The sequence below is a fragment of the Entelurus aequoreus genome, linkage group LG01, assembly GCF_033978785.1.
Source record: "Entelurus aequoreus isolate RoL-2023_Sb linkage group LG01, RoL_Eaeq_v1.1, whole genome shotgun sequence".
Classification (NCBI taxonomy): Eukaryota; Metazoa; Chordata; class Actinopteri; order Syngnathiformes; family Syngnathidae; genus Entelurus; species Entelurus aequoreus.
In genome coordinates, this window is record NC_084731.1 from 39,091,981 (window position 1) to 39,236,159 (window position 144,179).

At 39.0% G+C, this 144,179-nt stretch overlaps 3 protein-coding genes across 7 annotated transcripts in view; all 3 read right to left on the bottom strand.

Moving 5' to 3' along the window:
• Positions 1 to 14,439: 14,439 nt before the first annotated feature.
• Positions 14,440 to 61,562, bottom strand: ldlrad2 (low density lipoprotein receptor class A domain containing 2). 2 transcript variants are annotated; one of them, XM_062068130.1, is made up of 5 exons: positions 61,357 to 61,562; positions 34,308 to 34,796; positions 31,549 to 31,698; positions 31,313 to 31,450; positions 14,440 to 14,888 (listed from the first exon to the last, which is right to left on the bottom strand). In XM_062068130.1, the coding sequence occupies exons 1-5, from the start codon at positions 61,502 to 61,504 to the stop codon at positions 14,596 to 14,598; spliced, it is 1,218 nt and encodes a 405-aa protein (XP_061924114.1). In that variant the 5' UTR covers positions 61,505 to 61,562; the 3' UTR covers positions 14,440 to 14,595. The 2 variants fall into 2 exon arrangements, with proteins under 2 accessions (XP_061924114.1, XP_061924035.1); XM_062068051.1 differs by having other exon boundaries at positions 31,313 to 31,453.
• A 50,370-nt stretch (positions 61,563 to 111,932) lies between these two features.
• Positions 111,933 to 117,523, bottom strand: LOC133663612 (fez family zinc finger protein 2-like). Its single transcript, XM_062068254.1, has 4 exons — positions 116,516 to 117,523; positions 115,140 to 115,274; positions 114,922 to 115,054; positions 111,933 to 112,353 (listed from the first exon to the last, which is right to left on the bottom strand). Exons 1-4 carry the CDS (start codon positions 117,236 to 117,238, stop codon positions 112,112 to 112,114), a joined length of 1,233 nt encoding a protein of 410 aa, XP_061924238.1. The 5' UTR covers positions 117,239 to 117,523; the 3' UTR covers positions 111,933 to 112,111.
• Positions 117,524 to 142,660: 25,137 nt separating this feature from the next.
• LOC133651914 (calcium-dependent secretion activator 1) overlaps positions 142,661 to 144,179 on the bottom strand; it is a 304,205-nt gene continuing 302,686 nt past the window's right edge. For all 4 annotated transcript variants that reach the window (XM_062050168.1, XM_062050159.1, XM_062050151.1 and 1 more), the window contains one exon: positions 142,661 to 144,179. This exon is cut by the window's right edge and continues 345 nt beyond it. The gene's annotated coding sequence lies outside the window, so the exon portion shown is untranslated.

Sequence of the window (144,179 nt, forward strand, 5' to 3'; positions counted from 1 at the left end):
TCATAAACTATTTTCTCCATTACTTTCGAAATGGAACTGAGAATAGAAACAGGTCGGTAGTTGCCAGGTTCCAATTTGCTTCCTTTTTTAAAGAGGGGAGTTACTCTTGCTATCTTAAAATCTTTTGGTACTTGGCCTTGTGTAATTGATAGGTTTATTATGTGCGTGATGATCGGGGCAATGATGGAGGCAGGGTCCCTGAGGAATCTGGAGGGAATATTATCAAGGCCAGTGGCCTTGCCAGTGGCCTTGATAATATGCGGCTCTTTGACCACTCTGATGCGGCTCAACTGCATACTTCCTAACCCTCCCGATTTACCCGGGAGACTGCCGGATTTCAGTGCCTTTCCCTGTATTTTCATCCTGTCAACTATAATAAGGGGATGCTGCGATGACAAAGCATTAAGCGCCCTCTACAGTCAACGGTTTCAACGTGCCAGTCCAGGTACACGTTGTATGCAGCTTCTGTTTGCACAGGTATGTGACAGCAAGGCATACTTGGTCCACAGCCATACAGGTTACACTGACGGTGGCGATATAAACAACTTTAACACTCTTACTAATATGCGCCACACTGTGAACCCACACAAAACAAGAATGACAAACACATTTCGGGAGAACATCCGCACTGTAACACAACATAAACACAACAGAACAAATACCCAGAATCCCATGCATCCCTAACTCTTCCGGGCTATACACCCCGCTACCACCAAACCCCGCCCCCCCAACCCTGCCCCCCACACATCAACACCCCCCCCCCCCTTCCCTCCCTCCGTGCGTCGGTTGAGGTGGGCGGGGTTTGGTGGTAGCGGAGGTGTATAATGTAGCCCGGAAGAGTTAGGGATGCATGGGATTCTGGGTATTTGTTCTGTTGTGTTTATGTTGTGTTACAGTGCGGATGTTCTCCCGAAATGTGTTTGTCATTCTTGTTTGGTGTGGGTTCACAGTGTGGCGCATATTAGTAAGAGTGTTAAAGTTGTTTATATTGTCACCGTCAGTGTAACCTGTATGGCTGTGGACCAAGTATGCCTTGCTGTCACATACGTGTGCTAGCAGAAGCTGCATACAACATGTACCTGGACTGGCACGTTGTCAATGCTTGTTGTAGAGGGCGCTATTATTGTTGTTAGGGTGAAAATCAGCAGACATTCGACAGAAAAGTTTACTTAAATTTCGGGGATCTCCCGGTAAAATCGGGAGGGTTGGCAAGTATGACGCTGTCAAGCGCCATTTACATAAAACTTGTGGTCCGCACTAACATTACATTTTCATATTAAGATGCGGGCTGCGTGTTTGAGACCCCTGGTTTATACATAGCACAAAGCAAAAAAAAACTTTGTATGCAGTGTTATTTCATTTTAAATTTCAAAAGAGTTTTGTGGCTCCCATTGTTTTCTTTAATTTGTGATTCTAGTCAAAATGGCTCTTTGAGTGGTAAAGGTTGCCGACCCCTGTGCTTTTGCAACTGTTTTGCGACATCGATCGTCTACTGACATTGCTGCATTGTTTCAGTAAAAGTTCTCTAACTTTTCGCTCTGTCGTTATCCAATATGTCGGCTGTTCTGTTTTGGATTTCCCAGCGTCGCTGTCATCAGCGTCACGGGTTGATTTTGATGTGAGTGGTTCAAGTAGCACGTCATTCAAGATGACGGACAAGTGGTTTCTCAAATCACATACAATGATTTTTTTTTACAAGGCCCCGCCTTCTGAAATACAACTCCTATTGAGAAGTCCCAGATCCCTGTGTGGAGCTCAGCGAACTACAAGGATCTGGCGCGAGTCAGGTTAACCAAAAGCGCCTTATTGCAGTGAAACTTGCCAAGGGACATGTAACCAAATATTAACATTGCTGTATGTATACTTTTGACCCAGCAGATTTGGTCACATTTTCAGTAGACCCATAATAAAATCATAAAAGAACCAAACTTCATTAATGTTTTTGTGACCAACAATTATGTGCTCCAATCACTCTATCACAAAAAATATAGAGTTGTAGAAATAATTGGAAACTCAAGACAGCCATGACATTATGTTCTTTACAAGTGTATGTAAACTTTTGACCACGACTGTATATCTTGCCATCATATTTCTGCATGCCAACTATCATATGGTTATTATAGTAAATTATTAGGTATCAAAAATGGTTAGTTCTAAAGTAACAAATACAAAGACACACAGAAAAGAGCCCTGGCATGAGTGAGGGCGCCTGGTATTTGCGAGTGGCAGTAATCATCAAGATAAGTTGATAGAGTGGCTGTGCCAGCAATCGGAGTGTTGCTGGTTACTGGGGTTCAATTCCCACCTTCTACCTTCCTAGTCACGTCTGTTGTGTCCTTGGGCAAGACACTTCACCCTTTGCCTCTGATGGCTGCTGGTTAGCGCCTTGCATGGCAGCTCCCGCCATCAGTGTGTGAATGTGTGTGTGAATGGGTAAATGTGGAAATACTGTCAAAGCGCTTTGAGTACCTTGAAGGTAGAAAAGCGCTATACAAGTACAACCCATTTATCATTTATCATAAGCCAGCTAATGCTTGAGTGCGCCTGGAAGAGTGGCAGCACATCACAGTAGCTCCTTTGAATTCCTTTCATTTTACTTTATTTTTGGTATTATTCTTAACTTTTCTAGCCTTTTTTTAATCTCTTACCTTCCATAAACCACTAATTATGGTTCTTGGGCGCTTTTGTGTGTTTTCGTTACTTTTCTTTTTCTTTTCGGGCCATTTGGTGCTTGGCTTTGATCAGCGGAGCAGCAGACCTTTTGTTTACACCCGCGAGGAGCTGTTTGCGCTCTCCTTACCAGCGCTATGGGGAACGCGGCCGGACCTTCCCGTGGAAGTACGGAAAAAGCGCAGGGGACGCCGTGCCGGCATAAAGATGAAGGAGCGCAGAAGGAAATTTAAGCCTGCAATCCCCTCTGTCCTCATGGGGAACGTGCGGTCTTTGGCAAACAAAATGGACGAATTGTTCGGGCTCGTCCGAACTCAAAAGGAGTACGCCGTGTGCAGCATCATGTGCTTTACGGAGACTTGGCTACACGCGGACTTCCCGGACCACAGCGCGTCTCTACCCGGCTTCACAACCTCACGGGCAGATAGAAATACACTCCTGAGCGGTAAGAAAAAAGGCGGAGGGATTGCCATCTTGAACGAGAGGTGGTGTAATCCTGCTCATATTACTGTAAAGGAGTGTGTTTGTACGCCGGACATTGAACTTCTGGCTGTTGGAATTCGGCCGTATTATTTGCCAAGGGAATTTACTTCTGTAATCTTCATCGGAGTGTATGTTCCTCCTTCTGCTGACGAAACTGCTGCTTGTGACACCATTCACGCCGCTGTTGCTAAGCAACAGACCAAACATCCCGATGCCCTCATTCTCATTTCGGGTGACTTTAATCATGTTTCTCTGTACTCTATTTTACCCACTTTCCATCAATATGTACACTGTGCAACACGGGAAAATAAAACTCTGGACCTACTGTATGCTAATTCAAAAGATGCATACAGCGCCACTGCCCTGCCCCCCTTGGGACGGTCTGATCATAATCTGGTGCTTTTAACACCTCATTACGTTCCTGCTGTGAGGAGGCAGCCCATCTCAACTAAATCAGTGCAAATGAGAAGCATTGAGGCAGGCATAGCCTTACAAGACTGCTTTGAGACTACAGACTGGGAAGTACTCTGTAAGCCTCACGGGACAGATGTCAACAAAATCACAGACTGCATCACTGACTACATAAATTTCTGTGAGGACTCCATCATCCCGACAAAAACTGTCCACTGTTACCCAAATAACAAGCCCTGGATCACCAGCCAGCTAAAGGTGCTGCTAAAGAAAAAGAAGCGAGCCTTCAGATCCGGTGATCGGGACGAGTTGAAGAGGATTCAGTGGCAGCTCAGAGTTAATCTTCAAGAAGGGAAAGATGCCTATAGAAGGAAGCTTGAAGCTAAACTCCAACAAAACAACACTCGTGAGGTTTGGAAAGGTATGAAGGCCATCACAGGCTTCAACAATAAAGCCAAACTGCTGGATGGGGGTGCAGATAGAGCCAACAAGCTGAATTAGTTTTTCAACAGATTTAGCAACGCACCCCTTACTGGCCCTCCCCCCACTACTCCTGTTCTCACACCTCCACCTCCCCCTCCTTCTCTTTTACCTGCCACAGCCGTTTTCCCCCCCCCCTCTCCCCTCCCCCACTTCCACCCCCACTGAGAAAGCCAGCCCGGACTTGTAAGACGGCAGCTGGAGAAAGTAAATCCAGCTAAGTCAGCAGGCCCTGACCGAGTCAACCCCTGGGTCCTGAAGACTTGCGCTGCTCAGCTAACTGGGATCCTGCACTTCATCTTCAACCTGAGTCTGAAGCTAGAACGGATACCAGTGCTATGGAAAACATCCTGCATAGTGCCGGTGCCCAAGAAGCCCATCCCATCGAGCTCAAATGACTTCAGACCTGTTGCCCTGACGTCCCAGGTCATGAAGGTCCTCGAGAGACTTGTGCTGGATCAGCTGAGGCCACTGGTGGCTCCTTCCCTGGATCCTCTACAGTTTGCATATCAGCCCCATGTAGGAGTGGACGATGCTGTTATCTACCTGCTGCATCATGCTCACTCTCACCTGGATGGTGGGAAGGGCACTGTGAGCATCATGTTTTTTGATTTCTCCAGTGCCTTTAACACCATTCAGCCAATTCTGATGAGTGACAAGTTGCTCAGGATGGGTGTCAGTTCATCCATTGTCTCCTGGATCACTGATTATTTGTCTGACAGGCCCCAGTTTGTGCGACTGGGGAGCTCCGTGTCGGATACTGTGGTCAGTGGTGTAGGTGCTCCACAGGGGACCGTCCTGTCTCCTTTCCTGTTCACCCTGTACACCTCAGACTTCCAGTATAGTTCCAGGTCCTGCCACCTGCAGAAATACTCTAACGACTCTGCTGTGGTCGGGTGTATCGGAGAGGGACGGGAATTGGAGTACAGGACACTCATCGCTGACTTTGTGGAGTGGTCTCAGGCGAACCATCTCGTCCTTAATGTGGACAAGACCAAGGAGCTGGTCATCGACTTCAGGAATAGAGTGACCCCGCTGGAGCCCATCAAGATCCAGGGCCGGGAGGTGGCAGTAGTGGAGCAGTACAAGTACCTGGGAGTCCACTTGAACAGCAGACTGGACTGGAAGGACAACTGCAAAGCTGTTTACAAGAAGGGCATGAGCAGACTCTTTTTTCTGAGGAAGCTTAGGTCATTCAATGTGTGCAGCAAGCTGTTGGAGATATTTTATCAGTCTGTTGTGGCCAGTGCACTGTACTTTGCAGTGGTTTGTTGGGGGAGCAGCACTAGCAAAAGGGACTCAAACCGGATTGATAATCTGATCCGGAAAGCCGGCCAAACTATTGGCACGCAATTGGAGGCGTTTGTGTCAGTGAGGGACAGGAGGTCACTGGACAAACTGCTGGCCATCATGGACAATCCTGCCCACCCACTCCACCTGACAATTAAGGGACAGCGGAGTTCATACTCCAACAGGCTCCTTCAACTTCCTTCCCGCACTGTGCGATTCAAGAACTCCTTCATTCCACACTCCATCCAGCTGTATAATCACTCGCCATACAGCAATAGATGACATCTGCCTATTACCTGACACCTGACATGTTAGCTACTTCTCTTTGTTTATAATGTCTATTTTCTATTTCCTGCTGGACCTACTCTCCATTTTATGCTGCTGCTGTCATATAGACTGTATATACTGTAATATTGTACATGGTCATTGGTTTATATTGTATATATGTTATATACATAATATAATATATCTGTATATAAATTACTCTGTACACATATTATGTATATATTCGTATATATGTTTGATTTTTGTATAGCTATATTAGTCTATTTATACCTGCATTGTCCTTTCCATCATTGTAACTGAGCTACTGTGTTGAACAATTTCCCTTGTGGATCATTAAAGTTTGTCTAAGTCTAAGTCTAAGTCTAAGTCTAAGGGGCAGTTACCATGGAAACTGGAGTCAGATGGGACAAAAACAACGCAAACCCCCTTTGGAAAATAATATCATGTCCTTGGGAAGAAGGAGTAGACAGACATTATTGCAAAGAGCCAGAGGAAGCAAGATGTCATCCTTTCCCTGCTTGTGGCCATGAGAGAATTGTATTTCTTTGCTTCAAACAATCACGCTGTAAAATAAATTTAAGATGGTGAATCTCAAAATTGACAACGACTTGGTGAGCTTTATTAGAGAATAAACAAAACGCGCGTAGGAGAAAAAGTTATTCTCCCTTCAGGAGCTGGCATTGAGGACCGGGAGAGAGGGTGGAGGTTTGTGCCGTGTTTGCCATTGATTGTCATGGGCAATGTTCGCTCTCTGTCCGGCGGGATGGACAAGCTTCACAGAGTACTGGCTAGATGAGCATGTATCGGACACTTGGGTCTCTGTGGACAAATTCTCGCTCTTCCCTGCAGAATGGACATTGGCTCGGGGCTGTTGGGCAGGACGGTGCCGGCTTTCTTGGTAGTTTTGTTGGGTCTGGTCCTGTCTTTGCTGCCCCCCTCCCAGCAGATGATGGTGTTGAGCACCGCGGAATGTGGGTGTGAAATGGATGTTTTTGTTTTGTTGTTTGTCTATGGTTGTCATGGTGCAATCGTATGCGCGCAATATGCATTATTCATTACTCGTTTTTGGTCTTGATTTTGTTGCTGTATGCAGAAATGGCAGCTGGTTGCATCAGCTTTGTACTCTTTTAATGTCTTTTAAGTCCTTGGTGTTTTTTAATAATTTCCTTCTATTTTCAAAATCTTATTTTTGTGGACTTTTTTAATATGCACAGCATAGCTGTTAAGATATGCAGCTAAATTGACTGTGATACTTAATGTAAGTAAGTAAGTAAGTAAGTACATTTTATTTATGAAGCGCTTTTCACAGATAAAATCACAAAGCGCTGTACAAAACATAGGTGAAGTAAAACAACAATTCAATTTAAAACAACAGGGGCAACATCATAAAAAGGACACAAAGTGGATTAAAAATGATAGTTAAATGGTGCATTAACTAAAAGCTTTACTAAAAAAATAAGTTTTCAAATGTTTCTTAAAAAGTTCAACACAGTCAAGATCACGAAGGGACTGATGCAAATTGTTCCAGTGTCTGGGAGCTATAGCTTGGAATGCCAGGTCTCCAAGGCTTTTAAAACAAGTTTTTGGGATCTTTAGAAGATCCTAGCCTGAAGACCGGAAGCTGCGCCCTGAAGAGTGGGGGCATAACAAGTCAGTGATGTACTGAGGGGCCCCACCATGCAATGCAAGGAATGTCAGGACTAAAATCTTAAACTCAATGCGGAATTTAACTGGAAGCCAATGAAGACTGGATACAACGGGGGTGATATGGGCTGTTCTGGGTGCACCGGTCAAAAGTATGGCAGCTGCATTTTGTACAGTCTGAAGTCTCTTTAGCGTTGACTTGTGACCAGCAGAGGTACTCAATAATGATGTTCAGGTAAACGTAACCAAAGAAGACACTAGCTATTTATAGATGTTTGGATGCATTTAGTGGAGGAGGAATAAATGTTGGAGCATAACCTCATTGTTCACAAGTGTCACGGCTTGGACTATGGTGGGGTTTGTTTTCCCGAGATGCAACAGAACTGGACCGGACATGGCGTGAAGGTAAATACATGTTTTATTATTATTATAAACTACAAAAAGGGTACAAACAAAAGGCGCACACAAGGCGGAGAACAAACTTTGCTATGAAACAAAAGAACGTCAACACATAAACTGAACTATGGTCATAAACAAAAACTTACTTGGAAAGCATGGAACTATGGCATGGATATTAAAGGTAGCATGGGTAGCATGGGTAGTAGAGGGTAATCTTGGCATGAAGTGAGCAGAGGTAATGTCGCCAGGACGACCAACAGAAAAAGAAAGGCTTAAATAACAGTGACATGATTGACAACAGGTGCGTGAGTGAAAATGGGAACCAGGTGAAACTAATGGTTGCTATGGTGACAAAAACAATGGAGTGAAAACAGGAACTAAAAAGAGTCCAAAAACCGAACAGGACATAACTTGAACAAAACATGATCACAGACATGACAACAAGACTCAATCTTGTTGTTTAATGATGACCACCACATGGTGCCAAGAGTGAAAAAAACCTAAACATTTTAATTATGCATCAGTTTGATTAAAAGTAAAATGGAGACGTTGAGAACACCAAAGGGACTAAAGCTGGCTGGTAATGTGGACAACAACTGGTAATTATTTAAGCAGCAATACATGGCTGCAGTGGGATTGGACTCAAAATCCAACGCCAGGAAAATAGCGCTGCTGCTTACAATAGCTGGACTCGAAGCCAATAAAGTCTTCAACATGTTTTAATTCGAAGGAGCTTTTGACTAACAAAAATATGACCAAGAGATGAGGTTTTTGACAGCTTTGTGACTCACTTGAAGCTAAAAGCCCAGTCATGTGAGTTTGGCGGTAAGTAGGGGTGTAACGTTAAATTGATACATTGATACATCGATTTATTTTCTTAAATTTCAAGTATAAAGATTTGTGCTCGGCACGTTTGCCTTCCAAGAGATAGGTATCGATCCAAGATTGTTTTAAAAGGTATTCAATCGATTTTATCAATAGAAAAAGGAAAACATTGGATTTAAGAACGGTAGCCTCCATATGAAGTTTAGCACTTTTAATGATAAAGACGTCAGACTTTAAGTCTATTCTCCCGTCTGCGACATCATTAAAACAAAAATGGCGAACATCTACGGTGGTCGAGAAAGGTCATAACAAACGCAAACCCCACAAGACAATAGTGTAATATCTGTGACGTGTGTATGTGTGTGCCTTTAAGACGTGTTGCTGTTGTGTGTGACGTGTGCAACAGCGGCCGAGTGAACGGAGTCCTGCGAGTTTAGGTGTCTGTGTGTTGAGAGTTGTGGCAAACAACAGCTGTTGTATCACATATGTGTGCTTTGACTCCCTGAGTTTGCTACCGCTTGTTAAGAAAGCGTCTGAGAGTGTATATCCGACTGTATCTCTCCTTCTCCACTGCCGGGCTTTTCAATATCATAACTTTCAGCTACAGCACAATTGCAAAAGCCACGACAAATACAAATGACAAAAAGCTGCAACACAACTTTGAATGAAAAGAAGAGCAGGAAAAGTTTCTGTTTGTTTCTTTAATGGGGCTGCGTGGCCCAGTTGGTAGAGTGGCCGTGCGAGCAACTTGAAGGTTGCAGGTTATATCCCCGCTTCCATCCTAGTCACCGCGGTTGTGTTCTTGGGCAAGATACTTTACCCACCTGCTCCCAGTGCCACCCACACTGGTTTAATGTAACTTAGATAATGGGTTTCACTATGTAAAGCGCTATATAAATTTAATTCAACCTAAATGTTGGTTTCACTTTATTCAAATAAGATCTGAATGCATTGGCCATTAATTGTGGTTTACTTTCTTGTTTGCATTTTTTGATAAAAAGTTACTGAATCGATTTCAACTCACTGAATTGATTGTATCGTTGTAAAAAAAATAATTATCGGCCCTGAATCGTATTGACGACCATAAATATCAAATCGGATCGAATTGAATCGTTGTTGAAAAAAATCGCTACAGCCCTAGCGCCAAGGTGAAGGCTGCTAAAAGAGTCCATACAGCGAGTTGAGGAAACATTCTTTGCGGGCGTGGTGTCATGTGACAATAAAAATAAACCAAGCAGCATAAGGAACACTGAACATACTCTGGCAATAAAGACATATGGACTGCAACACTTCCAGTAAATGGAACATGTTGGGCTGTATCTTGTTACATGTAGCAAAGCTACGTAGCTTAACAACATTTCCCAGTAGCTTGGCAGTAGCTTTGCTACTTTTTAAACGAGTAGCGATTTCCGTGGCTTAGCTATTTTTATTTTTTATTTTGTAGCGGGTAGCTTAGCTACAAAGCTACAGGCTACAAAATAAGATATAGGGAGAAAAGAAAGAAAAAAAAAGAGAGAAATTGTCTAGTGCAACTCCATAGGCAGGGGACAAAAATATACGGGAAAAATCCATGATGATTGGTTGGTTTACTATGATGAGTCACGATTGGTTAAGATTAGGGAAAAACATTACGGACAGGCCAATCAGAGGTTAAGATAGGGCGGGTCATCAAACCAGGAAGGGAAATCACAACAGACATGCACATCCCAAATGATGACGAGGGAGTCGGAAAAGAGAAGAGGGAATATTCAAGCGGGCCATTTTAAAGAAAAAAAAACCTTGTGGAAGATGGCAGAGGGATTTTGTTCCTTCGATTTTTCTTTTAGCGATTTAGACTTTGTCCAGGAACCCACAATATGCGGCTACTTAACCACATTTGGACAAATGTATGCGTCTGGATAAAACAATGCCCAAAACATAAATTTTTGTTGTTTACCTTGTAAACCCAAATCAGAACTGCTCTCGACATGGAAGACGTGGAACACACATTTAAGAACACACATTAAGGTGAATTGAGTTCAAGGTTTTACTGCACATAATAACTATTATCAACTCTTCCCAAACAACACACATTTTGTGGACTGTCGCACTGATACTGGAGTTGCTTTTAATCTCATTGTACCTGTGTATCGTGACAATAAAAGGCATTCTATTCTATACTATTCTATTCTATCTCAAACAAATGTACTTACATGCTAGCATGCTAACAGTTTTTGTAACCTATGTTTTGTCCCAAAATATATATTTCAAAAACGGCGGCTGATTAATGACCCCCAGAAAAAAATGTCTGCAGGCTCTAGAGCGTTTTCCACTCGAGTGTTGCTTTACCAGCAACAGTTAGAGATGCTACCTTAGTAGAAGCATTCAATTCCCGCCTTAAAACTTACTCTAGCCATTAAATAGACTCCTTTTCAGACCAGTGTCTGCCACTATTCTTCTCTATCCCCCCTCTCCTGGAAGGAGAGGATAGTAGGTGGTCAAGGTTAATTTCTGGAGAGGTACTCGTCTGGAGGAGGTGTTAGCTGACCCAAATTGACCCCACTCAATAGACCACTCTTCCATCATAGAGATCTCTGCATAACGGACTGGATGAGCCCAGAAGAAGATACAATCTTCATAACTGATTCCCCAATGACCTGAACTGCCACTTTATCCATTGATTAAAAATGATTTCACATTAATAATTTAACAAATCGATAACTGTACCTACCTGACATCTATTGCCTTTTTTTACCCCCCATCTGGAGGTTTTTGAGTTTTCCTTGCCTAAATGTGGATTTACATCAGGGGATGTTGTTGTGAGTGTGTGAAGCCCTCTGAGACACTTTTGATTAAAGGCAATATAAATACAATTTGATTGATTGATTGATAGAAACATAGCACCAAGTAAAAATAAGACCTTTAGGTTTATGACTTCACCTTCAGAATTGGGTAAATGCCACTATACTAAGGAGCCATTTTGGGCACCTAATAATTCCAATCGATTACAATCCGATGAGTACATGATAATGATGATCAAAATTATCGATGCATCTTTTACATTAGTTTTGAATTAGGTTTTTTTTAAATAATAATAGATTAGATTTATATAATGCTTTTTTCTAGTGACTCAAATCAGGTGATATTGAAAACCCATAATTCATTCACTCCACATTCACACGTTGATGGTGGTAAGCTACATTTGTAGCAACAGCTGCCATGGGGTAGACTAACAGAAACGTGGCTGCCAATTTGGGCCCACGGACTCTACAGCCAACACCAAACATTCATTCACAATCATACCAGGAGCCCCTTAAAGGGTAATTGCACTTTTATTTGGAATTTTGCCTATCATTCACAATCCTTATGTAAAACAAGAACACATATAGTTTCCTTTTTTATGCATTCTAAATACTAATTAAACTCGATCAAAAGTCAGCTTACAATGGAGCCTATTGGAGCCGCTCCATTCTGCTCATACAAGCCCTTAAAAAACTTCCAAACACCTCTATTAAGGTTTTATATACACAATGTAAGTATATATGTAAGGTAGTAACGGGCACATTAATAATAACATGTAATATTTACGTATTTTGTTAATTTTAGGAATACGTGGCAAATTAATTTAAAAAATGCATCACAACGTTAGCTGTTTTTTTTTCTTCATCACTGATTACTACTCACTGCAAACTTCATGAGAGCCAACAAACATAATAAAACATCACTTACTGTACAATATCTGCTGTCATTAGGATGCCGACTGATAGAATCTTGTTATATTCCCGTTCAGATGAAGAATGACTCGAATCCTCGTGTCGTTTTTGCCACATAAATTGGCTGTCAAAGTGTCGGATTACATCCTCATCTTTCGACTATCAAGGTGAGAGGCATAATTTATGATCTACAATAAACTTGTATATTATTAACATAGTCACACAAGCTTGTGATCACCGCCATGCTATAAATAGTTTGTGTCTGTTAGTGCTTATAATAACAATATCACTAATACTTGGTTAATGTTCAAGTCGCAAAATGTAAAATTAATTTTGTTGGCGGTTTTTGAATGGTTGTCTATTGGGTTTTATGGGCGGAATAGTGGACCTCCCATTGGCTCCATTCCAAGTTGACATTTATTTACGAGTTAGAATGCATGAAAAAATAAAACTATCCGTCGTCATGTCTTTCATAATGATTGTGAACCATAAGCAAAATTGCAAAAGTGAAAATTCACTCGTCCATCTAAGCCACGACGCCCTTAAATAAATGAATAAAGTAAACAAATATCAACCAGATTGATCTAGCGCAGGGGTGCTCACACTTTTTCTGCAGGCGAGCTACTTTTCAATTGATCAAGTCGCGGGGATCTACCTCAATCATATATATAATTTATATTTAATTATTTATGAAATATATGTTTTTGTTAACAAGTTAAAGGTGTTTAATGATAATGCAAGCATGTTTAACACATATAGTTAATATTGTTAATAAATTAAAGGTGTTTAAAGATAATGCAAGCATGTTTAACACATAGTTGATATTGTTAACAAGTTAAAGGTGTTTAAAGATAATACAAACATGTTTAACACATATAGTTAATATTGTTAACAAGTTAAAGGTGTTTAAAGATAATACAAGCATGTTTAACACATATATTTAATATTGTTAATAAAATAAAAGTGTTTAATGATAATACAAGAATGTTTAATACATATAGTTAATATTGTTAACAAGTTAAAGGTGTTTAAAGATAATGCTAGCATGTTTAACACATATAGTTAATATTGTTAACAAGTTAAAGGTGTTTAATGATAATACAAGCATGTTTAACACATATAGTTAATATTGTTAATAAGTTAAAGGTGTTTAAAGATAATACAAGCATGTTTAACACATATAGTTAATATTGTTAACAAGTTAAAGGTGTTTAAAGATAATACAAGCATGTTTAACACATATAGTTAATATTGTTAACAAGTTAAAGGTGTTTAAAGATAATACAAGCATGTTTAACACATATAGATTCCTTTCTTTCATAAAGACAAGAATATAAGTTGGTGTATTACCTGATTCTGATGACTTGCATTGATTGAAATCAGACAGTGATGCTGATAACGTCCGCATTTTCAAATCAAGTGACGAAAGTGACGTCATAGTGAAGATTTATAATCGCTCATTTTTAGGACTATTTTTTTAATGCCTGGCTGGCGATCGACTGACACATCCTCCGCGATCGACCGGTAGCTCGCGATCGACGTAATGAGCACCCCTGATCTAGTGCATTTCCCACAACACAAAGCTGACCTTGTTACTTAAAGTGTAATATACCAAAGTGCTTCCTGTGAAGTGTTGAACACAACTTCCTGGCAGACATTCAGCGGGAGTGTTGACCTTATCTTGAGTGACACACAACCTTCTGTGCGCGAGATGTATATTCTGTTCCGTGTGTGCTGTCCGGTGGGTGTACCTACACACCCGCTTTTACCTACACTTCGGCAGATAAAGAAATGTGCGTACATCAACGTCACCTGGCAACACGGAGGTATTCCGTTTGAAGCCTCGGGTCGTGTGTCTTACTGGGAACACAATTCCAAATCCCGACACACACTGTGGACTCGGTGAATGTTGTCACACAAAAGTGTCTGCCGGAGCAAAGGTTACACAACTACTCCATGTGGAGCCCAGCACTAAGAAGAAGTGGCTGCTCCTCACATGGAGCATCAATCTCAGTAAAACATTAGGAGCGACAAAACTCTTCTGTTCACTGCGTACAAGTTCACACGCCTCTAACATTTACTACTTTTGAATTTTACAACACTGCAAGTACTTTTCTAATTGCACAAAACATGAAATATTTCAATTGGGTAATCTTACAACGCTAGAATGTGCTTCTCTTCCAGCCATATAATGAATGTATATCACACTGCTGTATCATAACCATACATTTAATGAGAGGTCATTGAATGAAATGTGTGATGCAGTACAATCGTTTTGTAGGGTGCAGCCTGCTCCTTTCATTTGAAGCACACAATTAGTTTAATGCATCGATCTCATGACATCACAGCTTCTCACTACAAAGTTTGCAGTCCTTTAGAGCTTCGCCACACAAGATGTCGTTTGCGGTCCAGCAGTCTAAAGAGCGGCTGCTTCGTCAGCGTTGGTTGTGGCAACCGTTGCCGCCGGTGTCCTGTTCACTGGTGACTGAGGGGTGACTTTTGCCAAGCGGAGCTCCTTACCGTGGGCGCAGCTGCCAGTGCAGAGTTGGCAGGAGGTGCAGAATGTGTTGCAGCAGGGCAGAAAGCGTAAAATACTCATACGCCACAGAAACCACCCGGGGGACCAGCAGCACCAGCAGGACATGGCACACCCTGCCAACACACCCAGGATGATGAAGACAACCAACAAGGAAACAGACACGCCAGAGTCTGCAAAGAACACAGTAAAATTATGTCATTTTTACAGCAACCACAATTCACTTTAAATTCCAGAAATATGTTGACTTGTAAACATCACTCCAAAAAAAATCCTACAAAAGGAAGTGAAAAAGCAGTAAATACATTTGACTCTCAAAATTCGGGTCGAGTATTCTACCAGTCGTATTATAAATAAAGTTAAAGTTAAAGTACCAATGATTGTCACACACACACGAGGTGTGGCGAAATTATTCTCTGCATTTGACCCATCACCCTTGTTCACCCCCTGGGAGGTGAGATTCCAACCCTTGATGCTGAGTGCCAAGCAGGGAGGTAATGGGTCCCATTTTTATAGTCTTTGGTATGACTCAGCCGGGGTTTGAACTCACAACCTACCGATCTCAGTATAGCAGAGAAGTGAGTTACCACACCTAAACAGTGGACATAACCCTATCCATCCAATGCAATTTGGTTACCATAAAACAGGGCTATTGAACTGGAATGACACCATACCGGCCCCCGAGTTCAGTTCAATACTTGCAAGGGCCAGGCAAACATTTTTGCAGCAATTTCCTATAAACACAAAAGGGTTCCTGTTGTAGACTGAAACTTGGACTGGTGTAAACACGTTGAAAGCTACAGTCGTCCATCGCCACGTTGCACTATTTTTATTTTCAAAAAATATTTTTAATATTCAGACATTCACACACTAGGGCCAATTTAGTGTTGCCAATCAGCCTATCTCCAGGTGCATGTCTTTGGAGGTGAGTGTGAATGTTGTCTGTCTGTCTATGTTGTGCCCTGCGATGAGGTGGCGACTTGTCCAGGGTGTACCCCACCTTCGGCCAGAATGCAGCTGAGATAGGCTCCAGCGCCCCCCGCGACCTCGTAAGGGACAAGCGGTAGAACATGGATGGATGGATGGATTTTCAATATTTTTTTAAAGCACATTCTACAATTGTTTGGTCCTACATAAAGCATTTTCAAGCATGAAAATGGTTCAACAAACTAACAAAACAAATATTGCAGTAGTATTGGCCACGAGAGGGGACCAAACGAATCAGAGCGTGCTGTTCAGTATCGTGGCAAACAATATGCTCAGCCTCAGGCAGCATCACTATATTGAAATAAAAGAGTGTAAAAGTGAAAAAAGAGTGTTATTTCATAATTAGAAGACTCTAATAATGTTACAAAAATATTTAGAATATCGTAAAAACAGTTTTTAGACTTAGACTTCTTTTATTTTCTTTCAAATTTGAACTTTACAGTACAGATAAGAACGAAATTCCGTTGCATTACCTTGTTGTAGTGCAGGATAAAAGAGCAACAAGGTGCAGATATAAATAAATAGATTAGTGTACAGATAGTTATATTGCAGTTTTGCATATGCATCCACGTTTACAGATGTATGTTATATTGTCTTTATAGTCCAGCGAGTTAATCCGTTTTTTGGGGAAATTGAGGGGATTATTATGATGACTTCAAGAGTCTTTTGGCCTGAGGGAAGAAGCTGTTACAGAACCTGGAGGTTCTGCTACGGCGGCTGCGGAACCTCTTTCCAGAGTCCAGTAGCGAAAAAAGTCCTTGGTGGGGGTGGGAGGAGTCTCTACAGATTTTCTGAGCCCTGGTCAGGCAGCGGCTTTTTATGCTCTAGCTATGAAAATATTTAATACATAATAAATGATTCTTTCGCGGGAATGAATTTATCGCGGTCATGTCTAGAACTGATTAACAGCTATAAACGGGGGACTATAAATAAGGCCAGCATCCACTACAGCAGACACGTGTAGTTTGCCTTAAAGGGCTAGTTTCTGCAGAAATCTGTAACACCATAAAACAAATTGACCAAAAACAAATGTGCACTGCAAATGACGCTGGTTCGGCCCTCGGTCATAAGCTTTCTGGAAACGTGGCCCCTAAAACAATTTTGTTGAATAGCACTGCAATAAATACAGAGGTGGGTAGTAACACGTTACATTTATTCTGTTACATTTACTTAAAGCTGGGGTATCTAAGTTATATTCTTTAACTAAAAAAAATCATATTAGCATCATACATCATAACATAACATAACATAACGTCATAACAGTAATCATTTCTGAAAAAAATGGACGTCTGCGTGCTGTCTGTGACTTATAAAATAGGTATTTTAGTGAATAAAACCCCTGGGGACAGAATCATTTGTCTTTGTGGCGGTCAACCCCTCCAGATCCAATCACAGGATTTAGAGAAAGGAGGGGTGAGCAGAGCCCATGAAGGAGCCTCCTCATTGGCTGACACGATATATAGTGAAGCGTATGTACGGTGCAAACTTGTTTTCAGTAAAGCACGCCTGCTGAACACCCACCTGGAAAAATTGCAATACCTGCGCTTGCTGTTACAGCATATAGCAGGGCTATTCAACTACATAATGGAGAGGGCCGCAGTTTCAAGCGCACAAGGGCTCAGGGGCTGCACATCAAAATGTGGATGTTGTGTCAGAAAGTGCCTCCTTCGGTTATATTTCTTTTACACTGTGTTTACTTAATTGCAAAGTAAACACATCGGCTTTCACACTGCACTGTCAATAAATTATTCTGCCTTTGCTAATTGTTTCCAGCAGAAGCTCTTGAAGTTTTGTTAAGGATTGATATTCCTTCTTTTGCATTCTTTTCCTTCCTCAGTTTTATTTCTTTACACTTTTTCCTTCATTTAGATTTGTAAGACTGAAAATATAAACATAAAATAAACATAACAAAAGTATAACGTCCATTGTGTATTTTACATAAATAATGTTCATTGTGTGTTTTACATAAATAAAATAGAAGGTTTAGTGTTAATATATTCACACCATAATCTACAAATGTTTACACATATAGAAATTACACAACATTGCACACACCAAACATTGTACACACTTTATGTGATTTATCATAGTTAAACCTAAAATGTAGTGTGTTCACCCTCTACTGGTCAAATTTAGCGCTACATTTATTAAATGAGTTTGATCGGCAGAGTCACACTCAGACAAATACCAACATGACCACGAATACAATTTAAATACAAAACGTACAAAATATCTTTATGCACAATATCGACTTAAAAAGATGTGACCAAGTTACATGATGAAGTTTACATGCTACCATTGTTGCTGCTTGTCTGGATCAATGTGTCCGTCGCTTAAAAGGTCCGACAGGAAACAATGACTGGAGCACTTGCTCGGGGCAGAACATTCATACTTTGCTGTCTAGTCGTTGTTGAAAGTCTGATTTTTGCTATTTATTTGGATTTTTTTTCAGGGTTCAAAGAGTAGTCTTCTTCTACTCACCCCACTGCTGCTTTATTATGACACATACACCTCACTGTTGCCCCCAGCGGGATGGCGGGAGTACTGCATACATGATCAACCCTAGTTTGAATGGTTTCATCAAACCTATTTGGGTGATGTTCAGCTAAAAAACCCCACAAGAGGAAATCAGAGGAAGAAAAGAAAGATGCTGTACGTTTAAAAAAACAAAGAAGAGCCAAAACTCGAATAAATATTGGTCCGTAGTATTCAAAATGGAAGGCATCGCGGGCCAGTCTTGAACTAACTTTGGTTGTACAAGTGCGCAATTTCATACACTTCCACAGAGGTGTGCAGAGTGGGGGGTGGGAATTACTATTTGAATTCTGCCTGGTGACACAAGATTCAAGTTCTCTAGCTTTAAATAAGTTTTGGGATAAATTGTATTGCCATTTTTTTTATTTTACTTGAGTATTTTTTGTGAATAACAATGCAATTGTTACCCCGTTACAATAACTTTCATTCCATTCGCTACATTACTTATATCATCTAATATATCTATCATATCATATCTATCTATAATCTGCTCGCAAAGACGTATTCATTTGGATCGTTACAGACTTCGAGTGACGTTTGACTCCATTTCACCAACATGCTACTGATTATCCTTAGAATGTTTTCATTATCTGTGTTGGCCCTGCGATGAGGTGGCGACTTGTCCAGGGTGTACGCTACATTCCGCTCGAGTGCAGTTGGGATAGGCTAAGCCCCTCCCCTAACCCCTGCCCCACCCTCAGCAGTAGAAAATGGATGCATAGATTTCAACACTTGAAAATGTATTTAAATTAAAATACAACTAAAATACCTACAACAAAGATGCACATTACAATCAAACAGCTGGTGTGTAAAAAGTACAATACCTACAGTATAAACACTTTGTAGGGCTCAACAAAAAATAAGACCTTGACATTCAACTTAATGGCAAAGACTACTTCCTGACTATGGCAACACATTGTAGTCTATACACAACTTCCATCAAATGTTTTGGAATTGCAACTGAAATATACGTGCAAAATGACAGTTATGCACATGGCTGTAAGAAAGAAAGGGATTGCATAGCAAAAAACAGCTACGTGTGTGTGTGTCAACATGGGACGGCGTGGCGAAATTGGGAGAGTGGCCTTGCCAGCAATCTGAGGGTTACTGGTTCAATCCCCACCTTCTACCATCCTAGTCACGTCCGTTGTGTCCTTGAGCAAGACACTTCACCCTTGCTCCTGATGGGTCTTGGTTAGGGCCTTACATGGCAGCTCCCGCCATCAGTGTGTGAATGTGTGTGTGAATGGGTGAATGTGGAAATAGTGTCAAAGCGCTTTGAGTTCCTTAAAAAGGTAGAAAAGCGCCATACATGTATAACCCATTTACCATTTAACATATACGGACAGTCAGAAATGCAAAGTATTAAACATATCGTCTATTTAGCACTGTCATTTTGGGAATTTATAGCTGGTGGATGATTTAAAAGGGCTGATTAAAACAAATTCAATTGATTGGTTTTGTTGTCTGCTGACCTTTTTTTAAGGCGTTGTTTTTTTCATTTAAATAATAATATATTATTATAATATTTGTCCTATATAAAAAAAGTATTGCTATATGCATTTTCTTGCATTTGGCTCTTTCGAGATGCATGAATGCACTGCAGTGTTTTGACGGTCCACTGCCTCCCTGCAGAGCACACCGCCAGTGTGCTTAAAATAGTCCATATTGCAATTCGAAATTATAAAAAAGGTGTTACAGATTATACATGGATTCGTGCTGCTTGTTCAACATTGGAAAACCCGCAGGCTGGTAAAGTGCAGCAAATGAGTGTTTCCATGAGCACATAATGCCAGTAGTACACACAAAAAAACCTCATTTAAGTAGGGCGCTCTGCACCACTTTTGCACTTGCTATCAATTGTACACACAGTCTTAGTAAAACACACAAAACACCCCCACTAATAGTACACACAATTTTATAGTTTGTACATGCTGTTTAGCACTTGGTATTTGGATTTTAGTAGATCAGGTTCATAATGTTTAATGTAACTTCTTATCTCATCAAATAAACAATGTTCTGTACTTTTAAACACTGAAATGCCTAAAGATTCAGGATTAAAGCACGAGAGTATAACAATAATTAACGTATTAAACTTATACACATACAGCAGAGAATTGTGACAGTGATTCATGCAAAAAGACGTATACTCAACACACAAGTTATCTTTTTCTATACAACATAAAACATGGTGACAGGAAGTCCACAAAAAGTGATTAGTGACTTTGGACTGACATATTTTTTCTGGACGCAGTGCTTTGTCTTAAAACGAGAAACACACTCATCCTGGAAGATTACCAGTAGAACATGGTAAATATCTAATTTCGATTTTTGTCTGTATGCTGTTTTAGACCAGCTCAGCTTTGTAGTAGTGGTGTTTGTGGTGATGTAGTAGTAGTCCAACCTATGTTTACTCGGATGAGCAAGTCAATAGAATTAAACAAGGTTTATTTTACGAACCACCACTAACGCTAAGCAGCCACTAAATGAATGGTGTAAACACAAACACAACCAGCTCGACTAGAGCAAATAGGCAGTAAGAGTGTCTATAGACACAATTGTGCTGCATTGTGGTTGCAAAGAATGGAGGTGAGGGAATCACTGTGAGATGTTCTTAAGGAGTCATATAACATATTATAACAAATATGTATTGATGTGTGGAATTTAAATAAATAATAACCAAAGCATAATTGTCCAGGACAGATATTTCCTTAAAAAATGTTGAATTAACAAGCTCAAGATGACAAATTTTTTTCCACCAAAAACTATAAGAACACCAAATTGGGCCCGAAGCAGAGTGAACACTCTTGTCTGTCGCAGCAAAATGATGAAATACAATATAATAATAGAATAGAAATAAGTGTATTCCAACAGACTGCATGTCTCAGTGTAATTTAGAAGAAATCCCATTATTTGTTAAACGCGGAAGTGCAGCGTAATAGTGTTTGAGCGTCTAATTGTCTCAACACACCATGCACACTAACACGATTGGAACTCCATCCATTCATTTTCTACCGCTTAATTGTCCTTTTTGGGGTCGCGGGGGGTGCTGGAGCCTATCTCAGCTGCATTCGGGCGGAAGGCGGGACAAGTTGCCACCTCATCACAGGGCCAACACAGATAGACAGACAACATTCACACTCACATTCACACACTAGGGCCAATTTAGTGTTGTCAATCAGCCTATCCCCAGGTGCATGTCTTTGGAGGTGGGAGGAAGCCGGAGTACCCGTAGGGAACCCACGCAGTCACGGGAAGAACATGCAAACTCTACACAGAAAGAGCCCCAGCCTAGGATCGAACCCAGGACCTTCGTATTGTGAGGCACAGGCACTAACCCCTGTATCACCGTGCTGCCCAATTGGAGCTAGCATGTTTTAAAAAGTAAGCAACTTTATTGGCATTATTTGTCAGTAAGCATTGGTCGTGTTTCCTTCTTGCGCAGTAAGAAAGGGGTAGGAGTGTCTCCACTGAGAGGCAGATATGCGAGCGCGGCTTTGCGGCTGAGAGGCGTCAAATAGTGGAATATTGACATCCTATAAATATTTATCTTTACACAGATTTAGCGCTCACATTTAGATTTAAGATTTAGGTTTAGATTCAACATTTAGGTTTAAATTTAACATTGAGCACTCACATTTAGATTTAGATTTAACATTTAGGTTTAGATTTAACATTTTGCGCTCACATTTAGATTTAAGATTTATATTCAACATTTATGTTACGGCGCATGCGCATGCCGCCGTTCATTCCTCAGCACGTGCCGCTGAGCGCACCGCTGAGCGCACCGTTGAGCACGCCCCTGCACGGCTGTGTGCAATCAGTGATCAACACACCTGCCTTTGATGAGACTCCACGCCATAATAGCCAGCGTGTCCTAAGATCCAGTGCTAGAACATAGTTCTCTGTTTACAGTAAGCTATCACGTCTCTGGCTCCTCTCCTTGTGTACTCGCTGTCAGTGTCCTTCTATGAGGGGCCGTTAGGGACATTATTCAGAATTACCTCTTACATACACTACTGAAATGCTCTCACATAAACAACTGAAATCTTTTTCTTTTATACACACTACTGAAACACTCTTATAAACACTACTGAAATGCTCTTACATACACTACTGAAATGCTCTCACATAAACAACTGAAATCTTTTTCTCTCACACACCCTACTGAAACACTCTTATAAACACTACTGAAATGCTCTTACATATACTACTGAAACACTCTTATAAACACTACTGAAACACTCTTATAAACACTACTGAAACACTCTTATAAACACTACTGAAATACTCTTACATACACTACTGAAACACTCTTATAAACACTACTGAAACACTCTTATAAACACTACTGAAATACTCTTACATACACTACTGAAACACTCTTACATACACTACTGAAACACTCTTATAAACACTACTGAAATACTCTTACATACACTACTGAAATACTCTTATAAACACTACTGAAACACTCTTATAAACACTACTGAAACACTCTTATAAACACTACTGAAACACTCTTATAAACACTACTGGAACACTCTTACATACACTACTGGAACACTCTTATAAACACTACTGAAATGTTGTTGTCTTACGCACACACACGCACACACACCTGGAATTATTTTTCACTAGTATGTATAAACGGATTTCACCTGTGTGTGTGTGCTTTTTACACGTGTGTGTAAGGGACAACAATTTCAGTAGTATGTGTGCAAAGATTTCAGTTATGTGTATGAGCGCATCTTACCATTGTGTATACGAGCATTTTACCACTATGTGTAAGAGCATCTTACTAGTGTGTGTGAGCGATGTTGCATTCCGGTTCCGGTATAATCCCCGCCCCTTTTCAGACAAGTTTATTTTTATTTTTTTTAAAGCCAAGTTCTGGACAAAATGTCTGCCGACAAGTAGCTTAACCGAGGCGGGAGCTCCACTTCATAATTTGAGGGCTTCAGCGGAGAATATAATAACACTTTCAATGCAACAAGAGTCGGACTGCCGCCATGGGTCTCCCCCGCAGGACGCGGCACCTGAGCGGCCTTTCTCCTCCCGAAAGCCGCAGCCTGGAGCACTCGTTCCATTGCGAGTTTGCACCGCACACATGCAACGTTTCAGTTCATGGACATCGGGGCAAAAGGAGGAAAAGGTAATTAGACATTATTTATTTCTAAATGATTTGTTGAATCACACGAAATGTAAGACAACATGGCATTGTAGTGAGCTACAATGGTAACATGTCGAAATGTGAGTCACGTCGTGTTACGTCAGTAGCTAATCCTATACTAATGATAATGGATTACATTTATTTAGCGCTTATCATCGACTAGATAAGGGGTCCCCAAACTACGGCCCGCGGGCCGGTAACGGCCCTCCAAAGTCCAACATCCGGCCCGCTGGGAAAAAATTTTTTTTTGTATTATTATTTTCAATCTGTCTTTTCTAATCTAATCCATTTTTTGGTGTTCCCTAGCCGCTCAGGCAAATCATATTGTCTACAAATGCATTTCCCTGTATGACGTATATTGTCTTAGCTGTTTTCATGTGATCTGATTGTTACATTCTTATTTCAGAGTCACCACACAGCTGCATGACCATTTCAACAAGGACGGAATAAACAACCTCTGGATTCATGGAACTTCTTTGTACACAAATATATTAATTGGAATATTCAATAAATTTCACATAGAAACATTGTGAATATTATTTTCAACAGTGTGTTGAAAACAACCTTTTTTGGCTCAGAAAGGTTCCTTATGTCTCATTATTCATATCCTTTCAATACTTGTCGGTGTGTAATTCCAGACATAGATGTAAACATTAATGAGACAACAATGAACATTTTTCAACAAGTGAACCCACTTGAAAATGATGGCAACTATGGAATAGACATTTTCACTTTAATTATGCACTTTATTCAGTGGACAACATGGGAATAATAAGGTTTGTTAAAATGTTTTCTTCACTTGTGCAGTGTATTCTGCAAATTAACATTTTGTTTAAACATTTTGTAAAAAATAAATAAATAAGGAACCTGTTATACAGACCTGTATGAAGTTGCCCACTTTATTATTGCAAATATCAGAATAACACCGCAATACGTTTGTGCTGTGAACATTTATGTTTCTACGGTTGATGTTTTTAAGTTATTTTATGTTCTGACTAGTAATGTCATCCAGCCCCCATCACCACACACACTTTGTCAAAATCTCCCCAAACTTGTCCCAAACGCTTGTGATACACAATTTTTTTGTCTTATGATTATTGTATTTAGGTTAAGGGCTAGGTGTAAATATTAACACATTAACTTAAACTATAATTTTAGACAAACAATATCTATTGTCTGACTACAAGAAGCATTGAAAAGTATATAAATAATAAGGCATAGGGAACCTTTTTTGAGAAAAAAAAAAAAAAAGATATATAATATGTTTATGAGAAATGTATTGAATATTCATAGAGTGGCCGTGTCAGCAATCGGAGTGTTGCTGGTTACTGGGGTTCAATCCCCACCTTCTACCATCCTAGTCACGTCCGTTGTGTCCTTGGGCAAGACACTTCACCCTTGCTCCTGATGGGTGCTGGTTAGCGCCTTGCAGGGCAGCTCCCGCCATCAGTGTGTGAATGTGTGTGTGAATGGGTGAATGTGGAAATACTGTCAAAGCGCTTTGAGTACCTTGAAGGTAGAAAAGCGCTATACAAGTATAACCCTATTTATCATTTATTTATTTATTTAATATATTTGTGTGCTGAGAAGTTCCATGAATCCAGAGGTTGTTTATTCCGTCCTTGTTGAAATGGTCATGCAGCTGTGTGGTGACTCTGAAATAAGAATGTAACAATCAGATCACATGAAAACAGCTAAGACAATATACGTCATACAGGGAAATGCATTTGTAGACAATATGATTTGCCTGAGCGGCTAGGGAACACCAAAAAATGGATTAGAATAGAAAAGACAGATTGAAAATAATAATACAAAAAAAAATTTTTTCCCAGCGGGCCGGATGTTGGACTTTGGAGGGCCGTAACCGGCCCGCGGGCCGTAGTTTGGGGACCCCTTATCTAGTCGATGATAAGCGCTAAATAAATGCAATTCATTATCATTAGTATATGATTAGCTACTGACGTAACACGACGTGACTCACATTTCGACATGTTACCATTGTAGCTGACTACAATGCCATGTTGTCTTACATTTCGTGTGATTCAACAAATCATTTAGAAATAAATAATGTCTAATTACCTTTTCCTCCTTTTGCCCCGATGTCCATGAACTGAAACGTTTCATGTGTGCGGTGCAAACTCGCAATGGCACGAGTGCTCCAGGCTGCTTGGCTGTCGGGAGGAGAAAGGCACCGCTGTGTGGCCGCTCAGGTGCTGCGTCCTGCGGGAGAGACCCATGGCGGCAGTCCGACCCTTGTTGCATTGAAAGTGTTCTTATATTCTCCGCTGAAGCCCTCAAATTATGAAGTGGAGCTCCCACCTCGGTTAAGCTACTTGTCGGCAGACATTTTGTCCACAACTTGGCTTTTAAAAAAATAAAAATAAACTTGTCTGAAAAGGGGCGGGGATTATACCGGAACCGGAATGCAACATCGCTCACACACACTAGTAAGATGCTCTTACACATAGTGGTAAAATGCTCGTATACACAATGGTAAGATGTGCTCATACACATAACTGAAATCTTTGCACACATACTACTGAAATTGTTGTCCCTTACACACACGTGTAAAAAGCACACACACACACACACACAGGTGAAATCCGTTTATACATACTAGTGAAAAATAATTCCAGGTGTGTGTGTGTGCGTGAGACAAAAACATTTCAGTAGTGTTTATAAGAGTGTTCCAGTAGTGTATGTAAGAATGTTTCAGTAGTGTTTATAAGAGTGTTTCAGTAGTGTTTATAAGAGTGTTTCAGTAGTGTTTATAAGAGTGTTTCAGTAGTGTATGTAAGAGTATTTCAGTAGTGTTTATAAGAGTGTTTCAGTAGTGTATGTAAGAGTGTTTCAGTAGTGTTTATAAGAGTGTTTCAGTAGTGTATGTAAGAATGTTTCAGTAGTGTTTATAAGAGTGTTTCAGTAGTGTTTATAAGAGTGTTTCAGTAGTGTTTATAAGAGTGTTTCAGTAGTGTATGTAAGAGTATTTCAGTAGTGTTTATAAGAGTGTTTCAGTAGTGTATGTAAGAGTGTTTCAGTAGTGTATGTAAGAGTATTTCAGTAGTATTTATAAGAGTGTTTCAGTAGTGTATGTAAGAGTATTTCAGTAGTGTTTATAAGAGTGTTTCAGTAGTGTTTATAAGAGTGTTTCAGTAGTGTATGTAAGAGTATTTCAGTAGTGTTTATAAGAGTGTTTCAGTAGTGTTTATAAGAGTGTTTCAGTAGTATATGTAAGAGCATTTCAGTAGTGTTTATAAGAGTGTTTCAGTAGGGTGTGTGAGAGAAAAAGATTTCAGTTGTTTATGTTAGAGCATTTCAGTAGTGTATGTAAGAGCATTTCAGTAGTGTTTATAAGAGTGTTTCAGTAGTGTGTATAAAAGAAAAAGATTTCAGTTGTTTATGTGAGAGCATTTCAGTAATGTATGTAAGAGGTAATTCTGAATAATGTCCCTAACGGCCCCTCATATCCTTCCGCCCTTGTGCTCATTTGTCTCTTTTCATCTTCCTTGTCCCGCAGTATCTCCTCCGCCTCCCTGGATTCCAGCTGTGCGTCTCGCTTCCCTGGACTCCCCCCTGGATCTTGACTGCCTTCCCGGATCTCGACCTCTCGCTTGGACACAGACTCTGACGCCGCTCTCCTGCCCCCGGACCTTTCGTATGTCTCACGGATTTCCCAACCAGCCTCGCCCTATTGGACTTCCTGATTCTGATCAACACGCACCTACAACACTTGCTGGTAACATTTCCTAGTAAAACGCTTCACATAGTCCTGCACCAAACACATAATAGCTTACACACTCCACTGTCTCATCAAGGTTAATAAATATGCCTTGTGCTATACTTACTTTACCTACGTCTCCTTCCCCCGTTGAACGTAAAAATGTAGGTTTAAATTTAACAATAAGGTTTAGATTCAAGCTTTAGGTTTAGGTTTAACATTTAGGTTTAGATTTAACATTTAGCGATCACATTTAGATTTACATTTAAGATTTAGGTTTAGATTCAACATATAGCACTCACATTTAACATTTAGAGCTCACATTTAAATTTACATTTAATTAGATTTCTGTTTAAGATTTAGGTTTAGATTCAACATTTAAATATAACATTTAGAATCAACATTTAATTTCAAATTAAATGTGATGAAAATGATCTAAATCTGAGGAAAATTTGTGAAATCTGAGAAAAGTAAGTTAAATCTGAGATAAAAAATTTAAATCTAAGAAAAGTGTGTTAAATCTGAGAAATAGATCTGCTAGAAAAGTGTGACTGAACTAAGCTGAATTTTTTTTGAACCCCCCAACACTACAAAATATTTTATGCTTTTGTTTTAAATTAAACAAATTCATGAGTGGAGGGGGGCGTGGTCGGCGCGCCTCCTGCGGGAATGGAGTGTGTATTGCCTGGCTTCGAAGCCCAGCTGACAGGTGAGTAGATTGCCCAGCTGGGGCTAATTATCTAATCACCTGTCCCCTTTATCAGCAGGGGCCGCGGCCATGAGCGAGAAGGGCGGATGAGAGCAGACCACGAGCACACAAGACTGAAAAGTCCTGCACACGAATGTATATGAAAAGATTTGTTCAAACCTGCTACCCGGGCTCGAGAAGATCCAATGGCCTCAGGAGAACCCTACCCGCATAGAGAGACTTTCACAATGAGATATACATTTTTCAATATTTTATTATACTGCAAAATAACAGTTTAAACATAATTTCAAAGATACATTTGCAAATCTTCCTGACACGTCTCCAACTAGGGAAGACAGGGCGATTGCTTACAAGACCAGCACTAATGCTGCTTGCCACGGGTGACAGAGAAAATGTCTAGGGGATTTTGCCATTATATTCTTATCAGTCACAGAAAAGGAAGGGGCTTGGGATAAGTTTGCGATGATATTTCATATCAAGCGCCATGTCATTCATTAAAAATCATTTTACATGTGCTTGTCTTTAGAGTGAGCATTGTAACAATACTGCTGATATTTCCTCTCTTGGTTTAGTCGCCAGGCAGGAGGAATAGATTGTTTTTTCTTACTCGCAACCTGGCCGTGACTCTTCTAGTGGGCTGAAAGGACGACTCAGACTGTTTCTATTTGCTCTCTCATTTTGGAATACAGACAGAGCACTGAAAGGCTACTCTTTGTTGCTGGAAGCCTTTTTATTGCTTTACGAGTCTTTACAGATAAATTAACAGCTCAATGGCCACCTCCATTGCTTTTATGTCCCGTCATCAAACAACTTTTCAGCACAATGAGAACTTTTGTTCATTTGTCCACAAAGCCGACAGCTGCTAGGCAAACATGTAACCATTCACAGGTGCTCATTTGTTTTATTAAGAGGAAACAATAAGTCAAAAATACACAGTTGTACATGACCATACTGTTCTGTATCCCATCGTGCATTTTATGTACCGTATTTTTCGGACTATAAGTCACAGTTTTTTCATAGTTTGGCCAGGGGTGCGACTTATACTCAGGAGCGACTTATGTGTGAAATTATTAACACATTACCGTAAAATATCAAATAATATTATTTAGCTCATTCACGTAAGAGACTAGACGTATAAGATTTCATGGGATTTAGCGATCAGGAGTGACAGATTGTTTGGTAAACGTATAGCATGTTCTATATGTTATAGTTATTTAAATGACTCTTACCATAATATGTTACGTTAACATACCAGGCACGTTCTCAGTTGGTTATTTATGCGTCATATAACGTACACTTATTCAGCCTGTTGTTCACTATTCTTTATCTATTTCAAATTGCCTTTCAAATGTCTATTCTTGCTGTTGGGTTTTATCAAATAAATTTCCCCCAAAAATGCGACTTATAGTCCAGTGCGACTTATATATGTTTTTTCCCTTCTTTATTATGCATTTTCGGCCGGTGCGACTTATACTCCGGAGCGACTTATAGTCCGAAAAATACGATATACTTTTTATTGACTATACTGTACACCGGACATTAGTAATCTTTTTTTTTTTAACTGATATTTAAGAATACCCCAAGTTAACAATACCCACACATTTACTAGAGATTGGTAATGTTTTGGTACTAAATCAGCACTTTTGAAACAGTACTTAATAAATAGAAAACATAATAATTTGTGTTAAAAATGAACCAATGCCCATTTATTTTTACAGAATTTTGTGACATTCAAGTTTAACAGACCAGTAATTTAAATAGTTATAAATACTGATATTAATAATTATACAATATTATAAATCAAACAATAACGAAGTAATATATTCAAAAATAAGAACTAAAATCCACAACTGATTGACATAATTATTGCAGTAAAACCAAAAAGAATAGAAAACAATGTACAGTATAACTGCTGTACTACTATGTGATGACAAAACTACTTCAACAATATTACCACTACTACAACTATTTCTTATGAGACGTTACTTGTACAATATCACTACTACCACTTAGAAGACTTGCACAATATAATTCACTACTACTACATTACATATAACTAAGGTTGTACGGTATACCGGTATTTGTATAGTACCGCAATACTAATGATTCATATTCGGTACTATACCGCCTCTGAAAAGTACGGGTCCGCCACTCCCCACCCCGCGCTCCGTCGTCGTCACGTCGTGTCATTGCTGGTTTATGAGCAGACGAGCGTGTTCGGTAGTGCACAACCACGGAGTACTTACAAGCAGACACAGTGTATAGACAGAAAAGGGAGAACGGAAGCATTTTGGCTTAAAAACTAAAGATAAAGTTGAAGTTATAACACTGAAACGCTCTCAGGAAGAGGTGCTTTAAGACATGGCTAGCTAGCTAGCGGCTAAAGTCCAGCCGCAGTCTGCAGTGTTTTAGCTACTTCTAAATTACTAATCCTCACCTCCATGGCAACAAATAATGAAGTTTCTTACAAGTATCATCCCTGCAGGACCTGACATCCACTGTAATGATACCAAGTACAGTAGCGTATCTAGTCGATACTACTATGATTGCGTCAATATTTTTTGGCATCACAACATCTTCTTTCGTTTTTTAAAATGTATATTATGTTTATAAACTCAGTAAATATGTCCCTGGACACATGAGGACTTTGAATATGACCAATGTCTGATCCTGTAACAACTTGGTATCGGATTGATACCCAAATTTGTGGTATCATCCAAAACTAATGTAAAGTATCCAAACAACAGAAGAATAAGTGATTATTACGTTTTAACAGAAGTGTTAAAAGAGAAAGTAAGCAGATATTAACAGTAAATGAACAAGTAGATTAATAATTAATTTTATACCGCTTGTCTTTAATAATTTTGACAAAATAATATAATAGAAAATGACACAATATGTTACTGCATATGTCAGCAGCTAAATTAGGAGTGTTTGTTTGCTTGCGTACTAATAAAAGACAAGTTGTCTTGTATGTTCACTATTTTATTTAAGGATAAACTTGCAATAAGAAACATGTTTAATGTACCGTAAGATTTTCTGTTAAAATAAAGCCAATAATGCAATATTTCGTGGTCCCCTTTATTTAGAAAAGTACAGAAAAGTACCAAAAAGTATCGAAATAATTTTGGTACCGGTACCAAAATATTGGTATCGGGACAACACTACTTACAACACTTTATAATATCGCTAATATTACTATTACTTGCAAGACCTGTACATTATCACCACTACATACTTCAAATACTGTACAATATCACTACTATTATCATTACTTACAATACAATACAAAATCTATACAACTATTACTTAGAAGACTTGCACAATATCTACATACTTCCAATACTGTACAATATGACTACTATTAGATTACTTAAAATACATTGACACTATTACTACTATTACTTACAATATATGTGACTATGATTGCATCACACAGAAGGATAAAATAAATGGTGAACAAAAAATGACCTACCTGGCACTGACGCAGAACTCGGAGGGCTGTCTGCCATGCCACAGTTCAACTGTGTGGGCGATGGCGCTGTGGGGGGATTTACCAAAGATGGCGGTGGGGTTGCTATTGGCGTTGCTGGCTCTGGAGGTAGAAGCCGACCTGCTGATGGAGGGCATATATTGTCAAGCACATAATCCGAAATGTTGTTCTTGCAGGATAAATAAGATAAAAAGGTGCCAACACATCGCCTCACTGACCTTTGCACCTCGTCGTCAGATTTTGTTCCAGATCACTTCCATCCCCGCAGTTGTCAATGTCCTTGTCGTCACACACCAGGCTCAGTGGAATGCACTTCCCATTTCTGCAAGTGAAGTACGGCTCACTGCTGCACAACGATTGGTTGAATCCTAAGCAGAAAGAGTGACGTCAAGGGTGATGTCTAATCAAAGGCAACAAACTCGAGCTTTTACTGGAGGTTACAGTGGACCCTGAGTTTACGAACCCCTCATTGAACGATTTACAAATCACAGACCTCCTATTCATCTACAACATCATCAGCTCCATGTGACATTGGTGAGCCTTTGACGTGAGCGATATGAAATGATAACTCGGGACACGCAGTGCTAACAACATTGAATGCTAACAACACGGCTAATGGTCGCAGTTGCGACTATCAAATTGACCATGTTCTTGCAGAACAACTTACACTTGTGGTTTGAGCACATGAAAGCCCAGTTATAACTTAGAGGAATTACCCACAATGTGATAAAGTATTTCCACGTAGTAGTCATGTTGTAGTGGCCGGGTGACTGGCATAGCAATGACGCTTGTAGGACCCTCCGGACTACCAGTGCCAGTGAGTACTGGAATCTGCAGCAGAACACACTGAAGTCCCAAAGATGGTGTGGTGAAATTATCCTCTGCATTTGACCCATGCCCGTGTTCACCCCCTGGGAGGTGAGGGGAGCAGTGAGCAGCAGCAGTGGCCGCGCTCGGGAATCATTTGGTGATTTAACCTCCAATTCCAACCCTTGATGCTGAGTGCCAAGCAGGGAGGTAATGGGTTCCATTTTATAGTCTTAATAAGTGAAACAAGTGTAAAGGCTGTTATTTCATGTTTAGAGGGCTTTAATTATGTTCTTTTAAATTACTAATTCTAACATAAGACTACTAAGATAGCCAGCTGTGTTTTTTTTTGGTTTGAAAAATGAAACTGTGAGCAAGTTGCAAACAGCCCTTTTAAGTACAGAGTGGGTGCCGGGCATAGGATTAATATCTTATCAAAACCTCCTTTTATCTTGCTTATTTAAAAGTTTTCTTAACATGGTAGTATTTTGTCAACATTTTGTGTTAAACTTGTGAATCTGTTGTTTTCACAACAATTGTGTGACACTGTTTGATGAAGTAGTGCATCAAATCATGAAAAAATATATGATGAAATATGGAGATAAAGGGTTTCTGCTCAACAGCACGGCAGCATTGTATTTCAATCTGTGGGAAAGTCTAGGCTATAGCTATCAATCTGGTCGTGAATCTGGTTGTTATTCTAACACATTAAATTGTTGTTTTATGAATTGCAACACTTGATTCAACTTGTCAACCTTTATCTCAATTTTCAACACCTTCTGACCAAATTAAAAATATTTTAAAAGACTAACACTAATACTGTTTTCAAGATGTTATCTAAAACTACAGTATACTAAAACCTTGTTAACTTTCCGGCGACAAGATTTTATGATAAAAAATTAGAATTTTACAGTAAAAATATTAGTCTTACCATTTTTTTCAATTTACAATAATTTGGTGTAAAAAACCCCACCATAAATGGTATGGTAAAATTTTGTCAACTGAGCTTTAGTTTTTTACCCTAAAATCAAGGTTTTATTTTTTTACAGTGTAGTTTTAGTAAATGAAAACTCCAAAAATAGTTTTAGTTCAGTTATACATGACAGCTGTTTTTACAGTGCATTGCTGTAAATGAAAAAATGGTGCAACCTTATTTTTACGGTAAAATTCTGGCGACTGAGCTGCCAGTATTTTACCATAAAATTATGGTAAACTTTTTTTACAGTGAGGACTAAATCTATCACACATAGAAATGACTAAAATGTAACTAAGGTCTGTGGAACTTTGGGGTCCACAAGATTCGATTCAATTCGATTCTTGGGGGTAACGATTCGATTCAGAATCAATGCTCGATTCAAAACAATTCTCGATTCAAAATCAATATCGATTAATAACATTGAGTGTCAGTTCTATGATTAACTACATTCCTCCATAAAACATATAAAAAGCTGTGGAAAAAAATGCTATATTACATAAAATAAAACTGGTTTTGTTTAATAAAATTCTACCTTCACATTTAATAAAGTCAAATACAATTAAGGTAACAAAAGTATCACACACTTCTCTTTTCAATATGATTTGCCCGAGTGGCTAGACAGGACAGATAAAAAAAAAAAAAAAAAATATATATATATATATATATATATATATATATATATATATATATATATATATATATATATATATATATATATATATATATATATATATATATATATATATATATATACATTTTTTTGGATAAATCAATTTAAAAAGAAAAGTTTTTTATTTGATTAGGAATTGTTGCAAATAATAATCGCAATTCATTCGAAAATCTAATTTTTTTTTGACACCCCTACGAGTAAGTACAACATTTTTTCTTATTGTGTCCACTATTGACACAGAGATCATTATACATACATTTGTTACGTCCCGTCCTAATTATTGTAACATAATATTTTTGGGTTTCCCCATTATGTATACATTTTGATTGTTATCATTTGATTTGATTGATTGATTTTCGTCCAAAAGATTAAGACTAGAATCAAGAGGACTGTGAACAACAACACTGCTCTGAAGTTTCTTATATTAAGTGTGAGCAAAAATGTAAGTGTGTGTGTGTGTGTGTGTGTGTGTGTGTGTGTGTGGGTGTGTGTGTGTGTGTGTGTGTGTGTGTGTGTGCGCTTACCAAGTCTGAAAGATGTGAAGTCTCCCACGAAGTCCACCCTAGGCTGTGTACCCCGGGTGACGAGCCGAAGGGTCAGGTAATTTCCTGTAGACAGCACTGGTCGAGGAGGGCTCTTTCCACAAAGAGGAGGCCCGAGGGGAGGAGAAGTTCTGTCCAATCCATCATAAAACTGAACATATGACCCAGCGTGACAGGGGTCGTCCCCTGAGCTTTTTTCAGAGGTGGGTTCCAATTTGGGGTTGAGGGAAGCAGATCCTCGTGGGGACTCTGGCAGCAGAGGGGATGGGCTTAAAGGGGCCACTCGCAGCAAACTGTAGACAAGGAAGAAGCGAAAGTGGAACTGGACCTTGTCCTGCGGGGAGCTGGCCTGCATTGTGAGGTGGCAGTCGGTCCCCATGGTTACAAAGTAGTACTTTTTAGATTCCTGGTGAGAGTTGATGATCATGCCGTCACCCCGGATGGTCTGGCCACAGAAGTCCACCACGTTTACTGAAAAGACAAAAGAAAATAAAGTCCATCCTTTCCGCCCAAATGCAGCTGAGATAGGCTCCAGCACCCCCTGCAACCCCAAAAGGGACAAGCGGTAGAAAATGGATGTAAGAAATGTATTTTAATCGATAAATCGAAAAATATTGATCAGGAACATTACATCTGCTGTCTGAACACTTTCCAACCTTACTGTGGCATTCAGTATTCCTTAACAAAACCCTACGAGCTGCAGCATTTTTATTTTGTTTTAGATGGCACACTTTGTGTAACTTAGACTATCTTTTCCTTGCTGTAGGTCTGCTTTCAAAATCAAAATGTTTTGAGAGTTAGTGTGCAAAGAAAATGTAAGAACCGATTATCCTTGAAATGAAGATACCTCCTCAGCTCAGAGCCAAAAGTGGATGGAGGAACAGTTGTACTATGCAATACTCTGTTATTATCAGCAGGGTGGATCGTTTCTCTAAGACGGCTAATTTTGTCCTCTTTGCTAAGCTGTCATCTTCATTGGAGATTGCTGAACTTGTTTACCTTATTCTTTATTTTGTGTATTGTTCTTAAAACATCCAGCTCTGTGTCGTTTAGCCATACCAATGAGCCAAGTCCCACTCTGAAGAGGCCCTCCTCAGAAGGTGGTTTGTGTAAGTGGGCAGGTGGTGATGTCAGACCCGACTTAATCCTGTAAGACCCGAAGCACCCAACCCCAGTGTGGAGGTGGTAAGGAGGGTCTATTGTTGTCGAGGTAGCTGTACGCTCTCAACGTCCTGGATGTACTGATGTGATCGTATCCATACTGCCGACTCCCACTCCCGCTTCAATGCTGCCGCCAGCCATGCCTTCACTGATGGGTCCTTTGGAATGGAAATAAGCAGCTATTTGGCTGCCATCTTGAAAGAATGGCAGGACTTAAACCTGCTCGGGGGGAAGGAGGGGGTCTGTAGTCATGGCATGCAGGATGTGCCAGTGATGTTGTTTGGCTTTCTTTGCCATAGTCAGAGTATCTGCCTTCTGCCGTAAACAATTCCTGCAAGAGTTGGTAGGTAGAACATGTGGGTTGCCCACAGACAGCCAGTCACAATCCTGTGGGCTTCTGCCCCTGACTGGGGCACAGTATTCAGCCACAAAAAGAACAAGGCCCTTCGTGGAGAAACTGAGTACATTGGTGGAGGCACCCCAGGTCATACCAGCGACACGGCGCATGAGTGAGACCCTTGCAGTGGCTTTGATAGACAGTGTTCTTTCTAGCCCTACGTCAAGGTACTTGGGGGGCCTGCTGTGACTCCAAGTGATTGTTTTCCACGTATATCTACAGCTGCATTTTTTGGCAAGTTTCTTTGACTTCACATAATGCCCTAACCTCGATTCTGTGGTCTGTAAGGCCTTCTGCAAGGGCCTGTAATATTTTCTGCCTTTAACCTCCAGACAAATGACCGGACAGGAAACTAATTAAAACCTGCAGTGGGCCATCCATAGCGACTATCCTGGTCGACATACCTGATACTGAGGTGGAAGCTGAAAGACACCCCAGTGCTGCATGCTGTGGAAAACTGCCCACTCACTACGTTTCCATGCACTAAATTAGTCTGATTTCTCAAATAGTTTGTTTTTTTGTATTTCCACACCTACAAGTGTAAGTCCAAGTGTCCATGCACTTGCTCTAATGCGACTATTGGTCATATGCCATGTGCCTCCTGTACACTGGGGGACGCTAGTTCCTTTTTTATCGCGGTTAAATAAATTCCTTCTACGATTGACAAATGATCTTGGATAACACTACGAACATGACGTTACTACCAAGAATGTATCGGGGCGAATGCAGGTCGGACGCAATGAAAGACCGGCAGAAGAGTTTTTTGAATCAATATTTGGACAAAAATCATGGAAACAAAACTTTTGAATGTTTTGAAGTTCATCCAAAAGGCTCTGTGGATTGATGGAAGGAGTTTTAAATTCGAATGAAAAGAACGTTCGTGCCCCGACTAATATCCAGAATAAGGTTGCTATTGTTCTGGACTAACTTGCCAGCTGTGTGGAAAGTGCATCATCACAAAAGATGATGCCTTTGCTTGGCTCAGCAGCCTGGACTTGCCTCTCTTACTGTGCATATGTTATACGTAAGAAGAATACAAAGGACCTACCCTTGGTCAAGGGGGACAGGAATCTAATGTCCAGGTAAGACTCCACATTCAAGATCAAACATATCTTCAATACCAGAGGGAGTCCTGTTTTTTATCGGCTTTATGTGGTACCTTTTCCCTCTTTTATTTCATTTGCTACTAATTTTCCTGGGTTGCCTCTGTCCAAGAATCAGCCTTGCCAAGTTGCTTTTTGCGGTTCTTTTCCTATTTGCTACTTTTTCAGGTGTCCTTTTTGTTCCATTATCATCACAGTTTTCTGTTCTTTCATAAAGTTTTTAAAAAAATTGTATAACATATCCTGCTTACTAAGCTGTTTCATCTTGTCACATACTTTATATTAAAAGCCATTGAAATCTCTTCAAAGGCTCTTTTTTTCTGCTTTACTGTTTGACCAGCATGGATGTTGACAGACTCCCTTTACTGAGGCTGTGTCTACACTAAGCCATATAACCCCTTAAACGGATAATTATTTAGCTTAAGCCCCATTTCAGCCACACTAAACCATCGTTTAAGGAAACCCTCCTTGGATAATTTTTTACACAGGTTAAGTGCGCCGTGTATTTCTTGAATCTCCGGCTCTTAGCTCTGTACGGACTCATTGATCGTTTACAAACTGAGTTCGGAGAGGAAGTGAAATCAGAAAGACCGCACCCCACACAGGAAGTGATGTCAGAAAGAACGTGCCACAGCCAGCTTCATAACAACCGCTAACCAATGCCCGTGTTTCTCATTCTTCTACATGTACAGACGCTTGTGGAAATCACACATGAATACCTTAAGAGAAGAAAACGCGCAATTGCAACTATTTCTGATAGAACACATCTCAGACGGCAAGAGAGCTTTCGAATGTCCGGGTCAGCTGTGATTCTACTTACCAAAACACTTCGTCCATTTGTCCAAGGAGAGACAACGAAAATGTGGGCTCCCGTGGATGTGATAAAAAAGGTAGCGTGTGCTTTGTATCACCTGGCCGTCGAGAGAAGACTACGGAAAACATTGAATGCATTTGGACTGGCAAAGCAGATAAGGTTAGGTGGGAGTTATTGTCCGCCATGTACACTACCGTTCAAAAGTTTGCGGTCACCCAAACAATTTTGTGGAATAGCCTTCTTTTCTAGGAACAAGAATAGACTGTCGAGTTTCAGATGAAAGTTCTCTTTTTCTGGCCATTTTGAGCGTTTAATTGACCCCACAAATGTGATGCTCCAGAAACTCAATCTGCTCAAAGGAAGGTCAGTTTTGTAGCTTCTGTAACGAGCTAAACTGTTTTCAGATGTGTGAACATGATTGCACAAGGGTTTTCTAATAATCAATTAGCCTTCTGAGCCAATGAGCAAACACATTGTACCATTAGAACACTGGAGTGATAGTTGCTGGAAATGGGCCTCTATACACCTATGTAGATATTGCACCAAAAACCAGACATTTGCAGCTAGAATAGTCATTTACCACATTAGCAATGTATAGAGTGTATTTCTTTAAAGTTAAGACTAGTTTAAAGTTATCTTCATTGAAAAGTACTGTGCTTTTCCTTCAAAAATAAGGACATTTCAATGTGACCCCAAACTTTTGAACGGTAGTGTATGTCGCAGACTCAACATCTAGGTCCAGAGTATATAAAGTCACCAAAAACGAATGGACAATGAAGGTGAAGGCAAAAGAGTGAGGAGTGTCCTGACCAGATATCTACATCCCTAGATTGATTGTTGTAAAATGTTCTTTATCACATTGTTTACGTCTCTAATAAAGATTTGAATCATTTATGATGTCTCGGGTGTGATTCACTACAATAGGGCCCCACAGCACACTGGATTCCAGTTAATTGAAATGCCACAACATTGGATATTGTTCAGATAAGTTAAATTTAATTTAAGAACTTGCACACAAAGCAACACTTGAGGTGACTATAACGTGCGCATTTTCTGCACATGCGTACTAGGTCGCGTGGCGCCGGCAGACGGAAGGGAGCAAGTGGTTTTAAACGACCATTGTGTGTGTGTGGACAAGGATAAGGTTAGGTGGGATTTACCTAGGATAACCTTAGTGTAAACGGGGCCTGAGTATAAATGAGCTGTGCCCCAGTATTGAGACAAACTGGAAATTGCAAATACTGGCAGTATTTATGACAGTTGTTAATGTGTTGCATCCGCCATAGTAATTTAACTTCACACATGTAGCTTTCCCTTTCCCTTTACCCAAATTATGTCTTGAAACATTACCGCGTGACTCAACCCCAAGAGGGACAAGCGGTAGAAAAAGGATTAATGGATACTGTAGCTGGACACAGAAAATTGGTCGCTCAAAGCAGAGATAAAGAAGTAGTCAGAAGAAATGAGAAAATAGATAGTAGCAGTAGTAGTAGTTAATTTCAAACATGCTTAATGAGTTACATCAGAATACACACAGGACCTACTAAAGGTTTACGTGTACTAAAACATGTGCAAACTTGATAGCACATGCAATGCCCATCCACTGTAATGGTGTGCGACCATTGTGTCTCTTAAGTGAGCAAAATAACAATCGCAATCTATTTTGCATGTCTGTCTTCATGAGTGTGCAGAATATATGCTGATCATCAGAACACACACTAATGGGAGGAGAAGATGCAAATATAATCTCTCAACACACGCAATGTGATTAATAAATGCTGAAGCTGTTCTGCTGGCTCTATTTTGCATATGTATTTAGCATGTCTAAAATCTACGTGCAAACTGACACATACATACACACATACAGTACATAGCTGTAAAAAAGTAAGGGATCGCATTGCAAAGACAGATGGACAGAAAATTGGTCCTATGTGTGTGTGTCTACATATTTGAACTGTCATTAAGAAAACCTAATAGAAATTTCATCAATTTAGCAATACTATTTTATAATTTCATAGCTGCTGGATGACTTAAGGGGCTGATAAGAACAAATTCAATTGATGTGTTTTGGTGTCTGCGTGTTTTTTTTTTATTTTTATGGTGTTTGTTTTTTAATTTAGGAAATATATTATTCTCCTATGTATATATCTCCTATATTAAAAAAAACTCTTGCAATATGCATTTTCTTGCAGTTGGATCATATCAAACGCATGAAGAGAGCACGGGGAGTGTGCTTAAAATAGCTTCTGTTGTATAGATTGCGATTCAATATTGATTTTTTTTTTTTTTTTACAGATTATAGACGTGTTGTGTTTGTTTATTAACATTACAAAACCCAACACTTTGGAGAGCATGATACCATAAGTGTGGAGGGAAATTAGTGTCTCCATGGTGATTTAAATTTGGCATTCTGCAACACTTTTGCACTTGTTATCAATTGCACACACAGTCTTAGTAGCACACACGCAACACACCCACTAGTAGTACACACAAATTTTTACTTTGCACACGCTGTTTAGCACTTAGTATTATGATCTTATCAGGCCCTCTGTATCTTGCTCACAATTTAACATGTTCGAAAGGAAGTGCGAAAAAGAAAATATTGACTCCTACCCATTCTTCATCCTTGGATCCTTGAATATCACAGCATTTACTAGATTGGTTCACTTCCTGTGCTAAAATGCACTACTCACAAAAAGGTTAGATACATCAAGCCCTCGGCGAAAAACCAGATTGAAGTCAAAATTCACCATGACCTCTGCAGGCGAGCCCAACGTGGCGCCCCCGAACCTCTGACACACACACACACCGTAAAAGCTGGTAATAAATTAGACGGTTAAGCTAGCCAACTGAGCAAGCGACGTTATTAGCAAGTCTGTTTAACTTAATGGCTCTATAAATCTCTGTTTATGCGGTGCATTTTTCATCTTGCTGCTGCAGAGACTGAGGATCAAGTTGCTGGAAGACAGACTGAGGTCATACAGGTCATATCAACTTTTTCTGCCGTGTTTTCGTAATAAAGAAATATGTTCATACGCTAATACCTCAAGTTGTAGTTTTAGTAACAGCGTGTTTGTTTATGAGTGTTGGATTAATTCAATTCAGGATAAGTTAGCAGTAAGTAAGAGTCTCAGCATTCTTATTCTGTATACCTTGTAAAAAACATATTTGCACTGTATTTAGTTAAACTGGCTTATATTAGTACATTGTTTGACTTCTTTAATCGCTGCGTTCTATGTTTTATTCCACATATTGATAGAATTCTTACGGCTTGTCACACCACGCCGTGCCTTATTTTGATTTTGTTAGCATTTTCCTGTGTTTGATTAGTTCCGGTCTAGCACTCTTATTTTGGTTTCCTGCTTTAGTTTGTCCTTCTTGAAGTGACTTGACTCCTGCCTCAAAGCGCTGTTAGGGTCACCTGAGTTTAGTTAATAATCAGCAGCCTATTTAAGTCAGCGCTCCAGAATTGACTGCCGTGGCACGCTGTTCTTTCTTTTTACGCCTCACCGTATGTGTAGTCTGGTTTTAAGTTTTTTGTATAGTCTTTTTGTGCACTTCTAACCACACGACAGTGTTTATGTCGAGTTTGACTACCGGCCAGCTGCATTCATGCATTCCAGTTGCATCTCGAAATCATGTCAACATGCGGCCCCGCAAGCGTGACAAGAATAAAAGGCTTGTGCGAGCATTGAATTATTTTGAAAGTATTTTTTTTTTTATCAGGGGTAATATTTATCATGTCTTTTTTAATTAAAAAAAAAAAAAAAAAAAAAAAAAGGGTTTGTATGTTTTCTATAACTGACATTAGGTGTCAGCTCGGGCTATGAAATTATTAAAATATTTATCCACAATTTTGTCCGTAGTTAACTTGTAATTAATCACAAATAATCGCCAATAGATAAAAGCTTTTTATTTTTAATAAGTGTACCTTAGAGAGACTATTTTCAAGTTTTAATACTGTCAATTAGGGATGGGTACATCATTTGAATTTTTTATTAATACGGTACTAATTCCCGGTACCTGGGAATTAATACAGTACGCAATGGTATCAATTGTCTGTATTTGTGTGTTATTAAATATAATTTTTTTTTATAAAAATACAAAAAAAATTATATTTAACAATTAACATTGAGACGATAATTATAACTGTGCTGTCTAGTTGATAATTCTTGTTTTCTTACACTTTTGAGTTTCATTTGCAAGTATTATATAGTAGATAAGTGCCAAGAGCTTGAGTCGAAAACCGGACGTGACCAATATAATTATTTTATATTTGTTTGTATTCACAAATGTCATGTTTTAAAGGCCTACTGAAACCCACTACTACCGACCACGCAGTCTGATAGTTTATACATCAATGATGAAATCTTAACATTGCAACACATGCCAATACGTCCGGGTTAACTTATAAAGTGCAATTTTAAATTTCCCGCGAAACTTCCGGTTGAAAACGTCTATGTATGACGACGTATGCGCGTGACGTCAATGGTTGAAACGGAAGTATTCGGACCCCATTGGATCCAATACAAAAAGCTCTGATTTCATCGCAAAATTCCACAGTATTCTCGACATCTGTGTTGGTGAATCTTTTGCAATTTGTTTAATGAACAATGAAGACTGCAAAGAAGAAAGCTGTAGGTGGGATTGGTGTATTAGCGGCGGACTACAGCAACACAACTAGGAGGACTTTGAGATGGATAGCAGACGCGCTATCCGATGCTAGGCGCCGACCGCATCTATGATCGGGTGAAGTCCTTCGTCGCTCCGTCGATCGCTGGAACGCATGTGAGCACGGGTGTTGATGAGCAGATGAGGGCTGGCGTAGGTGGAGCGCTAATGTTTTTATCGTAGCTCTGACGAGGTCCCGTAGCTAAGTTAGCTTCAATGGCGTCGTTAGCAACAGCATTGTTAAGCTTCGCCAGGCTGGAAAGCATTAACCGTGTAGTTACATGTCCATGGTTTAATAGTATTGTTGATTTTCTGTCTATCCTTCCAGTCAGGGGTTTATTTCTTTTGTTTTTATCTGCATTTAAGCACGATGCTATCACGTTAACTCCGTAGCTAAAGAGCTTCGCCAATGTATTGCCGTGGAGATAAAAGTCACTGTGAATGTCCATTTCGCATTTTCGACTCTCATTTTCAAGAGGATATAGTATCCGAGGTGGTTTAAAATACAAATCCGTGATCCACAATAGAAAAAGGAGAAAGTGTGGAATCCAATGAACCCTTGTACCTAAGTTACGGTCAGAGCGAAAAAAGATACGTCCTGCACTGCACTCTAGTCCTTCACTCTCACGTTCTTCATCCACAAATCTTTCATCCTCGCTCAAATTAATGGGGTAATCATCGCTTTCTCGGTCCGAATCGCTCTCGCTGCATTGTAAACAATGGGGAAATGTGAGGAGCCCTTCAACCTGTGACGTCACGCTACTTCCGGTACAGGCAAGGCTTTTTTATCAGCGACCAAAACTTTATCGTCAATGTTCTCTACTAAATCCTTTCAGCAAAAATATGGCAATATCGCGAAATGATCAAGTATGACACATAGAATGGATCTGCTATCCCCGTTTAAATAAACACATTTCATTTCAGTAGGCCTTTAAACTGCAATATTGTTAAATTAAGGAAACTCAAGCTATTGCGTGCTTTGCTATTTGTAACCCATATATAAAATTCCCATTGAAAACATGCATACAGTGCAAATACTTTTATTGTGGAGGGTTACTTCCTGCCGCTCACTTCCTTTTAAGGAAGTGCTGCTCACTTCACCACCCCCTCCCGTACCTGCTGTGGCTGCGGTGCTGCGAGAAGCGCTTGAGAAGAAACTTGCAATATCTTCTCATTCTCCCACTTTGTAAACTTCATAATTAGGTGAGTCTTTTGCCATGGCATAATCAACAGATTTCCACAATCACAATCATGTGCCATGTCGCCAATATTATGTTAGCATCTGTTTTAGCATAGGCGCTAACCGCTGCCATTCTTCCATAGAGCCACCGTGTTCGATTAACTATCGGGCCAGGCATGGTGTGTTATTTTTGCCCTCGATTACTCAGGTCAGGTTTTTTTTCCGGGAAGGAATACCCGTTGACCAAAACAACCTGAGCTCCCTATCCACTTTCAAACTCAACTCAACAAATGGCGAGCTAAACAACTACGCGGTAGGACAAGCATTTTTTTCCTCCTCCGTGGCAAACCTTTTGGATTACTTTTGTTTTTGAACTGAACTTTTGGACTGACGCGAAAGCGTTTGCAAACCTTTTGAACTGAACTGTGAACTGGTTCCGAGAAAGCATCAGGACTGCATCTTGTGTTTTTGTTTTGGGCATTTTTTTATTTTTTATTTTTTTCCTATTGTGTCATTTGTGGCATTTATATTCTTGTTCAATACATTTAATGCAGTCAAAACCAAAATAACTAGTTGTCGTCATCTTTCATACCACAGGCTCCTAGACGAACCATCTTCTGTTACACGGTTTACATTCTTAACCCGCCTAGCCCATGCTAGCGTTACAATTGGCGAGCTAGCCAGGAGCCTGTCAGTATGAACGATTTTTGATACGACCTTTAGCATATATATGTATCTTTTTTTTGTTGAGTTGAAAGATGGATTACTTTGTAGAAAGTGGTATGGACATTGCTCATATGGTCATTGTTAGTGGTGCAACAAACACTGAAGCAGAGAAAGAAATTATTGATAATTTAAGCGGGTATGGTGATGTTAAGAAAGCGATTATTGTTTACGATAGTCAAAACCCTTATTACAAAAACCTGGCCGTTGAGTTTGTAGATGTTGCGGCATTAGAAAAGCTTAAACCGTTTTTGCCATATACGACGCACACAGCAACCGGTGAAGTTGTTGTTAACTTACTTTTGGTCGAGGGTGCCGCAGCTACAGCAGAGCATCCCCAGTCCCAACACCAATTTGTGGACTATCTCCAAGTTCTGAGACGCCTTTCCCGGGAGAGTGGTCGTCCATTCGAGCATGTTTTAAAAGGAGCTATGGACCAAATTAGCTCTCATCTTGGAGCTCTTGGGGGAGAAGAGGATGAAGGCGATGATGAAGATATGGAGGCGGATGACACCGAGGTCAGAGTGGCTAGCGGTGACGTGCTCCGTGTTCAAGGCCCTTCTAACCCACCGACAGCGCCAAGGATTTCACTGTCTGGTCATGAGCTGACCCCCCCCCGAAGTCCAAAGACTTGTAGTCGAGCAAATTGTGCACATGGATGATGTTAACACTCAGTTACTGTCTCCATTACGGCTGCGCACGTTCTCAGGAAAAGTCCCGAAACCCCCCCATGAAGCAGACTATGAAGCCTGGAAAACACAGATGGAGTTGTTAAGTGCTGATCCTAGTTTTGCTCCTTTGCACATAACCAGACGCATAATCGAAAGTCTCGTTTCCCCTGCCGCTGATTTAGTCAAACATTTGGAACCAAACGCCCTGCCTGCCACATTCCTGCGGATTCTTCACTCCGCGTACGCTACTGTTGAGGATGGAGAGGAACTATTTGCCAAGTTCTTAAATACGTTCCAAGACCATGGAGAAAAACCATCTTCATATTTGCAGAGACTCCAATTAACAATCAGTGGTGTGATAAAACGAGGTGGCATTCCGGCAGGCGACGCAGACAAACACCTGTTGAAGCAGTTTTGCAGGGGCTGCTGGGACAATACTGTGATAAACAAGTTGCAATTGGAACAGAAAAAGGATCATGCTCAGAACTGAAGAAGACAGACAGTACACCAAGGATACTCTCATGAAAAGACACATTCCCTCAGTTAAACATCGTGTCAATCTACAGACTCAGAGGGCTACTCAATGTTCGTGTGGCCATTCTGCAGATGCAAGTGCCATTGATGATTTGAGAAAGCAAATGGTTAAGCTTCAAGAGCAGATGTCCGCTCTGTTGTCTAGAAAAACACAGAACACTGACAGAACAGATCACAAACAGAACAAGCAGAAACCAAGAAATAGCAATGCGCCAAAACCTTGGTTTTGTTTCAAATGCGGGCAAGATGGACACATTTCTCCAAACTGTCCAAACAATCCAAACCCCGCTTTAGTGGAGAACAAGAGGAGACCGGTCAAGCTCAAGCAACAATCCGGGGAGAGCCGTAAGCCGTTAAACTGCATGCAGCTTCCTCGGGGGGACAAGTGGGAGCTGCCACCGATTGTTGTCCCCACAGCAGGCACTCAACTTTTCAAGCCTCAATACCAAAAGGCTTGGTTGGCACCAGAAGCACTGGAGTGATCAAAATCCGGGGAGCCAAATTCCATTGCCTCTTTGACACAGGATCTCAGGTCACAACAGTTTCACACTCGTTTTACAACACCTACCTCGCAGATCATGAAGTAAAACCTTTGAACAATCTCCTTGAGGTAGAGGGCGCCAACGGACAGAGTGTGCCTTATATTGGATATATAGAGCTTGGCATAACATTCCCGGCAGAGTTTGTCGGTGAGGAGATGGGCATTAACACTCTTGCCCTTGTTGTCCCTGACCTGCGATCTTCACAGCCGCCTGTTCTCATTGGCACAAACACTTTGGACACTGTGTATGACCTTCATAGTCATAAACGACCCAAATTCCATCCGGTTCCCTTTGGTTACAGAGCGGTGCTGAAGATTCTGGAAATAAGACACAAGCTGGCATCCGATGACCACCAGGGAGTGTTGAGAATGCATTCCACCGAGCCCCTGACCATCCCTGCTGGGCGAACTGTAGTGCTGGATGCGTTTGCTGTGTGTCCATTCCTGCAAGGCGAGAAAGAAGTTGTGATTCAACACCCAGCTTCGTTTACCCTCCCAGGTGGTCTGATTATACAGTCCTGCCTGGTTGATCTACCTTCTGTCCAACCTGTCAGGCTGCCTGTGGTAGCCACGAACAAATCAGCTAACGACATTGTGATCCCCGTCAGAGCACGCATTGCCGAAATCAGTGCCATCCAGTCTGTTTTCCATAAAGAGCAAAGTGTAGAGCCATCCCAGTTAACATACAATTTTGGTGACTCTCCTCTCTCCCCTGAATGGAAGCTCCGTGTGACAGCTATGCTGAACAGCGTTCCGGAGGTCTTTGCGAAACACGACCTTGATTTCGGTCGAACAGACAAAGTAAAGCATGAAATCAACTTGTCTGATCCAGCCACCTTTAAACAACGGCCTAGGCCGCTTCATCCTCAGGACGTGGATGCTGTTCGCAAGCACCTTCAGGAATTGTTGAAGTCCGGCGTCATACGTGAATCAAGCTCACCTTTCGCTTCCCCGATAGTTGTGGTGAGGAAGAAAAATGGCACAGTAAGACTCTGCATCGACTACAGGAAGTTGAATGCACAAACCATTAAAGATGCCTATGCCCTGCCTAAACTTGAGGACACATTTTCAGCTTTGTCTGGTTCTCGGTGTTGGATTTAAAATCTGGGTATTACCAGATCGAGATGGAGGAAAGGGACAAGGCCAAGACCGCTTTCGTCTGCCCGCTAGGGTTTTACGAATTTAACCGCATGCCCCAAGCTATCACCAATGCGCCGTGCACATTCCAGAGGCTCATGGAGCGTTGCGTGGGGGACTTAAATCTGAAGCAGACACTAGTATTCATTGATGACTTGATAGTATTTTCCCCAACGCTAGAAGAACACGAGCAGAGACTCCAGAATGTACTTCAGCGTTTGAAGGAATATATGTTAAAGCTATCAGTAGAGAAGTGCATGTTCTTTCAGACATCTGTCCGCTATCTTGGGCATGTGGTTTCCAGTAACGGAGTGGAGACAGACCCCAGCAAGGTTTCCGCATTAATAACTTGGCCAGTCCCGAAGAACCTTAAAGAGCTTCGATCATTCCTCGGCTTTGCGGGATATTACCGTAGGTTCGTTCAGGGGTACTCTTCTATCACAAGACCCCTCAATGAGTTGACTGCCGGTTACCCTCCTAGCCAAAAGAGAACAAAGCAAGCGGTCAAATCCCAACACTATCTCGACCCAAAAGAGAACTTTGGCGGACGTTGGACACCTGCTTGCCAGGACTCTTTCGAGGCCATAATCCAGAAGCTCACCACAGCCCCCGTCCTCACTTTTGCGGATCCAAGCAAGCCTTACGTCCTGCACACAGATGCTTGTTCAACCGGGCTAGGGGCGGTGTTATATCAGGAGCATGATGGACGCAAAAGAGCTGTTGCATTTGCCAGCAGGGGCGTATCACGCAGCGAAGCCCGTTACTCTGCCCACAAACTAGAGTTTTTGGCTCTGAAATGGGCAGTGACAGAAAAATTCAGTGACTACCTGTATGGCTCCACCTTCACTGTAGTCACTGACAGCAATCCGCTCACCTACCTGCTGACATCTGCCAAACTGGACGCGACGAGCTACCGGTGACTCTCGTCGCTCTCCACATGCACCTTCAAAATTATTTACAGAGCAGGGAAGCTGAACGCAGATGCGGATGGGCTCTCTCGGCGGCCTCATGTGGAACACCCAGAGGACGCCCGTTCCCAGAAGGAACGAGAGAGAATCCTGAGGTTCGCACAACACCATTTGGACGACCCTTCCTGCATCTCTATTGACGATCACTCCGTACAGGCAGTATGTGACAGGCACCTTGTGTACAGCTCACCAGACAAACTGCAAGTGGCAGCTCTTGTGCAAGCTCTCTCAATCAGCGTTGATGGATGATCAACATTTCTCTTTTCCAGTCACTTCCTTTTTGTCTGTCACTGAGATTGCAGACAAACAAAGAGCAGATCCGGTTATTCAGCATGTTGTCGCCCAGTTGGAACACGGATGCAGCCCGCCGCCTTCTCTGAGGGAACAAGTTCCAGATCTGCTGCTGCTCCTGCGAGAGTTGCCACGACTGGAGATCTTCAATAACGTCCTCGTTAGGAAAAGAAACATCAATGGTGAGCCCAGCTACCAACTTGTCCTACCAGAGGAGTGTCGAGCAGAGGTCCTCTACCAGTTGCATGACCAGATGGGCCATCTTGGAACAGAGAGGACACTTGACCTCATTAGAGCACGCTTCTACTGGCCACGCATGTCCATCGACATTGCTAATAAAGTAAAGACCTGTGAGAGGTGCGTTCGTAGGAAAGCGCTGCCAGAGAGAGCTGCACCGTTAGTAAATATCCAAACAGCAAGACCGCTCGAACTTGTTTGTATGGACTTTCTTTCAATCGAGCCAGATCGGAGTAGCACGAAGAATGTACTTGTCATCACTGACCATTTTACTAAGTACGCTGTAGCGGTCCCAACCCCGAATCAGAAAGCCACGACAGTAGCCAAAGCCCTGTGGGACAATTTCCTGGTTCATTATGGAATACCCGAAAGGCTCCACAGTGACCAAGGGCCTGATTTTGAATCGCACACCATCAAGGAGCTCTGTCAGATTATGGGAATCCACAAGATCAGAACCATGCCTTACCACCCTCGTGGCCACCCTGTGGAAAGGTTCAACCATACGCTCCTGAACATGTTGGGCACCCTGCAAGACCAAGACAAAACTCATTGGAGGGATTTTGTCAAGCCTCTGGTGCATGCTTACAATTTCACCCGCAATGACGTCACCGGCTACTCCCCCTACGAATTGATGTTTGGTTGACAACCCCCGGTTTTTGGTCTGCCTGTGTCTGGAAATCCTCAAACATCCCATTCACAGTACGTTGAAAAGCGTAAGTCCCATCTTGAAGACAGCTACCGCATTGCGACTAAAAATGCAGAAAAGGTCATGGGAAGGAACAAGTCTCGATTTGACAAGAGAATTACACCCTCCGAATTATCGGTAGGGGACAGAGTCTTGGTTAGGAATGTCAAGTTGAGAGGCAAGCATAAGATAGCAGATAGGTGGGAGGCGGATGTGTATATCGTCGAGAAGAGAGCCGGCACTCTTCCGGTATATACCGTCAATATGAAGGGAAAAATCGACCTGTAAGGACCCTCCACCGAGACTTGCTGCTGCCTTGTGGCTATTTGTCAACAACCCCCAAAGCAGACTTGCCAAAACAACCAATAATGTCAGCCAAAGTGATTCCACCAGTGGACCCAGCAATTCTGGAGCTCTCTGAACCAGAATACTACCCCCCAGATGTGTATTTACCCAACTTACCTGAAACCTGCTCCGCTCCTGCAAAATTCACAAGAGTGATTGACTTACCTGTTCCTATACCTTCAGTTGTCCCAGTTGCAGTGCCCGTGAGTTCGCCTGGCCAGCCCTCACAACGTGCTACAGAAGGGGATCCTGTTGGTGTGGTGCACAGTGTAGAGATGGATCAGGAAACACCTGCCGACCCTGGGCAAGTGGTTGAATTGCAGGACACAGAGTCCGTGCCAGAAGTGGATGGTGATGCTTTGGGGCAGCCAGAGGACAGCACTTCCTCTACGTCAGGCTCTCCGCAAGCAGCACCTATCTTGAGTGAGCCTGAGTCACCCACTGGAACCGAAACATTCAGTCCAGAATCTGTATCGCCAGCTCCACGGCCTACTCGAACCCGCAAACCTCCCAGTCGCCTTCAATATGCAAAGCTTGGACATCCAGTTTTGCGCAGTATCCAGACTTTGTTCCAAGGATTGAGTAATGTCTTTGATTCTACACTGCAAGTAGAGAAGTCTGGTTCGACAATCACTCCCCAGGAAGGAATTGTTTGCCGCCAGCCACCTCCATGTACGAGGCCGTACATGAGTATAGGGGGGGAACCTGTAACCCATATTTAAAATTCCCATTGAAAACATGCATACAGTGCAAATACTTTTATTGTGGAGGGTTACTTCCTGCCGCTCACTTCCTTTTAAGGAAGTGCTGCTCACTTCACCACCCCCTCCCGTACCTGCTGTGGCTGCGGTGCTGCGAGAAGCGCTTGAGAAGAAACTTGCAATATCTTCTCATTCTCCCACTTTGTAAACTTCATAATTAGGTGAGTCTTTTGCCATGGCATAATCAACGGATTTCCACAATCACAATCATGTGCCATGTCGCCAATATTATGTTAGCATCTGTTTTAGCGTAGGCGCTAACCGCTGCCATTCTTCCATAGAGCCACCGTGTTCGATAAACTATCGGGCCGGGCATGGTGTGTTGTTTTTGCCCTCGATTACTCAGGTCAGGTTTTTTTTCCGGGAAGGAATACCCGTTGACCCAAACAACCTGAGCTCCCTATCCACTTTCAAACTCAACTCAACAAATGGCGAGCTAAACAACTATGCGGTAGGACAAGCATTTTTTTCCTCCTCCGTGGCAAACCTTTTGGATTACTTTTGTTTTTGAACTGAACTTTTGGACTGATGCGAAAGCATTTGCATACCTTTTGAACTGAACTGTGAACTGGTTCTGAGAAAGCAGCAGGACTGCATTTTGTATTTTTGTTTTGGGCATTTTTTTTAATTGTATTTTTTTCCTATTGTGTCATTTGTGGCATTTATATTCTTGTTCAATACATTTAATGCAGTCGAAACCAAAATAACTAGTTGTCGTCATCTTTCATACTCCTAGACGAACCATCTTCTGTTACACGGTTTACATTCTTAACCCACCTAGCCCATGCTAGCGTTACATATTGATAGTAGCCTGCAGCCTATCATGGTTACATTTTGCAAGTGACTTAACTAAAATACAAGGAAATACCAACTTTTTGTGCTGATTGGAGGATATGTAGATGTTAATTGGCTGTCCAGCACAAGTAAACGCACTGCCGGACTGCTTATATATGGAGATTGTAGATGCAAGCCGATAACACATACTTGCCAACCCTCCCGTTTTTAGCGGGAGAATCCCGATATTCAGCGCCTCTCCCGAAAACCTCCCGACAGAGATTTTCTCCCGACAAACTCCCGGTATTCAGCCGGAGCTGGAGGCCACGCCCCCCCCAAAAAAAGTCTGCCGCAGCTGCGATTGGACCTGACCAGCCTCCGGGTACAAGTACTGGAGTACCAATTGCTTGCCAGGGAAGATCTTCCCCAGGAAGCAAGGGTTGACCGGTTTTGGGCCATGCTAGGGAGAGATGGAAGATTCCACACTCTCGTGCATTTGATGAAAGCACTTTTGTGCGTGCCACACAGCAATGCATCATCAGAGAGCAGTGGCGTGCAGTCACTAGAGGCAGGGGAGGCGGGGCCTCACCTGCCATCATGGAAAGAAAAAAAAAAAGAAAAAGAAAAAAAAATTAATTAAATTGTTATATGTATCCAGTGATTATACTAAAGTTATTTTCCATTTAACTTCACCAGTTTTAGATTATTTTTATTTTTATTTTCACATTTGCCGTTCAAATACTGAAAAGAGACGGTGCGGTGATCAGCAGCCAGTTGAGGCACTTGTGCCTCACCATGGATTGCGACTCGGCTAACTGCTGGCCTGCTGTGCAGTGAGACCGTATTGCTATATGAATTATATTATACATTTCCATAGTTTAGTTAGCTGAGGTATATAATGTACAGTGTATTTTGTCAACAACTGTATGTGTGTAACGTATTTTTAGTGCTGAGCGATCATAAATCTGCTGCGGAGACACACTGTGTGAGGCTCGTCTCATAACCGCGCCTCCTGGTGCCAAGCACCTCCGCCGCAGAATGCACCGCCCGACGGGAGCACCGGGGCCACACCAACCAAAGCCCACACCCACACCCTCCACGTGCAAGACCGAATCCACCCAAAAAAAGTCACTTAACAAGAAGCCAAAAAGTGCAAAAACAACAATGCTCGCGCTGCAGGAGCCGCGAACGACCGCAGGGACACAACATTAGGTACACCTGCATTGCAGGTTCATATGTTTTTAAATTTGACTGTGATGATGCAGTCGTGCCTCACCAGACATTAACCTCACCGCACGCCACTGTCAGAGAGGGTGTTCAGCATGGTTAGAAAAATAGTGACAGAGAATAGAAAGAGGATGGACAATTCAACCCTTAACAAAGCATTGTACTTTCAAGTACAACAATGAGTAGATGAGTGTTGTGTGTGTGTGTATATGTGTAAATAAATGAACACTAAAATTCAAGTATTTCTTTTATTTATATATATAATAAAATAAATAAATATATATATATATATATATATATATATATATATATATATATATATATATATATATATATATATATATATATATATATATATATATATATATATATATAGCTAGAATTAACTGAAAGTCAAGTATTTATATATATATATATATATATATGAAATACTTGAGTTGGTGAATTCTAGCTGTAAATATACTCTCCTCTTAACCACGCCCCTAACCACGCCCCCGCCCCAACCACGCCACCCACCCTGACCAAGGCCCCCCCCACTTCCCGATATTGGAGGTCTCAAGGTTGGCAAGTATGCGATAACATCCGATACGTTTTTAAATGCTATCGGACCATTATCAGGAATAAATTGCTCAAAAAGGTTCATTATATCTTCTTATTCATATACTCTTTTAAATTGTCTTGTAATCAGACAATATTTTAGTATATTTAGATGGAATCTTTACCTGATACGTTTCGACTGTCATCTGCAGTCTTCTTCAGAAGGGCCACCTGACCACTGTGAGGTCAGGTAAAGATTCCATCTAAATATACCGAAATATTGTCTGATTACAAGACAATTTGAAAGTGTATCAGAAATAAATATCGGCTCGGTACACCCCCAGTAAAGATACTAGTGAAATGTATAACACATTGTTGGTCTAATGCAGGGGTGTCAAACGTACGGCCCGCGGGCGAAAATGTTTTATCCAGCCCGTGGGATGAGTTTGCTTAGTATAAAAATTTGCCAAAATTTTGGAATGAAAGAAAATCCTGTTCTAAATGTGTGCGGCGTGGCGAAGTTGGTAGAGCGGCCGTGCCAGCAATCGGAGGGTTGCTGGTTACTGGGGTTCAATCCCCACCTTCTACCATCCTAGTCACGTCCGTTGTGTCCTTCGGCAAGACACTTCACCCTTGCTCCTGATGGCTGCCGGTTAGCGCCTTGCATGGCAGCTCCCGCCATCAGTGTGTGAATGTGTGTGTGAATGGGTGAATGTGGAAATACTGTCAAAGCGCTTTGAGTACCTTGAAGGTAGAAAAGCGCTATACAAGTATAACCCATTTATCATTTATTTATTATCCACTAGATGTCACAATAGCAATTCTTTGTATCTTTGTAGAGGATGCTACTTATGTAAAAAAAATTATAAACCACATGTTAGTGCACCAGTCGAGGAAAATGAGCAAACTACATAAATAACATCCTGTAATTAGATTTTGATATAATTTTTATATCTTAATAGATTGAAAATTAACACCAATGTGTTGACTGATTAACATGATCACATATTTATTCAGAAAGTATAAATAACGACAAATAAAGATAGAATACTATTAACCGCAACATGTAAGTGTAAAAAAAAAACCAACAACATTATGATTTGTAAATTTTCAGAATGTGCTTGTTCTATTTATAAACAGAGAAAACAATCTGAAGTTGTCTTTATTTTTAAGTTATCGTGCCTTGATTTTACCAATTCGGCCCACTTGGGAGCAGATTTTTCTCCATGTGGCCCCCGATCTAAAATAAGTTTGACACCCATTAAGAACTCAAAACTAAGCTTTAATGTTTGAATAAGGACTGGTAATGTGAAGTTTTGCTGCTATTCAATGTTTGCACTAGTTTCCAAACATCAGATGGAAGTCCCTCAAGCATGTAAATCAGCAGTGTTGTTATTCAGGGCAGCTTATTGCTCATCCGCAAGCAGAGCAGGATGGATGACGGCAAGATCTCAGTCGCCGTCACCCCCTGCCTCTGGGCTGCAGGCCAAATAATGAGGAGATTTACAATCACCATGGAGTTTATTAGCTGTGTTTCCAAGGGAGACAAGTAGCTCATCCTGCTCTGACCTCCAGGAATGTCCCAAAGTATTGGTGGGAAACACTTTCGCCTCAGAAAACTAACCTCTGTGCTAACAACATGACCTGAAAATTCATCACTTTCTACAACATTATTGTTATGAACGTTAAAGTGAGCACGGCTTATTCTTTCACTTTCATACTCACAGGATTGTCAATCCTGCTGATTAGAAATAAAATAAAAACAAACAGCGAAGTTCCACAAAAAACAATACACATTTATATTATTACATATACTAGACCAGGGATTCTCAAACTGTGGCTCGTGTACCACTAGTAATTATATGTAATGGTACGTTGCTAGGAATTGTATTACCCTGAAAAAGTATCGTGTGGGCCCCTCTATCCCATTCATTGCCACCTTCAATGTTCTTGTTCTTTAATGTTCTTGACGGTGTCTGGTGTAAAACACCCACCATGTTTCCTTTTTTTACGATTAACCACTTAACAAGTCAGATTATTATTATGTCAATTATGTATTATTAGTTGTCCTTTAACTTTTTTGTATTTAGGCTATTCAAATTTCCCACTAACATATTTTACAAGACCACATTGAACACATCATGACAATATAACTGACCTTCGTCAGATGCTCGTAATGAGAGATCATTATTCAGTTACTCAGTAATTATTAATAATAATGTTTAATGATTACTCAGTAATTATTCATTACTGAGTAACTGCGTCATAATACGATTCAATGCAGCCTCTGATGGGCGCACACTGGAGCACTGTCTGATTGTAGTGGGTGTAGTGTTGTCCCGATACCGATATTTTGGTACCGGTACCAAAATATATTTCAATACTTTTCGGTACTCTTTGATACTTTTTTATAAATAAAGGGGACCACAAAAAATTGCATTTTTGGCTTTATTTTAACAAAAAATCTTACGGTACATTAAACATATGTTTCTTATTGCAAGTTTGTCCTTAAATAAAATAGTGAACATACAAGTAAATAAACAAATATAGGCTCCTAATTTAGCTGCTGACATATGCAGTAACATATTGTGTCATTTTCCATTCTATTATTTTGTCAAAATTATTAAGGACAAGTGGTAGAAAATGAATTATTAATCTACTTGTTCATTTACTGTTAATATCTGCTTACTTTCTCTTTTAACATGTTCTATCTACACTTCTGTTAAAATGTAATAATCACTTATTCTTCTCTTGTTTGGATACTTTACATGAGTTTTGGATGATATCACTATTATCATTACAGGATCATACATTGGTCATATTCAAAGTCCTCATGTGTCCAGGGACATATTTCCTGAGTTTATAAACATAATATGAATTTTTTTTAAACGAAAAAAGATGTTGTGATGCTAAAAAATATTGATGTAATCATAGTAGTATCGACTAGATACGGTACTGTACTTGGTATCATTACAGTGGATGTCAGGTATAGATCCACCAATGGCGTTTGTTTACATTTTGATGCCGGTGAGCTACAGTGTGTAGTGAAGCATGTTTAGCTATTCCTCGTCCTGCAGGGATGATACTTGTAAGAAACTTACTTTATTTGTTGCCACGGAGGCGAGCATTAATTATTTAGAAGTAGCTAAAACACTGCAGACAGGGGATGGACTTTAGCCGCTAGCTAGCTAGTCATGTCTTAAAACACCTGTTCCGATGGGCGTATAAGTGTTATAACTTCACCTTTATCGTTAGTTTTTAAGCCAAAATGCGTCCGTTCTCCCTTTTCTGTCTACACACTGTGTCTGCTTGTAAGTACTCCGTGATTGTGCGCTGCCGAACATGCTCGTCTGTTCGTAAACTAGCAATGACACAACGTGGGGTGGGGGACCGGTACTTTTTAGAGGCGGTATAGTACAGAATATGATTCATTAGTATCGCGGTATACCGTACAACCCTAAGTGGATGTGAATTAAAGTCATCTTTCCTTCATCTTCATCAGGAAAAATAGAAATATGTGTATTCATGCACACTGCATATCTCGGTGTAAGAAGCAATTCCATCCATTGTCAAACGCGGAAGTGCAGCGTCAGGTGTTTGAGTGTCTAATTGTTTCAACACATCATGCAAATTCACACGTTTGAAGCTAACACTTTTAAATATATGCAACTTTATTGGCATTATTTCTGTCATATTTCCTTCTTCCGCAGTCATGCAGATGTAGGAGTGCCGTGCACTAAGAGGCCTCAGATTGCTGTTATATATTATATTGTTATAGAAACATTCATCTTTACACTTTGCGAGAGATTTAGCGGTCACATTAAGATTTAGATTTAAGCTTTTGATTTAGATTTAGATTTAGATTTAACATTTAGGTTCAGATCTTACATTTAATGCTCACATCTAGATTTAAGATTTAAATTTAGATTTAATATGTAGGTTTTAAAATTTTTAATTTTTAAAATTTTTTATTTTATTTTAAACAACATAAAAAAAAGACACAAGATACACTTACCATTAGTGCATCAACCCAAGAAAATCCTCCCTCCCCCATTCACACTCATCCACACTCATTTAAACAAAAGGGGCTGTCTCTTTCTGTTATAAAAAAAAAATAATCTTCTGGTTCCTACAGTATAGAATAATACAGTCTGCAAGGGATACAGTCTCTAGAGCACACATGATTGTGTGTGGTGCTGGTCCATTAACATTTTTCATTAATTACTATCTTTTATGTAATTGTTTTTATATTGCTTTACTTTCAAACAAAACAAACAAAGGACCTTAACTTCACCAGACCGGGTTGTCAATGAAATCAGATTGTTCAAAATGGTTCTTAAAACCAGGTCCAGTTCAGATAACGTCCAGATCGGGCTCAGCAACACACACCTTCACCCATGTACACCAAAAACCAGGGAACACAACAGGTTGCATACAATCCACATACAAAAATACATTTTCAAATTAAGCACCCATGTACAGTCCAGATCACATCCAAGTCGAACTCAGCAACACACACCTTCATTTATGTACACTTAAAATAGGGAATGCAACAACAGATTGCATATCATATATAAACAAAATTACATTTTCAAAATAAGCCTTTGAGGACTTCCCATCTTTTTTTATGTTTTTTGGCATCATTATCGTTTTCAACCATATAATTTTCTAAAGTTAAAAAATACTGAATAAATGTTTTAAAGAAAGAAATACTAAGTGAATATCTGTTTTTGGCCTTAAAAATAAACCTTTTACCGAGTACTATAATTAAATTGACTAAATCATGATTGTCAATGAACTCTCCTAAAATAACAGAAACCACATCAAGCTTCATAAACAAACCAATCTTTAAACACATTTTTTCAACTTCCACCCAAAACAAAGACACAATATGACAATACCAAAACAAATGTAGGGTGGATTCAGGCTCCTGACAACAAAATCGGCAATCATCTGACTCTGTCATATTCCATATTTTTAACATTTTTCCCGTGGGTAGGAAGTTATAAATAATTTTAATTTGAAAATAACGATTTTCCACATCGATAGTGGTTTTATAGATTAGTTTGAATATGGCATCCCATGGCAACGGGCAGTCAAAAAAGTCCGCCCATTTTCCATTTGTGTTGTATGGAGCAGCCCTCAAAGAGATCTTTATTAAATAAAACTTATATATTTTTCTATTTATTTTAGTTCCTTTTTGCCAACTACAATTTCTTATTAAGAGTTTACAAACTAATAATTTAGTAGTTCCATAATTAATTAGTTTCCATCTTTTCCCAATGACTCCAGTTAGTTGATTAAATGAAAAGCTTGAACAAGCATCACCATACAAAGTTGTAAATTCATCATATTTCATAATTTTACCATTCTCATTGATAATGTCATTGACAAAGATATTTATATTTAGGTTTAGATCTTACATTTAGATTTAGGCTTTATTTTTAACATTTAGGTTTGGATTTAACATTTCTCGCTCACAGTTAGATTTAGATTTAAGATGTATATTTTGAGTTAAGATTTAGATTTACATTTAACATTTAGGTTTAGATTTAAAATATAGTGCTCACATTTAGGTTCAGATTTAGAAATTAAGATTTAGATTCAACATTTAGGTTTAGATTTAACATTTAGATTTTCATTTAAGATTTGCATTCAACATTTAGGTTTAGATTTAACATTTAGGTTTAGATTTAACATTCAGGTTTGAAATCAACATTTTGATTTAGATTTAACATTTACATTTAGACCTAAACTTTAGATTTAGATTTAATATTTAGATTGAACATTTATGTTTAGATTTAACATTTAGATTTAGGTTTAACATCTAGATTTATGTTTAAGATTTAGGTTTGAATATAACATTTAGATTTAAGATTTACATTTATCATTTAGATTTAGATTTACATTTAGATATGATATTTAGAGTCAACTTTTAATTTGACCTCTAATGTGATGAAAATGAGCTCAATTTGGGAAAAGTTTCGATTTAATATTTAGATGTAGATTTGACACTTAGATTTACATTTAAGATTTAGATTCAACATTTAGGTTTAGATTTCAAATTTAGGTTTAGATTTAACATTCAGGTTTGAAATTAACATCTAGATTTAGATGTAACATTTACATTCAGACCTAAGATTTAGATTTAGATTTATTATTTAGATTTAGATTTAATATTTAGGTTTAGATTTAACATTTACATTTAGATTTAACATATAGATTTATGTTTAAGATTTAGATTTAAATATAACTTTTACATTTAATATTTAGATTTATCATTCAGATTTACATTTAGATATGATATTTAGAGTCACTGTTTAATTTAAACTCAAATGTGATGAAAATAAGCAACATTTGGGAAAAGTGAGTTAAATCTCAGAAAACTGAGTTAAATCTGAGAAATGTATCTGCTAGAAAAGTGTGACTAAACTTTTACATTCGGCACCCTATAGTGAACCATATCACAGTGTAACTGTAACAAGTAAACAGAGTGTATGTGTGGTGTTGGAGTTGTCCGACTGCTTTTGTGGCCATGAACGCATCACTGGCCGAGCCGAGTGTGTGCGTCTTCTGGTGCAAATGAAAGTGAGAGTTTGCTGTCAATACGACATACAGTTTGTTTGTTTCGGTGTGATTAGAACAGAAGGAGACCATTTTTTGTTAGATAGTAGTTTTGTGCTGACGTTTTGGTGTGGTTATAGCCGACATTAATGCTCGATAGAATTGTTGTTGATGCAGCCCACCTTCTTCTCCTCCTTAAAACGTCTCATTGTTTCACCTGTTGTGACCACTTGTTGAAAATGGTACAGAAATTAAACTCAGCAGCCGATATTGACAGTAAAAAGTTGTTCTCGCAATTGTTGGATATAAATTAAAACCATAACCAACCATGCATCACTATAGCTCTTGTCTCAAAGTAGGTGTACTGTCACAACCTTTTACATTACGCCGTGACTTATTTGGAGTTTTTTGGTGTTTTCCTGTGTGTAGTGCTTTAGTTCCTGTCTTGTGCTCCTATTTTGTTGTTGATTGTCATGTCATGTACGGATGTACTTTGTGGACGCCGTCTGCTTGACGTACTGTAAGTCTTTGCTGTCGTCCAGCATTCTGTTTTTGTTTACTTTGCAGCCAGTTCAGTTTTAGTTTTGTTTTGCATAGCCATTCCTGAGCTTCAATGCCTTTTGTTTATTTTTGGTTTAAGCTTTAGATACCTTTTTACCTGCACGCTGCCTCCCGCTGTTGTCTGCATATTGTGATCACGACAAGTCACAAAGAAATTAGCTACCTACTGCCACCTACTGATATGGAAGAGTATTACACAGTTACTTTGCCGAGCTCTTGACAGCACAGACAATAATTAATACAAATATTTTCAACCCAATTAGGTGAAATTACATAATCTCCCACGGCACACAAGACAATATCTCACGGTACACTAGTGTGCCGCGGCACAGTGGTTGAAAAACACTGCCCTAGCGGACTGTATATTCAAACACAGTGTTACTGTTCAAAATGTGTGTAATGTTACAGTGGCCAAAAATATTAAATATACTTGTTAATTAAAACCTCTGCCTTGTTTTTAATGAATATTTAGGCCTATTACGCTATTGTATTTTATTGTTGGTCATTACGGTGGTACTTGGTGAGTCAAATGTTTTCTGAGGTGGTTCTTGGTGGGAAAAAGTTTGAGAACCACTGCACTAGACAATACAGGGCTTGGATACTCAATTCATTTAAAACATTATAATACAAATTATAATAATATTATGATAAAAATAATGTAATCGATGAGATTTATATAGTGCCTTTTTCAGAGACCAAAGCGCTTCACAGTGTGAACTAATTATTCATTCAGTCCACATTCACATATTGATGTGTAGCCACAGCTGCCCTAGGGTAGACAAATGGAAACATGGCTGCCAATTCGCGCCTAAATAGCTTCTCAAACATTCATTCACATTTTAAACATTTATTAATTTTTTACACCATAGGATTTTCAACCACACAGAAAATATTTTCACCAAACATTAATTTAATTTTTTAAAACCAAACTTTTTTTTTTACATTTTTATACCTAACTTTTATTTTTTACATCAACATTATTTGAATTTTACACATTACACGAGTGCTGCAATGGAGGCCATGTAGGGTGACTAAAGTATTTTTGCCCAAAGCAGTCATAATATACACTTATTTCCACCATTATTATGAGCAAGGCCATCAAAAAAAAAGAAAATTGTTTTTGCAAGACAAACAACTGTCTGGTCTTACCTGTGTCGATAGCTGAGCTGCGGAGAATGAAGAAGCAGAGAGGAAGTAACAGTTTGAGCACGCCAAGCTTTATCATCCTGGATGGACGCGCGAAAGAAGACAAAGTCAGAGAAGAAAGAGAAAACATGTCCGCCACATTCTTCTCCATTCAACTCAATTCTTCTGCAGGATAAATGTATCCAAAATGTTGGGGACGGAGCTTCTCCTTCAACATCCTCAAAACTTCAAGCCTTTTAACAAACACACACGCACAGACACCCGCCCGCACACACACACACACACACACACACACACACACACACACACACACACACACACACACACACACACACACACACACACACACACACACACACACACACACACACACACACACACGCACACGCGCACACACACATTCTTGTGTTTGTCACCTTCTTGAGACCTGAGAAAAATGCCTACCTCTTTAGGACGACCCTTTCTAGATATATAAAGATTGGTATTTACAACATTAATAATATATACATACTATGCAAACATAAAAAAGCTTGTCGGGAAAAACGAGTTGGAATTTCACAAGAAAAAGGTCACAATTTCACAAGAAAAACGTAGAATTTTGGCAGTATCATAAAAAAAGTCGTAATTTTACACAAACCAAGTCAAAATTTGACAAGAAAAACTCAAAATTTGTGCGATATTATGATAAAAGTTGGAATATTACTCATGAAAAGAGAAACTGGAAATTGTGATGTATCATGTTGTATGCTTGCATGTTCGAAATAAACTCAAACTCAACTCAACTCAACTCAATAACAGTCAAATGTTTACAAGAAGAGCTTAACATTTTGGCAATTTTATGAAGAGTCGTAATTTTACTCGACAAAAGTCACAATTTTATAAGAAAACTTAAAAATGTTTGCAATATCATAATAAAAATCGAAATTTTACTTGGCAAAATTATGACAAAAGTCATAGTTTTATTAGTTTTACTATTTAACAAGAACAACACAAAACTTGGCGATATTGTAATAAAAGTCAGAATTTTATCTGACAAATGTCACCATTTTGCTTTAAAAAGTAATAATTTTACATAATTTTACAAGAAAATATTGCAATATTACAGAAACAGAAATAATATGAGAAATTGTTCCCAATTGTATAAGAAAAAAGTCGACACATTGTGAGAAAAAGACTGCTTTTAGTACATTTCTAATCTTCATTATTGTAGTCAGCTGGAGGCGTGTCTTAATGAAATTAAACAATGGATGTCCGCTAACTTTTTGCAACTCAACGCTAAGAAAACGGAAATGCTGATTATCGGTCCTGCTCAACACCGACATCTATTTAATAATACCACCTTAACATTTGACAACCAAACAATTAAACAAGGCGACTCGGTAAAGAATCTGGGTATTATCTTCGACCCAACTCTCTCGTTTGAGTCACACATTAAGAGTGTTACTAAAACGGCCTTCTTTCATCCCCGTAATATCGCTAAAATTCGTTCCATTTTGTCCACAAGCGATGCTGAGATCATTATCCATGCGTTCGTTACATCTCGTCTCGATTACTGTAACGTTTTATTTTCGGGCCTCCCTATGTCTAGCATTAAAAGATTACAGATGGTACAAAATGCGGCTGCTAGACTTTTGACAAAAACAAGAAAGTTTGATCATATTACGCCTATACTGGCTCACTTGCACTGGCTTCCTGTGCACCTAAGATGCGACTTTAAGGTTTTACTACTTACGTATAAAATACTACACGGTCAAGCTCCTGCCTATCTTGCCGATTGTATTGTACCATATGTCCCGGTAAGAAATCTGCGTTCAAAGAACTCCGGCTTATTAGTGATTCCCAGAGCCCAAAAAAAGTCTGCGGGCTATAGAGCGTTTTCTATTCGGGCTCCAATACTATGGAATGCCCTCCCGGTAAAAGTTAGAGATGCTACCTCAGTAGAAGCATTTAAGTCTCATCTGAAAACTCATTTGTATACTCTAGCCTTTAAATAGACTCCCTTTTTAGACCAGTTGATCTGCCGTTTCTTTTCTTTTCTTTTCTACTCTGCTCCAGGGTGGACCGCTAGCCTGTTCATCGGATGGGGACATCTCTACGCTGCTGACCCGTCTCCGCTCGGGATGGTTCCTGCTGCCCCCACCATGGACTGGACTTTCGCTGATGTGTTGGACTTTCACAATATTATGTCAGACCCACTCGACATCCATTGCTTTCGGTCTCCCCTAGAGGGGGGGGGGGGTTACCCACATATGCGGTCCTCTCCAAGGTTTCTCATAGTCATTCACATTGACGTCCCACTGGGGTGAGTTTTCCTTGCCCGTATGTGGGCTCTGTACCGAGGATGTCGTTGTGGCTTGTACAGCCCTTTGAGACACTTGTGATTCAGGGCTATATAAATAAACATTGATTGATTGATTGATTGAAGTTATTAAAGTATTTCTCTATATACATATTTATTTTATTTTTTTAATTAATTTTGACCAAAGGGGGCGCATTTCCATTTCTTACACACACTTGTTATTACATATGCTGGCCAGAGGGGGAGCACTTCAAATTTTTACACACACTTGTTATTTCCTATGTTGACCAGAGGGGGAGCATTTTTAAAAGCGACACACAGTCAATTTGAAAAATCCCTCCTTTTTGGGACCACCCTAATTTTGATAGATTTCCCCACCAGGGGTGCAAATGAGACATTCTCTATTAGATGCAATGGTTTTCCGTATTGGGACCATGATTTATGTCCTAACCTCATATGGAAGGCACTTTTCCTTGTTGATGTCTCAAGAAGGGTAGAAATACAAGAACACACACATACACAAACACGCACGCACGCACGCACGCACGCACGCACGCACGCACACACACACACACACACACACACACACACACGCACACACGCACACACACGTGTCCTGTCATGTCCATAGCAACGACAACCAGTCAGCTTAAAGACATGGAGGGTAAAAAAACAAAAAACTTGTTGCAGTACTTTTACCAGAAGTTAATTTTTTTCAAAAACGCATATACAAACCTTCACATGTGCAAGTATACAATACACTACTTTGCAAGTTCACATTGTACACAAGTCTAAGTATACAATACACTACTTTGCATGTTCATATTGTACACAAGTATAGGTATACAATACACTACTTTGCATGTTCATACTGTACACAAGTATAATTATACAATACACTACTTTGCATGTTCATACTGTACACAAGTATAAGTATGCAATACACTACTTTGCATGTTCATACTGTACACAAGTGCAGTGTAAAAAATACTTGCAGCTGTGGTTGCCAGGAAATCACTGTAAAAATTACAGTCACGATACGACAATAGGACATTACAGTATGTTAATGTTGAATCCGGTAATTTTACAGTTGATAACTGTTTTTGCTCATGGCAAATTACGACAAAAAACAGATATATCGTCAACCTTTTATAAAACCTTTTATAAATAAAACCCATGGAAATTACAGTAAAATAGTGGCAGCTGTGGTTTCCAGAAATTCACAGTAAAAAATATTGTCACTATGTACAAAACATTACAGTGCGTTATTGTAGAGTCCGTTAATTTTACAATAAAGAACTGTTTTTGCCTATGGTAAAATTCCATTTACAATAATTCCTATTAAAAATAAACTGTAAATCTGATCAGTGATAAACATAGTACAACTGTGGAGTAGATTTTTTTATTTATTGCAACACTCGAAGGAAATGTCTCTTGAAAACATCACTTTCATCATCTTGTGGAATACAATTGGACAACTTGTGTCTGCAGGGATCACTTTGTAAAATGTTTGTTTGAACATTTGATTTGTTTGAGAAACTGTTTTGTGACGCAATTGAGTTTATTCTCTACTATATTAGTAGAGTTTGAGAGCAGAACTAAACGTAAGAAAAGGACAAGATATCGCATTAGTTTGTGTTCTTTTTTTGGTTGTTCTGCCTAAATATAATTACGTAGACCTGGTTGTGCAAATAAACTAACGTCATGTTAAGTCCTGGTAATAAATATTGTAATTGTTGGTCCAATCCACCGTATTTTCATTGTCAATTTTCATTGTCAACTTTCATAACAGAAACGAAAAGCTTAGTTGTGCAGGAAAGCCAATTGCTTTATTCGACACAAATGACCACATTATAGCGTCTTTGATGCTATTCGTTAGCATCAATAAAATATCCTTAATAGTATTAAACAAAATGATTCAATATCTTGTAGGCTCAACAGCATATACTGATTTTTTATATCGCTAGCAAACATAATTGCTGAACAACAGGTACATCTATTGCTAAATAATGAGAAAAAATATGAACACCATAAAAATAACAGCAGTCATGAATTGTAGATGACAGACTAGAATTTGTAGCAGGAAATTAACTGCAAACAAACATATTTTTTCTTATTAGCGTCACGATCACAGCAACACGACACTCGTCATGTCAATCAAATACGTTACTTGGCGATGCACAAAAAAGTCATACATTGTCTTTCACAGATTAATGCTTGATTTGTGGACCCCTCAAAGGACAAGACATGTTGTGCCTTCAATCTGTTCTTTTCAAAATACCAGGAGTGTCAAATGAAGTGAGGTCGTATCGAGCAATAAAGTCTTGGTAATGATAAATGGTTTAAAAGAAAGAATGTATGAATCCATTCCATCCCATTTAAATATTTTTTCATGAACGCTTATATATTTGCCTCTAAACCTTTCAAAATATGACCAAATCTGAACTCCATCCATCCATCCATTTTCTACCGCTTATTCCCTTCGGGGTCGCGGGGGGCGCTGGAGCCTATCTCAGCTGCAATCGGGCGGAAGGCGGGGTACACCCTGGACAAGTCGCCACCTCATCGCAGGGCCAACACAGATAGACAGACAACATTCACACACTAGGGCCAATTATAGTGTTACCAATCAACCTATCCCCAGGTGCATGTCTTTGGAGGTGGGAGGAAGCCGGAGTACTCGGAGGGAACCCACGCAGTCACGGGGAGAACATGCAAACTCCACACAGAAAGATCCCGAGGCCGGGATTGAACTCACGACTACTCAGGACCTTCGTATTGTGAGGCAGATGCACTAACCCCTCTGCCACCGTGCTGCCCCAAATCTGAACTGATGCAGATAAATAAACAGTAGCTTAAAGGGAGTCTAGACCAGGGGTCCCCAAACTACGGCCCGCGGCAAGTCCCAAGTTTTTTTTATTTTTAACCCAATGCGGCCCCCTGGGGACCCCTGGTCGAAACCATCACCTGAAACCCGGAAGTGTGCCTAGGTCACGTGATTGAAACCCAGCTCTGTTCTCAATGGGTACTTGGCGCCATTTAGCATTTCTTGAAGAAAAAATGCTGTATGCTTGTGTTGTTTTCGGCTGTATGAATCGTTCAAATTGCGAAAAGGATAAACGTTTCTTTAGAGTTTCTCAAGAGGTAATCAAAAAGGGCGGAACAGTGCAAAATTTTATGAAACAAGAACAAGAAAAGCATGAAGCTCACACTCCAGTCCAAGGGAGCAAAGTTGAAGAATGCAAGAGTTTGCATTGATCACTTCGTTAAAGGTTTGTTTGATATACTTTTAACGAATATTATTTCCCATTTATGTATTTTCTTGATATTATTTGTATTTCTTAAACACGTTTAGAAAAGCACCATGTGGGGGGAGGTTGTGATCAGCGCACTGCAGGAGCAAAAGGTCACCGCCTCAGTCGATGGTGTTGAGGGCGGAGCGCCGTCGACTAGGGGCGGGGCATGTGCGGGACGCGAGACGCAGCTGGCAGGTGATTAGATTTCGCAGGTGGTACGTGTTAATCTGATCATCTGTTGTCTTTATCAGTGAGCGGCCAGCGGAGGAGAAGGGAGGAGAGTGACCGATCTGAAAAGATTGTACTGAAAATTATAAATTGAAACACATGGTGATTAAAGGCTTGGTGAAACGGCACAACTGACTCCTGACGTAATATCAGGGGAACGGGTAGGGAACGACCTCTCCTACATCTGGCGCCCAACGTAAAAGAAGAAAGGCTGCGATGTCGTCACCAAGCCCCATAGAGTCGCTGGGACAGCTCCTGGCGGAGGTGTCGACGGCGAACCACCGGCAGAATGAGGCGATGCAGGCCCAAATTGCAGAGCAGAGCCAGATCCTGCGAGCGCTCACGGAAAGGTCCGGAGCGGGGACAACCCCAGCAGCGAGGCCGACATTGACGACGGTGGGGATGCACAGGATGGCAGAGACAGAAGACGCTCAAAGTTTCATGAACATGTTTGAGGCGACAGCGAAGGCATGCGCATGGCCGGAGGAAGAGTGGGCGGTGCGGCTGCTACCGTTACTGGTGGGAGAGGCGCAGCGAGCGGCGCTCAGCCTGCCACCAGCGTCCCGCGTGAGCTACCGGGACATGAGGAGGGCGGTGTTGGACCGGACAGGAGGATCCAAAGAGGACCACAGACGCCGGTTCCGGACCATGAGACTCGGACAGGAGGAGCGGCCTTTCGCCCTGGGCCAACAGTTGAGAGACGCGGCGACCAGATGGCTACAACCCGGAGGAATAGAGGAGGTGATCGAGCAGATAATCCTGGAACAATTCCTGGAGGCAATCCCGGCGCGGACGTCAGGGTGGGTCCACTACCATCGGCCACAAGGCGTAGCAGCGGCAGTAGCCTTGGCGGAGGACCACCTGGCCGTACACCGGGAGAAGGGGAAGTAGGAGAAGGCTGCAGGAGGAGCGGAGCAGCCAGTCCCGGCGCCGCGCAGGATGCGGGCGCTGCCAGCAGAAGGAGCCCAGCCGTGGTCACGGCCACGACACAACCCAAGTCTGCTTTCTCCTCCTCAGGGCCAGGCCGCTGTGGACACTGCGTTTCCCCCGCAAACGGCGCCTCGAATGCCGGGGCAGGTGTGCTGGAGGTGTGGGCGGATAGGACACCTGCAGCGGGAGTGTCCAGCGATGGAAGTGGGGCAGGTGATCCGGGTTGGCGACCCTCCAGCACCCTCCCCCGGGCCAGGAGAGACATACTATGTACCGGTAAGGATACAAGGGAGTATACACCGGGCGATGGTGGATTCGGGCTGCGAGCAGTCCATGATTCACCAAAACCTGTTTCAACCTGGGGCGTTGAGAAAGGCTACACGGGTGCCGGTTAAATGTGTGCATGGGGATATTCACGAGTACCCTATCGTGCCGGTGGACATTTTGTTTAAAGAGGAAAAACATAGTATTAAGGTGGCTGTAAATTCACGCCTGGCGCACCCCTTAATCTTGGGAACAAATTGGGCGGGATTTAACGGGTTAATAAAGCAGTGCGCAGGGGTGCGTTCACGACCGGTAGGAAAAGGGAATGTCCGCGCTGTTCTCATCGGCGACGCGAGATTATCCAACGCTGCCGGGGGGGAGGGGGAAGGGGAGCCGGCGGGGGCTTCGCAGGAGGTTTCCCCGGTTCCCCAATGGCGCCCCATGGATGATTTTCCACTCGAGCAGTCTCGAGATGACACTCTGCGCGCGACCTGGGACCAAGTGATTTCAATTGATGGGCAGCAGGTTCGCCCGGGGATAGCGCGGGATTTCCCTCACTTTGCATTGATTAGGGACAGATTATACAGAGTGAGTCGTGACACTCAGACAGGGGAGGAAATCACCCAATTGTCGGTGCCAAAAAGCCGTCGGGAAATTATTTTCCAGGCGGCGCATTTTAACCTGATGGCAGGTCACATGGGTTATGATAAAACACTCAATCGGATAATGGTCCGGTTCTATTGGCCAGGCATTCGGGCAGACGTGCGCCGCTGGTGCGCGGCCTGCCCAGACTGTCAACTAGTCAATCCCGCGGCCACCCCTAGAGCACCTTTGCGGCCATTACCACTCATAGAGGTCCCGTTTGAGCGAATTGGCATGGACCTCGTCGGACCATTTCACCCGAGCACCCAGGGATATCGCTTTGCACTAGTCCTGGTGGATTATGCAACGCGCTATCCCGAAGCAGTGCCGCTGCGCTCCATCTCTGCAAAGAGTGTCGCGCAGGCACTATTTCAAGTTATCTCCCGAGTTGGAATCCCAAAAGAGATTCTAACTGACCAGGGCACGTCCTTTATGTCACGCACGTTAAAGGAGCTGTACGGATTATTGGGGATCAAATCTATTCGGACCAGCGTTTACCACCCGCAGACGGATGGGCTGGTAGAGCGGTTGAATAGAACCTTGAAATCCATGATCCGGAAGTTCGTACACGAAGACAAACCAAATTGGCATAAATGGTTGGATCCCCTGTTATTTGCAGTGCGGGAGGTTCCTCAGGCCTCAACAGGATTTTCTCCATTTGAACTGTTGTTCGGCAGGAAGCCGCGCGGGGCACTGGACCTAGTTAAAGAAAGCTGGGAGGAAGGTCCAAGCCCCAGTAAAAATGAAATTCAGTACGTCATGGACTTGAGAGCAAAACTCCACACTTTGGGGCACTTGTCACATGAGAATTTGCTCCAAGCCCAAGAACGTCAGCAGCGCCTGTATAACAAGGGGACGAAACTCAGACAATTTTCACCGGGAGAGAAAGTACTTGTATTACTCCCAACATCCAGCTCCAAATTACTTGCCAGGTGGCAGGGACCCTTTGTGGTCACACGACGAGTAGGTGACGTGGATTACGAGGTCAGGCGGTCTGACCGGGGTGGGGCAACACAAATATACCACCTCAACCTACTAAAAGGTTGGAGGGAAGCGGAGCCTGTCTCCATGGTGACGGCGATAGCGGAGGGCGAGGAGCTGGGGCCGGAGGTTCCCCATCCCCCCCGGCCCTTTCCTCTCCGCTGTGATAATCATCTGACGCCGTCACAGACAGCAGACGTGGCCAAATTGCAGCAGCATTTTGCTGACGTGTTCTCCCCCCTGCCAGGCCGCACGACTCTCACCCAGCATCACATAGAGACCAGCCCAGCCGTGACGGTGAGGTCTCGGCCCTATAGGCTGCCCGAACACAAGCGCAAAGTAGTTCAGGAAGAATTAAAAGCCATGCTGGAATTGGGAGTGATAGAAGAGTCACACAGTGCGTGGTTCAGCCCCATAGTTCTGGTGGGGAAGAAAGATGTGTCTGTGCGGTTCTGTGTGGACTACCGCAATGTAAATGATGTGTCACGTTTTGACGCCTATCCAATGCCCCGGGTCGACGAGCTCCTGGACCGGTTGGGCACTGCTCGGTTTTTTACGACACTGGATTTGACTAAGGGCTACTGGCAGATTCCCTTGTCTCCAGAGTCGAAGGAAAAAACGGCATTCTCCACTTCGGAAGGTTTATACCAATTCGTGACCCTTCCGTTCGGCTTGTTCGGTGCGCCCGCCACATTTCAGAGACTCATGGACCGGGTGCTGCGGCCCCACGCTGCATATGCTGCCGCCTATCTGGATGATGTCATCATCCAGGGGAACAGCTGGGCGGAGCATGTGCAGAGGGTGGGGGCGGTGCTCGAGTCCCTGAGGCGGGCAGGGCTCACTGCCAACCCGGCGAAGTGCGCGGTTGGCCGGAGGGAGGTACAGTATCTGGGGTACCACTTGGGGGAAGGTCAGGTGCGGCCTCAGGTAGAAAAAACCGCAGCAGTTGCGGCCTACCCGACCCCGAAGACGAAAAAGGAGGTGAGGCAGTTTTTAGGGTTGGTGGGCTACTACCGGAGGTTCATTCCCCGGTTTGCGGACCTGACCAGCCCACTAACTGACCTCACCCGAAAAGGTGCTCCAGATCTGGTCCAGTGGACGGGGCAGTGCCAGCAGGCATTCAAGAAGGTGAGGAAAGCACTTTGCGAGGAGCCGGTACTGCGCATGCCTGATTTTTCTATCCCATTTTGTTTGCAGGCGGACGCGTCGGGCAGAGGACTGGGAGCCGTTTTATCCCAGCAGCGGGGGGGGCACCGACCACCCGGTCCTGTACATCAGCAGAAAGTTATCGGAAAGGGAGGCCAGATACAGCACTGTGGAAAGGGAGTGCCTCGGCATCCGGTGGGCGGTCGGTGCCCTCCGGTACTATCTGCTGAGACACCCGTTCAGCCTCTGCTCGGACCACAAGCCCCTCCAGTGGCTCCACCGCATGAAGGATGCAAACGCGCGGATCACCCGGTGGTATATCGCTTTACAACCCTACAATTTCAGAGTGATCCATAGGCCGGGGGCGCAGATGGCCGTGGCAGACTTCCTCTCCCGCTCTCAGGCGGGGGTGGGGGGGGAGTTGGCGCGGGCGGATGATGTCCCGGCCTAAGTCTGGCGGTGGAGGTATGTGGGGGGAGGTTGTGATCAGCGCACTGCAGGAGCAAAAGGTCACCGCCTCAGTCAATGGTGTTGAGGGCGGAGCGCCGTCGACTAGGGGCGGGGCATGTGCGGGACGCGAGACGCAGCTGGCAGGTGATTAGATTTCGCAGGTGGTACGTGTTAATCTGATCATCTGTTGTCTTTAACAGTGAGCGGCCAGCGGAGGAGAAGGGAGGAGAGAGACCGATCTGAAAAGATTGTACTGAAAATTATAAATTGAAACACATGGTGATTAAAGGCTTGGTGAAACGGCACAACTGACTCCTGACGTAATATCAGGGGAACGGGTAGGGAACGACCTCTACACACCAATTTAGCGAGTCTAAATAAAAGAAAGAGGTAAGCTTTTACCAAAGGCAACAATCACAGCACATTCACAATGTTTACATTTATATTTTGATAAAGACGTGTAAAAATATGTGCTGTACACCAGTGGTCCCCAACCACCGGGCCGTGGCCCGGTACCGGTCCGTGGACCGATTGGTACCGGGCCGCGGCCGCACAAGAAATACAAAATTAAAAAATAATATTTTTTTAATTTTTTAATTTTTTATTTTTATTAAATCAACATAAAAAACACAATATACACATTATACATCAATATAAATCAATACAGTCTGCAGGGATACAGTCCATAAGCACACATGATTGCATTTCTTTATGACAAAAAAAAACAAAAAAAACCATAACCCATAATCTCTAGAGGTAGAGAGCGTTTTAAAGTAGAGTTCTAATTATTTTTTAAAGGCACAAAAAACAGGTCGGGTATTGAGAAACTTACATTTATGAATATAAATCTTAGCCAATAGTATAATGAGGTTGCAAAGGTAAAATTCCTTTTTGGTCCTCTTCTAGGTTTGTTTACCTGCGAATCCAAATGCACGTCAATCTACTTCCGGTTTGTATTTCACATTTGATTTAATTAATATTTGTAAAATAAGAATAACTAAACATTATTAATTGTATTGTTTTCCTTTAAAAAACTAATGAGGAATAAAAACAGTTTTTAGGGTCGCATGTCTACATTTTTTAAAGAAACATGCAGTGCTGCATGAACACCACTAGAGGGTGGAAGCAACTCAAAAATTATGTTTAAAAAAACACTTTTTTAAATTTTATTTATTTTTTGATCAAACAACAATTAAGATATAAAAAAAATTCGGCACTTTCCATGCAAATAAACAATTCACATCAGGCTGAACAATTCACTTAAATACAAAACAAAACAACCAGAACACAATCCACATATCAACAAAAACTGTTGAAGAAAATCAAAGTAAAAACAATAGAGACAGCATAACACATTGGGCTTATATAAAATAAATTACAATAATCCAATAAAGACAATAACTTGAAGGATTTCCGACCATTTGTAATTTTCAAAGTTTTACCTAACATATTAAAATAATTAATTTGATAAGAAAATGTGGGTTTTACTTTTTTAACAAATCTACTATTGTGTATGAAACATTTTTCCTAGCCACCGAATATTATTAATAACCATTTCTAGGTTGCTATCTACTATAAATATGCCAAAAATAAAATCTACAACAATAAATGGGGACATCTCTATAATACCTTTGGCTCAAGAAAAACTGATTTCCAAAGACCGGAAGTGTAGAAACGTACAAGGTAAATTCAGTGTATTTATCTGAGATTATTACTGACACATACAATGGTTACATTAACAAGTATTGCTTAGCAACTAAAAATAATGTATTTATATTTCATATCACCTTTAAACACAATCATCTTACTACACAATACTCTTGTTACATGTTTTGCTTTGCTAATATTAATATGTTTATTTAACTTCAATGTATGCAATGTTTATTCTGTCTTTACCAGCATTAGTACACTACTTTTTTCTTTATTTGAAATTACAATGCTTGACTATATAAACATTTAGCAGCACACTAATGTCATAAATTCCTAGTTTACATGTATTTATACAAGCTTTGATTATCCAGGGTGAGACAATTAAGGACACATTTTCATTTGCAATGCTGACTTAGTAAATAAACAGCATTTGCATGCCAGGGATGTTGACGTCTGATGAAAATCTCATAATTTCTCATTTACCTACAAAAGTGGTAGTTTCTTGTTGTAATTATAATCGGTTATTGTTATTATTGTTAGTCGTCCATCCATCCATCCATCCATCCATTTCCTACCGCTTATTCCCTTCGGGGTCGCGGGGGGTGCTGGAGCCTATCTCAGCTACAATCGGGCGGAAGGCGGGGTACACCCTGGACAAGTCGCCACTTCATCACAGGGCCGACACAGATAGACAGACAACATTCACACTCACATTCACACACTAGGGCCAATTTTAGTGTTGCCAATCAACCTATCCCCAGGTGCATTTCTTTGGAGGTGGGAGAATGCCGGAGTACACGGTGGGAACCCATGCAGTCACGGGGAGGACATGCAAACTCCACACAGAAAGATCCCGAGCCCGGGATTGATCTCACGACTACTCAGGACCTTCGTATTGTGAGGCAGACGCACTAACCCCTCCTCCACCGTGCTGTTAGTCGTAATAAATTAAAACAGTTCAGTCATTTGACAATGCGCTTTAAGTATGTGCTTTTACTGCCATCTAGTTTGTACTTTTAAGTCTGGGTTGTAAAATACGAATAAAACATCAACATAGTTCTTGTTTTCGCCCTGCGATGAGGTGGCGACTTGTCCAGGGTGTACCCCGCCTTCCGCCCGATTGTAGCTGAGATAGGCTCCAGCGCCCCCCGCGACCCCGAAGGGAATAAGCGGTAGAAAATGGATGGATGGATGGAGTTCTTGTTTTCAGATTGTGCTTATTTAGGTCTAAGGTTACAAGGAACATTAAAAACATTTTTAAAAAAATTGCAAATCCAAACAACAACAACAAATTCTAAAACATCGCAACGTTTGCCGCAACTTTCTCAAAAAGCTGCTACAAATTCAGGCATTTAAAATGCCCGCAAAATCCTGGAGGGACTGATTGTAGGGTAAAAATGGTAAACTATTGTAACCGAGGTTCTGGTAAGATGTGCTGTATAGTGCAATTTTGGTAGGCAGGAACTTGAGAGGCACTTTTGTTTAAGTCAACTTCTAACACGGCCACCAAGCTCTCTTTTTCCCACCAGTCACACCCTTCTGGCTTTTACAATAATAGCACTGTAGATTCCTAATGAAGCCTTAGCTTGACGCTCCTCTACTTTCTCCTGCTCTGCTTGCTGCGGCAACAACAAACAAAACTCCAGACATTCCTGTTCGTTTTGTATCGTTTACTTGTGAACTTAATCATTCAAAAACGTGAAACGATAACAATGTGGGAACAAAGGAATGGAAAAATAAAGCGAGTTTGTTACAGCAAGAAAGAGTTAGAAAAAGTAAGAGTAAGGTCAAAAAACTGTTTGGCTCGATTCCCCCATACCTGACTGCCATTACCCACAATACATTGTGTCCAAACCATATTACCACACAGATCCTTCCGCCATATATGCAATTAAACAGTTACGTAATCTTCACTGTATGAAAGCAGTATAAAATAGTACATCATCAAATTATTCAGACAAATATAATAATTACAAATAAAGTGTACCTTATAATTATTCTAAGCATGTAATATATACATTTTCGTATTATTTAAATAAAGTAAATAGTCCCCTTTTGGCTGACATAAAGCACCTTCCATAAAATGTAAATTAACTTAAACAGCATTTAGGCTCCTACAAGCACTATGCTTCACATCCCGTCCAGCAAATAATGAGATTTGGAAAATGGCTCACATTTGAGTAAATGTTCATTATGTTCTTAACTTCCTATCCATTACAGAGGATCTGGGATGCTCATTGCATGGCTTGCCAGCTGTATCGTGCTAGGTTCTAACAACATGCCAAATGACCATGTTGTTTTTTGTCATGTGAAGGGCCCCTATGAATAGGTTTGCTTTGGGCCCCCAAATGACTACGGTGCATTTGGAAAGTATTCACAGCGCTTCACTTTTTCCACATTTTGTCATGTCACAGCCTTTTTCTTAAATGGCATAAATACATTTTTGTCCTCAGAATTCTACACGCAATACCCTATAATGACAATGATTTTTAGGAACATTTTTGTAAATGTATAAAAAATAAAATACTAAGAAACCACATGTACATACTGCAGGTATTCAAAGCCTTTGCCATGAAGCTCAAAAGTGAGCTCAGGGGAATCCTGTCTCAGCTGACTATCCTTGAGATGTTCCTACAACTTTACAGGAGTCCACCTGTGGGAAATTCAGTTGGTTAGACATGAATTGTAAAGGCGCACACCTGTCTATATACAGTAAAAGGTCAGACACTTGACAGTGAGTGGCAGAGCACAAACCAAGAATGAAGTCGAAGGAATTGTCTGTCAGCCTCCGAAACAGGATTGTCTCGAGGCACAAATCTGGGTAAGTGTGGCCTCCATCATCCATAAATGGAAGAAGTTTGGAACCACCAGGAGTCTTCCTAGAGCTAGCTGGCCGCCTAAACTGAGCGATCGGGGGAGAGGGGCTCTAGTCAGGGAGGTGACCAAGAACCCTTTGGTCACTCTGTCAGAGTTGGCATTCCTCTGGGGAGAGAGGAAAACCTTCCAGAAGGACAACCATCTCTGCAGCGATCCGATAATCAGGCTTGTATGCTAGAGTGGCCAGTAGACAAAAGCCATTCCTTCGTAAATGTTTGCTATCATGCACCTGAAAGACTCTTAAACCATGAGAAACAACATTCTCTGGTCTGATGAGACAAAGATTGAACTCTTTGGCGTGAATGCCAGGCGTATAGTGTTCGGAAGAAACCAGGCACAGCTCATCACCAGTGAAGCATGGTGGTGGCAGCATCATGCTGTGGGGATGTTTTTCAGCGGCAAGAACTGGGAGACTAGTCAGGATTTAGGGAAAGATGAATGCTGCAACATACAGAGACATCCTGGATAAGAACTTGCTCCAGAGCGCTGGACTTTCTCCCTAAGCACAAAGCCAAGATGTCAAGGGAATGGCTCCAGGACAACTCTGTAAATGTCCTTGAGTGGCCCAGCCAGAGCCTAGACTTAAATCCCATTGAACATCTCTGCAGAGATCTGAAAGTGGCTGAGCACCGACGCTTCCCATCCAACCTGATGGAGCTTGAGAGGTGCTGCCAAGAGGACTGGGCGAAACTGCCCACAGATAGATGAGCTAAGCTGGTGGCATTGTATTCAAAAAGACTTGAGGCTGTAATTGCTGCCAAAGTGTATCAACAAAGTATGGAGCAAAGGCTGTGAATACTTATGTACATGTGGTTTTTTTAGTGTTATTAAATGTAATAAAAACATTTTTTACACATTGTCTTTATGGGGAATTGTGTGCAGAATGTTGAGGACAATAATTAATTTATACTATTTTGTAGAGATGTCCGATAATATCGGCCTGCCGATATTATCGGCCTATAAATGCTTTAAAAAATAATATCGGAAATTATCGGTATCGGTTTTTTATTATCGGTACCGGGTTTTTTTTAAATTTCATTTTTATTTTTTTATTAAATCAACATAAAAAACACAAGATACACTTACAATTAGTGCACCAACCCAAAAAACCTCCCTCCCCCATTTACACTCACACAAAAGGGTTGTTTCTTTCTGTTATTAATATTCTGGTTCCTACATTATATATCAATATATATCAATACAGTCTGCAAGGGATACAGTCCCTAAACACATGATTGTGCGTGCTGCTGGTCAACTAATAGTACTAACCTTTAACAGTTAATTTTACTCACTTTCATTAATTACTAGTTTCTATGTAACTGTTTTTATATTGTTTTACTTTCTTTTTTATTCAAGAAAATGTTTTCAATTTATTTATCTTATTTTATTTTATAAATTTTTAAAAAAAGGACCTAATCTTCACCATACTTTGTTGTCCAAATTAGGCATAACAATGTGTTAATTCCACGACTGTATATATCGGTATCGGTTGATATCGGTATCGGTAATTAAGAGTTGGACAATATCGGAATATCGGATATCGGCAAAAAAGCCATTATCGGACATCCCTACTATTTTGGAATATGGCTGCAACCTACCAACATGTGGAAAAAGTGAAGCGTTGTCTTACTTTTCGGATCCGCTGTGAGTACGAATTATGTCAAAACATCATAGTGACCAGAATAAGACGTTCAATCCCTTTTGTGTCTCGGTCTTCATTAATATGCAGACTATTTGCTGATCAATCAACACGCCCACAATACTGGGAGAAAAAAATAATTATTTAGCACGCGCAATGTGATTTGTCAACGCTCATCCCTGTTTTGCGAGCACTATTTAGTGTTTTATTCAGCACGTGTCAGAAGGACGCGCAAACTGACAGTTCTACACGGCTGCAGGACCAGCGTTCGCCCTGCACGGACAGACGATGGACAAGAATCCTCCGTCCTATGTGTTTGTGTCAACATTTTGGACAGTCAGAAATAAAAAATATTACACATATCGTCTATTCAGCAATTTCCCTTTATAATTTTATTGCTGCTGCATAACTTCATGGGCTGATTAAAATGAATTAAATTGATGTGTTTTGGTGTCTGCTGGTACTTTTTGAATATAATTACTTCTTTATGTTTAGGAAATATATTACTATAGATGGAAATATTTATATTTGTGCATTTTCCTTGCATTTGCTAGTAGTGCGATCCACAGCCTCACGCACTGAATTAAGTGTCAGTGTGCATCTGTTTCTGTTGTCTGGATTGCGATTCAGAAAAAGTGTTACAGATTATAGATGTTTTAATATATCACACACAAAAAGGAGCATGCTAACATGAATGTGCACAAAATGATCGTCCCTTGCGGCAAAAGCCCCGTATGCACAAAAAATACTCATTAAAATGAGGCGGTCTGCAGCCCTTTTCAATTGCACACGCGGTGTTGGTAAATCACAGGCAACACGCTAACTAATAGTACATGCTATTTTGTTTTTTTGCACACGCTGATCAACATGTGGAATTTGGATCTTAGTGAATCAGGCCCCATGTGTGCATGTGGCCCCTCTGCGTGCGCAAACTCATTTTGTGTTGCACTGTTGCAGACATATTTTACTCTGTTTACATTCGTGCAGACTCTGTTTGCGCTCACGCGGCCTCTCTGTGCACTCTCGCAGTCATTTTGCGCTATGTTCCTCCTTCTGGCATTATAAGGACAGGCATTGAATACACTGCCCAGCAAGTCCCCTCCTTTCTGATTGGTCACTTTAAACACCTGCTGTCTCCTGGTCAGACAAAATAAGCCATTATTATTATTGTGTTTTGTCATGTGATATTCATCTTTTACACTAGAACCTTTTAAATGATGACATTACAATTTATTAATGAACAAAGTATTTTGACTGACAACATGTTTTTCTGGATAAATGCTCCTGTCGTAGAATTTCTGACCTTTTGACCTATATTTCGTGTCTTTTAAGAATGTCCGCTCATTTTCAATTCTCTTGTATTTTGTGCCATTGAATGGACCAGTTGTGGGACAAAAGTGAATATTAAGTCGTGCCAACCTGTCTACAGAATGTGTTGACTGTCTAAAGGATTCGAGTTGTTATGGAACAGATAGGAAAAACAACAAGACATTGACGCACTCGATAAGGAACAATGACGCATTTAGATAACAAACAATGACGCACAAGAGACATATAAAAAATGGCAGAAGACCGGAACTCGAGGGTGATTTTGGCTTGTGTGTGTCTTGTTGGCTCCGGAGTAACATGTGGTCTGTCTGCACGGCCAACTTAATTCAACCTGCACTTCTGATAATGGGTAAATAAATTTGTTGTACTAAACTACTTTTGTTGCCTGTTTAAGCTTCGGACAATCCACTACACAAATTGGCGTCACGAACAGGATGGTTTAGAAGCTACAGGTCGACAGCCGCTCCCGCTCTCTCTGTCAGGCAGACAGTGTGCTGCATGCGCGCATAACAAGGTAAGCAGTTTGCTTAAAGTGTAAACATTTTCTGCCTGGAGAGAGCCGGATCGATAAGACTAATTGCTGAATCTATTTTTGATAAAAGATAGGTTTAGTCAGGTTCTCCAAAAACAACCTGGACTGGGGAAAATTATGGTTGGATTGAGTTGTTTTATATGTGATCATTCGTCTATGTGTTTGTTGAAAACTTGTGATTTCTTGTTTTTAACATAAGGGGATTGTTGATAGAATTTTGGTGGTTTGGAGTGTAGAAGCATAGACGATGTGAGACGAAAAATTTCTTTTAACCTCTTCATCCTCTGTTGTTGTTGGCAGAGGATGCTTTTTTCTGCAAGTACATTAGGTTAGCCGGAGTTGGACACAGCGAAATTTAAGGCAAGGTTGGCTAAACTGGTGTGACATTTGGCCCACACAAATTTATGACGTCTATGAAGGTCCTACGTATCTGTCTATGTGGAAACTGCAGCCGGGTAAAAAGCCTGATATAAGGTGATCGTTCAGTGACTCCGGTAAAGGAGATCAACTGAGCCAAGTTGTCCCGAATTTGGAAATTTGCTGCAGCATAGATGGATAGAGATAAGGGCTCCATATGGTAGAGCCTTGGTGAAACTATATGGACTGACCAGACACGGTGTTCTGTAGGATTGGGGGGTGATTCCTGGTGATTCTACAGCGCCTTAGGCTGGTTATCCGTGTTGGTCAGGAAGGAAAAGCAGGGTTTGCTCCGCTAAACGGGTTAATCGCCGTTATATGAGTAAGAATGACCTGCGTGTGTTTGTTAATGAGACGGCCGATTCCACAAAAGCCCGCGTGCATTAGTTGTTTATATTGGTCCGGACCAGGGGGGCGTGGGTTGTGGGATAAAAATGTGTGTTTTTTAAATTTATATATATATATATATATCTGCATAATTTAATAACTTTTGTGTAGCACCTGGTTTCTTATCTGGTTTAATTCCCCCCTTCCTTTTCCTCCCCCCCTCTCGCAACCTCCCTTCACGCTTTTTCTCACAGCCCCGCTATCTGTAAAAGTTTGGAAATTGTCTAAAATGTGTGTGCGTGTGAGAAAGTAGACAAAGTTTATGTACAGAAAACATATGAGTGTATGATCTATCCATTTAATTATCTTATTCCGCTCTCGGAGGTTGGATCGCGGGGGCAGCAGCCTAAGCAGGGAAGTCCAGAATACCCTCCTTAAACTTGACTATTTGTCCATCTAAGAGTGAATGATAAATGTTGTTCTTATTATTAAGGTTCTGATATGATACAGCTGTGCTTCTGGATGAGAAAAATAGTTGTCTATTGCATTCACTTTTAACTGTGCTGGTAAATTCTCTGTGTGAGTGACTGTGTGACGCATATAAAGAAAAGAAAAAAAAGAAGAAAAAAAAAGGAGTCTCAGCTGGAAGACATTTTGAGATAAGAGTGTGTGCGTGTGGCGAGGCTGTGTGAGTGTCAGCTGTACGAGGCGTGGGCCGAAGAGGTGTGACAATGTTAGGATAGCATTGAGCTAGGATAGCGTTGAGCTAGGTTAGCATTGTGTTAGCATAGCATTGAGCTAGGTTATCATTGTGTTAGCATAGCATTGGGCTAGGTTAGCAAAAGTTTGCTTACTGAGGCATAGTAAGGCTAAGTTAGCATCTAGCTTGGCATTACTAAGTGTGGTTGAACAGTTATTCTCGGTCTGTAGAGTGTGCTAGTAGTAGGTGCTTGCTAAGTCCAGTAAAATAATAGATATATGGAAAATTACACGTTTAAATATCATTAAATAAATACGGATTGTGGGACATTGAAACATTATTTAATTCATCATTCCTTTATATGTCTAGTATACTTTTTTTGGTACAGCCTTGTTGCTTATCTGATCCATCCAGTTTCTGTGTGGAAGTTGAGACAAACACACACGCACGAACATCATAGATTAGGACACATTGTAACTTTGAATTAATAGTTATACAACAAATAAATTAATAATATTGAATTTAAATTTGATAAAGATAAATTGATCATACATTGACATTTTAATTTTTTTTTAGGAATAAACACACAATAAAATAAAAGTTAAATTTATATTCTAATACATCTAAGGGCATCTGTGAAACATAGAGTCGGAAGAAGTACAGATAAGAGCCACTCAGCGCCATTGTCAAAACGTAGAGAAGCGTTAAACAAATTCTAATCAGAAGGAAGACAGACCAAAATATGAGAACTTAAGTAAACAGACAGCAAGTAAACCAGAAATAATAATGTAAATAAATAACAAAAAAAGCAAATTTCTATGTGACATTGGTGCATGTACAATTACAAATAGAGAATAAAACTAAATGGAAATAACTGTCTGCAAGATGAGCATGACGTCATGAATTGTGCTCGGGTTAGTAATAGATAGATAGATAGACAGATAAAACGTTATTGATTCCTTCAGGAGAGTTCCCTCAGGAAGAAGAAGTAAAAAGTAAACAGTAACTAATAAGGGTATAAATGGAAACAGAATAGAAAATATTACAAGGAGAATAAAAATAGAACAGTAAAATAAGAGAAACTAGGCATTAACGACCATGATATAAAAAAGTATTGCACTGTTATTGTTTTGCATTCCCTGTCATCCTAGCCCCCCCCCCCCCCCCCCCCCCCCCAAAAAAAAAAAAGAGGAGTTGTACAGTGTAATGATGTATGAGACAAAGGATTTTTTATAGGCTAAACCAGTAGTTCTCAAAGGAAGGTATGGTGTTTCCGCCCGGACAAAAAAGGGGGGTACTTGAAGGTATGCCAAGGGGTACCTGAGATTTTAAATATTTTAAAATAGCGACAATTCAAAATCCTTTATAAATATAATTATAGAAGAATAATTCTTCAACAAAATAAATATTTAGAATTAAGTTCACGAGCCCAGATGGATCTCTAATACAATATCCAAAGAAGGTTGATGATTGATTATATGTATAGAAATCTTTATTATAATTTAATCACTTGTTTATGTTTTAAAACGTTTAGTTATTCTCATTTTTTTGTTTGTCCAAATAAGTCAAGTAAGACCACAACAAATGAGCAATATGGTGCACTGTTATACAATTTAATAAATCAGAAAATAATGACATTATGCTGTATTTTATTTCTTTATTTTACTGGAAAAAAAGGTTGAAAACCACTGCCCTAAATCATATCTAAAGCTAAAATGATTTTATAAGACTGATTATTTTGGATTATTGTGGTTGTATTGTGAGAGAAGGACAGAAAGTGAGAGAGAGAAGAAGAGAGAGCAGGTGAAAAAAAAAAACAGATTGAGGGTGAAGAGGATGGTTTGAGAAAATATGGGAAAAGGATGTTTATAACCTTACTTTATGTGAATGGTTTCTAGGAGAACAGAAAATAGAAACATTGTGTGAAGTGTAAGGAAGAGATGGATACAGGATGTTGTTTGTAAAGGAAAACGAAAGTGAAGAAAAGATGAGAAAGTGACAAATGAAGGTATTCGTAAATGGTATGCTGTTGATTGTGGTTAGCTGCAAGTTTGTTTAATTGTTTGTTTGTTTAGTTGTTTAAGTGAATGGGAAGAAATCAATAGGAATAATTACATGCAAAATGGAATAAAACTATGAGTGCGATAGATAATGAATGAATAAATGAAATAAGTTTATTTTGGTCATATAATCAACCATCAACCAATTTGTGTGAGCAGTTTAACAGTAAATTAGACATATTAACAATCATACACATTTACACACAGAAAAGAAAAGAAAAAAGAATGACCGAAAAAAGAATAGGCGGAAGCCAAAGCTTATATTGGCCTATGATATACAATTACTGAACATTAAATTACCTGGAACATCAACGTTAAAAGATGAAAGTAATTGTTACTATATTTTATAATGTTAAAAAACTTTACTTTTCAAGGGTCTCTTAAACCATAACAAAAAACTACATGTGTTCAGCTCATCACTGAGGATGGTACATCATTTAACTCCTAAAACTGAAATACATTTGTGTTTTTATTTTATTTTACTTGACCTATTTCAAAAATCAATATCCCCCATAAATGACAGTTTTCTCCTCATAATGTAAACAAGCTAAGAATACAAACTGGAAGGCTGTTGTTCTTTACTCGGAAACATAATTGCCATTGTTTTAAAATTAAATTATCTGAACATTTAACACATTATGACTTAAAAAAAAAATGGATTGATATGATCATAATAATAATGCTTTGTGTATTATTGAAATGAGCCTTTTAATTTTAAGTATTGGGTCTATATTTCTTCTATAAACATTTCCCCAAACTTCAAAACAATATTACATATGGAAAAATAAATGAATAATATAACATGTGCAGACATTTCTTATTCAGCATGTGTTTAACTTTATACCGAATAGCAATGGATTTGGATATTTTCTTTAATATGTTCAATATGTGGCTTCCAACATATTAATGATCAATTACTATTCTCAAGAATGTAGTTCATATACTCTGTCAATTTTCACTTGATTCAACTTTAATTTTTGTTTCACAATTTGACTTTGCACCCTGGACAGGTCGCCACCTCATCACAGGGCCAACACAGATAGATAGACAGACAACATTCACACACTAGGGCAAATTTAGTCTTATTAATTTCTACATATTGAGATCTATTACTTAAAATAACTACTTAACCACTGTTGTGAAACACTTTTACTTTATGGGAGTATTGGGATAGGATTGAGGAAGATGTCTGCTGTGGTGGTGGTTAGTTTGGAAATTAATTTAATAAAAGTAACTTTAATGTGCAGTCTGGCATTTTAGTTTGGAGTAATTTATAGTTTTATTTGGACATTGCAGTGCACCATACCATGCGCCCGGGAATCGTTTTTGGTGATTTGGCTCCAGAGTTTTTTGTGGTCTTTGGTGTGACTCGGCCGGGGTTTTGGGCTTGCGACATGCCGATCTCAGGGCGGACACTCTAACCACTAGGCCACTGAGATGAAGTAGGCAAACCAAATCTCAACAGCTTTCAGTTAGCTATAGATTTTGAGAGTATAATGCGAATAACTATAACTTTACAACTGTTTGCTGTGAATAGTGTTGAATAAGAATTACAAACAACAGCCTACATTAATAATTAGAATAAGAGCCGATATGTAAAGTGTTAAAAAGAGGAGAAGTGTGATTAGGGCTGGCGCCTAGAGCATGGCCTTGTGTGTTTTGTTGTGACTAGGTTGGATAACCAGTCGGAGACAGGCAAAGAAAGGATAGGCAGCTTTGTTTGTGTGGCGTTTTTCATGCAACAAAGTGAAATGAAAGAAAATAAAAGCAAAATTAAAATGCAGACAATACAAATAAACACAGTGCGGACGTTAAAAGTTAAAAGATTAAAAGATTTAGCTGAAAGATAAGGAGAAACGTGAATAAAAACATTATTTTGTTTTGGAGAATATCACGCACAGCGGGAGGTCAGAGTGCAAGCATGACAGCTTGCTCGCGCCTACTGATAGACAAATGATAGTTTAAATTAACTTATACATAATCTTTAAGTGAATTAAAAGGGTACTTAAATACACATGAAGTAGTACGTATAATCTTTGAATCAAGGTTATTGATTAGCAATTAATGGGATAGTTAAGAATGTAATTTTAAAACGTGATATGCAAAATTGAACTAACCGAGAGGATATGAAAACGATGGGTGTACATGTTTTGAGTTCCAAATTCTGGAGGAAAAAACCTCAACAAAACGTAAAACCATACAGATGGACTTGGGTGGTAGCCACGGTTGTGCTAGGTCAAGCGAGGGTGGAAAGGATATGCAGCCGGGGGACTGCCAGCTTCTCTGAACAAGACAAGCTCCAAGGTGTAGCCAGAACATGCTCACAAAAAATACAGGTGTGACAGCAGGACGAACAGCAGGATACAAACAGACCCCTGCTGGACATAAGTGTCAACGGACAATGTTCAACACAATCTTTGAAGCATTCCTTTGTGGTCAACCTGCACACACCTTGTAATGACCTGCTTACGAACTGTGCCCTGACAATTCAATACCGCACAGAAGGAACTTCCTGATGTTGCCTGACAGCACGACATCAGCTGACAACTACTGGGGACGCCTCCCAGGAACGAATGGAAGACGGGGACTGCTCCAACTGTCCTAGCACTGGCTGACGGAGGTGCGTCCGTGTGTCCTGCCACCCAAACCGCCAAAGTGTATGATCACCAATTAGACGACTCGTAATAGGAGCCTTTTGACTCTTATATATGGTGGGACTCAAGGTATGGCCGCTCATGTGAACTATCCTTACAACAATTAGAATGGTGTAAGATGGACAACTAATGACCCACATTGTTCCCTCTGTCCTGCCTACGAAACCAAAAATGTAGGTCAAATGATAAAACAGGGCGTAGCTGCCGCTGATTGAACCGATACGCTAATACCACATTTTCAATTATTTCGGTTGTCTGTTAAAAACAAAGCTATTGGTTGCAATTTGGACATTCCTGCTGTAGGCTACAAGGAGCTAGCAGCTACACAACAGCTGAGCTAAAACAAAATTTAACCATATCAAATAATTGTAGTTGCTTATTACATACACAAAGTCGCAGAGAGACAGAAGTCTGTAGAAAGTATTCAGTAACAAACGTGTCCGCATTATTAAACTTTCTACCACAGGAAATATACTGAACAAATACAGCAGTTACTGTCAGACTCTAATCCGGATTACCTTGTCTATCAGAGACATGGTTAAAACCCACAACACCTTTCGTTCTAATTAATGTCCCGGGGGACAAGATTACAGTAAAGACAGATCGAGTGACAAAGGGGGGAGGAATTATGATTTATGAAAGGGAAAACATTAAAAGTAGATCAATTTGAGTATGTTGAAATTAAAATCACATTTTCCTCAGAAATGTATTTCAAGGTAATTGTAGTATACCGACCGACCACAGCTAAAGACATTTTTCTTGATTCATTTTCAGACATCCTCAAACAGCATACTATGAAAGAACTAATGTCATGGAGGACGTTAATCTGGACTGGTTAAATAAAACACGTAGAAAGAAACTTAAGGATATTATAAACGGCTTCTACATGATACAAATGATAAGCAGCCCTACTAGAATTACAATTGGATGACAAAAATCAAAGAGAACATCTGTAAATACACGAATACAAAACCAGAAAGAAGAGTGCTAAAATAAAAATACCATTGGATTTTAATAAAGACATGAGGACTCAGCTCTCATAAGAGCAATTATACCAGGTCTAAATACAGATCGTATGATTTAAAAGTTTGGAGGAACAAAGTTACAATGTTTATGCGGAAGTCTAAGGCTGACTTTCACTTAGAAGTAATCAAAGTTGCAAAAGGGAACATTAGAAAGTTATGGAAAACCAGATACAAACTTACGGAAAGAGAGCAAACAAGAAACAACACTATAACATTAAATATCAATGGCGCTACTATCGCAGACAGTCTGGACATAAGTAATAATTTTAATGAACATTTCATCCAGTCTGTACAAACCCTGAATAAAAAATCCCTCAAAATCAGTGCAAATAATTGTCATTTATTCAGGATGGACTAATTTTAGAATTAACAAATGAAACAAAGTTAAACAAAATCTTCACTGCATTATCAGACTCACGATCTAGAGATATATATATGGGTTGGACACTATGTTCCTAAAAACATATAAGGATTGTATTATTGCTCGTATAACAACGATTGATAAATAAATCAATAACGGAAAACACTTTCCCTACCACGTCGAGAAACTGCTACTATAATTAAATCCATAAAGCAGGAAATAAAGAAGACCAGAACATGTACAGACCAATTAGCCACGTTATAACAAAAGGAATAGAAAATTTGAAATTAAAAAGTGGCTTTGGAGCAATCAAGGCTGCTCACACGGTCACTGAGGCATTATGTTGACACATCAATTTAATGAGTATTATATTTATCTATGAGAGCATTTTTGTTGTAAATTGTGAGGTATGGCTGTTAAAATCTTGGTTGTTTTTACGAATGATGACAGATGTGAACAAGAGCATGTATGGTCTTTGTGTGATGATGTAAATAAGGTGTGGTTGTATTGTATGGTAAGTATGTGTCCATGAAGGGGCATTTGGTGACTTTTCTTATAATTGATTACATGCTACAGTATGATTATTTTTGATTAATTATTGATTATTATGAATGTATATATTTATTATGATTAATTAGTGTCATCATTTTATTGCTTGATTTTTGGATCCCTTTAATTTAGGTAGCCAGGGACTGCAGATGGAAAGTAGCTATTTAGATATAATCTGGTACAGAACATATCTGTTTCTGAACTTAATGTTTCTGTGCATTGTCCCATCATAGATAGACTAAATTAAATACAACTATTTAGTGAATTATTGAGGCCACAATAATTCACTAGGTGTTGTAAAATATCAAAGTACTATTGCAAAAGCGAACAGTGACCTCAAACATGACCTGTCCTCCGCCTCTGTTCTTGCTGCACTTGACTATCAGCTGCCTTTTCTTTTTCTTGGATGTTTCTGAAACTACTAATACTACTACTACTATTACTATTACTATTACTATTACTACGACTAACACTGTCCCTGTGAGAGGGACAGAGGGGGGAGGTGAGTTTGGATTGGGTCAAGTTTGAGCGTGTTGAGGTTTTATTTAATCGATATGATCAATCCGGTACAAGGATAAAGGAACGTAATGATTTAGATTGACAATTGCAGTGGTTGGCGAAAGCAACCCCAACCTCAAAGGATAATGCCAATTCAGTAATTAAATGTTTTGTGAATTATCTAATATCCCAACATGGTTTCCCCAAAAAGATTAGTTCAAACAACGGCACCTATTTTAAGAAAACAGGTTATCATCTTCAGTCACAAGATCAGCACTTCTCAGGACCAGCAGCTTCCTAGGAAGGTGGAAAGACCATGAGACCAAAATGGTAAGTTTGCAAAATGTAGAATTTGTGTGCCAGTTCCTCTGTGCAGATTTGAGGATGAAAGCAGCCACTCCAGATTCCCTTGCACTCGCTAAGAGGGGCACGGTCAAAGCCAATCCAGGACCAACACCCGATACCTGACTGGAAGGAACCGAAAGGAGAGACAACACCTTGCCAGCGATGACGAGAACAACTAAGGTTGCCAGCCAATGGGTCCACCGGGACTCCAGCAGCTGTGGAAAGAAGTGTCGGGAGTGCCGAAGCAGCGAGGAGGCCTGAAGCAAGCCGAGGGCCTGGACCAAAGCCCCACGCCCCATACTCTGCCCCAGCCTTCCCCAAAGCCCCCACAGCTCCAACTCTACCTGAGTTTTCCCCAATTTCAGCCAGCACGCACATGCCATTGCACAGTCTGCCCAATGGACTGAACCACACCCCAAGAAGAGACAGAGACAGACTGTTTGAGTGGATCCCTTTCTTCACCAAGGCAGCCAAAAGCCCAACGAGGTGTCGGCAGGCCACCAGCCTGAGGCACCACCGAGCCATCTATACGAGCTCTAATCGAACATGGACTCATACGAAATTCAGTTGTGTGTTCAAAATTAATTGGTAACTACATCCATTGCAAATGCCGGGAAAAATATTTTTGCAAATGTCTTACAGTCATAAGTCTATATACATTCATCTATTTATGTTCAATGATGTTCATGATCAAAGTATTTGTTATTCCTTTACTAAATCAAAGGGTAGGCCACTAATTGTGTTCTGTGAGATGGTTTTACTGCAGGCTGGTAACAGCGATCGCTCTGAAGGAGGGTCATAGACGGAATTTTTGCCTCGTATAAAAACATTGAGGTTTTTGCCTCTATCTGTGGTAGAGATTTAACTAGTGGTCTACATCAGAAATTGTTTTGGTCCAGGGTCTTAAAACCCTGGAAGGAGGGTATGTCGTAGAATTTCTGACCTTTTGACCTATATTTCGTGTCTTTTAAGAATGTCCGCTCATTTTCAATTCTCTTGTATTTTGTGCCATTGAATGGACCAGTTGTGGGACAAAAGTGAATATTAATTCGTGCCAACCTCTGTTTACATTCGTGCAGACTCTGTTTGCGCTCACGCGGCCTCTCTGTGCACTCTCGCAGTCCTTTTGCGCTATGTTCCTCCTTCTGGCATTATAAGGACAGGCATTGAATACACTGCCCAGCAAGTCCCCTCCTTTCTGATTGGTCACTTTAAACACCTGCTGTCTCCTGGTCAGACAAAATAAGCCATTATTATTATTGTGTTTTGTCATGTGATATTCATCTTTTACACTAGAACCTTTTAAATGATGACATTACAATTTATTAATGAACAAAGTATTTTGACTGACAACATGTTTTTCTGGATAAATGCTCCTGTCGTAGAATTTCTGACCTTTTGACCTATATTTCGTGTCTTTTAAGAATGTCCGCTCATTTTCAATTCTCTTGTATTTTGTGCCATTGAATGGACCAGTTGTGGGACAAAAGTGAATATTAAGTCGGGCCAACCTGTCTACAGAATGTGTTGACTGTCTAAAGGATTCGAGTTGTTATGGAACAGATAGGAAAAACAACAAGACATTGACGCACTCGATAAGGAACAATGACGCATTTAGATAACAAACAATGACGCACAAGAGACATATAAAAAATGGCAGAAGACCGGAACTCGAGGGTGATTTTGGCTTGTGTGTGTCTTGTTGGCTCCGGAGTAACATGTGGTCTGTCTGCACGGCCAACTTAATTCAACCTGCACTTCTGATAATGGGTAAATAAATTTGTTGTACTAAACTACTTTTGTTGCCTGTTTAAGCTTCGGACAATCCACTACACTCCCCAGATAAATGTATGATGTTGCATCATTTAGACATACTGTATACGACAAAAGGTAAATAGGTTCTCTCCGGATACTCCGGTTTCCTCCTATCTCACATTTTCACATTTTTGTTTTATTGTTTTTATCTCAAGCACTTTACTTTATTCGTTTAAACCAGTGATTCTCAAACTTCTTTTTTTTATACCAAGTACTACCATAATGACCAACATTAGAATACAATAGCGTAGCAGGCCTAAATATTCATTAAAAACAAGGCAGAAGTTTTATACAATTTAATATTTTTGGCCACTGTAACATTATACAGAGTTTAAACCAGGGGTGTCAAACGTACGGTCCTCGGGCCGGATCAGATTTTATCCGGCCCAAGTGATGAGTTTGCGAAGCATAAAAATTAACCTGAAATTTTTGAATGAAAGAAACAGCTGTTCTAAATGTGTCCACTGGATGTCGCAATAACAATTCTTTGTATATTTGTAGATGATGCTACATATGTACAAAATAAACCACATGATGTTTGTACATCAGTTGAGGAAAATGATCAAACTACATAAATAACATACTGTAATTTGATTTTGATATTATTTTTTTATCTTGATAGATTGAAAATTAACACCAATGAGTTGACCGATGAACATTATCACATAATTTATTCAGAAAATATAAAAATTGTTACTAATATTGATACTGTTGTTGATAATATTCATTTTTGTTTCACTACTTTTGGATTGTTCCGTGTCATGTTTGTGTGTCCTCAAGTGTTCTCAATTGCTCTGTTTATTGCTATTCTGAATGTTGCTGGGTCGGGTTTGGTTTTGGAATTGGGTTGTATTGTTATGGTATTGGTGTGTATTGTTTTGTTGGATTGATTAATAAATTCATAAAAATTAAAAAAATAAATACAAAAAAAATTAAAAATACAAAAAAATATGACAAATACCTACTACAAGCACCTACTCAGTGGCCTAGTTGTTAGAGTGTCCGCCCCGAGATCGGTAGGTTGTGAGTTCAAACCAAGTCATACCAAAGACTATAAAAATGGGACCCATTGCCTCCCTGCTTGGCACTCAGCATCAAGGGTTGGAATGGGGGGTTAAATCACCAAAAATGATTTCTGGGCACGGTCACCGCTGCTGCTCACTGCTCCCCTCATCTCTCAGGGGGTGAACAATGGGGATGGGTCAAATGCAGAGGACAAATTTCACCACACCTAGTGTGTGTGTGACTATCATTGGTACTTTAACTTTAACTTAATAAAGATAGAATACTATTAACCGCAACATGTAAGTGTAAAAAACCCCCAACAACATTATGATTTGTACAATTTTAGAATGTGCTTGTTCTATTTTTAAACAAAGAAAACAATCTAAAGTTGTCTTTATTTTTAAGTTATCGTGCCGTGATTTTACCAGTCCGGCCCACTTGGGAGTAGATTTTTCTCCATGTGGGCCCCAATCTAAAATTAGTTTGACGCCCCTGGTTTAAACAGTAACACTGTATTTGAATATTTAATTAAGTGATGCTTTGCCGTATCACTAGATGGAGCCACAGGGCCACTGTTTGAGAATCCCCGGTCTAAACTTTAGCCTCTAAAGACTAATCTTCTTCAGAAGGGACACACAACATGTTCCCTCAGATTGGCTCTGACCAGGAGACAGAAGGCGTTTTAAGTGACCAATCAGAAAGGAGGGGAGTTGCTGCAGTTCTATTCAATGCCCGCTCCGAAGTGCCAAAAGTGTGGAACGTTTTGCACGCAGAAAAACACACCATGACCACCGACGATCCGCGCGTAAGCAAAAAAGCAGCCAGGCGCGCAAAATGTGTCCACGCGCAAAGTGTGAATTTTTCCACTGTTCTGAGGCTTTAAACACACCCCTGACAAAGGGGGAAGTCTTTTATTGCCATTGACATTGTAATGTAAACAAATATGACTCATGTATTTCCAAATGCGAGTTGGGCGTTGAAGATGATGGCTCTGACACCGTGCATGTGGTGTGCATGCGCTTGCGCCGGGTCAGTGACGGAGGTGAGATGAGAGGAACATCCTGCCAATTTGTCAGCAGATGCGGAAAACATGCTAAGTGTTTCTTTACTGCCAGACTAGATTATTAAGCCCATGCTGTACCCCACCAGTGTGCCCCCTTCGCTAGCTTTACCCGCTAATTGGCGCTGATCAGGCCTGTGACGGGCTGACGCGGAGTGGCGGCTTGACAAACGCAATCATCCGGACAGGCCGTGTTGAAGTGGCTGGTGCTTTGGCAGCTCCTCGGCTCCTCAGCTGGGGCCTCCGCGCTGCAGGCCCCTGGGGGTCACGAGTGACTGGACCAGTCTGGACTGATAGCCCAGCAGGCACAAGACATTGATACAACGTTGATTATGCGTAGATGTCATTTAAAACTGACATGCAAACAGGGTTGCAAAATAGTTGTTTGTAAATTGAGACAATGTTGATGTCTAACATTGGATCCATGTTGTTGGTTGGGAAATGAGCAGATTTCAAAGGTCAAATCAAGGTCACAACCTGACATTGAATAAACGTCGTCAAAAAGCATGTTGTCTCAACATTCAGTTTGAGTTGCTCAACGTCAGACGTCAGGACTAGGGTTGTACGGTATACCGGTATTAGTATAGTACCGCGATATTAATTCATCATTTTCGGTACGATACCGTCTCTGAAACGTACCGGTCCCGCACCCGTGTTAAAGTCACGTCTTGACATTGCTGGTTTACGAGCAGACGAGCATGTAGAGTACTTTCAAGCCGACACAGTGTGTAGACAGAAAAGGGAGAACGGACGCATTTTAGTCTAAAAACTAAACATAAGGTGAAGTTATAACACTGAAACGCCCTCAGGAAGAGGTGCTGTAAGACATGGCTAGCTAGCTAGCGGCTAACGTCCAGCCGCCGTCGGCAGTGTTTTAGCGACTTCTAAATCACTAATCCTCGCCTCCATGGCGACAAATAAAGTAAGTTTCTTACAAGTATCATCCCTGCAGGACGAGGAATAGCTTCTTCTATTTCACTACACGCCATAGCTCAACGCCGTCAAAATGTAAACAAACGCCATGGGTGGATCTATACCTGACATCCACTGTAATGATATCAAGTACAGGCACGTATCTAGTCGACACTACTATGATTACGTCAATATTTTTTGGCATCACAACATCTTCTTTCGTTTTTTTTTTAATTTATATTATGTTTATTTATCTCAGGAAATATGTCCCTGGACACATGAGGACGTTGAATATGACCAATGTATGATCCTGTAACGACTTGGTATCAGATTGATACCCAAATGTGTGGTATCATCAAAAACTAATGTAAAGTAACAAATAAGAGAAGAATAAGTGATTATTACATTTTAACAGAAGTGTAGATAGAACATGTTAAAACAGAAATTAAGCCGATATTAACAATAAATGAACAAATATATTAATAATTATTTTTCTACCACTTGTCCTTAATAATGTTAACAAAATAATAGAATGATAAATGATACGATATGTTACTGCATATGTCAGCAGACTAATTAGGAGCCTTTGTTTGCTTACTTACTACTAAAAGACAAGTTGTGTAATATGTTCACTATTTTATTTAAGGACTTAACTGCAATAAGAAACATATGTGTCATGTACCCTAAGATTTTTTGTTAAAATAAAGCCAATATTGCAATTTTTTTGTGGTCCCCTTTATTTAGAAAAGTACCGAAATAATTTTAGTACCGATACCGGTACCAAAATGTTGGTTATCGTTACAACACTAGTCAGGACCTAATTCAACAAGTTGTCAACGTTGTTTCTATGTCTTGTGCGTGCTGGGAGGGGCTGGTGGAGGGCGCCACTCGGGCGAAGGGAGCACTTTAAGTTAAGTCGTGAGGTCACGGCAGGATATGAGGAAACGGTGACAGGGTGAGTTGGAAAGGGAGGAAGACGCAATGTAGCAAATGATCGAAAAAAACGTTTTGAAGCGCACTTCCAAACGATGAGCTCATTGTTGGGGCCTGGGGGTGGCAGAGACCCCGCCTCAGAGACCCCACACAGCCCCTCGACTGTCCTCCAGCCCTCCTCCACGGCTCAAGTCCCGAACACCACACAAAGCGCTTTGTGTGGCGTCCACTGAGACGCAGACAGATAATTGGCTGAGCACAAGCTTGTAAATGCTTAAGTGTGGCTTGGAGTTGATTGGATAATGGCTAATTGCACGCTGCATTTCATTCAGTGATACGCTGCTGGGTAGCGGGGGCAAGTGGAAGAATGGAAGAGGGAAAATATTTTGGCACATAGCATTTTTGCCGCCTGTTTTTTTTTTTTTTTTGGAGTGTGCGGCATTTTGGCTGTCAGATGTATTTCAATTGCAAATGACATTGGTTCTTTATTTCTGCTTGTCTTTCTCAGTTCAAGCGTTTGAAAGTTCGCAGGTCAGTGCGGCAGCTGAACGTCATGCCTGGTGGCGCAGTTTGGGGCTTCTTGCGTTGCATGAAAGTCCAGTGTGTGATCATGTCAACTCTACTTAGGAGCCTCGCTAACAGCCTCGTCTTCCCTGCGCAGACCTCCACTGCTGCTTCACATGAAATAAAGCTTCATGTCGCACTAAGAGGAAGCAACACTGGCCTTAAGGTACACACTCTCAAGTGGGACACTTGTTCTTGGCTGGTGCTGCTGTAATTACACACTTCCCCATGCTCTTGTGCACTACTTCTTATTATTCAATAACACTTATTATTCAATAATACTTATTATTCAAAAAATAATACATGTTATTATTCAATAACACTTTCTATTATTTAATAACAAGTATTATTATTCAATAATACTTATCATTCAACAAACAGTACATGGTATTATTCATAAATAATTCAATAATCCTTATAATTAAACAAACAATACTTTCTATTATTCAGTAAAAGTAAGAATACTCGGGTGAATATAATTATTCAATATATACTATTCAATAATACTTGTTATTATTCCATATTACTTATCATTCTACAAACAATATGTATTATTTTTTAATAATACTTGTTAATATTCAACAATACATGTTCTGATTCAATTTTACTTACTATTTTTCAACAATACTAATTTTTAATCAACAATACTTGTCATTCAAGTAACAATACTCATTTTACTTCAACAAACAATATTTGTTCTTATTCAATAAGCAATACTTGCTGTTATTCAAGTTATTTTCATGTATATCCTCATGTAAATCATCATGTATATCATAGCGTACATCATTCTTCTTATTCAATAATACTTATTATTCAACAAGCAATACTTGTAATTATTCAATAATAATTTACATTATTTAATAACAATTATTATTATTCAATAATGCATATTATTCAACTAACAATACTTGCTATTATTCATAAATAATTCCATAATACTTATTATTCAACAAACAATACTCTGTATTATTCATACATAATTCAATAATATTTATTATTAAACAAAAAATACTTTCTATTATTCAGTAATGCTTATATTCAACCAAGAATACTCGGTTGAATATAATTATTCAATATATACTATTCAATAATACTTGTTATTATTCCATATTACTTATTATTCTACAAACAAAATGTATGATTAGTTAATAATACTTGTTAATATTCAACAGTACATGTTTTTATTCAATAATATTTACTATTATTCAACAATACTCATTATTAATCAACAATACTAATTATTAATCAACAATACTTGTCATTCAAGTAACAATACTCATTATACTTCAACAAACAATTTTTGTTCTTATTCAATAAACAATACTTGCTCTTATTCAAGTCATTTTCATGTTTATCCTCATGTAAATCATCATTTATATCATCACGTACATCATTTTGTACATTATCCTCATGCTTATCCTCATGTAAATCATAATTTATATCATCACGTACATCATTTTGTACATTATCCTCATGTTTATCCTCATGTACAATATGTATTTCCTAGTGTGCATCCTTGTGTATGTCATCATGTACATCCTCGTGTACCGTATATTGTACATTCTCATGCATATCTTTTTGTACATCATCATGTACAGTACATCCTCATTTACATCATCATGTAGAATCCTCATGTACATCATCATGTACATCCTCATTTACATCATCATGTAGAATTCTCATGTACGGGGACAACGTGGCTCGGTTGGTAGAGAGACCGTGCCAGCAACTTGAGGGTTTCAGGTTCCATCCCAGCTTCCGCCATCCTCGTCACGTCCGTTGTGTCCTTGGGCAAGACCCTTCACCCTTGTCAGCTCCCGCCATCAGTGTGTGAATGTGTGTGTGAATGGGTGAATGTGGAAATAGTGTCAAAGCGCTTTGAGTACCTTGACGGTAGAAAAGCGCTATACAAGTATAAATCACCATTAATCCATGTACATCATCTTGAACAGCTTAATGTACATCACATCTTCAAACAATCTGAATATCCCCGTCGTATCAATTCCTAGATATGGTCGAAACTATTTAAAGTGAAATACGCATAATAAACGCAACATTATTAATATTGCTACTTCGGATAATTTCAACAAACAATCCTCAAAACAGCCCACTACCTATAATATGGGCTTTTTAAACATAAGATCATTATCTTCCAAAACGCTATTAGTTAATGAAGTCATTAGAGACAACAAACTTGACGTCGTTGGTCTCGCCGAGACCTGGCTCAAACCAGACGATTTTTTTGCGCTAAATGAGGCATCTCTTCCTGGCTATACCAATACACATGTTGCCCGACCTCTTAAAAGGGGAGGGGGTGTCGCACTAATATACAATGAAAACTATAATCTTACACCTAACCTAAATAATAAATATAACTCGTTTGAGGTGCTCACTTTGAGGTTTGTCACACCGCTGCCTCTCCACCTGGTTGTTATCTACCGCCCCCCTGGGCCCTATTCGGACTTCATCAGTGAATTCTCAGAGTTTGTTGCTGATCTAGTGACGCACGCCGACAATATAATCATAATGGGGGACTTTATTATCCATATGAAAACCCCATCCGACCCTCCATGCGTGGCGCTCCAGACTATAATTGATAGCTGTGGTCTTACACAAATAATAAATGAACCCACGCATCGCAACGGTAATACGATAGATCTAGTGCTTGTCAGGGGTGTCACCACCTCTAAAGTTACGATACTCCCGTACACTAAAGTAATGTCCGATCATTACCTTATAAAATTCGAAGTTCTGACTCATTGTCAACAAACTAATAATAATAATAATAATAACTACTATAGCAGCCGCAACATTAATGCTGCCACAACGACGACTCTTACTGACCTACTGCCTTCGGTAATGGCACCATTCCCAAATTATGTGGGCTCTATTGATAACCTCACTAACAACTTTAATGACGCCCTGCGCGACACCATTGATATTGTAGCACCGCTAAAGCTAAAAAGGGCCCCTAAAAGGCGTACCCCATGGTTTACAGAAGAAACTAAAGCCCAGAAATTATCATGTAGAAAGCTGGAACGCAAATGGCGTGCGACTAAACTTGGTTTTCCATTAAGCATGGTGTGACAGTTTAATAACTTATAAACGCATGCTTACCTCAGCTAAAGCTAAATATTACTCAAATCTCATCCACCTCAACAAAAATGATCCTAAATTTCTGTTTAGTACAGTAGCATCGCTAACCCAACAAGGGACTTCTCCCAGTAGCTCCACCCACTCAGCAGATGACTTTATGAATTTCTTTAATAAGAAAATTGAAGTCATTAGAAAAGAGATTAAAGACAATGCATCTCAGCTACAACTGGGTTCTATTAACACAGATACGACTGTATATACGACGGATACCGCCCTCCAAAATAGTTTCTCTCTCTTTGATGAAATAACATTGGAGGAATTGTCAAATTGTGTAAATGGGACAAAACAAACAACATGTTTACTTGACCCAATTCCTGGGAAACTTATCAAGGAGCTTTTTGTATTACTAGGTCCATTAGTGTTAAATATTATAAACGTATCACTTTCCTCTGGCACTGTTCCCCTAGCATTCAAAAAAGCGGTTATTCATCCTCTACTCAAAAGACCTAACCTCGATCCTGATCTCCTGGTAAACTACCGGCCGGTGTCCCACCTTCCGTTTATCTCGAAAATCCTCGAAAAAATTGTAGCACAGCAGCTAAATGAACACTTAGCGTCTAACAATCTCTGTGAACCTTTTCAGTCCGGTTTCAGGGCAAATCACTCTACGGAGACAGCCCTCGCAAAAATGACTAATGATCTATTGCTAACGATGGATTCTGATGCTTCATCTATGTTGCTGCTTCTTGATCTTAGCGCCGCTTTCGATACTGTTGATCATAATATTTTATTAGAGCGTATCAAAACGCGTATTGGGATGACAGACTTAGCCTTGTCTTGGTTTAACTCTTATCTTACTGACAGGATGCAGTGTGTCTCCCATAACAATGTGACCTCGGACTATGTTAAGGTAACGTGCGGAGTTCCCCAGGGTTCGGTTCTTGGCCCTGCACTCTTTAGTATTTACATGCTGCCGCTAGGTGACATCATACGCAAATACGGTGTTAGCTTTCACTGTTATGCTGATGACACCCAACTTTACATGCCCCTAAAGCTGACCAACACGCCGGATGTAGTCAGCTGGAGGCGTGTCTTAATGAAATTAAACAATGGATGTCCGCTAACTTTTTGCAACTCAACGCTAAGAAAACGGAAATGCTGATTATCGGTCCTGCTCAACACCGACATCTATTTAATAATACCACCTTAACATTTGACAACCAAACAATTAAACAAGGTGACTCGGTAAAGAATCTGGGTATTATCTTCGACCCAACTCTCTCGTCTGAGTCACACATTAAGAGTGTTACTAAAACAGCCTTCTTTCATCTCCATAATATCGCTAAAATTCGTCCCATTTTGTCCACAAGCGATGCTGAGATCATTATCCATGCGTTCGTTACATCTCGTCTTGATTACTGTAATGTGTTATTTTCGGGCCTCCCTATGTCTAGCATTAAAAGATTACAGATGGTACAAAATGCGGCTGCTAGACTTTTGACAAAAACAAGAAAGTTTGATCATATTACGCCTATACTGGCTCACTTGCACTGGCTTCCTGTGCACCTAAGATGTGACTTTAAGGTTTTACTACTTACGTATAAAATACTACACGGTCAAGCTCCTGCCTATCTTGCCGATTGTATTGTACCATATGTCCCGGCAAGAAATCTGCGTTCAAAGAACTCCGGCTTATTAGTGATTCCCAGAGCCCAAAAAAAGTCTGCGGGCTATAGAGCGTTTTCTATTCGGGCTCCAATACTATAGAATGCCCTCCCGGTAAAAGTTAGAGATGCTACCTCAGTAGAAGCATTTAAGTCTCATCTTAAAACTCATTTGTATACTCTAGCCTTTAAATAGACTCCCTTTTTAGACCAGTTGATCTGCCGTTTCTTTTCTTTTCTTTTCTACTCTGCTCCAAACCCGGGGTGGACCGCTAGCCTGTCCATCAGATGGGGACATCTCTACGCTGCTGACTCGTCTCCACTCGGGATGGTTCCTGCTGGCCCCACTATGGACTGGACTTTCGCTGATGTGTTGGACTTTCACAATATTATGTCAGACCCACTCGACATCCATTGCTTTCGGTCTCCCCTAGAGGGGAGGGGGGGGGGGGGGGGTTACCCACATATGCGGTCCTCTCCAAGGTTTCTCATAGTCATTCACATTGACGTCCCACTGGGGTGAGTTTTCCTTGCCCGTATGTGGGCTCTGTACCGAGGATGTCATTGTGGCTTGTACAGCCCTTTGAGACACTTGTGATTTAGGGCTATATAAATAAACATTGATTGATTGATTGATTGATGTACACCATCATGTACGCCATTGTGTACATCCTCATGTACTTCATCATGAACATCATAAAGTAAATATCTATTCACGTCATCATATACATCCTCATGTACATCCTCATGTACATCATCATGTACATCATCATGTAAATCCTCATTTACGTCATCATGTACATCCTCATGTACGTCATGTAAATCCTCATGTACATCATCATGCACATCCTCATGAACATCCTACAATTCATCCCATGTACATTTATTAATGAGCATCTTAATGTACATCATCATGAACAGCTTAATGTACATCATAATGCACATATTCTGTGATGAGGTGGCGACTTGTCCAGGGTGTACCCCGCCTTCCGCCCGATTGTAGCTGAGATAGGCTCCAGCGCCCCCCGCGACCCTGAAGGGAATAAGCGGTAGTCAATGGATGGATGGATAATGCACATCTTCATGTACATCCTCATATACATCATCTTGTTCATCATCTTGAACACCTTAATGTACATAATCACATACATCCTCATGTATATCATTGTGTACATAATCTTGAACAGCCTAATGTAGATCATCATGTAAATCCTCATTTGCGTCATCATATACATCATCATGTAAATCCCCATTTACGTTATCATTTACATCCTCATGTACATCCTACAGTTCATCCCATGTGCATTTATTAATTAGCATTTTAATGTACATCATCATGCACATTCTAATGTACATCATCATGCACATCTTCATGTACATCCTCATATGCATCATCTTGTACATCATCTTGCACACCTAGTGCACATAATCACGTACATCCTCATGTATATCATCATGTACATAATCATGTACATCCTCATGTTTATCATCTTGCACAGCTTAATGTGCATTATCATGTGCATCCTCATGTTTATCATCTTGCACAGTTTAATGTGCATCATCATGTGTATTCTCGTTATTATCATCTTGCACAGCTTAATGTGCATCATCATGTGCATCCTCATGTTTATCGTCTTGCACAGCTTATTGTGCATCATCATGTGCCTCCTCGTGTACATAATCATTTACATCAGCTTGTACAGCCTCATGTACATGATCATGAACACTTTCATGCACATGGTGATGTACATCATCATGTGCATGTACATTTACATGATCAAGTAGCTTGGTGCGTATAAAGTGTGTAGTCTGTACTGAGAGACGGATGAAGGTGGAACAAAATGTGACTGTTGATTGATTTGTTTCTTAAGTTGGTTCTTAGCTAAAAGTACTTTGTCCACTTGTCCAGTTGTCAATGGGTCGATCTTGACCAGAAAGTGCTTTTTATTGTGATGCCATGACAAAGAGTCATGGTTCATGATCCACTGGACGTCCATTGCACCAGTCGCCCATGGAAGGGGGGTCCCGGGTCCCAACATCTGTGGTCCCCTCCAAGGTTTGGAGGGGCTTGTGCAGCCCTTTGAGATACTTGTGATTAAGGGCTATATAAATACACTTTGATTGATTGACTTTGATGATTGACTTACTAACAGTGACAAATGACTGAATGCCTGACTAACTGAATGAATGAATGAATTAATTAATTAATTAATTAATTAATTAATGGTTCATTTTGGACATGTAAGGAATTTTCTTCCTGTTATTACAAACCCCGTTTCCATATGAGTTGGGAAATTGTGTTGGATGTAAATATAAACGGAATACAATGATTTGCAAATCCTTTTCAACCCATATTCAATTGAATGCATTACAAAGACAACATATTTGATGTTCAAACTCATAAACTTTATTTTATTTTTTTGCAAATAATAATTAACTTAGAATTTCATGGCTGCAACACGTGCCAAAGTAGTTGTGAAAGGGCATGTTCGCCACTGTGTTACATGGCCTTTCCTTTTCACAACCCTCAGTAAACGTTTGGGAACTGAGGAGACACATTTTTTAAGCTTCTCAGGTGGAATTCTTTCCTATTCTTGCTTGATGTACAGCTTAAGTTGTTCAACAGTCCGGGGGTCTCCGTTGTGGTATTTTAGGCTTCATAATGCGCCACACATTTTCAATGGGAGACAGGTCTGGACTACAGGCAGGCCAGTCTAGTACTCGCACTCTTTTACTATGAAGCCACGTAGATGTAACACGTGGCTTGGCATTGTCTTGCTGAAATAAGCAGGGGCGTCCATGGTAACGTTGCTTGGATGGCAACATATGTTGCTCCAAAACCTGTATGTACCTTTCAGCATTAATGGCGCCTTCACAGATGTGTAAGTTACCCATGTCTTGGGCACTAATACACCCCCATACCATCACAGATGCTGGCTTTTCAACTTTGCGCCTATAACAATCCGGATGGTTCTTTTCCTCTTTGGTCCGGAGGACACGACGTTCACAGTTTCCAAAAACAATTTGAAATGTGGACTCGTCAGACCACAGAACACTTTTCCACTTTGTATCAGTCCATCTTAGATGAGCTCAGGCCCAGCGAAGCCGACGGCATTTCTGGGTGTTGTTGATAAACGGTTTTCGCCTTGCATAGGAGAGTTTTAACTTGCACTTAGATGTAGCGACCAACTGTAGTTACTGACAGTGGGTTTCTGAAGTGTTCCTGAGCCCATGTAGTGATATCCTTTACACACTGATGTCGCTTGTTGATGCAGTACAGCCTGAGGGATCGAAGGTCACGGGCTTAGCTGCTTACGTGCTTTTTATTGTGATGCCATGACAAAGAGTCATGGTTCATGATCCACTGGACGTCCATTGCACCAGTCGCCCATGGAAGGGGGGGTCCCGGGTCCCAACATCTGTATGTTATCAGTATTTATTGCCACCTTTCCCAACTTCTTTGTCACATGTTGCTGGCATCAAATTCTAAAGTTAATGATTATTTGCAAAAAAGTTTATCAGTTTGAACATCAAATATGTTGTCTTTGTAGCATATTCAACTGAATATGGGTTGAAAATGATTTGCAAATCATTGTATTCCGTTTATATTTACATCTAACACAATTTCCCAACTCCAATGGAAACGGGGTTTGTATTATTTATTGTCATTTCCTTTACACCAGCAGAAAGAAAAGTTTTCCATCTTCAAACGTACTTAATTTAAATGTTGCACCTTGACTTCTTTCATTTGCTCATCACCGAAAGCAGGATTAGAGTTTAGGAGTGAAGAGTTTTCTCGTTAATAAAACCTCCAAAGAGTACTGCAGGCTCTTTGTCCTGAAGAACATGAAGAAGACGCTTGGGACAAAGCAAAAGACCATTGTTTTACATTTCAGTATTATCTTTGATAATGTGCGTCTCAATCAGTCATGTTATCAGAATGAAACAAATGATGTACTGTTTCAATCAATCAATGAGTTCATCAAATACAAGAAGTCATTTAAAAATGATTGAATAAAGGAAGGATTTATTTCATGATCCCAGAAGAGTTTGAGGTAACACTTTAGTATGGGGAACATATTCTTAGTAACAAAGACTTAATTTAGAGCAGTGGTTCTTAACCTGGGTTCGATCCGTGAGTCGGGCTCAGGGGTTCGGCGGAGGTCAAGACACACCCGACTCATCGTGTAAATAAAAACTTCTCCCTATCGGCGTATTACGGATACGGCAACAGCAGAAGTCACACTGATTTGGTGTGTAATTTGTTGTGAGTTTATGCACTGTGTTGGTTTTGTTCTTTGAACAATGTGATGTTCATGCATGGTTCATTTTGTGCACCAGTGAAAAAACATGGTAACACTTTAGTATGGGGAACATATTCACCATTAATTACTTGCTTATTAACATGCAAATTAGTAACATACTGGCTCTTAACTAGTCATTATTAAGTACTTATTAATACCTTATTCGGCATGGCCTTATTATAACCCTAACCCTCTAACCCTGGCCCTAACCCTCTAACCCTAACCCTAACCCTTACCAAATAACTCTAAATTAAGTCTTTGTTACTTAGAATATGTTCCCCATACTAAAGTGTTACCAAAAACATATAACTTTGTCTTGAATTTGAAAAAAAAAACATTTTATTTTTCATTAAAGAAGGGTTCGGTGAATGCGCATATGAAACGGTGGGGTTCGGTACCTCAAACAAGGTTAAGAACCACTGATTTAGAGTTATTTGGACACAAGGGGAACATAAAGGGGTTAGGGTTAGGGTTAGGGTTACTAATAAGTAGGGATGATGTTTGATAAGAAATTATCGAGTTTGAGTCTATTATCGAATCCTCTTATCGAACCGATTCCTTATCGATTCTCTTATCGAGTCCAGATAGGTTGTTGTATATGGAAAAAAACACACAATATTTGGTTTAACAAAAGCTCACTTTTATTAAAAAAGAAAACAATTTAATCTAAAAAATAAATAAATATTGACTGTTGCCCCCCTAAAAAAAAAAAAAAAAAAAATATTGACTGTTGTTACCCAAAGTATATTAAGTGGGATTTTTCAGAAAAACAAATATATAAGGTAACACAAAAACAACCTGTCTCTGTGATCACTATAGGTGTATAAATAATACTAGTGTTAAATAAAATCAGTCCCTTGGGCACAAAACTGAAAATAATACAGCTCTCCAAAAAGTGCACTTCTGCTGCTATTTGACATAACTAACTGTTTGTTATGATGCTTTGACATTTTTGCACTTTATTTCTTTATTGAAAGAAAATTCTATGAAGAGAAAAGTTGTTTGCAAATGTGGTTACAATGCTAAAAAATGAAAAGTTAAAGCTAAAAAAAGAAATACACTTTATTGAGTTAACATTATTTCTTTATAGGGGAAAGATGTTATGAGCTAGGGAATATAACAACTACACTACCCATCATGCAACAGGAGTGACGAGCATGCGCGGTAGCCCCGAAAAGTGTTGCATGTCGTCACCCGTGAAAGTAAACGTCAAGAACTCAGCCAACACGCCTCGTCTGCATTATTTATAATTACACAGACAACACATATACAGTGTGATTTTGTTTTTTTTACAAGGAAAGAAAACCAAAAGTTGAAAAAGGGAGATCATGTCATATATGTATGTGCTGCGGTTGCTATAAGAACGTTGCGACAGCTGCCGTAAAGGAGGTGCGTTGCTAGCCTGGTTGCTATGTTTCCGGTGGGTCGTAGAAGTGTTCTTCATATGTTTGTACCCTGCTCAAATCTCCCAGTAAAGTTATTAATTGGATTATACCTTTTGTTTTGAACTTTATTACACCTTGGAGCACTTTTTCCCGTCCATTTTTTTCCTGCTTTCGCTATCTGCGCCTAATGACTGAGCTACGTGACTGATTTCTTGTGATGTCCCACGGAGCATTTCTGGTCGGGACGGGATTCGTTCCGAGGGGTTCGAATAAAGAACCAACTCTTTTTCTTTACTATAGTGGTCTCGATAACGGGTACCGGTTTTAAAAAAGGGATTCGAGTCGGAGGACTCGGTTCTTTTCTTATCGAACAACCGGGAAAACCGGTTTCGAGTATCATCCCTACTAATAAGTAATAATTCTGAGGTTATTTAGGAAAGACTCTTAGTTAATGGCTTACTGGTTATATAATAAGGCCATCCAGAATAAAGCATTAATAAGTACTTAATAATGACTAATTAATTAATTAATTGCATGTTAATAAGCAACTAATTAATGGTGAATATGTTCCCCATACTAAAGTGTTACCGAGTTTAAAAATGTCAAACTAAATTAACTTGATTTACAAGTCTCTATAACTGAACATTCAAATATAAATAAATAAATCATATGTTTAAATGGCACATGTTGTGTGTGTTCCTGTAGTAATGTGTAGTGACACAAGTGCCCCCCCACCCCCACACACACACACACACACATTCACGAGCACGTACGCAGGCGCACGCGCACACACACACACACACGCACGCGCACGCGCACACCCCGAACAAAGCGGTCTTTAGAAGGCTTGAATTGGAATTTGATGTGTGCTAAAGTGAAAGTGATGTCAGTTAACATTTAATTGCTGCTTTTCTCAGCTGCAGCTAATCTCTCGTTTACAATCAATTCAATCTCTTTCTCCTCCTCTCAAAGCAAACCTTTGTGCTCCTTCAATGGCTTCAATCCCTGGAGATCCCGGAGATCCTCACAAAGATGTCCTCATCTTGTTGACAGCTGATTAACGCGCGCGCGCTCCCCCGCCAGTGCGTGCGCGCGCACTCATTAAAGTGCCGGTCGGTCAGTGACGTGTTTGTGTTGATGATGATGATGATGATGATGAAGATGACGATGATGATGTTGGAAGTGAAAAGAACAACCTGCAACCTTCATCTTGTTTACTGCAAGCCTTTCTTCTGCACACACAGCCTGCGGCCTTCAACACACGCACACACACGCACGCACACACGCACACACACACACATGCAGTAACGCACACACACCCACACACACACACGCTACTTCGTGTGCGAGTGAACGTGCGTTTTTTAATAAAAGTGCAAGACATCTATATTATTATTATTTTTAATAATACCAATTTTAACCCAACTTCAATACTGATCTCCTGAAGAAAAAAAAAACAGAATCATTTTATTATAATAAATATAAGTATTTTAAAAGGTATAGCAATACTGATATTATGATAATTACTTATTGTACATGTTTAATCATGTCTTCATCGAGTCGTTATTTTATATTTTCTTAAAACATAATAATGATGGCGTTATAATGATTGTCATTACAGTAAGAAAAAATGACGTGGAAATATTTATAATATATTTTAGTAATAGTGTAATATGTTAGTGTCAGTATATATTTTTTTACTAATAGTATGATAGTGTAATAGTGTAATATTCATAGTATTGGTATAATATTATAGTATTGGTGTTATATTGATGATGACAGTTTGATATTTAATATTTTAGAATGAGTGTCATATAGTGTAATGTTTATAGTATTTGTATAAGTATTAGTGTAAGAGTTTCATATTTATAGTATTTGTGTAATATTTTGGTATCAGTGTAATGTTATAGTATTAGTGTAATATTTATGGTATTAGTGTGTAACAGTTATAGTATTAGTGTGATGTACTGTACTGTATAGTATAGTTAGTGTAATATGTATAGTATTAGTGCAATATTTTGTACTATATGTAATAGTATAATATTAGTGTGATATTGATAGTATTAGTGCAATATATGTAATACTATAGTATCAGTGATATTTTGTACTATAGTAGTTGTGTAATATTTATAGTATTAGTGCAATATGTTGAACCATAATTAATAGTATAGTATTAGTGTAATATTTTGTACTATATGTAATAGTATAGTATTAGTGTAAAATGTATACCATTAATGTAATATTGTGTACTACATGCAATAGTATAGAATTACTGTTATATTTATAGTATTAGTGTAATATTTTGTACAATTTAGTATTCAGTAGTATTAGTATTATATCTATCGTACGAGTGTGATATTTTGTACTTTAGTATTAGCGTAATATTTATAGTATTAGTGTGATATTTTGTGCTATAGTGTAATATATATAGTTTTAGTGTGATATTTTGTACTTTTTCATAAAAGTAAGTAAGTAACATTTATAGTATTAGAGTGATATGTTGTATTATTTACTATAGTGGTAGAGTAATATTTATAGTATTAGTGCAATATGTTGAACCATAATTAGTAGTATAGTAATAGTGTAATATTTATAAAGTGGAATATTTTGTACTATATTTAATAGTATAGTATTTGTGTAAAATGTATACCATTAATGTAATATTTTGTACTACATGCAATAGTATAGAATTACTGTTATATTTATAGTATTAGTGTAATATTTTGTACAATTTAGTATTCAGTAGTATTAGTGTTATATCTATCGTACGAGTGTGATATTTTGTACTTTAGTATTAGCGTAATATTTATAGTATTGGTGGGATATTTTGTGCTATAGTGTAATATATATAGTTTTAGTGTGATATTTTGTACTTTTTCGTAAAAGTAGTAAAGTAACAGAGTGATATGTTGTATTATTTACTATAGTGGTAGAGTAATATTTATAGTATTAGTGCAATATGTTGAACCATAATTAACAGTATAGTAATAGTGTAATATTTATAAAGTGTAATATTTTGTACTATATGTAATAGTATAGTATTAGTGTAAAATGTATACCATTAATGTAATATTTTGTACTACATGCAATAGTATAGAATTACTGTTATATTTATAGTATTAGTGTAATATTTTGTACAATTTAGTATTCAGTAGTATTAGTGTTATATCTATCGTACGAGTGTGATATTTTATACTTTAGTATTAGTGTAATATTTATAGTATTGGTGGGATATTTTGTGCTATAGTGTAATGTATATAGTTTTAGTGTGATATTTTGTACTTTTTCGTAAAAGTAGTCAAGTAACATTTATAGTATTAGAATGATATGTTGTATTATTTACTATAGTGGTAGAGTAATACTTATAGTATTAGTGCAATATGTTGAACCATAATTAATAGTATAGTAATAGTGTAATATTTATAAAGTGTAATATTTTGTACTATATGTATTAGTATAGTATTAGTGTACAATGTATACCATTAATGTAATATTTTGTACTACATGCAATAGTATAGAATTACTGTTATATTTATAGTATTAGTGTAATATTTTGTACAATTTAGTATTCAGTAGTATTAGTGTTATATCTATCGTACGAGTGTGATATTTTGTACTTTAGTATTAGCGTAAAATGTATAGTATTAGTGGGATATTTTGTGCTATAGTGTAATATATATAGTTTTAGTGTGATATTCTGTACTTTTTCGTAAAAGTAGTTAAGTAACAGTCAAAGTATTAGAGTGATATGTTGTATTATTTACTATAGTGGTAGAGTAATTTTCACACGAGTTGTGTAATATTTTGTACTATATTTAATAGTATAATATTAGTGTGATATTTTGTACTTTAGTATTAGTGTGATGTTTATAGTATTAGGGTGATATTTATAGTATTAGTGTGATATTTTGTACTTTAGTATTAGTGTAATATTTATAGTACTATAGTGGGATATTTTGTAGTATATGTAACATTTCTTTTCGGTGTGGATGTAATTTAGTTTGATCATGTTTGAGGTTTGAAGTATTTAACTTGGAAGGTTGTGTAAGATGTAAGTGCTGAGATATGATTATTAATAATCATGTTAATGCAAGCATCTCCATTGAGGAGCACGCATGAAGTGTTGGGCAGAATGAGTGCAGAAATAATATTGTAATATTGTTCCTGCAGGCGTGCACAGAATAACTCAGCTTCATTTAACTTGAGTACACATGAGGATCTGCTGCCTTAGCGCTCATTAGCCAAGCAGCAGAAGGACGATTATGATGAAGAGGATGATGATGAAGATGAAGTGGATAAAGATGTTGATGAAGGTAATGATGAAGATGAGATTCGCCTTCTCCAGAGATCGTTTATCTGATTTTAATAAAAATGTTATTTTGGGGGTCATTTTTCTTTACAGGGCTCTGACTGTTATTAATCGTCATATTAACATCTTCCAGTACTAATACTTGATGCATCTACAGAAGTAATACACTGTAATACTTCACACAGTGCAAGTACTACACTGTAATACTTCACGTCTACATAAGTACTACAGTGTAATACCTTACACAGCAAAGGTACTACACTATAATACTTCATATAGTACATGTACTGCAGTGTAATACTTCACACAACTACAAGTACTGCACTGTAATACTTCACACATCTACAGAAGTACTACTCTGTACTAACGCTACAAGTACTACCGTGTAAAATTTCACACAGTACTTGACAGAGTAAAGTAATACAGTGTAATACTTCACACTGTGCAAGTACGACAGTGTAATACTTCACACAGTAAAAGTACTACAGTGTAATATTTCACACAGTTAAAGTACTACAGTATAATAAAACACACAGTAAAAGTACTAGTAAGTAGTAATTCATACGGTGCAAGCGCTGCAGTGTGATACTTTGCACAGTAAAAGTACTACAGTGTAATACTTCACACTGTACAAGTACTACAGTGTAAGTCTTCATACAGTAAAAGTACTACAGTGTGGTACTTCACACAGTACAATTACTAAATGTAGTACTTCATCCAGAACTAGTAATTCCTGTGTAATATTTCACACAGTTAAAGTACTACAGGTTAATACTTCACACAGTAAAAGTACTACTAAATAGTACTTCGTACAGTGCAAGCGCTACAGTGTGATACTTCGCACAGTAAAAGTACTACATTGTGATACTTCACACTGTACAAGTACTACAGTGTAAGTCTTCATACAGTAAAAGTACTACAGTGTGGTACTTCATACAGTACAATTACTACACTGTAGTACTTCATCCAGAACAAGTACTACAGTGTAATACTTCACACAGTAAAAGTACTAGTAAGTAGTACTTCATACGATGCAAGCGCTGCAGTGTGATGCTTTGCACAGTAAAAGTACTACAGTGTAATACTTCACACTTTACAAGTACTACAGTGTAAGTCTTCATACAGTATAAGTACTACAGTGTGGTGCTTCACACAGTACAACTGTGTACTTCACACAGTACACTGTAGTACTTCTTCCAAAACAAGTTCTGCAGTGTAATACGTCACACATCTACAGAAGTAAAACAATGTAATACTTCAAACATCTAATAAACGCTACAAGTACTACAGTGTAATATTTCACACAGTACTTACAGGGTGAAGTACTACAGTGTAATACTTCACACAGTTAAAGTAAGACAGTGTAATACTTCACCCAGTAAAAGTACTAGTAAGTAGTACTTCATACGGTGCAAGCGCTACAGTGTGATACTTTGCACAGTAAAAGTACTACAGTGTAATACTTCACACTGTACAAGTACTACAGTGTAAGTCTTCATACAGTAAAAGTACTACAGTGTGGTACTTCACACAGTACAATTACTACACTGTAATACTTCACACATCTACAGATGTACTACACTGTATTAAACACTACAAGTACTACTGTGTAATATTTCATACAGTACTTCACAGAGTAAAGTAATACAGTGTGATAGTAAGTAGTACTGCATACAGTGCAAGCGCTACAGTGTGATACTTTGCACAGTAAAAGTACTACAGTGTAAGTCTTCATGCAGTAAAAGTACTAGTAAGTAGTACTTCATACAGTGCAAGCGCTACAGTGTGATACTTCGCACAGTAAATGTACTACAGTTTAATAATTCACCCTGTACAAGAACTACTGTGTAAGTTTTCACACAGTACAATTACTACACTGTAGTACTTCATCCAGAACAAGTACTACAGTGTAATACTTCTTGCAGTAAAAGTACTAGTAAGTAGTACTGCATACAGTGCAAGCGCTACAGTATGATACTTCGCACAGTAAAAGTACTACAGTGTAAGTCTTCATACAGTTAAAGTACTACAGTGTGGTACTTCACACAGTACAATTACTACACTGTAGTACTTCATCCAGAACAAGTACTACAGTGTAATACTTTACACAGTTAAAGTACTACACTGTAATATTGTGTACAACAACACGTTACTTTGACTTTTCACGATGACAAAAAAGATATATACAAATACGACTTACTATAATACACAGTATTTGTATACATGTAATGAGCTATATAGTATACAAGAGTACTGATATTATATTTCATTGATTTGTCATTAGAAGATAGTTTGAGAGTAAAAAAAAAAAAGCAGAAACATTTGTTGTAATAAACAAGTTTTATTTCGGAATCAACCAACATTCATAGTTATGGTGATAAGTTATGAAGACGTTATTGACATCTTAAATATTTGACGTACACGAATAGCAGGCAGCAAAGGGTGAGTGTGAGATACTGTACTAATAATAATAATAATAATAATAATAATAATAATAATAATAATAATGTTTTTATAATGTTTCTTGTCTGCTGGAAGAAGACAAGATGTTGTCATGGAGTTTACGGACGTGCTTCTTTAGGTCGAAGTTGCGACAGAAGCCTTTTCCACAGGTGAGACAGGTGAAGGGCTTCTTGTCGTTGTGCGTGTGCATGTGGAACGTCAGGTTGTAGATCTGGTGGAACGCTTTGTTGCAGATAGAACATTTGTACTGCTTCTCTCCGCTGTGCGTCAACTTGTGGTTCTTGTAGTTACCTAGCAACCACACACGTCATCTTTACTGTACACTACGTCATCACAAAGTGGTCGACATGTTGTACTCCCTTGATGTCATCACCAGGTATTCATCATCATTAAGTCATCATCATGTTTCACTTTTTACTGTACTCCTCTGACGTCATCAGCAGCACCTTACTTTACCATCATATGCATCATAGACTGTAACATCGTAACTTACTTAGTATTCATTATATTTGACTAATTACTTTACTTCTTACTTTAAAATTAGTCATAGAAAACTTTTTTCATAACTAATTTAATGTATTCATAAATGTGAAATCTTTATTAATTATTTTAAAGATGATAATATATATACATATGCATCCATCCATCCATTTTCTACCGCTTGTCCCTTTTGGGGTCGCTGGAGCGTATATATATATATATATATATATATATATATATATATATATATATATATATATATATATATATATATATATATATATATATATATATATATATATATATATATAGTGTGTGTGTGTGTGTGTGTGTGTGTGTGTGTGTGTGTGTGTGTGTGTGTGTGCGTGTGTGTGTGTGTCTGGTCAACTTTAAACTCAATTTAAAGTAAGTGTGTTTACATACATGATAATAACACAGTGGAATAATTTGAAATGAAAACTAATATTAATAAGAAATGTCATTATCGGTCACTCAATATGTAACTATATTTTATTACACAATTTTGATTTAAAAAATTGCATTAAAAACCATGCATTAATAAAAACATATGTATGTTAATAAGCAAAGCTTCTAAGTCATAATGCAGAAAAACATTTGAAAGTGAGGATTAGTGTACTATTTTTAGTATTAGTGTTATATGTATAGGATTAGTGTAGTATTTTTGATGGTATTAGTGTAATATTTATAGGATTTGTGTAATAATTTTTTTGTACTAATGTAATAACTATAGTGGTATTAGTGTAATATTTGTAATATTAGTGTAATATTTTAAGTATTATTGGTGTCATCATTTTAATGTTAGGGTAATTTATATATATTTATATTTGTAATATTTATAGTATTATTAGTGCACTATTTTTAGTATTAATGTATTATCCATAGTGTTGGTGTATTAAAAAAAATTGTAGGCATTGAGATGATTAAATATTTTTAATAAAGTGTAATATTTATAGTTGTATCGGTGTAATATTTATAGTGGTATTAGTGTAATATTTGTAATATTAATGTAATATTTATAATAGTATTAGTGTAATATTTTTAATATTAGTGTAATATTTAAACAGTGTCAGTGTAATATCTATAGTATTATTAGTGTAATATTCATAGTGGTATTAGTGTTAATAGTTTAATATGACATAGCGAAAGTAAAAGTGAGTTGTGTTGATTGAGGTGTTAGTTTTGTGTTGCATTCAAGAAGTTGTCAAACTTTGTCAAAATCAAACTTTGTTGGTCTCACTGATGACCCACAGCGTTGTGTTGAAGGAAATGAACAATTTTAATGTGCCCTGTTATAATACTTATACTTCCTCTCAGCATATGCAGTACATTAATAACGCCACTAATCATACTTTAATGTCGTCATATTTATATTTCAGTTATATTTCAAAGTTGTCATATTCATAATTCAAAGTCATATTCATATTCAATGTACGTAAGCACGCATTGGAAGCAGAACATATGCTTTAAACTTTAAATATGAAAAACATTTTTCGCTTTTTTCAAGTTATACTTGAAAAACAATAAACTCTGAAGCAGAGAAAATACAAAAAACATCGAAAACAAACCAATACTGTGTTATTTCATTTTTCGAATCAGATCATTCTCCAACATGTAATATTATTTGTATATTACTTCAGATAATCTTTCAACAAGTTATTTCACTTTGAGATTTTTAAATCATTTAAATCATATTTTAGATAATATTTTAAACATTTGATTTGATTTTAATATTATTTTGGATAATTTTACAACATGTTATTTCATTTTGTATATTATTTTTGGATCATCTTTTTCAACAGCTGATTTAACTTTTTGATTCGTTTGGATATTTTTTTCAACAGGTGAGGCTACATGTATATTATTTTAGATTATTTTCTAACATGTTATTTGTATTCTTATAATATTTTACATTATTTTTCCAGCATGTTATTTCATTCTTATATTATTATATATCATTTTCCAACATATTATTTTATTCCTATAGTATAATTTTTTCAGACATGTTATTTTATTTTTTACAGTATTTATAATATTTTCCCAACATGTTAATAATTCATTCCTATATAATATTTTTACAACATCTTATTTCGTTGTTATATTATTATTTATTCATTCCTATGTTTTCCAACATGCCATTTTCATTATATCATTTTACAACATGCTATTTCGTTGTTATATTATTTTACATACTTTTTTCAACATGTAATTTCATTCTTATATCCCTTATCTCACCTTATGTCATTATTTCGTTTACATTATTATTTCTTGTCATTGATATCATTATTTTTGGAGGCCAGATTTCACAAAAAGCGACAAAAGTATATGGAGAAAAAAATAAAAAATAAAAATCATATTCACCTTTCTGATGAAATCCTTTCCCACAGAACTCGCAGACGAAAGGTTTGTATCCTGCGTGGATTCGCACGTGCGTGTTGAGAGTCGAACTTCTGTTGAACGCTTTCCCACACTGGTTGCATTTATGAGGTTTCTCCTTCAACGCAAAATAATACATCGACTGTAAATATGTGCACATGATAAATACACAATCGCCAGGTGGAGAAAAGAGTGTGGGTCACCTGTGTGTGGATGATTTTGTGTCTACACAAAGTGCTGGCCTGTCGGAATCCTTTCCCGCACACTTTACACACGAACGGCCGCGCTCCGGTGTGTACCGGCATGTGTCTGGTCAGATTGTAGTGAGCGTTAAAAACCTGAACAATTACACACAATCACACACAACTTTTACTTACATTTCATCACACTTCATTAGCACATGTTTTCTGCACATTTGTAACAATTTCCATACGTTATTTATTATATTATATGCAGCAGATGTTCGTTGTATTTAAATTATATATATATATATATATATATATATATATATATATATATATATATATATATATATATATATATATATATATATATATATATATATATATATATATATATATATATATAATTCATGTTCATCACAGTTGTATTTTTTAGTATATATGTATAAGCTATTTATTATAGTCATATGCATCACATGTTTGTTTTATATTATATTGACATCTATTATGTGTGTATATTTAATTGTATAGTAGTGTGTATTGTGTGTGTGTGTGTGTATATATATATATATATATATATATATATATATATGTGTGTGTGTGTGTGTATATATATATATATATGTGTGTGTGTGTGTGTGTTTCAATCCATGTGTATCACATGTTCGTTTTGTATCATATTGTATGTGCATTTGTAAAATTGTGCATGTTATATATGTGCTTTTATAATATTCATGTTTGTTTAATAGCCACGTCCAAAGTGTGTTCTGATGACAGTCATGTCTGTGTTTTAATAATATACATTTTATTACAAACATGTGTACCACATGTGTTTTTAATATATTTGCGTGTATTGCAATGTATGTTTTGATTAATTCCCATGTGTATTAATGTTTGTTTTTATTACGTGTCTTATGTTTGTTGCACTACATGTTTTTGTTTTTTTAATTAATATACAAGGGTATTATATGTATTTTTAATGATATTGGAATGTATATTGTACTGCTTTATATCTATGTAATGCTTTTTTAAAAAATGATATACACGTAGCGTTTTTGATAATATTTATGTTTATAGATGTATTTTTTACATGCATGCATTTGTGTTTTTAATTAATGTTCAGGCTGTTTATTATATGTGTGTTTTAATATTCATGTATATATTTTGTATTGCATGCATGTTTTTAATTGGGTGTATAGTTGTAATGATGCATGTGTGTTTTAAATGAATGTGTATTTTATATATTTTTTTAAGTAATATGCATGTGTGTCGCATGTGTGTTTTATATGGTGGTGTGCGTGCAGGTGTTTTAATAGTATGACATATTTTATGCATCTATTACAAAAAAGTGCATCATCTTGCATGCAGAAATGTAATATGTTCAAATCATGAATTACCTTTCCGCAGACTTCGCAAGTGAAGTTTTTGGGTTTTGCGTCTCCGGCACCGCCGTTGTTGCAAACTTTGTTGGGGTTCTTGAAACAGTTCTTGTCGGCCTGGTTCTCCTTGACGATGTGGTCCAGTTTCCCGGGGAGATGCTCCTTGTGGGGGTACTGGGCTGTGGGCGCCTTGTCCGCCCCATGCAGGCCACCCGCGGGCACCTTGGTCCCGTCCAGGACTAAAAGTCTGTGCTGGGCCGAGATGGAGGCCTGGGCGTGCGGGCTGGACAACCAGTGTCCCCCCAGCAGGTCCGACTGGGCGTAGGCCGGGTCCAGGTAGTTGAGATAGTAGAAAGAGCCGCTCGGTACCGCCAGGCTCTGATGGATGACCTGCGGTTTGACCAGCCGGCTTCCAGGCGCCAAAAGCGGCTGCTTGGCTCCGGAGTCGTGCGCTTTTGCGCACACGCAGCAGCTGCTCTTGCACGCCGCGCCGCCCCTGAAACTGGACCGCCACAGTTCCGAATAGTTCATCAGGGCCTTGGCCTGGAAGTCGTAGCCGAAAGGCTGCAGCGGGATCATGCAGGGAATCGGAGAGCAGAACCCGAGCAGTTTCTTCTCCTCCGCGCCTTCCGAGCCCTTGGACATGATCCGGTCTATGGAGAAGGCGAGGGTCTTGGGGGCCGCGGAGGGGCCGCTGCGAGCGCAGGACATGACCGCGTCCACGGGTCCGGAACGGGACATTTTGCAGCCCAAAGATGCCAGACTCGCTCCTTCCAACTTCTTTCAGAGTCTCCAAGTCCCCGCAGGACAGACGGGAGGACACATCAGTTTAATAGGAACTCCTCGCAGGCGTTTGCATTGAAAAAGACAACAATGGCATCCACGGGGGAGGATTAATGCTTCATTAATGGCCACGGAGCAGGACCAGGACTAGGACTAAGTTGGACCGGGACCTGCAGAAGACTAAACGCTGCAAAGGTCTGGTGGAGAAAACGCTTTAAGTTGAAGGACTTTAATGCTTCATGGGTGTGACACACACACACACAACAAAAAAAAGCTCCGCTTGTCATCTTGACATTAGCACCGCCCCTGCTCACACTGGAGCACATCAACCTGCTCCGAACCAACATAATGATGCATATGATGTATTATTATAACCGTGTGACGTCATTCCGCACTTTTATAAACATTCCAGAAAGTCCACCTGCTCCCCCCCCCCCCCCCTTCTTTCACTTTGGTTCACTGAAGCGCTGCTTGAAGCTGCTCTCCCCGCACACATAGAGGAAGCATTGAAGCAAAGAAAAAGGAGCAGAAGGAACATGAAAAGAATTGTGCGACAATCAGGAGCGCCTTTCACTCTTTGAAGGCCATTTGAGAACTTGAAGTTGAGCAGACAACTTTGTACTGCGAGTACACCTCACATCATAGGGGCCGATCTACATTTCTGCCAGTGGGTGCTCGGTGTGTGTTGTCCCGGTACCAAAAATATTTTGGTACTTTTCTAAATAACCCGGGACCACCAAAAAATGTCATTATTGGCTTTAAATGAACAAAAAAATCTTAGGGTACATTAAACATATGTTTCTTATAGCAATGTTGCCCTTAAATAAAATAGTGAACATACAAGACAACTTGTCTTCTAGAAAGCCAGGGGTGTCCAAACTTTTTCCACTGAGGGCCGCACACGGAAATATTAAAGCATGCGGGGGCCATTTTGATATTTTTCATTTTCAAATGAATGTTTTTTTTTTTTTTAACAATTAGGGCTCCTGGGGCCCGTAAAGGGTCTCAGTCATTTACATGTTAAAAACAAGTCAAATTATTATTGCCTATTATTATATATGCCTTTTCTGTCAAAGACAACTTTGTTTTTTATAGTAAAACTGAAATATGCAGTATTTCCCCCACCGCCCAAAACCTTCAGAAAGCAATGTTTGATGTGAAGTAATTGGAGCCCTGAAAAGATCAATAATGCATGACACCATTGATTTTATTTTCATTATTATTTTTGATTAATCACAGTGAAAAGATAAATACAATCCCACTAAATATCTTTGGGATCCAAAAGGTACCCCACTCATAAAGTGATACATTTTTATTATTATTTGTTTTACTTTCAACACTTAAGTTACGAGATCAACTTCAGATACAGTATATCTGTCGATTTTACACTATTATTTTGTTTGTTTTATGCTCTTTTGTCAAAGAAAACTTGGATGTTTTTATATGGCAACCACACAATGTATGCAATATTTTTCCACATAAAACATTTTAATGTGAAATATTTGAAGTAATTTGAGCCTTGAAGATGTCAATAATTCATTATTATTGATTTTTTGTCTTTTTTTTTTTTTTTTGAGCAATGGCAAAAAAAGGAAAATAAAGATAGACAAAATTAAAAAAAACAGCCTGCATGGCAGCTTTGTGTCAACATTGCAACGTTTTCTAGTTAGATTTCACCTCATTCCACTTTTTTAATGTTTTTTTTATTTTTGCAATGGCATTTCCAGAATGTGTGGCAGGCCGCTAAAATATTAGCTGCGGGCCGCAAATGGCCCCCGGGCCGCACTTTGTACACCCCTGTTGTAAGCAAACAAAGACTCCTAATTTAGTCTGCTGACATATGAAGTAACATATTGTGTCATTTCTCATTCTATTATTTTGTCAACATTATTAAGGACAAGTGGTACAAAATGACTTATTAATCTACTTGTTCATTTACTGTTAATATCTGGTTATTTTATGTTTTAACATGTTCTATCTACACTTCTGTTAAAATGTAATAATCACTTATTCTTCTGTTGTTTGATACTTTACATTAGTTTTGGATGATACCACAAATTTGGGTATCAATCCGATACCAAGTAGTTACAGGATCATACATTGGTCATATTCAAAGTCCTCATGTGTCCAGAGACATATTTCCTGAGTTTATAAACATGATATACATTTTTAAAAACTAAAAAAGATGTGTGAATGTGAGTGTGAATGTTGTCTGTCTATCTGTGTTGGCCCTGCGATGAGGGGGCGACTTGTCCAGGGTGTACCCTGCCTTCCGCCCGAATGCAGCTGAGATAGGTTCCAGCACCCCCCGCGACCTCAAAAGGGACAAGCGGTAGAAAATGGATGGATGGATGTTGTGACGCCAAAAAATATCGACGTAATCATAGTACTATCGACTAGATACGTGCCTGTACTTGATATAATTACAGTGGATGTCAGGAAAAGGTCCACCCATGGCGTTTGTTTACATTTTGACGCTGGTGAGCTACGGTGTGTAGTGAATCATGTTTAGCTATTCCTCGTCCTGCAGGGATGATACTTGTAAGAAACTTACTTTTTATGTCGTAATTATAGTTTCGTCTAGATACGCTGATATTACAGTGGATGTTAGGTGTAGATCCACCAATGGCGTTTGTGTATATTGTAGCGTCCCGGAAGAGTTGGTGCTGCAGGGAATTCTGGGAATTTGTTCTGTAGTGTTAATGTTGTGTTGCGGTGGAAATATTCTTCCAAAATGTGTTTGTTGTTGTTGTTTAGTGTGGTTTCACTATATGGCACATGTTTATGACAGTGTTGGTATTGTTCATACTGCCACCCCTAGTGTGACATGTATGGCTGTTAAGTGTGCAGCGCCTTCAAGGTCAAGATAATTATATAATTAGTTTGTATCAGGGCACAATGAAATTTTGTTAGGCTTTGTTAATAATAGACTATATGATTTGTGACTGTGTTATTATGTAGAACGGCCCCAACTCGCCACAAAATTAACAACAACAAGATTGATTTTTCAAAAATTGTTATAAAGATTGAAAGTTGCTATCAAACCCACGTGGGTGCTCACCCCGAACCACCCATGGGATCGGCGCCTATGCCTCACATATTACAGTCCTTTTAAAGTAAAATAAGTGTCAAATACTGCTATTAAATAAGTATACACTTTATTAAAATGATATTACACTTACTGTATGTAAACAAATCTAAAGTCTGCTCACGGTAAAAATAAATAAATAAATAAAGTGTTACTGTTTTTCCATTTACAGTAACAACAACTGATGATGTTAAGGTAAAAAAAAAACAACTGCCAGCTGAGTCTTCTGAATGTTACCTTTAAAATAACTGTGGTACTTTTTTACCATTTATATTCAAACACAATCCTGCTGTATAAAGGGTGTGTAATGTTAGTGGCCAAAAATATAAAATCTACTTGTTAAAAAAAAAACCCTGCCTTGTTTTTAATGAATACTTAGGCCTACTACGCTACTGCATTTTATTTTTGCCCTAGATTTAACAGTTAAAACAATCTATCAGCGATATCAGCAACAACAAAAAAATTTACCGCAAAAATAACAGTGATACAGTTTTTCCATTTACATTAATGCACTGTAAAAACAACGACTGTAGATTTAATTGTCAAATTAGATTAAAAGTGGTGCCGTTTTTTATTTTACAGTCACGCATTGTGGAAACAAAGACCTTATATTTTTCAGGAAAACAAAATGCCAGCTCAGTTGACAAACTTTTATGGTGATAAAAAAAGTGGTACCATTTTTACATTCTCTGTAATAAAAGCAACAAAAGTGAAAACAAACAACTTTTGAAATGTTTTATTTTTAAATACGGCGCTGTAAGATAGTTCCGTCTGTAGAATTTTACAGTAAAAATAACAACTGGGACGTTTTTTCATTGACAATATTAAACTTTAAAAACACCATACATTTTATAGTAAAATTCTGGCGACTGAGTTGCCTTTTTTTTTTTTTACTATAAATCCAGCATTTTTTTTTTTAAAGTGAGTCATTTTCACATTATATATCAAATGAAAATAACTGTTTAACATTATTTATTTTATGTAAAGTATATATTATATATTTAAATAGTACTATTGTCAGCTATATGTGCTTGATAAGTAAAAAAAAAATCACTAAGTCAAGACAAAAAGTCACTATCATTCATGTGCACAATTTAACAATATTTAACATTTGGTTAGTATTTCATAAGGAATAAGGAATAATCCTACATCCTGTATACATCACGTGAAGATGTTTTTTTTTGTGTCAGAGTTGACATAAAAAATGTGACATACATGAAACATGTGATATTCATGTTAAATGTATTTTTTATTCATGTTTTGATGTACACTGAATTGAAGCAACGAACAAACATGTACAGTCAATAAATTTGAATATTTTGGAAAGGTTGATTTATTTTGGTAATTCAGTTTAAAAAGTCAAATTCCGTGAAATATTTAAAACATTTACTTATTTATTTCTTATTTGGATGAATCAAGCTTTCTCCTTATGACAACCTGAGTAAAATATATCAGTGGTGCCCAAAGTGGGGCCCGTGGGCCACATCTGGCACACTGAGTAGTTTTGTTTGGCCTGCCAAAGGGGGAGAACTTTCTTATTAACATTTAGGTTATTTGTGTTTTATATTTAAAAGCAAAAGTGTCCCGATCCTATGTTGATATGGGATATCTGTGTGATATCAGCAGAAAAAAAAAGTATCGGACCAGTATTTGTCCCCAGACCGGTGGTTGTGGACCACTAATTTCGCATCGGTTTCGCATCGGTTGGGGACATCTCTGCGCTGCTGACCCGTCTCCGCTCGGGACGGTTTCCTGCTGGCCCCACTATGGACTGGACTTTCGCTGATATGTTGGATCCACTGTGGACTGGACTTTCACAATATTATGTCAGACCCACTCAACATCCATTGCTTTCGGTCTCCCCTAGAGAGGGGTCCTCTCCAAGGTTTCTCATAGTCATTCACATCGACGTCCCACTGGGGTGAGTTTTTCCTTGCCCTTATGTGGGCTCTGTACCGAGGATGTCGTTGTGGCTTGTGCAGCCCTTTGAGACACTTGTGATTTAGAGTTATATAAATAAACATTGATTGATTGATTGATTGATAATTTAGGAGATCATCTGTTCATACTCTCTCTGATTAGTCAAAAGCCCCTCACGTGACTGCAGGGAACCATGTTTGCTACCAACTTTGAAACAGAGTTGGCCATACTCTCTTTATGCACAGCTCTGTACGTTACTAGGAGCTAGCAGCTACACAACAGCAAAGCACACAATTGCACACAAGCCAGACATACATAAAAGTGTCTTTCAGTGAACAATACTGCAGTCTAAAACAGCACATTTGTCATATAAACACGTTTCAAATATTTATAGTTGCATATTCAAACGTGTTCGGATCATTCAACTTTAACCAGGTTAATAATAAATACAGTAGGTTAGTGTTTTTCACACATTCCATTGTTCTCTGTTTGATTAATTTCACTTAATAAAACACATTTTGTAAAACTCTACACTACAAAATAATACAAGGCTCCAATTTTGATATCTAATTGGAAGTGAAAAAGGTGTATCAAAACGGGCTTACTTAAAATATTTTTCTTTCGCCCCCAGCTCATTGGCACATTTTTACTTTGGCCCCTGGGGACAAAAAGTTTGGGCACCCTTATTGTAGAATATAATTGAAAAATAAACTGTAAAATCTCAATTGGTCTTAAATGAAAATATGTAAACCATTATGTCAGTACAATATCTGAATATTTGACATGTACTACATAAAATCCTTGACATGTATTTAGTATAATGTTAGCATATTGGCAACTGTCAAATATGGTCAGACTTTTCTGGCAATTTTAAGACTAAACTTTGCAATATTTTCTAGCCTTCTGGTTAATGAAGTATATAAGCATGTACTACCTAGTTTGCATGTATGTGTTTATTCGTTTAAACTTTATTTATCCAAGGTAAGACAATTAAGAACATATTTTCATTTGCAATGCTGACCTTGCAAAGAGGCAGCATTTACATGTGAGAGATGTTGAAGTCTCTCAGGCGGTGTTGATGACAGCTACACACTGTTTATGTTTATGAAATATTTTTGTCATATTTATCTGCAAACATCATGAGATGACTGCAGTATGAATACCGTAATTTCCGGACTATAAGCCGCTACTTTTTCCCCTCGTTCTGGTCCCTGCGGCTTATACAAGGGTGCGGCTTATATACGGCCTGTTCTTCTCCGACACCGACGAAGAGGATTTTGGTGGTTTTAGTACGCAGGAGGAAGACGATGACACAATGATTAAAGACTGACTTTTCATATACCGGTAGGCTGGTTATTTTGATAACGTACAGGCGAGCACTTTGTATTACTTTGCACCGTTGTATTATTTGTACTCTGCACGAATGCTGTTCGCCATGTCAAAGATGTGAAAGTTTGATTGAATGATTGAAAGATTTATTGTTAATAAATGGGACGCTTTGCGTTCCCAAACAGTCATCTCTGTCCCGACAATCCCCTCCGTGGTAGCAGGAACCCCTATATACTACGCTAATTACACATCAAAACCCTGCGGCTTATAGTCGGGTGCGGCTTATATATGGAGCAATCTGTATTTTCCCCTAAATTTAGCTGGTGCGGCTTATAGTCAGGTGCGGCTTATAGTCCGGAAATTACGGTAAATACATCAAATATATCAGATATTGTCATTTCTTCCAAACTGTGTTTCAGCTTCATTTACTCTCAAAATTGCACTCACGTTCTGAGAAACACTTCATGTATTTTGTGTGCCAATGAGCAAAGCGCTGAGTGACGGTGAAGATTTAGTTGGGACGTATGGACTTAATGGCAACACAGCATGAACACTGTTTTTTCTCCTAATAACCTTCAAATACGTCCTGACTGTGGTCTGTTTAAGCTGAGCTCAGCATGAAGAATGAAGGCCTGTTGTCTCTGGGCTGCTCTTATGGAAATGAGGGAAAATACTCAAATGTAGGTTTATTCAGGCACAACTGGCAGCTCATCCACACAATAAACATTGATCCTCTTGCTTAACCCAAACCCTCTATTCAGCGCCAACAGCAATTAGCTCTGCATTGATTGGAGGGGAGCCCCGATTCTTGCCTGCAGGCATGCAAGAATCATGTATTGTCTTATTAAACACAAATTACATGCGTATATATGTTCAAATGTTTAATAAGTTTAGTGTTTTTAAATACACTCTTACCTTAGTTAAAACTATTTTTTACTCCAATCTCATCCGCCTCAATAAAAACGATCCTAAATATATGTTTAATAAAGTAGCAGCACTAACCCAACAAGAGACTTCTCCCAGTAGCTCCACCCACTCGGCTGAAGACTTTATGAAATTATTTACTAGGAAAATTTAACTCATTAGAAAGGAGAATAAAGATAGTGCGTCCCAGCTCCAACTGGGTTCTACTAACGCAGATATGAATGAATGTATGACAAATAATTCACTCCAAAATAATCTCTCTCTTTTTGAAAAAATAACATTAGAGGAACTCCTGCGACTCCTAAATGGGACAAAACAAACATTTTGTTTGCTTGACTCACTTCCTGGAAAACTTATCAAAGAGCTGTTTGTAATATTAGGACCATCAGTGCTAAATATTATTAACTTATCACTTTCCTCTGGTACTGTTCCCATTGCATTCAAAACAGCGGTTATTCATCCTCTGCTTAAAAGACCTAACCTCTATCCTGACCTCATGGTAAACTACCGGCCAGTGTCTGAACTCCCCTTTATCTGGAAAAGCCTAGAAGAAATTGTTGCACAGCAGCTAAATGAACACTTAGGGTCTAACAATCTCTGTGAACCCTTTCAGTCCGGTTTCAGGGCAAATCACTCCACGGAGACAGCCCTCGCAAAAGTGACTAAGGATCTATTGCTAACTATGGATGCTGATGCGTCATCCATGTTGCTGCTACTTGATCTTAGCGCTGCTTTCGCTACCATCAATCATAACATTCTATTAGAACGTATCAAAACACGTATTGGTATGTCAAACTTAGCCTTTTCTTGGTTTAACTCCTATCTTACTTTTAACCAAGTTTTTGCCTGATCCTGGAAAATGTTTGCTTTTTATTATTACATTGCACATAGATCGGTCAATGAAAGGCAACATAGTTTTCAGGAACAACTACTAAGTCAGTGGGCAGATGATTTGTTATGCTCTGATCTCTTATTGGTCTATTATTTGCTCGAAATTTGTACCCACAAAAGCAAGCAGGTTATCTCCAGCGTAAGCGCATGCGTTTAAGTGGACGTGGCAATTTATCATGCTTAAATGTTAACCAGCTTCGTAGCACTGCGTATCTGGACTTAAACTGCAAACGTATCCTGGATAAGCAAAAATCCTGCTTTGTGGTACAGTATTTGTAAAGTAAAGACGTTAAACATATATTTGTAAACCAAATATTGTAAACATGTATTTGTACACCAAATAATATAAACATGTATTTGTTAACCAAATATTGTATACATGTGTTTGTAAATCAATTAATGTAAAGATTCAATTTTATACCAAATAACACAAACGCGTATTTGCAAACCAAATAGTATAAACATGTATTTGTGAGCCAAATAATGTAAACAATCCCCCGCGACTCCAAAAGGGACAAGCGGTAGACAATGGATGGATGGATGGATAATGTAAACATGTATTTTTAAACCAAATATTGTAAACAGGTATTTGTAAACCAAGTATTGTAAACATGTATTTGTAAACCAAGGAAGTTAAACATGTATTTGTAAAACAAATATTGTAAACATGTATTTGTAAAGCAAATACTGTAAACATGTGTTTGTTAACCAAATAATATAAAAAAAATATTGTAAACTTGTATTTGTAAAGCAAATAGTATATATATATATATATATATATATATATATATATATATATATATATATATATATATATATATATATATATATATATATATATATATATATATATATATATATATATATATATATATATGTATCTTTAAAATTAATCATTTACAAATACTGGAAATATGTATTTGTAAACTAAAGAACCTCCCGGTAACAGTTAGAGATGCTACCTCAGTAGAAGCATTTAAGTCCCATCTTAATACTCATTTATACACCCTGGCCTTTAAATAGACCCATTTGTTCTTGGTTTTTTTTCTGTTTTTTTGTTGTTGTTATTTTTATTTTTTTTTGTCCTGTCCAGCTACTCAGCTAATCATATTGTTGATGTATATGCCCATATTTGGTTTACAAATACATGTTTACAATATTAGATTTACTTTACAAAAGAGAAGTATGGGATACTTCTCTTGTTGCCTTATTTGTATTTGACTTTATTAAATGGATTTATATTATTATTTGGCACAGCCAGACCGGAGCAGGAGTATCTCTAAACATGTACTTATAAACCAAATAACTTAAACATGTATTTGTTAACCAAATAATGTAAACATGTATTTGTATACCAAATATTATAAACATGTATTTGTAAACAAAATGATGTAAACGTGTATTTGTAAAACAAGTAAGCTAAACATGCATTTGAAAACCAAGTAAGCTAAACATGCATTTGAAAACCAGATAATTCAAATATGTATTTGTAAACCAAATATTGTAAACATGTATTTGTAAACCAAGGAAGTTAAACATATATTTGTAAACCAAATATTGTAAAAATGTATTTCTAAACCAAAAAATAAAAACATGTATTTGTTAACCAAATAAGATAAACATATATTTGTAAGCCAAATACTGTAAACTTGTATTTGTAAACTAAATAATTTAAACATGTATTTGTAAATCAAATATTGTAAATGTGTATTTGTAAACTAAATAATGTAAACACCTGTTTGTAAAACAAATACTGTAAGCCTGTATTTGATAACCAAACAATGTAAACATGTATTTGTAAACCAAATATTATATTTATAAACTAAATATTATTAACATGTGTTTGTAAACCAAGGAAGTTAAACATGTCTTTGTAAAGCAAATAATGTAAACACGTGTTTGTAAAACAAATACTGCAATATGTATTTGTAAACCAAAAAACTTAAACATGTATTTGTTAACTAAATAAGTTAAACATGTATTTGTAAACCAAATAAATTCAACATGTATTTGTAAACCATGAAGTTAAACATGTATTTGTAAACCAAAGAAGTTAAACATTTATTTGTAAACCAAATAATGTAAACATGTATTTGTAAACCATGAAGTTAAACATGTATTTGTAAACCAAATAAATTCAACATGTATTTGTAAACCATGAAGTTAAACATGTATTTGTAAACCAAAGAAGTTAAACATTTATTTGTAAACCAAATAATGTAAACATGTATTTGTATGCTAAAAAGTGTTACACTTGTCGAGACTGGGATTGCTGCATATCACAGTGTGTTTTGTGAAGTCACCAGCAAAGAGTAAGTAGACTTTGTGTAGCTGTGGTAAATAATTTACTCACCTTGTTACTTTATACATGCTAATTAATTAATAACATGTTATGATATATAACTTACATTACATCTATATGGGATGTCCACTAAATGTCTAAGCATGCTGGTTAGATATCAAGGTGCTAAGGAATTTCGTCACAGGAATTGACAGACAGCTGTGCTCACACTTTGGAGCCTTGGTGACAACTTTCACTCACGTTAAACCGAGGAAAAAGGAAAACAGAGAAAATGAGAAAGTGCTAGTGAGAAGATAATTTTCTTGCAATGAGCGTTCATTTCCTCTACCTTTTGATTTTGCTCAAATTGTAAAGCAGATATGAAGGAACATGCAGATAGAATATGACAGAAGACGCACATATTTATTTGAACATCCAACCATTTGACAATGATTGGATATTCATGAATAATATTGTCTTTTGATCTCAACAATTCTGTCGACTGGACCATGCACATTTGTATTGCTGTTTCAAATGTTATTCTTCATTGGAAAAAAGTCAGTCGATGTTACGGTAAAAAAACACTAGCAGGTCAGTCGCCAGAATTTTATTGTTTTTCCATTTATAGTAATGCACTGTGATAATGACCATAGATTTTATGGTAAAAAAAACTAAACAAAAACTACCTGGCAGCTCAGTCGCCAGAATTTTACCGCAAATATAACAATGGTACCGTTGTTTTCCATTTACATTGTTGTAATGTAAAAAAAAAACTGTAGACTTTACGGGAACAAACTGGCAGCTCAGTTGCCACAACTTTATTGTGAAACTTAATCTAGTACCGTTTTTCCATTTCCAGTAATTCACTGTAAAAAAAAAAAAGAAGAATTAATACAAAATCTGTAGATTTTCCATTGAAAAAGGTGGCAGCTCGGTTGCCAAAAATTTACTGTAAAATAAAAATGAAGCAATTTTGAATTTTCAGTAATTTGGCATAAAAAACACCATCAATTTTACAGTAAATGTCTTACCGTGAAAAAAAATCTACCCTAAATATATTGTTTTTTTGTACAGTGCAAGTTGGAGTTGCATCATCCCGAATTAACTTGATTAAAAGTTGGGATGCCACGATTCGATTAATAAACGATTATCGAGATGATCAATGCATCTTTTTTTCCTATACATGATTTTTATGAACAAGGTATATTTCTCATAATCCATTAACAATGTTTCATTGAATGAAAGTTGTGTGAAAGAATGTGACACATGTAAAAAAATAGGTGCAAAAAAATACTGCTCCTGCTACGCATTGTTTTTGAACACCACTCACTTACAGGTCACACCAATGTGAGTTTGTTTGTTTTTGTGTTTATTTGGAACATGCATGCATACAACATGATACTTCACAATTTCCAGTTTCTCTATTCAACATGTTCAAAAAGGAGTAGGAAGAAGCATAACTTATTTAATCCTAACCCTTTTCCTTTACATAACAGTTGCTAAAACTTTTCTTCACTTCCTGTTCTCAATTTATTCACAATATACTCCATAAGTAATAATAAAGATAAATGAATAAATAAACAATAATTAGTGAAGTAAGTAATATTCAGTGACGTGCAGTCAGTGGAGGCAGGTGAGGCGGGGCCTCACGTGCCATCATGGAAAGAAACATTTTTTAAAAACAAAAACAATTAATTAAATTGTTATATGTATCCAGTGATTATACTATAAAGTTATTTTCCATTTAACTTCACCAGTTTTAGATTATTTTTTATTAAAAATCGCTGAATTTTCACATTTGCCGTTCAAATACTGAGAAGAGACGGTGCGGTGATCAGCAGCCAGTTGAGGCACGTCACTGCGTTGTGCCTCAACATGGATTGCGGACTCGGCTAAATGCTGGCCTGCTGTGCAGTGAGACCGTATTGCTATATGAACTATATTATACATTTCCATAGTTTAGTTAGCTGAGGTATATAATGTACAGTGTATTTTGTCAACAACTGTATGTGTGTAAGTATTTCTTGTGCTGAGCAATCATAAAACGGCTACAAAAGACACACTGACTGAGGCTCGCAGTAATCCCGCCTCCTGGTGGTAGAGAATGCACCCCCGCCGTAGAATGCACCCCCTGACGGGAGTGTTATATCAACTAAAGCCCACACTTGCAAGATTGAATCTATTTAAAAAAGTTATTTAATAAGAAGCCAAAAAGTGCAATAACAATAATGTTCGTGTTGGAGGAGTTGTGAATGACTGCAGGGCCACAACATTAGGTACACCTGCAGACTGCAGCACAGATATCATATTTCATTCATTCACAACTCTTCCAACACAAACATTATTGTTTTTGCACTTTTTGGCTTCTTATTACCTACTCAGTGGCCTAGTGGTTAGAGTGTCCGCCCTGAGATCGGTTGGTTGTGAGTTCAAACCCCGGCCGAGTCATACCAAAGACTATAAAAATGGGACCCATTACCTCCCTGCTTGGCACTCAGCATCAAGGGTTGGAATTGGGGGTTAAATCACCAAAAATTATTCCCGGGCGCAGCACCCCTGCTGCCCACTGCTCCCCTCACCTCCCACGGGGTGATCAAGGGGATGGGTCAAATGCAGAGGACACATTTCACCACACCTAGTGCGTGTGTGACAATCATTGGTACTTTAACTATTAAATAACTTTTTTAAATAGATTCAATCTTGCACGTGGAAAGTTTAAGTGTGGGCTTTAGTTGATATAACACTCCGGTCAGGGGGTGCATTCTACGGCGGGGTGCATTAATCCAGCACAACAGCGGCGCATGGACTTCATTTATAAGTAAAGGTAAGACCATAATAACGTTTTTTTTTTTTTATCAAATATGCTTTTTTGTGGGCTACAGTTTGTATGTGTAAAGTTAAAGTTAAGTTAAAGTACCAATGATTGTCACACACACACTAGGTGTAATGAAATTTGTCCTCTGCATTTGACCCATCCCCTTGATCACCCCCTGGGAGGTGAGGGGAGCAGTGGGCAGCAGTGGGCAGCAGCGGCGCCGCGCCCGGGAATAATTTTTGGTGATTTAACCCCCAATTTCAACCCTTGATGCTGAGTGCCAAGCAGGGAAGAATGCTGGTATGAGCTTTTAAACATAACCCGTTAACTGCTGCCAATCAAATGGTGAATAAGATACTCTTTAGGGTTCATATGTTTGTAAATCTGACTGTGATGAAGTCAGTGCCTCACCAGCCATGAACCTCATCGCACGTCACTGGTGTGTGTGTGTGTGTGTGTGTGTGTGTGTGTGTGTGTGTGTGTGTGTGTGTGTGTGTGTGTGTGTGTGTGTGCGTGTGCGTGAGTGGCTTGTAGTTTTTTGTACATCAGTAACTTATCACCTTTACTAAGAAAAACCCAACAAGAGAGACACGTCGCGTATTCTTTAAATATTTTCGTGAATATGGACCAAAGTTAGGTTTTTCATGAATGTTTGTAACCACAAAACGTTGTAAAACGAGCAGCAGCTGTCAAGAAAATGCTAGCGTGGCATGAAATAAATACAAATTCTCAGTGTTTGCTTCTTTGTGGCCGTTTGGAATATGGCTGCCAAGAGCTATTTTGTGTCATGTTTATGGATATGACACACTTTTTATTCATGCATCACATGACAGAAACAACTCATATTTGTCAGTTGCAATGGTAATCAACTATAACAGTGGCGTGTGTGGGGTGTGTGTGTGTGTGTGTGTGTGTGTGTGTTCTTGTATTTCTACCCTTCTTGAGACATAAACAAGGAAAAGTACCTTCCATATGAGGACCGGTGTGTCACGGCGCGGACTCGAACCCTTGTTTCTCCTGCAACTGAGTGTCACTATTCCTCCCCTGCTTGCTCGCCCGGACACGCCCCTGCTCGCGCTGGGCGCAGCACGGCCACGCAGCAACAAGGCTGCAGGCAATCACGCATCAGCACACCTGAACCTGACGAGAGGGAGCGGCATAAAAGGCCAGCAAAGCCATGAGACCTTCGCCAGAATGTAGCAGATCTCCCCTGAGTAAGCATCACGTCTGGCACCCCTCCCTCGTTCCTTGCTCGCCTTCTTTGTGCTTTTCCTCGTTCCCGTCTAGATGTCCTTTGTGTCTTCCACAGTGTCTCCTGTGGTCGTGTCTTGCCTCACGACCTCCTCCCGGATCTTTGCTTGCCTTCCCCGATCCTCGACCACTGCTTGGACCCGGACATCGTTGCCTCTCTCCAGCCCCCGACTGCTTGCCTCCCTACTGACTGCCTCTTTGCCTTCCCCCTTGGGTTCGACAAAAGATACATTCAACACGCACCGACAACATCCTCTGGTAAATCCCACATTGTTAATTCTACACATCCTCCGCATTCACTCACTAGTGGTAGCATACACACCCCACACATTCATCAAAGGTTTGAATAAACCTTCTAAACTGCAGTTCTGATTTGGTGTCGCCTCCTTCCCTTTGCCTAGTACACAACACCGTGAACATGTTACGACATAAATCATGGTCCCAATACGGAAAACCATTGCATCTAATAGAGAGCCAAATACTAGAGTCTGTGAACATTGCTCCAAAGTCAGGTTTTTTTGTTGATTTAATGTGCATACAAAAGTAAACATCGACAGGTGCAAAGTCAGCAATATATGAAAAAATAAGACAGCAGCTAAAGAAGGACTTCCCTATTCATCCCCGAAAAAACCCGCCAGGTAAACAGCTGATTTTAACAACATCTGGTGCTGACGTAAGACAACCCGCGTCCTATATGTGACATAGGATGAACAAATACACTACGGTATAAGACTATAGTGGCCATTAACAGTTAGCTTTTACAGCTGTGTTTCCCAAAGTGCGGCACAGGGGCCATCTGTGCTCCGTGACTCGTTTGTCATCGGCCTTAAGCACATTACAAAAACAAAAAATACAGATCTCATTTGTGGTGAAATCTATCAAAATTAGAGTGATTTTTAAAATTGACTGTGGCTGTTTTAAAAGGGCTTCCCCTCTGGTCAACATATGAAATAACAAGTACGTGTAAAAATGTGAAGTGCTCCCACTCTGGCCAACATATGTAATAACAAGAGTGTGTAAGAAAATTAAGTTGCGCCCCCTTTAGCCAAAATTCATTTAAAAAAATAAATATGTATATAGAGACATACTGTAATAACTTGAAGTAAATAATGAAGATTAAAAAACAATTACAAACAACAAATTTTAAATTAAAAAAAATAACCAAAAGCTTACCTTTTTTATATTTGCGTAGTATGTATATATTGTTGTATTGTTGTAAATACAAATCTTTATATATCTAGAAAGGGTGGTCTTAAGGAGGTAGGCATTTTTTGGAGGTCTCAAGAAGGTAACGAATACAAGAGTGTGTGTGTGTGTGTGTGTGTGTGTGTGTGTGTGTGTGTGTGTGTGTGTGTGTGTGTGTGTGTGTGTGTGTGTGTGTGTGTGTGTGTGTGTGTGTGTGTGTGTGTGTGTGTCAGTGAGGTAGACAAGAGGCTTTGAGCAGTATTTGGGGGCAGAGAAGCCATATGGAGGGCAGCACGGTGGAGAAGGGGTTAGCGCTCGTGACGGTGGCACAGGGTTTGATGTTCTCCTTGTGACTGCGTGGGTTCCATCCGGGTACCCCGGCTTCCTCCCACCTCCAAAGACATGCACCTGGGGATAGGTTGATTGGCAACACTAAATTGGCCCTAGTGTGTGAATGATGTTGCAAAAGAGCCCCCCACCCCACTTCTTCTTCTCCTCCTCCTCCTCATTCTTTTTCTTCCTCTTCTTCTTGTTCTTCTTCTCCTTTCTGCTTCTTCTTCTTTCTCCTTCATCTTCTTCCTCCTCGTCTTGTTCTCCTTACTTTTTTCTTATTTCTCTTTTTCTTGTCCTTCTCTTCTTCCTCTCTCTGTCATGTTTTCAGTATAGTGTAAAAGTATAAATATATTGATTATTACTGAGGTACACTATTAGAAATTACACTGTAATTTGCCTTGTCAGCTAAAAGTCAAAGCTAAGATGTTTTGCTCAGAAAGTTGAGCATCTATTGACTTACACTGGGTTGCTTTTTTTAATAATAGTAATTGTTAGAATAAAAAGTAGTACTGATTTAGTAAATGAGTGTATTTCAAACAATTTTAAGTTTTAGAGTCTTTAATACACAAAATGTATAAAAGTTTCCACGTGTTAGTTGGTATTTAAAGTTAAAAGTTAAAGTCCCAACGATAGTCACACACACACTAGGTGTGGTGAAATTACCCTCTGCATTAGACCCATCCCCTTGTTCCACCCCCTGGGAGGTGAGGGGAGCAGTGAGCAGCAGCGGTGGCTGTGGCTGTGCTCGGGAATCATTTTTGGTGATGTAACTTCCAATTCCAACATTTGATGCTGAGTGTCAAGCAGGGAGGTAATGGGTCCCGTTTTTATAGTCTTTGGTATGACTCGGCCGGGGTTTGAACTCACGACCTACCGATCTACTCTAACCACAAGGCCACTGAGCAGGTTATAAAAAAAAAGGTAGGACGAAAAGTTTTTAAAATGTCATTTCATTTGTTTTTAGAGAACAATTTTCATCATCCTTGACTAAGACAATAAATGTGTTCCTATAGAAACGTGGAAAAAAAAAGCAGGTGCGGCAGCAGGTGAAGGGGATTAACCTTTGACCTCCATTATTAACAAAGTATGATCATATGGCTTTTACTGTAAAGGACCTCTAAACAGCGCTCGAATATTGAAACTGTAAGCTGCGCTTGTCATGAGAAAAGATCTGAATTTAATCAGCGGGCTTGTTGTCGGCGCTCATAAAAAGGTTTTGCTGCAATTTAAGAGGCTTTGGCTTCATTTCAGAGCCTGACATCTACCTGCCCTCCAATGCCCCCGCCAATTTTCACACTTCTGCGTTCCAAAAGAAATGAAAAATGTGAAGACTAGAACGAAAGACCAAGACCAATTTATTTGGCGCTGGGATTGTGTGCACACTCCATTTGTGTTGTCATGACGCTTCTCATCTGCAAGGAGATGGAGTCAATTTGTGCTAACGGCTTGTTTGCACATTGAAGTGAAATATTAGCGTTAGACCACGAGGCTGTCTGGCTTTGGTCAGTTGGAGATCCTTTTATTTTCATAAAGTTATCATTTCTCATTCCCCCACATGATTGGACATTCAAGAGGAAAGCAGCTCAGCCCGCGCTGGAATAAATCTGTGAGCCCATTAATCCTCCCGGGTGTCGTCGCTCGCACACAATTGCCCAATCATGTCTGGATATGCACGGATATTAAAGCAATTGTATTCTGACTCGTGCTCGCTGCTGATCCCACGGGAACGTTTGTGAGACGCTCGCACTTCGTAATCCTCAAAGTATATTGAAAATGAAAAGGATCACTTCCTGTCTTTTTTCTACTTCACACACGAGTGGTAACGTCCTTTATTTTCCAGGAAAACAAACATATTTACTGAATTTGGACTTTACAAAGAGAAGAAGTTTTGGAATATTATTCTCAACTGTCACAATGAAAATAACAACTCTAATAATGAATAAAAAATCATGCATTTTTAGTATAAATATGATTTAAAAAATACATAATAAGAAATGATAGATAAATGATAGCTGTCACATGATAAATGAAGAAAAGAAATGATAAAACTAATTTAAACAATAATATGCAGTATATATTACAAAATCAAAAAAACAACAAAAAATATATAATGAAAACTGTGATAAAATAAATAAAAATAATAAGTAATAGTAATAATAAATACAATTAATACAATTTTAATATAAATAGAATACAAATAAAACAATGAAAAATAAATAAAAAATAATATTATTAAGTAAAATTAACAATATTAATCCATCCATCCATTTGTCTACCGCTTGTCCCTCTCGGGGGTGCTGGAGCCTATCCCAGCTGCATCCGGGCGGCAGGCGGTGTGCACCCTGGACAAGTCGCCGCCTCATCACAGGGCCAACACAAATAGACAGACAACATTCACACACTAATAATAGTAATAGTAATAATAATATTTAATGCAATTTTATAATCAATACAATACAATTATTAATAAAAAGAAAAAAATATATGATAAAAGAAAAAATGACTTCAGATGATACATAAAAATAATACATTATAATAAATCAAAACTAATGACCTTTATAAAAATGGGACCCATTACCTCCCTGCTTGGCACTCAGCATCAAGGGTTGGAATTGGGGGTTAAATCACCAAAAATGATTCCCGGGCGCGGCCACCGCTGCCGCCCACTGCTCCCTTTACCTCCCAGGGGGTGATCAAGGGTGATGGGTCAAATGCAGAGAATAATTTCGCCACACCTAGTGTGTGCGTGACAATCATTGGTACTTTAACTTTAACTTTTTTATAGACAATAAAATAAAAAATGATAATAAACTAATAGCCGTCACATGATAAATATTTGTTTAGAAATGTCTCCTGGATGCTGTGCTGACCAGGACATAAATGAGCCTTTATAATAATAATAATAATACCTGGGATTTATATAGCGCTTTTCTAAGTACCCAAAGTCGCTTTACATGTTAAAAACCCATCATTCATTCACACCTGGTGGTGGTAAGCTACTTTCGTAGCCACAGCTGCCCTGGGGTAGACTGACGGAAGCGTGGCTGCCAATTTACGCCTACGGCCCCTCCGACCACCACCTATCATTCATTCAACATTCATTCACCGGTGTGAGTGGCACCGGGGGCAAGGGTGAAGTGTCCTGCCCAAGGACACAACGGCATGGTAAGAGGCGGGGAGCGAACCTGCAACCCTCAGGTTTCTGACACGGGCGCTCTACCCACTACGCCATGCCGCCCCAAATAAAGTACATTCACATTTATTGTAATCATTTATACAACATTTCTTATTTCTCTCATCTATTGAAGAAATAGGACACTCACCCAACCCCCATCAGGAGTAAAATCATAAAAAAAAAAAATCCTTTCTTCTTTTAATTTGGGACTATGTTATGACTAATCCCCCTTACTCTGCTTTCAGCTTCCATCTTGAGCCTTGATTTGATTTTGCTTATTGTTGATTTGATCTCCTTCTGGACGGTAATATCAACTCTCAAGACGACGGATGCTTTAATCCGCATTAATCTCTGAATTTTCTTAAGAAAATGCTGCTCATGGGCCGTGGACGGGGCCAAGGGTGGCGGATTAACAAAAATGTATTTGTTGCACACAACTTCCCCCGGTGTCCCCGTTCCTGTTGGCAGGGCCGCACATATGCAGATCGAAGGGCCCCGGGTGCATCCGTTTTGGTAAATAAGCACATGTAAATTAATACTAATTCATGAATGACAGGGCGCTTCATATGAAATTTTACCGCAAACATAATCCTAGCCCTTTCCTGATCAATCACTGATTATTTAGTGGCAAATGTCCCTGGAAATTGTCACTGTCTCTTGTAGTGCAAAGTGTTTGTCTGGTTTATAAGGCTGTCGTTACGATATGTTAGGTCAGGCCATTTGTATCTAGTTTTTGGGTGTTTTTTTCTGTAGTTTTGGTTCACTTCCTTTTTTGAGCTCTCATTTTGCTGCCATTTCCTGTTCTGTTTGTGTTGTGCCTTCGCTGGCTACACACTGCTGCTTTTGTGTTTTTCACCCGCTGCTAATTATCACCTGGGCACTATTTAAGCCAGTTTCTTTGTTGGTGCGGGATGATTGTGTTTGGAGTCACCAGCAGGGTTCGTTGACACTTCAATCTTGCTTTACTACTTTTGTTTGTTATTAGTTCTCTGTCAGCTACTTCTTTCATACACAGCGTCGCTGTGTTTTCTGTGCATTCACCCCGCTGCACTCCAGTTTGTATTTTGGACTTTTGTACATGAAATACCCGTTTACCTGCACACTGCCCGCTGTCTGCTGCTTTTTGAGGTCACTAGTCGTAATGCAGTAAAATGTGTTATTTTGTACTCAAAAATAAATTATTGAACAATGTATTTGACATGAATTTGTTTTAGTACAAAACATGCATCAAATTCAATTTAAGCTAGATTTTTTTTTTTAAGTATAAAAATCGCTTCAAATAAACTTCTGCTTAGTACCTCAATTTAGTAGGGATGTGATCCTTGATTCTGATTCTTGAAGTAGTCTATCTGTGTTGGCCCTGAGATGAGGTGGCGACTTGTCCAGGGTGTACCCCGCCTTCTGCCCGAATGCAGCTGAGATAGGCTCCAGCACCCCCCCGCGACCTCAAAAGGGACAAGCGGTAGAAAATGGATGGATTCGATTAAGAATCAATTCTTAATCAAAAGCTGCTGCTGTATGACATATATCTAAGATTATAAAATATATATATTTTTAAATGACAATTTAGGCATATTAGGATGTACCGTATTTTCCGGACCATAGGGCGCACCAAATTATAAGGCGCACTGCCGATTAATGGTCAATTTCTGATCTTTTTTCATATATTAGGCTTACCGGCTTATAGGGCGCATTAAAGGAGTCATATTATTATTTTTGTTTTCTAAATTGAAAATACTTCCTTGTGGTCTACATAACATGTAATGGTGGTTGTTTGGTCAAAATGTTGCATAGATTATGTTTTACAGATCATCTTCAAGTCACTTTCTGACAGTCGCTCGGATACGCCGTTTTGTGGACGGTCTTATTTACGTGGCTCACCTTCGGTAGCGTCTTCTCCCCGTCATCTTTGTTGTAGCGGTGTAGCGTGCAAGGACGGGAGTGGAAGAAGCGTCAAAAGATGGAGCTAACTGTTTTAATGACATTCAGACTTTACTTAAATCAATAACGGAGCAGCATCTCCTCATCCGGAAACAACCACACCGGAAATGTGCCCCGTGAAAAACCGTCCGACCGGAACTCTAATAACTAAAGTTCGGGTGAATAAAGTAAACTCACTACACCGGTATGTTTTTATAAGTAAGAACTTCACACTACTTTATATTAGAAATGGCAACAGCGGAGGATGAACAAGAAGATAGAGAAAAAGAAGAAGCTTATCGACTACGTTGTCGTCATGGACTACAAAGGCGGACGCTCGCAAATTTTCAGGTCTTATGCAGATCCCAAATACAGATCAGCAGGTACCAGAAGGTAAGAAAAGTTGCTTTTGCATAATATTGCGAAACAAAACGCCAACTAATATGTCTTACATTATACACACACCATAATAATACTTGTATGTTGAATGCCCCAACAATCCACCAAGTGGTGCGGCTTCATAGCTTAACAAAGTCGTACAAAAACATTTTGATGGATTTTTGAGCGCCGCGTGTAATGTTCTATATTTTCAATGGAACATTTAAAATATTGGTGTTTTTTACTTGAGATCCATTATAGTGCAGTCTACACGCATCTCTTATGTTTGACTGCCATCTACTGGTCACACTTATCATTACACCATGTACCAAATAAAAAAATAGCTTCGAGGTGGGTAAGCTCAACAAAAATCATTCCTTACATTAGGCGCACCAGGTCATAAGGCGCACTGTCAAGTTTTGAGAAGAAAAAAAATGATTTTAAGTGCACCTTATAGTCCGGAAAACTGTCATCAACTTTACATGTTTCAAGTCACAAAACAAAAGCAACACTGAGGCAAGAAATTCCTTCCATGTTTGCAATTCACATTTATTAAAATGCTTTTTGTGCCAGAAGGAGTCAGAAGAAGGATGAGCGTCACTTAACGCAGCAAGAACATTTGGAAAGTGAACACCGAGAACATGCAGCACTTTCACAGGAAAGAAACACTTAGGCAAAAAGAGTACACATTTCCTCACTATCCTTTAGAAAAACTAACATTCAGTCATTCCCTGCTGCATGAAGGAATGTTGCAAATAAATGCACAACATTTGAGCATTAAAATAAAATGTGGTTTAAAACAAAAAATATGAACAAAATGTTAATATAAAAGCAAATATTGCAAAAACTACATTAGGAAGTAACTTTACTATCTGGTGAACAAGTGATGATTGGTACATGCTCGTACACGATAAAAAAAAAAGTCCGGAGATTTTACCGAAAAAAAACCCAGCAAATCAGTCGCCAGAATTTTTTTTGTAAAAATAAAAGTGGTACAGTATTTCTCCAATTACAGTATTGCACTGTAAAACAGAAAAAAAGGCAGTCAATTTTACATTAAAAAAAAGGAAGCTCAGTCGTCAGGATTTTACCGTAAAAATAACAGTGGTACCATTTTACAATTTTCAGTAATTTGGTGCAAAAACCACCATGAATTTTACGATAAAAATGGAAGCTCGGTCATCAGACATTTACCATAAAAATAACAGTGGTACCATTTTACAATTTTCAGTAATTTGGTGTAAAAACCACCGTAAATTTTATGATAAAAAAATGGAAGCACAGTCGCCAGATATTTACCGTAAAAGTAACAGTGGAACTGCTTCACAATTTACAGAAATTTGGTGTAAAACCACCCGAAATGTTATAACATTTTGTCGACTGAGCTGTCATTTTTTTTAAACTGCAAAATCTACAGATTTTTCTTTTTACTGTGTACTTTACTATACTTTGACATTTGTATTGTATTGTAAAAATGTTATACATTCGTACACTTTTTCCTTTAATGACTTGAATGCTTGTGTCATTCAAAAAAGCTTTTGAGAATTTGAATATGTAAAAACTGAATATTTCCCCCATCCAAACAATATCCATATGCCAGAAGATGTTGATGTGAATTCAATTCATAAGGTAATATCAATGTATTGAAACAATTTCCTTGTCCGACATTGGAACATTCATTTCTATGTGTTCATTTTTTTTTTTAATGAACATCATCACTTTTGCATGCGGTCACCTTTATGGTTTATCATAATAAATATTGTTTAGAGGCGCTTTGTTGAGTCGGTCATAATTAGCAGATTAGGCCAAAAGTTTGGACACACCTTCTCCTTATTCAATGGGTTTTCTTTATGTTCATGACTATTTACATTGTAGATTGTGACTGGAAGCATCAAAACTATGAATGAACACATGTGGAGTTATGTACTTAACAAAAAAAGGTGAAATAACCGAAAACATGTTTTATATTCTAGTTTCTTCAAAATAGCCACCCTTTGCTCTGATTACTGCTTTGCACACTCTTGGCATTCTCTCGAAGAGCTTCAAGCACACCTGTGAAGTGAAAACCATTTCGGGGGACTACCTCTTGAAGCTCATCGAGAGAATGCCAAGAGTGTGCTGCCCACTCCCCTTCCCTTCCTACTCTACTGGTGTTCTTTTTTTCGCAAAAAAGTATTTGACATTTTTCTTATTTTTCTTTTTGCAATAGTGACCTTTTTCCTCAAACAACTGTGTGTAGTATAGAATAAGGGAATTATTAATATTACCCTGTTTTATAAAGGATTTAATTATTTAAAAAAAACTCATTTGGTAACACTTTAGTATGGGGAACACACATATTCACCATTAATTAGTTGCTTATTAACATGCAAATTAGTAAAATATTGGCTCTTAATTAGTCATTATTAAGTACTTAGTAATGCCTTATTCTGCATGGCCTTATTATAACCCTAACCCTAACCCTCTAACCCTAACCCTAACCTCAACCCTAACCCTCCAACCCTTACCCTCTAGCCCAGACCTGGGCATTCTGCGGCCCGCTGGCCACATCCGGCCCTTTGTGCGTACCTGTCTGGCCCGCGTGAGGCCAATCATAAATTACAAAATACATTTTAAAAAGTATCTATGTCGAGTGTGCAATACAACGGTGCTGCTTTTGTTTTGAAAAGCGTTATTTGTATTACTTCCGTGTAGACGTATGCACGTGCGTGATTGTGAGTGAATGTGAACAGCTGCAATCACAAATTACAAAATAAAGTTGAAAAAACATCTATGTCGTGCGCGCAATACAACAGTGCTGCTTTTATTTTGAAAAGTGTTATTTATGTGCGTATGTCCGTGTGTAACCTGTGAGTGAAGGTGCACAGCGACAAGTGATGCACGGTATACACCCGAGACGCTAAAAAGACAAAAGTTGATGACGAATGGCGTGTTTTCAACAAGACATGGACTGCCAAGCAACGTTCCCTCTAAGGTGCGCGCCTGCGCAATTGCGCACTGCTCAAGAGTCCTCTGCGCACAGCAAATATATGCTGCGCACCAAATCAAATCCCATCTGAATTCTAAACAAAATAAACACATTTATTCTGTGTAATTGTGCAATGCAACTTTGAGTGACAGTGACAACAAGCGGCCCTAACGGTGTTCGTCAACACCGTTCAATTGAACACTGTTCAGTTATTGTAACGTCTATCGAGATGCTTCGAGGACAGGAATTATATCGATCACTTTATTGAGCAAAACTGTTTATATTCGGCCATAACCACACCAAAAACATGAGTAAAAAACTTCTATCTCGAAAAACTAGTCATTTTCTGCCGTACAAACCAGGCCAAAACCAACTTGTCATCTGTCACCAACACGCATAGCACTAAACCACTGGTGCGTTTATGGCCACACAAAAAGTCGGACACCTCAAATAGCACACAAAGTTACACTATGACTCCTCAGTCATACGTGTGCTTATTTTACTGTCATTTATTATTAATGTTAATTTATTGATATTAATCATGGAATGCTGTTACTAGAGAAAGTTACAGGAATGCACACTTCATCCTATGCTTTCATTTCATTGTGCAACATGAGGATGTTTGAGGGGATCTAAATGTGATCTCTGAAAGGGATACAAATGATTTCCAAAGCAGTGCTTTTGGTATAAAGTTAAGTTAGGTTAAATGAAAGTATTATTATTATTATTAATTATTAATTTTTATTATTATTATTCTTATTATTATTTATCTTACGGTATATATAAAAAATAATATTGAGCAAAATTTAATTGAAATATTGTCGATGTGGCCCTCCAGCAGTGCTCGGGTTGCTCATGCGGCCCCCGGTAAAAATTAATTGCCCACCCCTGCTCTAGCCCTAACCCTTCAACCCTAACCCTCTAACCCTAACCCTAAACAAATAACTCTAAATTAAGTCTTTATTACTTAGAATATGTTCCCAATACTAAAGTGTTACCAAACATTTGATTTGCCATAACCAACCAACTCAACACAAAATGATTAAATGACGGTGACGTTTCAAGTCAAAAGTATCGGTATTCGCCCTGTATTTACTCTGTATTGGATTGATACCTAAAAATCGCCCATCCCTACTGGAACGAGAAACGCTCCTTGCCAACTGTCCACTTTCGCGATTGTGTTGAAAAAAGTTGCGCAACAAAAACGGACAAAGTGACTTGGAATAATGAGTGCATTTTGGAGAATTGTACATGTGAGGGCACAAGCAAACGGGCAGAAGCACAAATGCTGTGTGAGCGCAGAGCAGCGCAGGGAGGAGGAATCGAGCCGCGGTGCAGCGCGGTTCGAATGGCTGTGAAAGAGTGAAAGTGTCAGCAGTTACAAACATGGCAGCTTACAAGCTCATTAGCAACAACAACACCAACGAACGTGAGCCATCTCGTCTGGTCTGGGAGGACAATTTTAGGTGGTTTCAAAATGATGAGGACCCCTAACAACAAAAACCAAAACAAAACATGGAGGCGATGCTCACCCCTTCAGTAAACACAACATGCATTAGCTGCTCAGTCCGTACAGTCTGAGCTCCTGAAACGTCAAACATATTGCATGAGAACATTTGGAAGTTGAAATACACACAAAAAAACATCTTCTGCTCAGTTGATCTTAAACTTCGACTTTTCTCATGTTGAAGTCGTCCGCACTTTTAACCACGATTCTTATTAGGAGTGTCCCTATTCTGATACAATACCAATATTAGAGCCTTTAGTATTGGCCAATACCGGTATTGATGCGCTACAATATCAGCGCAAATCATACATACTTGTATTGTTTTGTAGTGTGGAAGGTTAGAAAAGGTTTGATTAAATGAAATTAGTCAAACAGAGAACAATGGTAGGTAAGAAGAACACTAACCTATCTATTATTAACCATCTGGAATGAACTTATGCTGTATTTAGCGACACCTAGTGGCCACAATTAAGTGAAGCTCATACCACAGTAAGTTGAATTATGCAAACACGTTTGTTACTGGATACTTTCTAATTTGCTTTGTATGTGTAGCTAATATGCAATTATATTTGATACTTGTTTGTATTGACAAATGTGCTCTTTTAGCCTGCAATATTGTTCAACAAAGGATACATTATTCACGTCTAGCTTGTGTGCTCTTGTATGCTTGGCTGTTGTGTAGCTGCAAGCTCCTAGTAGCCTCTAGTTTACCATGTTTACCTTTTGTAAATGACTTGACTAAAATTGAAGAAAAGACCAACCTTGTGTGCTTATTGGAGGACATTTAGATGTTAACTGTCTGTCCAGCTCTGCACAAGTAAACACGCTGAGGGACTGCTTGTATCGGACATGATATCACACATTTTACATGCAAGCCCATTTACTTCCATATTAGTTTTTTTTGCTGATATCGAATCCACCATACTAACCCCAC

Excerpts from the sequence above, each read along its gene's own strand:
- ldlrad2 (XM_062068051.1), bottom strand. The coding sequence starts at position 61,504 with ATGGAGAAGAATGTGGCGGACATGTTTTCTCTTTCTTCTCTGACTTTG. Across the intron at positions 31,699-34,307 it reads CTTCACATCTTTCAGACTTG|GATTCAACCAATCGTTGTGC; the intron begins GTAAGCGCACAC and ends CTTTCTGCTTAG. Across the intron at positions 31,454-31,548 it reads TCTGACGACGAGGTGCAAAG|CAGGTCGGCTTCTACCTCCA; the intron begins GTCAGTGAGGCG and ends GCCCTCCATCAG.
- LOC133663612 (XM_062068254.1), bottom strand. The coding sequence starts at position 117,238 with ATGTCCCGTTCCGGACCCGTGGACGCGGTCATGTCCTGCGCTCGCAGC. Across the intron at positions 115,055-115,139 it reads ACAAAATCATCCACACACAG|GAGAAACCTCATAAATGCAA; the intron begins GTGACCCACACT and ends TTTGCGTTGAAG. Across the intron at positions 112,354-114,921 it reads GAAAGGATTTCATCAGAAAG|GTAACTACAAGAACCACAAG; the intron begins GTGAATATGATT and ends TGTGGTTGCTAG.